Source organism: Sorex araneus, chromosome X (assembly GCF_027595985.1).
Source record: "Sorex araneus isolate mSorAra2 chromosome X, mSorAra2.pri, whole genome shotgun sequence".
Classification (NCBI taxonomy): Eukaryota; Metazoa; Chordata; class Mammalia; order Eulipotyphla; family Soricidae; genus Sorex; species Sorex araneus.
In genome coordinates this window covers 371,890,311-372,030,263 of record NC_073313.1, presented here as the reverse complement: position 1 = coordinate 372,030,263, position 139,953 = coordinate 371,890,311, and the positions used below count along the sequence as shown (strand labels likewise).

The 139,953-nt window shown below is 59.0% G+C and overlaps 2 protein-coding genes across 4 annotated transcripts; one reads left to right on the top strand and one right to left on the bottom strand.

The window, feature by feature from the left end:
- Positions 1-73,494: 73,494 nt before the first annotated feature.
- On the top strand, positions 73,495-95,245 carry THUMPD2 (THUMP domain containing 2). 2 transcript variants are annotated; one of them, XM_055122949.1, is made up of 10 exons: positions 73,495-73,695; positions 79,019-79,145; positions 79,987-80,294; positions 80,937-81,023; positions 82,421-82,473; positions 83,486-83,573; positions 89,505-89,576; positions 90,432-90,546; positions 92,935-93,043; positions 94,388-95,245. In XM_055122949.1, the coding sequence occupies exons 1-10, from the start codon at positions 73,576-73,578 to the stop codon at positions 94,899-94,901; spliced, it is 1,593 nt and encodes a 530-aa protein (XP_054978924.1). In that variant the 5' UTR covers positions 73,495-73,575; the 3' UTR covers positions 94,902-95,245. The 2 variants fall into 2 exon arrangements, with proteins under 2 accessions (XP_054978924.1, XP_004616144.2); XM_004616087.2 differs by having other exon boundaries at positions 73,496-73,695; positions 80,946-81,023.
- Positions 95,246-99,250: 4,005 nt separating this feature from the next.
- TMEM178A (transmembrane protein 178A) lies at positions 99,251-127,214 on the bottom strand. Of its 2 annotated transcripts, none has more exons than XM_055122455.1 (4): positions 126,735-127,214; positions 102,188-102,301; positions 101,327-101,464; positions 99,251-100,006 (listed from the first exon to the last, which is right to left on the bottom strand). In XM_055122455.1, the coding sequence occupies exons 1-4, from the start codon at positions 127,117-127,119 to the stop codon at positions 99,765-99,767; spliced, it is 879 nt and encodes a 292-aa protein (XP_054978430.1). In that variant the 5' UTR covers positions 127,120-127,214; the 3' UTR covers positions 99,251-99,764. The 2 variants fall into 2 exon arrangements, with proteins under 2 accessions (XP_054978430.1, XP_054978431.1); XM_055122456.1 differs by lacking the exon at positions 126,735-127,214 and adding an exon at positions 116,636-116,769.
- Between the last annotated feature and the right edge of the window lie 12,739 nt (positions 127,215-139,953).

The window sequence follows — 139,953 nt, the reverse complement described above, 5'->3', positions numbered from 1 at the left end:
TTACTGTGTCTTAATGATCACCCCCCCCTTTCTGGGGAAAGTGGCCCCCCCTCGAGAAGGAGACCCCCGCCCCAGAGTCCAGCTGGCGGCACCGGGGTGCCCGTTCGTGAGCCAGAGATGCGGCCGGGCAGAAGCCGAGGAGACAGCCTTGCCTCGGAGAAGAGCAGGAGGGGCCGAAGCAAAGCCAGCGTGTGAGCCCCACGCCCCCAAGAGCCGAGGGGTGCAGGAGAGCGTCCTCTGGAGGGACCCCCAGGGAGGACGTCGGGAGAGGGACACTCGGCAGGTCACACCAGTCCCCGCTGAGATGAGCCAGCCTGGGTGTCCACGGAGATGACCCATCCGGGGGTGTCCACGGAGATGAGCCAGCCTGGGTGTCCACAAGATGACATATCTGGGGTGTCCACGGAGATGACCCATCTGGGGGTGTCCACGGAGAAGACCCAGCCTGGGAGCACGGGGAAGCCCAGGGCGTCAGTCCAGGAGACAGTCCCTGGCAGTGGCTCTCAGCTGCCCACAGCCCCTGGACAGGACTGCGACTGCCAAGCATCGGGCCCCGAGGCCTTCCGGAACATTCCTGGGGCCCAGCGCCTGTTCCTTCCCTCCTGGGCCGCACTGAAGGCCGTGGCTGCAGCGGGCGCCCTGGGCTCTGTTTCCGAGCGCCCTGCAGTGGGGGCAGGAAACCCTCCATCTGAAGGGCAGGATCTGGGAGCTGCCCAGCCGGGACCCGAGAGCCAGCGCCCGGGTTTGCTGCGGTGGACGCTTGCCTCCCCGCGTCTCTGATGTGGGAGGGGACACGTTTCCTCCGGGCCACGCGGGTCCCAGCATGCGAGACCAGCAGGCGAGAAGCGAGGGGGCGTCTTCTGCGGCTGGACCCCTGTGAGGGCCGCAGTTGCTGTGGACACAGCCAGGACAGGTCGGCACACGCTGCTCCCCATGGAGAGTGCTCGCAGGTCCTCGAGCCGATCCTGGGCCCTGGACGTTCGGACAGGTGGACCCGCAGTGCTCTGAGCCGACTCCAAACATGACTGGCAGGGAGCGAACCCTTCGGCTGCATTCTCACGCCCAGGGCAGGCTGGCGGGCAGTGGCTGGTGTGTGTTCAGAGCCCCCGTGGCCCAGCCAGAGGCCGGGCACCCAGCAAGCCCCTTCTCTGAATCGCAGTGGACAGCCAGCAGAGCAGTGACTCCACGTGTCCCAGGACACGGAGCTGCAGGCCACATCTGGACCCGCACGTGTGAGCTGTTGTGTGTGCGTGTCCATGTGGTTCCCGCAGTCTCGAGTGGACAGGCCACTCCCTCTTCCTTCTGACCCCTCGGTTCCCTGGCCTTTCGGATGAGACCGCCCAGGGCACGGGGGAGTTTAACGACCGCCCCGAGTGTCTCCTGACAAGGATCTGGAGATTTGGGGGTCGCGGCCGCCCTCTGCTGGCCCGCTCCTCTGCGGCCTGTCTCTCTCGCGGCCGTTCCTTTCCCGTCTCTCGTTGTGGTGCTCGTTGTCTCTGCTGTGACTCGCTCTCTCCTGCCTGCAGCCAGGCCTCCTGCTGTCTCCCCAGCCCCCCCACGTGCCCCGTCCTTCCCCAAGCTTCACCGACAGACTGACAGCAGCAGCCTCCCAGACAACCTGTTCCGGGTGTGCGGGAGACGGACGGGCAGGGTTGCTGGGCACAGCCTCACTGCAGAGGGCTGTGTCTGCCCTAGTCAGAGTCTTCTCCTCAGAGACCCCCGTGGAGCCACACACACACACACACACACACACACGCGCGCGCGCACAATACACACACATACACACACGTGCACAGACATGCACACACACATACACACACATGCACAATACACACACACATACGCACACATGCACAATACACACACACGCACACACACATACGCTCATTCTCACACAAACATACTCATTCACATACCCACACACATTTTCACACACATATATGCACAAGCAGTCTCATTCCAGACATTGTTACACACACACACACACACACACACACACACACACACACAATCACACATCCTCACCCCCACCAACAGTCCACAGAGGGTACCACTGGCTTTAGATTGAGATCTTGGAGCCAGCCTGGCTTTGACTTTTCTCTCGGGAAGGTCGGAGGGACAGTCCTGTAGCCCGAACCCCTCCAGGCTGTCGGAAGCCCTCGGCGTCGGAGTGGGCGGGATCTGCTTAGCCGGGGCCACGCAAGGCCCCTCCGGCTGTGGTGCTCTCCCTCGCCCCGCCATGAGCCATACTCAGAGCCATACTCAGACCCCGGCGCTCCACTAGCCCTTTGTGTAGCGATCAGTAGCCCACATGGGCCCTGGCCGCTTCCTCCCAGGCCTGCACGTGTCCCCACGCGTGTGCACTCGGCACAGCTCTGAGGTGTGGGGTGTGCTCGAGGGGCAGCAGCAAGGGGGAGTGTAGGTGGGAAACCAAGGTAAACTTCCAGAACTTTCCAAGGATGTGGGCCGCACCAGGAAGGTGCTGGAGACTCCCAGCAGCCAAGGGAGCTCGTTCTGGGCCAGACAAACCTGAGGGGGAGGGGGAGCCAGGGGACGGTCTGCCCATGGCCCCCAACTGGGTGGCCCCGAGAGGCCAGAGAGGAGGAGCCTGGTCCGTCCCGTGCGCAGCCGAGTGGGCTTCAGAGGTAGAGGGGAGGTGGGAGCGGGCGGGGGCGGAGGCCGTGGGGGTGGTCCGGAGCGGGACACAGCGACGCTCAGCTTCCTCGGGGGGGGGGGGGCCCTCGGGGGCAGGGACACATCGAAGGCCATGTTTTAAGTGACACTTGCCAGCTCCTGCGGGCGGCCCTCAGTGGTGCGTTTGGCGTTTGTCGCCGAGTCACGCTCTCGGGGCGGGCTGCCGGGGGACACACACGCCGTACACAGGCATCTACACCCTAACCTCCCTGTGTGGTGGGAAACCAAGGCACAGACACCAGGCAAAGTCCCGAGACTCCCTGTGAGTCTCCGAGAGAAACCCCTATTGAGAGCGAAGACGCTCGCCCTCCCCGCGGCCCTCCCGGGAAGCTGCTGTGAGAAACGGCCGTGGTGTTTCCCTGTGAGTCTAGGGTAGTGGACAGAGGTCACCGGAGGGACAATGGCCTCGTCAGACGGTCGCCGCGGGGGCAGTTACTGAGGGCGTCTCCCCCAACGCCCTTGCTGCCCGCCTGTAAGCACAGCCCCTCCCTCGAGTGCGGTGGGAAACGCCCACCCGCCCACGCGCCCACTTTTGAGAATCAATATTTTGTACATCTTAGGACCAAGGAAACTCTTTTTAAGCCAAGGAGCGAGCACACAGACACCTCAGCAGCGGGAGGTGCCGTGAGCGGGACGCAGGCCCTGGGCTGGAGTAGGGTCCCCGCTGCCTTTCCCCGACCCCTCACACCGCACGAAACTGCATTTGGGAATCTCGGGCCATCCTTTCAAATTTAAGGCGCCCACTTGAATAATAGACCTTGTCCCGCCCGAAGGCCTTGCCCTGTCCCCTCCGACTCCCCGGGTGCATGGAAATCACCCTCTCATCTTCCCGCCGCCGTCACCTGCCAGAGGCCTCCGGGGTCTGTGCGCGTTGCCCAGACCCGCAGATCTGTACGCCGGGGAAGGTGGATTTGTGCAGTGAGCAAGAACTAGCCATTTAAACACTCGAGTCAAATGTTTTGTAAATAAAATTTTTGATTCTTATAGTTTTGTTCAAACTGCTCTCTTTTAAACAATAGTTAGATTTTATTTGGATTTTAAAACTAATCTGTTATAAATTAGACATTGCTTTTATTATGACGTTACTCCGTGATTCGAGGTATACGCAGCCATATTCCTGTGGGGAGTTTCAGCCCTGTGGACCCTGGGCAGGGGCCAGAGCGTCACAGTTTCGCTAAGAACTCGACGTAAGAGGCAAAAACCACCAAAATTAAATGCTCGTGAAGAACTTAGAAACCTATTGTATAAAATGTATTTTTAAAATCTTAAGATATATGTGATTTACACTGCCTGTTTATCTAGTCTCTTTGTGAAACAACCACAGCATAATATTTGTTAAGACTCTGAAACACCAAATATTTGTGATGTTTGTATAGCACCGTTATTACAACCTGTGATTTCAAATGGTAAGCATCTCTGTTGTAATCACGTGAGCCCCTACAATGATAAGTTCCTGCTGTCACTGACAACCAGCCCTCAGAACTCAGACTTCCTGCAGCTGCTGAATCACCAATAAATGAGAATTCATTGTGAAAACCAATTTTTAAAGAATTGAGTTTCTATCACTGTGCATTTCCTAATGAATGAATTCAGAGTTTTATTTTTGCCAGAAATGGCTCTCTCTGTGTCTCTCTCTCTCTTTTCTCTTCTCTCTCTCTCTCTCTCTCTCTCTCTCTCTCTCTCTCTCTCTCTCTCTCTCTCTCTCTGTCAGTAGATACAGCTACAGATTCCAACCCTGCTCTCATTTCTATATTCTTGGGTTATCTACCAAAAAACTGGAAGTTTGTTTCCAGGCGTGTCCTAACAAATGTACAATAAATGACTTTTCCTGCATGCTGCCTGCGATATGTTGTGATTTAAATTGTCTCCTCTGAGCAGTTATCTCTCTCATGCCCCAAGACAGAACTGGCACTGTTTCTCATGCGTGTAGCCCCCGGTCTGTGAAAACCCAAGCCTCAGCACTGTCTGTCACACGTGTGTGTTTTCCGTGACATTGAATCTTGTCCGACTATATGGAGAGACGTCCGTGTGTGAGCTTGTTGTACAAAGGATCGTCCTCTCTGTTTTTCCTAATCGTACCCTCTTTCCTAACACTTAAATATAAATGTTTGTAAATTAACCATCATTCTCGGTTGACTGTATGTTTCTCTCGTGTGACTGTGTTAACTCAGCAAGGAGCTGGGGCACTGGCGTGTGGGTAGCGGAGGGCCACTCGTCCGTCAGGTGACACGCTCCCGCTCCAAATCGGTTCTGACCGCAGTGTGGCTGGAACAGAGCGGGAGGGGAGGGGAGGGGATTATCCCCAGAGGAACCTTGGTTGGAAAACCAGCGCATTTGGGCTGGAAAACGCAACCACCACGCACAGAAGTGTTCAGTTTTAAAATAGAATAAAACCCAATTTTAGATACTTGCTGGAAGAATCCTTCCAAAGCCCCACCACCACCCACCCCTTGTCTACTGCATCTGTTTCAGGCCGACGGAACATCCGGTCACATTCCTCGGGCTCGGGAGGGCGGCTGGGGGCGGGGGCTCCGCGGGAGAGGAGAGCAGGGGCTGGGAGAGGATATTCCGAGCTGGGTCTGCACAGAGGGAACGGCTCCCTCGGTCTGCGCTTCTTCCCAGCGCCATATCTTACACACCCACACACACACCCACACACACGCATCCACACTCGCATCCACAACTGCACTCACATTCGCACCCACACACTCATACACGTCTCACACTCGCATCCACAATTACACTCACACGTGCATTCGCACTCACACGTGCATTCACGCTCACACTCACACACATGTACTCACAATTGCATTCACACTCACACTCACCTTCACACTCACACACATACACGCACTCAGACTCACCTTTACAATCACACTCACCTTTGCACTCGTACTCACACACACTCACTTGTACTCTCACACATCATACAGGCACTCACACCCGCATTCACACTCACACACGTGCACTCACAATTGCATTCACACTTACACTCACACTCACCTTCACACACGCACTCAGACTCACCTTCACAATCACACTCACCTTTGCACTCGTACTCACACACACTCACTTGTACTCTCACACATCATACAGGCACTCACACCTGCATTCACACTCACACACGTGCACTCACAATTGCATTCACACTCACACTCACACTCACCTTCACACACGCACTCAGACTCACCTTCACAATCCCACTCACCTTCGCACTCACGCACACACCCGTGCTCTCACCCATGCAGGTGCTCACACTCGCACACGCAATCACTGTCACGTCCACAGTCACACTCACACTCACACACACATACGCGCACTCACAATCACACTCACACTTGTTCTCACACTCACCTTCCCACGCACCTCGCGTAGTTGCGCTCACACTCACCCACGGCCGCTCCCCACCCCGCCCCCACAGAGCCCGGCCGCCTTTCCGCGACTGCAGCCCGCCCGTGTCTCTCCTTCCCGTGGGGCAGGTGCTCGGGCTCAGAGAACACGTGGCAGAAGCGGAAGCGTGCGGGCTCCCGTGCCCCGTGTGCGGTGTGGCGGACGCGTGGGCCCGTGTGGACCCCGGGGTCTCGTGCCGCCGTTCTCACGGAGATCTGTTGGTTCCCTGAACCGTGTGCTGGGCACCGAGAGGCGTTCCCTGCGTTCCCTGCGACCACGCCCGGCCTGCCACCGAGCGACAACGCGGCGGGCTCAGGGGTCAGGCGGCTCCATTTCAGCCTGTGAGAACGGCCCCCCCCCGTCCTGTGTCCGTGCGTACAGAGGGCACCGTGGGACCCACGTGAGACTGCTCCCCTGGGTTGGGAGAAGCAATGAAGGTCTCGGGTGCTGGGGAGCGGCTGGTCCCTGCGGGGTCCCGAGCAGTAGTAGTGGGTGTTCGAGTCCCTTGTCTTCGGTTTCTCTGACAGAACTTCTCTCCCGGGGCCGGGGCGACCGTCCAGCAGGTAAGGCAGCTGCGTGGCATGCAGGAGACCCCAGGTTCATCCCTGCAGCCCACATGGTCCCCGGGGCACCTCCAGGAGTGACTCCTGAGCACAGAGCCAGGAGGGAGCCCCGGGCGTCACCCAAACACAGAACAAACCACCCCCGGAGAACAAATCTCCGCTCTCCGGAGATTTCTTCCTGATGTGGCCCGGGCGGCTCTGTCCTTCACGGAAGCCCTGCTGGCCGGGGCTAGTGAGAGCACTCTGCCCTGAGCCCACTACATGTCCGGGATCCACTCAGTGCCACCACGTCCCTCCGCGGAGCCCCAGCCTTCCCGGAAGGCACCCCCCCGCCCCCGCCGGCTCTCCTGGATACGGCCCAGCCTTCCCCAAAGCCCCCTCACCCCACCCCCGTCCTGGATATGGGCCTAGTCGGTCTCCTTCCCTGCAGGAGGCGCCTAAACAAGCATCTGGATACATGTACCCCGGGCCAGCAACACCCCAGGCTGACGGATGAAAGGCTGAGTGAGCGCCATTCTGCCTCTCCTCCCGGGGCCCCTGCAGCCTCGGTGGGAGTTTTCTTCCCTCCCGTAGCTTCCTGGTCCTCACGGAAAGAGCTCAAAGCTTGCGGGAGCAGAGCACTTGCCCCTGAGCACCACAGGTGCCGGGAGGAGCCAAGATGAAATTTAACTGGGGTCTGTCTGGGGGTGCTCCCAAGGGGGCGCGGGTGGTGGATGCTTCGCACGAGCAGCCCAGGTCCGGGGCTTGGCACTCGCCGGAGTCACCCCCGGCACCACGCTGGGCACTGACCCCCCAACACCCCCAGGTTTCCCCCGAGCCTAACAGAGCTCCAGCCCTGGTCACCCTGTCGCTCCGCCTCTCTCATCTCCTGGGAAGGCTCGGGATGGCCTCCCCGGTGCCCTGCCCCGCCGTCTGTCCGTCTGTCCGTCAGCCCTGTGCCCGCAGCGTGACGCTCTCCGGGGCTGCCCTGGCAGGCAGTATTGCGGGCCTTGCAGTTTCTGAGCGCAGAGTCTCGCCAGCCAAGAGCCCGGACGGGAGCAAGCACGGCAGACAGCCGCGCGGCCCCAAGGTCACCTTGGACACGGCCTCCCCCTGGGCCTGCGCTCCCCGGGGGCTCAGCCTGCCTCTGCACGTGTGAGCAAGAATAAATCTGATTCCAAGTTACCAATTTCAAGGCGAAACCTTTTCCCAGGGCAGCTTAGGCGAGCACCCAGGACGGTGGCCAGAAGGACATACTCGGGCGGGACTCCTCAGCTGTGAGCAGCGGCCGGCCTGCACACGGGCTGGAGCCCACCGGGAACCGCCTCTGGCCGGGGCAGACGCTGGCACGCGCTGCTTCTCCCCCTCCCTCGGGAGCACGGTGCCCCCCGCCGCCCGCCTGTCTGTGAGCGCCTGGCCCCCAGGCAGACGGGGGAGGACAGTGTGACAGGCCCGAGGCTTGCAGTCGGCTCGTCCCTCCTTCAGGGAGACGAACGGCCGAGGACGTGCAGCCCAGCGCCCGCATGCAGCCTTCACCTGCTCTCGAGAGCCCGGGCCCTTCCCGGAGCAGAGGGGAGTAGGGCCGGGGCTCCCCGTGACGCCGCTCCCCTTCCCCCCTCGGCCCGGGCCTGAGCCTGTGCGAGATCTCACTTCCCGCCTGGAAACGTGTCGCGACATCCCTTGTGAAGTTCTGAGCTGACAGGCCTGTGGCCTGCGACCTGCTGTCCAGGGCGCACCCGGGCGTGGCGGGCGGCGGCTAGGAAACCCCCCACCCCGCCCACCCCAGAGCACCCACTGCCTCCGCTCCCAGGGCAGGGCGCGACAGAGCTTCAGTCGGAGGCGGCAAGAGACCACCGGACACCAGGGAAGGGCTCGCCCTGGGCTCTCCTCTCGCCCTGTCGCAGAGGCCAGCGCCCGGGTGTCCTGGGAATTCCCCAGCTCAGACCAGCAAACGGGGCCGGAGGCGGGTCACCGACAGCTCCCGGCACAGAGCCGCCACGGGACGGCTCTCCAGGGCTGCGCCCCAGCTAACAGTGGCCCCGGCCGGCTCTTTCAGAAGCCCGTGCAGAGCCGGGCGCACAAAACTATCAACATGCAAATATGCACACGGTCATCCTCACGAGTGCATGCATAATTGCACACAAGCACACACATGTTTACACATGTGCACACAAGCACACATGTTACACATGCACACGTGTTTACACGTGCACACAAGTGCACATGCTGGTGCAGCACACAGTCCACACTTACACACACAAATGCAGGCACGGGCATATGCTCATGCGCGCGCACACACACACACACACACACACACACACACACCATTAAAAAGAGAAGAGTTGGTCTCAGAACCTTCTAGAAGTGCCGAGGGGTGAAGCTGACCGGGCAGACCTGGGCTCTGTGTCTCCGCATGCCGAGAACCAGAGGCAGAGCACATTCTGGACTCGGGAGCACTAGTGCGTGGCCTGTGGCCCCTGTGAGCCCAGGGGACCAGGGCCTGTCACTGAGACAGCCGACCCTGGCGCCACGCCACGTGGTGTCCACCCTGCTCCTGTCCCCGTCAGGAGTCCCCGTCGGTGCCTCGGTGGGGAGACAGACGCCGCTCTGCACTGCTGCCAGCGGGCACCGGGCCCCACTCCCGAGGCCCTGCCCAGGCCCGCCCGGGGGACGTGAGGGGATGGACTGTGAGGGCCAGGAAAGGGCCACAGGACACGAGCACTTTGGGGCGAGGCAGAGACAACACGGCCCTTGCCCGTCACACGACGTGTCGGAGGGACCCTCACAGGTGGCATCAGGGTTCCTCAGCCTTCGTCCGACCTGGGCCCCTGCCAACTTGGCCCCCTGCCCTGGCCCCACCTTGGGATACCTCGGGCCCCCGAGGGGCCACCCGGGGCCCAGCCTCAAGTGCTCAGTGGTGCCTGCAAAGCACCCGAAGGGCAGCAGCCAACACCCCTGGGCCACGACACACGGGGGCAGACATGCAGCCAGTGCCAGCTCACGGCCCGCACCCCGTGCACCCCACCCCGCTCCGGAGCCTTCCAGGAGGGACCCCTGAGCAGGGCCAGGAGTAAAGCCTGAGCACCACCAGGTGTAGCCCCGAAACAACACCCCCCCCCCCACACACACACACACATCAGCTCGGAGCCTCCGCTTCAGAGCTCTGCAGCCCGGGGTCTCCCCCCCGGATCAAAGCCCCATGCCTGGGGTTTCGTCCCCTACTTGAGATGGAGCGGGGGGGGGGGCGGGTGGTGAAGCCGGGGGGAGTGTCTTCGGGAGCACCAGCCTGAGCCCCGGGACGACCAGGGCACGCTCCTGCCAGCTTCCCGGGGCAGCGGCCCACTCAGGAGAAGCCCCTTGCTGGGTCTTGCCTCGCGACGACTCAGTAGCGATGGCCTTGGACCCCGGCAGTCTCTCGGACCCTAGGCAGGCTTGCAGTCGTATGTGCCCATAGCCAGGGCAGTCCGGAAACCCCCACAGCAGCAGAGCCCGGGGCCTGCCACGGCAGAGTGGACGTGTCCCTTACTTACTGCTGGTCCACTTGGGAGAGGGGGAGGAGACGTCCGTGTGTGTGTGTGTGTGTGTGTGTGTGTGTGTGTGTGTGTGATGCTGGAGCTTGAACCCAGAGCTTCACACCTGTAAGTCACATCCAAGGCCCCCCTGGGTCAACTGTCTTAGCCCCATATCTGAAGATTATGTACCAAACTTACTTCCCAACACGGAGGAACCCACAAAGCTCAGGGAGGCCGCGTTCCTAACTAGAAGCATTTAAATGAACTAGTATGTTTCAGAGACTGCAGTGCAATGTCTTTGAAGATGCGGGGCTGGAGCAATAGCACAGCGGGTAGGGCGTTTGCCTTGCACGCGGCCAGCCCAGGTTCAATTCCCAGCATCCCATAGGGTCTCCTGAACACCGCCAGGAGTAATTCCTGAGTGCAGAGCCAGGAGTGACCCCTGTGCATCGCCGGTGTGACCCTAAGAGATGGGAGGCGCCTCTTCTGAAATGCACATGGTGCCGTTGCAGGAAAAGCCACGCGTTGGCTCCAAAAGCTCTGCTGAAGTTGACATGACACCAGAGCAACATGGGGAGAGTTCCGTGAATACTCGCATGGTCGGTTCATGACCTTTATGAAGTGGGTCAGGAGGGGGGAGGTCGTGGCTGCTGTGATCATGGGGCATGTCTGTGGGGGCTGCAGAATCTCACAGGAATTTGATGAGTCCTGGAGGATGAGGACGGTCTCTCGCCGCCCCAGCCCTGTTCGCAGCGGGACCCCCGCACACACCCACAGCAGGCAGGAGCAGACAGCGACAGTTCAAAGTTGGGATTAGCTTTCTCCAGCCGGCAAGATGACAAATGATCACCTTGGGAGGATCTCTCGGAAATGACATGCGTTTAATTGGCAACGTCCTTTAAGAGTAATTACTTTACATCAAAGCCTGCCTATAAGGATTTAGAGCCGAAGCTATGAGAACCAGAATGGGCCATTTTCTTTTGATCTGCTTATAATTAGAAACATGTAAGAAAGGCCCGTCTCGATGTCGCTGACGGGATGGAATTAAAGCCGTGCTGGAAGGTCTCCAGACAGTAGCACAGGCCACTCACCTTGCTTCCTCCCCTGTGCCGGAGTAGAGCAGCTTCCTCGACTCCTTCTGGGGGCTAATGTAACCAGAATCCAAGGCAATTAGTACAGAACTAGTGGGGGAAATGGACCCAAAGCTTCACAGCCTTCTTCTGGGCACAGGCTGGGCACGTGCATACTGAAGGGTGAGTGATGGATGGAGAGTGGACGGATGAAAGGCCAGGGCAAGTCAAGTAGCCACGGTCTGTAGACTGGGTGCGGCCAACATAGGCTGTGACCCCGACCCCTCCACAGCACACAACAGCTCACTGGGCTCACCGTGAAACCAAGTAAATTAAAAGGTTCTGTACGATGCATGCCACAGCCATGCTCAGGCCACTCTCCACACATGAAGGGACCGGCAGAGGAACCCAGGTGTGCGGGACCCAGGGCTGAGATCTCCAAGCCTGCTTGGATCGGGACTGGGCCTCCTCCACCCAGGTCCCCAGTTTTCCAGTAGCTTGGCAGCCACACCCACAAGTTGCCCCCAGTGCCTTGTAATCCCACCAACGGCCAACATCCAGAGACTATAAGACCAAGCTCCCGGAAAGCATCTAATAGCCTTGTTCTCCCTCTTGGAAAACCTGACAAGCTACCCAGAGTCTATTGCCCTCACGCGAGAGCCTGGCAAGCTCCCCATGGCATATTTATATCCCAAATACAGTAAAAGATATATATATATATATACCTCTCAGAGAGCCCGGCAAGCTACCAAGAGTATCCTGCCTGCACGGTAGAGCCTGGCAAGCTACCCATGGCCTATTTGATATGCCAAAAACAGTAACAATAGGTCTCATTCCCCTGACCCTGAAAGAGCCTCCAATCATTGGGGAAGACGAGTAAGGAGAGGCTGCTAAAGTCTCAGGGCTGAGTGTAACAGAGACGTTACTGGCGTCTGCTCGAGTAAATCGACGAACAACAGGATGACAGTGATACAGTGATGCAGTGTACGATGCAGAGGGAATAGTTAGTGGGGCTTACGTCTAGGTATTTTTCCCATTAGCCCTGCTAAATCCAGCAAATGAAAAGAGAGGACACACAGCAACTCTTGGAACTTTGGGTTAAAAGAAGAAATTTATTTAAAAGTCTAAGTAGGGCTCAACTAGTGGATGGCACACAGTCCTCCTAGAAGTTATTTATTGTTTTGGGGTATAACTGGTAGGCCTCTGGGGAAAGAACCCCCGGGACCTTCCCAGCCAGAGCAGGACCACTGACGTCCACTCACATGCCACACAGGCACGGCCTGGACAGGTGCAGCCCCGGCGGGCGGCCACTGCAAGGGCACAGCAGGACCCCACCCAGAGGGCTCCAAGGCTCGGGAGCACCACCCGCTCCCGAGAAGCCGCTGGTCACAGCGAATTCCGAGTTCCGGAGAAACCGGGCAAACGGGCTAAGAAGGTTGGGTGGAGACTCATATATAAGAGAGCAGGACGGCCCCCGCTGTGTCCGGGATCACTGCGGGGTGACGGCCCAGATGCAGCTGTGGAAAGCAGACTGGAGGTGAGGGCAGAGTTCAGAAGCATCCACACCAGCCCGAGTGGCAGGAAGGAAGATAGTTAGGTTTCGCTGCTAAGGAATGAATGCATTCCTTCCAGAGCTTGGGACGGGTCAACACAGCCCCGAGGTGACTAGCAGTGAGAGACCTTGGGACGAGGGTTAGAGGTTGCCTGAGAGCGAGATCAATAAACAAGCCAGCATCAATAACTCCAGAAAGGCGCGACTGACAAGGCTTCCCCGCTGGAACCCAGCCCAGCTGAGAATCAGGCTAAGAGGTTGGTCCTCGAGCAAGATCAATGCCAGCCACCACCAACGGCAGCCCTCGGCCAGCGGGGGTGGAGACATGGAAGCAGGTTCCATATTCATGGGACTCTCGGGGGGAATGAGACTGAGGAGTTTCGTTCCCTCTAGAACACTCCAAAGGCGATCTACAAAAACTTTAGAAAGTTTAATAGAAGCGTATCTCACTAAAATGCCAGGGATGGTCTCAAGCAGGAACACAGAAGCTATATCTGGAACTCCGAGCACTTCTATGTATAATTGTGAGAAAAGAGATGAAAAAAAAAGAAATCGGGTAGAATTGAGCAAGCACACAGTGAGCTGTTCAAGTTAGCTACGAAAGTGAAAAATAGATAAAGGACCAAAAGAGCCAGAAAAGCGTATACCAAAGCGATTATCACAATACTGCACGCCCACCAGAGTGACAGGAGAGCGTCTTAATCTTTGTTATTTACTGGGGTGCTGTGCTTTACAGCACTGCTATTAATGGTGGTTTCCATGTACACCCACCCCAGCCATCTCACGTACACCCACCCACGTACACCCACCCCAGCCATCTCACGTACACCCACCCACGTACACCCACCCCAGCCATCTCACGTACACCCACCCACGTACACCCACCCCACCCATCTCACGTACACCCACCCACGTACACCCACCCCAGCCATCTCACGTACACCCACCCACGTACACCCACCCCACCCATCTCACGTACACCCACCCATGTACACCCACCCCACCCATCTCACGTACACCCACCCATGTACACCCATCCCAGCACCCATCTCAGTGCAGCCACCTCCTGGCCCTAAGGGCCCCAGGGGCCCCCTCTGTACACCCTCTCCCCAGACCTCTATGTGAGTCGGTTCTCCTGTTGTGTGCCTGGCAAAACAAATGTACAGCGAGGCTCTGTCAGGTGGTGAGAGAGTCTGAGGGGTTGGTGTCACACACTGTTGGCAGGATTGCACAGGAGTTTGTCATTTTGGAAAAGCCCCCGGTATTTCCTATTAATCAAATTTATAAGTATGCATAGCCCTCGGTCCCGAAATCCCACTCTTTAGTGCCCAACAGAAATGTGTCCAGGGGCTGGAGCGATAGCACAGCGGGTAGGGCGTTTGCCTTGCACGCGGCCGACCCGGGTTCTAATCCCAGCATCCCATATGGTCCCCTGAGCACCGCCAGGGGTGGTTCCTGAGTGAAGAGCCAGGAGTAACCCCTGTGCATCGCCGGGTGTGACCCAAAAACCAAAAAAATAAAATAAAAAATAAAATAAAATAAAAATAGAAATGTGTCCAATATACCTGAATATAAATAACCCGAATTGCAAACAACTCTAATGTGCAGTGAGAGAATGGTTCCTCAGTTCGGGGATATTCATACAGCAGATGCGTGCAGAAGCGGAAGTGAGCAAACCAGAGCTATTCACATCCATTCAGGGATTCACACAAACAAAAGTCTGGATAGAAGAAGCCAGACGGAAAGGAATACATTCTGCATGATTTCATTTGCACAGAGTCTAAGCGCAAGCAAGCAAGAGAATTTGCATTCTGGAAGTGATAATGGAAGTGTTTCGGGAGGAAGATGGGAGGGTAATGCAGGGGGGAAGATGGGAGGGAGTCCCTGGAAAAACTAGGACAGCTGCTTTGGCAGAACTGGGGAGGGTCAGTTGATTGATTTGGTGATAGTCATGTGGGCATCTTCATTGTGTGACCAAATTATGTTTACTGTATGTTTCTCTAGGTGTGTGATATTTTACTAAGTTTTTTAAAAAACAGTTACCAGGGAGTTGGGAAGATTTGCATTGCATCCAGTGCCCTATTCCTGTAAGAAAAACTCCGTACAGATGCAGCGTGTGGGGGAGATGTGTCGCCCAGGGGCGGTGCAGAGCCCTGCCTGTGCTAAGCCTGAGGTCTGGTCCCGGCACGGCAACACAACAAAAAGATGCCGGATCGCAATGTGTGTACTACTGACCCCGCCCAACGCCCAGCCTTTCTGATGAATCGGGAGAACCAGCAGACAATAAACTCACATGAAAAACGCGAGCAGGGATGATTTGGGATGTTTAACTGGGTGTGAGTATCTGACTGGCAGGAAGCAGCAGCCCCCGTCCGAGACACCGAGGCTGGCCGGGGCAGTCGCCGGTCCTCAGGATGGCCATCTGCACCGCGCCCAGGCCAGGACTACCCCCGCCTGCCTGCGGAGAGGGTGGGTTTCCCCCCCTCTCCAGCACTCGCCGTGAGCACACAAAGACACCCTAACACCCAAGAAACAACTCCAGCTGCAAACATCACAATGGCAAAGCGACGCGGGAATCCACCAGGCGTGGCGAGTGAGATGGTGGCCCCAGACAGTAAGGATGAGCCACCTTCCCTCTCTGGCTAGGAATTTAGAGAGGAGCTACCGAGGGTGGATAGGAGCACAGAGAAGCAATGGGACGCCCGCCAGTTAGACACAAGCAGAAATGAGGAAACGACAAACGGAAGTGACAGGTCTGAGAAACTTGGTAGTATAAAATGAAAAGCCACCAGCTACCAGCTGCCGAGGACGGAATCAGTGAGCTCTAAAATGGAATGCAAAAATCTTCTAGGTAACAGCAGAAGGTGAGGGAAACCCTCAAAATAAACAAACAGCTGGCAAGAGAACTCTGGGACAGATTCAAGAGGGACAACATGAGAATCATCAGAGCCCACAGGCCAGGAAGGCTGCCCTGAGGAGGAGGCGGCAGCCCAAGTTGTCATTGCTGAGACGGTCCCAGAGCTGGAGAGGGCGGGCACCCAGGTGCAGGGAGAGGGCGGGCACCCAGATGCAGGGAGAGGGCGGGCACCCAGGTGCAGGGAGAGGGCGGGCACCCAGGTGCAGGGAGAGGGCGGGCACCCAGGTGCAGGGAGAGGGCGGGCACCCAGATGCAGGAGGCCCACAGGGCGCCAGCTGCAGAGACCCAAATACAAACCCCGAGACACATCCTAATCGGAAGGACAGAAGCCACCGAGATAGAATTCTGAAAGCAGCAAGATCAAAGAAGGAAATGACTTCCAAAGGTGCATCTTTAAGGTTTACTGCAGATTGACAAACAAAACCCTCCGGGGTCAAGGACAGTGGTCAGATGTGGTGAGACAATTCAATGAAGTGAGTGCCTCACCCCGAGTATTTCACCAGCCAGACTCTCATTCCGATTTGGAGGAACAACACTCAACTTCGCAAAGAAATAACTCAGCAACTTCATAGACTCCAAACCATCTCTACAAGAAAAACGAAAGGGGCTAGTTTAAGACGAGATGTGTCCCACAAACAGGTCAAATTCCTGCAGAAAGATGGCACAAAACTCCCTGGCAACGATCTCTCTCAGTGTCAATGGGATAAACGCACCAATTGAGAGACACAGAATGGCAGGATGGCTTGGAAAACGGAGCCCAGCAATCTGCTGCCTGCAAACACACACTCGAATAGTCAGAGCAAACACAGACTGGAAGTTGAAAGTCTGAAGACAAGCAAAGGACACCTTCAAAGAGGTGGGGATGGCCGTGCTGGTGTCAGGCGACATAGACTCGGGCTTGAAGAGGTCACAAAAAGACAGTGAAGCGCATTTCTTTTCTTTTTTTTTTTTATTTTATTTTATCACCATGTGGAAAGTTACAAAGTTCTCAGGTTTATGTCTCAGTTATACCGTATTCAAACACCATCCCTTCACCGGTGCCCATATTCCACCACCAAAATCCCCGGTATACCCCCAGCCCCCGCCCCCCACCCCAACTGTATAACTGATGAATTTCACTTCATTTTCTCTTTACCTTGATTACGTTCCATATTTCAATACAAAACTCACTATTGTTGTGGGAGTTATACCCCCAAACAAGATAACCCTATTACAAGGAAGCATTTGATAATTAGTTTTCCATTAAAAGATTGTATGTTTTCAGGTTTTAGAAAAGGTCGCGTGGCCGAGTTAGCGGCCCCGAGGCTTGGATGTGTCCCAGTCCCGAATCCCGGAGCCGTGTTAGTTGCTGCTCAGTGTCGCCAGGGCTCCATCTGGAGAAGGTGTGCTGGCTGCACCTCCTCCTTCCGGCTCCCGGGTGTTGTTGGCCCCAATTCGGGTCCGGAGCATTTTCCGGGCCGCGTTGCTTACCAGAATGCCTGCCGCTTCTCTGTGGATTGTGGCAAGATGAAGCGCATTTCTTAATGACCAAGAAAACAACTGTACCTCCACGGGGACCCTCGGAAGGAGAGGGGGAGCAGCCCGTCCCCTCAGAGCCAGCAGTGAGAGGGGACGCAGGCTGTGGCCATGCACACTCGCTGCTGACGACTTGCACGCTTTTGCTTTGTTCTGAGAGTCAGTTCCAGAAACACGGGTGTTTCTTCTTGAGTTTATGTTATGATTGCTTAGGCAAGCGTGGTTACAATAGTGCCAACGTTTATGGCTTTGATGTTCAAAATTTCTACCACCATCAAAGTGGCCAGTGGCCCTCACCAATGCTCTTCTATCCTTTTTTAAAATTCAAGTTCTTTTTATTTGAATAATTTTTCATAATTTTATTTTATTTTTATAAAGTTGTTCACAATAATTCACCACATTTAACACTCAAACGCCAATCCCACCACCACTGCACCTTCCCGGCACCGTATTTCAAATGCTTTGAAGACCTTTTGAAATGTTAGCCTCCGGTGGTCCGGGAAGCACAGCCACGCTAGTGGTCACGTTTTGAGCAGGTGTTTTTCTTTTTCTCTTTGGACAGGGTGATTTGCAAAGTCACTCCCAGTGGGGCTTCAGGGGTGGTCCCACCTCCAATTCTACCTCCTGCGACTCCATCCTGCCTCCAGAGAGGGAGAGGCCCCCCCAGCCCTACTCCTTGGCAGACACACTTTAATTTTTTTAAATTATTTTTTATTGAATCACTGTGAAATACAGTTACAAAGTTTTCATATTTGATCCACCACCAAACCCCCGCATACCCCCTCCCACTCCCCCTCTGCCTGTGTGGCAGACATTTTTCACTTTACTCTTTCCTTACTTTGATTACATTCAATTTTCGACAGGAATCTCACTATGATTATTTAGAGGTTTTCCTCCAACAGTCAGACATGCTGGATGGCATCAATAGATTGTATGTTTTCAATTTTCAGAAAAGGAGCTGTCCCAGTCCCGCATCCCAGAGCCGTGTTAGTTGGTGCTCAGTGTCGCCGGGGCTCCATCTGGCGAAGGCGTGCTGGCTGTACCTCCTCCGTCTGGCTCCCCGGTGTTGCTGGCCCGGTCTGGGGTCCGGAGCATTCTCTGGCCTGCGAGACACACTTTAATTTAATGACTGTAGTGTGGGGCACGTGTTTTCAGTGGTGTCGGGTCCAGTGGCCAAGAAATAAGGAGAAGGTTCCATCTGCGGCCGGCGGCTGGAGCTGGGCGTTGCAGCTGGGTGGCAGGCAGAAGGGGGAGGCAGGCAGGCGCGCCCACTGATCCCGCGTGCGGAATAGCCTGGCGAGGGCGTGCAGGTGTGAGACGGGCAGGAGACGGCGGCAGCACGGGAGCAGGACAAGTGCTAGGGGACCGAGGGGGGCGGGGGGACGAGTCACGGGGCACGGCCAGGACCGGGGCTGTCGTGGGTTAGCGGGGGGGGGCGGATTCTGTCCATCTCTACGGGCCTTTTCATCTCGGAGGCCAGCGTGTGAGGCCACAGCTGACACGAAACAGCTGCCGGGGTCTTGGTCAGGCTGGGCAGTGAGAGGGAGTCGGGGCAGGTGAAGTTTGGGTTCCAGGGGAGGGGGCTTGGCTTCTGGGTGAGCTCCGGGTGCTGCCACCATCCAGACGCCTCACAACACAGTAGTGAAGCCAAATCAAACATCCACGGGGGGCCGGGCGATGGCGCAGTGGGGAGGGCGTTTGCCTTGCACACGGCCAACCCGGGTTCGATTCCCAGCACCCCATATGGTCCCCTGGGCACTGCCAGGAGTGATTCCTGAGTGCAGAGCCAGGTATAGCCCCTATGCATCGCTGGGGGTGACCCAAAAAGGAAAAAGAATATCCAACAGGGCTGGAGAGATAAGGCAGGCTAAGGGTTCACCCAACAGGGCGGAGAGGGCAGCGGGCTGAGGGTTGCTCTGCGTGCAGAGACCCAGCTTCAGCCCTGCCACCGCCTGGCCCCCAGCCCCTCCCCAGTCCTACCAGCAGTGATGCACCAAGTCAGCAAGTAGCCCCAGAGTGCTGCCCTAGGTGCTTCCCCCACAAAAACAAAGCAAAAGCCAAGCCATCTCTCTACTCTGACACTTTGAGCTGACGTTTCTGTCTGGCTGGGACATGCTCCCGGTTTAACTGTTCGCATGTGTCCATCTCCCGTCCCAGCACCAGCTGTTGAAGAGGCGTTCCTTGTTCTGCTTTTGTACCCAGCTCTCTGCCATAGTCTAACTGCCCGTTATCTCAGTTATTTTTTAGTAGAAGCTTTTTGTTAATAGCGATAGCACAGTGGTTGGGCTTTCACCTTTCACGCGGCCGACCCGAGTTCGATTCCTCCGCCCCTCTCGGAGAGCCCGGCAAGCTACCGAGAGTATCGAGCCCACGCGGCAGAGCCTGGCAAGCTACCCGTGCGTATTGGATATGCCAAAAACAGTAACAATAAGTCTCTCAATCAGAGACGTTACTGGCGCCCGCTCGAACAAATTGATGAGCAACGGGATGACAGTGACAGTGACATTGAATCACCATGAGATACACAGTTACAAAACTGTTCACGATCAATCAGTTTTCTGTCCTCCAATGGTTCAACCCCCATCTCTCAAAAGCACACATTTCCCACCACCAGTGTCCCCAGCTTCCCGCCCCCCACCCCTACACCCCTGCCCCAACTCCCTGCCTCTATGGCAGGCACTTTTCTTCTTTCTCTCTCTCACCCGCTCGTTCCTTTCGGGCACTCTGGTTTGCAGTGCAGACACTGAGAGGCCATCATGTCTGTCCCTTTACCTACCTTCAGCTTGAGGTTTCCATCAGAGGGATCATTCCCAACTATCATGGCGGCCCCGTCTCTAGCCCAGCTGCCTTCTCCCTTTACACATGAGGGAGACTTCAAGTGTTTCTACTGTCCTAGCGTGTTAGTCTCATACTGTTTCTTTATACCCTACAAACGAGTGCAGTCATTCTCTGTCCCTCTCTGACTTATTTTAGTCAGCATGATACTCTCCGTGTAAACTCATTTATAAGTGAATTTCACGACTTAATTTTTCCTGGTGGCTGTGTAGCATTCCATTCTGTAGATGTCCCATAGTTTCTTTATCCAGTTGTCTGTTCCTGCTCACTCGAGATGTTTCCAGATTCTGGCTATTGTGAAGGAAGCTGCAATGGACAAGTGCAGATGGCGTTTCCGTGTGTCTTTTGAGTAACAGGGGTATATTCCCAGAAGTGGTATTACTGGCTCACATCGGAGCTCAGTTTCTAGGTTTTTGAGGAATATCCACATTGTTTTTCAAAAAAGGCTGGAGCAGTCAGCATTCCCAGCAGGAATGAGTGAGAGTCCCTTTCTCCTCTCATCCACGCCAGCACTGGTTGTTCTTGTTCTTTTGAATGTGTGCCAGTCTCTGTGGTGTGAGGTGATATCTTATTGTTATTTTGATTTGCATATCCCTGATAATTAGCGATGTAGAACATTTTTTTCATGTGCCATTTGTATTTCTTCTTTGAGGCAGTTTCTGTTCATTTCTGCTCCCCATTTTTTGATGGGGTTGGATGTTTTTTTTTCTTGTAAAGTTCTACCAGTACCTTGTATATCTTGGGTATTAGCACCTTATCTGATGGGTATTGGGGAAATAATTTTTTCCCATTCTATGGACTGTCTTTGTATCTTGGTCACCATTTCTTTTGAGGTGCAGACACTTCTAGTTAATTAAAGTGCAGACACTTCTAGTCCCATTTGTTTAATGTAGTTCCATTTGTTTATCTTTGTTTAACTTGCTTGGTTAGTGGTGTCTCCTCTTTGAGATGCCTTTAGCGTCAGTGTCATGGAGGGTCTTGCCTACATTTTCCTCCATGTGCTTATGGATTCGGGATTGATACTGAGGTTTCACATAGGTTTGATTACTCCAGGTGTGCAGTATGACTTAAAATCAGGACCATGATAGCTCCCACCATCTTTTTTTTATCAGAAGAAATTGCTTTGTCTGTCAAAAGAATTTTATGATTCTATATAAATTTTAGTAGTGTTTGTTCTGAGTCTTTGAATAATGCCAGCATAAATCTGATGAGGATTATTCCGAGTGCTTTGGGTAGGATGGTCACTTTGACAATGCTAATTCTTTCAGTCCAGAAATGTGAACTGTTTTTCTATTTCCCTGGTGTTTTCTTCTATTTATTCTAGTAGTTTAAGTTTTGACACAGAAGATTTTCATATCCTTTAGTAAGTTGATTCCTAGGTACATGATGTTTTTTGACACAATTTTATACTTAATCTTCACCAAGAGGCTGAGAAGTGATATTTTGACACAGTTTTAAATGAGTTCTCCTTTTTCTTTCTTTCTTTTATTGTTCATCATTTGCATATTATTTTGGCATGCTGATTTTGTAGCCTGCTCCCCTTCTATACTGGTTGCTTATTTCTAAGAGTACTTTTTAGTAAAAACTCTAGCATTTTCTATGTAGATTATCGTGTCCTTTATGAATAACGATAGCTTAACTTCTTTTACAGTTTGCCTCCCTTTGGTTCCTTTTCTCTTTATGTGAGTGAGGGTACTGACAATGGTGGAGAGACTGACCATTTTTCCTGTGTCTGACTGCAGAGAGGAAGAAGACTTTCAGGTTTTCACCATTGCACAGGGTGTTGTCCATGAATTTGTTTTTAAAAATTCCTGTTTTATTGAGTGTTTTTAGAACCACGAATAGATGTTGAATCTTTATCTCTAGCTATTGACATGATTAGGTGATTTCTATCTTTCCTTATTTAGATATTGTATGTTACATTAATTGTTTTGCATATATTGAACCATCCTGGTGTCCCATAATCCTACTTGGTCATGGGATATGGTCTTCTTGACACATTGTTGGATTCAATTTGCTCTTATTTTGTTGAGGATCTTTGCATTGATGCTCCTCATGGATATTGGCATACAATTTTCTTATTAGGACAATGTTGGCTTGATAGAAGCTGTTTGGGAGTATTCTTATTTCTTTGATATTTTGGTAAAGATTGAGAAGTACATGTAAAAAGTCTTTTTTTTTTTTTAAGATTGGATATAACTCCTTGGGAAGCCCATCTGGCCCTGGGCTTTTATCCTTGATTTGATATTAGTTTTGATTTCCTTACTTATGATTACTCTGTTCTGGTTTTCTGCTTCCGACTTCTTCAACCTTGGGAGCGTGTGTGATTCTACAAATGCGTCTATTCCTTCTAGCTTCTCCAGCTTAGTGGCCCCGGCCTGTACATCTAGTACAACCTCCTGGGAGGTTAGAATAGAGCGTAGGTTGAAGTAGGTTGGGATTAACACACTTCAGACAACAGGCAGAGCTCTCCAGGCCATTGGCCTAGCAGGTGTCTTCAATTATTTGGCTCCAGTGGCAAAGATAATAAACACAAAAATAAGAAGTAGTGCTACATCAAGCTGAGAAGGTTTTGCATGGCAAAAGGGACTTTGGGGGAAATAAAAAGCTCCCAATTTAAAGGGAGAAAGTGTTTGTGCACAATACAGAAGCTGGAAACTGTCACCACACCCCTGAGAACGATCCCCAGCAGAGGTGAGGGGTGAGGGGCACGAGAAAACGGAGACAGTCGTCAGAAGCTGACTCTCCAGACGTGAGGTGGACATTGAAACTGCAAGTGTCCTCCTGCAGAGCCCTGCAGGGTGACCAGAAGGACGTCAGCCAGGAGACAGGCTCTCTGCTGGGCACGGTGGCCAGTGTGTGAAGGCCCGGGCCTCTGGGGAGCGCACACCTCTGGGTTGGGCTGGTTCTCTGTCTGCACGGGTATTACTGTGCATGTGTATGTTTCCTTCGGGCTTGCTTCTGCACCCTGTGTCCGGACACGAATCAGGTCCTCTACTCAGTGGGGGCCCGAGGAGAGCGTGCAGGGCCGAGGTCAGCGAGTGGACGGCCGGAGCAGCCGGCAGGACGTGCTAACAGAGGAAGTCAACACGCTACCACTTGGCTAGAAAAACACCGGAAGGAGGGCAAGGCAGGGCGTGCGGGGATGACAGAAAGCTCCGGAAGCTTTCCCCAGGGAGGGCGGCAGGCCCCTCTCGGGGCGGCAGTGGAAAAGCGAAGCTCAGCCTCAGCCCGGAGACACAAGCCACCTTCCAGGGAGTATCTGTGCCCCCTGGGACACGCGGCGCCCCAGGCTTTGGGGCAAGAAAGCCCCGAGACAAGGGAGCCTTGGAGAAGCAGGAGTCGGCACGTGGCTGTCCAGTCCTGGGTTTGCGGCGCTCAGGAGGAGGAGGAGCAGCTGCCGTGTCCCGGGGCCAGACTCCCGCATAAGAGGCGCCTCATCGGAACCCCCGTCTCTGGGCCTGCCTCGAGGAGGCACCCGTGCTTCACACCTTGGTGTCCTGTCCTGCTGCAGACTAGGAACCAGCCCCGTGGCCTCCTGCTAGGACCGTAACTAACTCTGGGCTCCAGAACCGTGGCTGCCTGTTGGAACCGTAACTCTGGGTTGGGATCAGAACCATGGCCGCCTGTTGGAACCGTAACTTCGGAACCAGAACCGTGGCTGCCTGTTGGAACCATAACTCTGGGAATCAGAACCATGGCCACCTGTTAGAACCGTAACTTCGGAACCAGAACCGTGGCTGCCTGTTGGAACCGTAACTCCGGAACCAGAACCATGGCCGCCTGTTGGAACTGTAACTCTGGGATGGAATCAGAACCATGGCCGCCTGTTGGAACCGTAACTTCGGAACCAGAACCGTGGCCACCTGTTGGAACCATAACTCTGGGAATCAGAACCGTGGCCACCTGTTAGAACCGTAACTTCGGAACCAGAACCGTGGCTGCCTGTTGGAACCATAACTTCGGAACCAGAACCGTGGCTGCCTGTTGGAACCGTAACTCCGGACCCAGGATCGTGGCTGCCCTCTCGAATGGGGGAACTAGGAACTAGAATCATCGCCGTCCGCTTTACAGGTCTGTGTGATCCCATACATGCTCACGCGTGTCTCCGGACATGAGCAGATAGAATTTTCGTGCCTTTTGCCCCTGGGGGTCTCTGAGATACGGTTTCAAACTCAAGCTGCCTCGAGCCTGAAGCTGCCCACTAAGCTGACGGGATGTCTCCGTGGCTCCCGGGATTCCCCACGCGGCGAGAGCTCCCCACGGCCCCCCTTGCCGGCCCCTCCCCGGGGAGCCGTTTCACGCCACGCTCAGAGGAGACGCCGTCTGCCTCCTGCCCACAGGCACCGTGCCTCCGGGCAGGACGTGCCCGGCTGAGCCAGACTCAAGTGGGACCCTGTGTGTGGCAGAGGAAGGACCCGAACCCGGGACCCACTGAAGCGCAGAAGGCGCCTCTTCTCTCCCGCTGTTGGGGGGGTGCCCCTGACGCTGCCCCACCCCCCTCTCTCAGCTGGGCCGGGACGCTGCTCCCAGGGCCCTGGGGCCCAGCCTGGACGTCAGCACTTGCTGGGGCCCTGCCAGCCCCCGCCCCCAGCCGGCCACACCGCTAAAGGAGGTGAGATTGCGTCCCTCTTCCTGCCCTCGCCAGCTCGGGGACTTGAGGGTTCTCGCGGAAGCATCCGTGGGCACAGAGGGGCCCGGTTACCCACAGCTGCCGGGGCCACTCAGGGGCCGCCGGGGCGCAGTCTCTGTGACTGTCCGGAGTAATGACGTGTTGCTGGATGAGACAGAGACGGGTGCTGGGTGATGTTCCTCAGATACGAGGTGAGCGGCGGGCTGTGGGCGCCGGGCGAACACCTGGTCCCTGCAGGGCGGGACTGTGCGGAGGGCCGAAGGCGCCTCGCCAGAAACCCTCGCACGCGGCTCCCCGGGGCAGGTGGGGGCACGCTCAGAGGAGCGACCACCGGGTGCTGGGGGTGCAGGAAGCGTCGGAGACGGGGAATCCTGCGCTCCTGGACACGGAGTCGGCAGACGTGAGGAGGGGCCTCGTCCCCGCCCAGCCGGGCGGTTTGTGTCTCCGTCAGATTCTCTCTGGGACGCGAGAACCCAGAACTCTGCCTGATGGAGTGATGCTTTAGAAGAGGCTTTTCCCACAGGTCGCTGTTCCCGCAAGAACTGAAGTACAGAGCCAGGGGTGGGGCAACAGGGCGGCAGGGAAGGCGCCTGCCGTGCAGTGGCCGACCCAGGCTTAAGCCCCGACACCCATGTGGTCTCCCAGCACCGCTGGGAGTGAGCCCCGAGCACAGAGCCGGGAGTCAGCCCCGAGCACAGAGCCGGGAGTCAGCCCTGAGAACAGAGCCGGGAGTGAGCCCTGAGCACAGAGCCGGGAGTGAGCCCCGAGCACAGAGCCGGGAGTCAGCCCCGAGCACAGAGCCGGGAGTGAGCCCCGAGCACAGAGCCGGGAGTGAGCCCCGAGCACAGAGCCGGGAGTGAGCCCCGAGCACAGAGCCGGGAGTGAGCCCCGAGCACAGAGCCAGGAGTCAATCCTGAGCACAGGGCCGGGTGTGAGTCCCCTGAGCACTGCTGAGCATGGTCTAAAAATCAAAAAATAAAGAAAAACAAAACCGTCTCCCGGGTGCCTCAGACGCCTGTGGCTGTGTCTGCACTCGGCTCTGGTGCCACCTCGTCCCCAGGGACCGGCTGGCGTGTGTGTGTGTGTGTGTGTGTGTGTGTGTGTGTGTGTGTGTGTGTGTGTGTGTGTGTGTCTGTTTCTGTGTGTGTGTGTCTGTCTGTCTGTCTGTCTGTGTGTGTCTGTCTGTCTGTCTGTGTCTGTCTGTCTGTGTCTGTGTCTGTCTGTCTGTCTGTCCAGGTCCCTCCCGTTGGCTGAGAGCCTGAGCCTGAGGCTGCTCCATCAGGGGCTCAGGAGTGGCCCCGCATCTCCCTCCTGGGACTCTCAGTGCTCTCCTCTCCCTCCCACTCCCTCCCGCTCCCTCCCGCTCCCTCCCGCTCTCTCTCTCTCCCTCTCTCTCTCTCCCTCTGTCCCTCTCTCTCTCCCTCCTGCTCCCTCCCGCTCTGTCTCTCTGTCTCTCTCTGTCTCTCTCTGTCTCTGTCTCTCTCTGTCTCTCTCTGTCTCTCTCTCTCTCTCTCTCTCTCTCTCTCTCTCTCTCTCTCTCTCTCCTCCCAGCCCCAGCAGAGCAAGGGCCCTGCGGTCAGCGCCGGCGGCCGGGGGCTGTGGAGAAGGGCGTGCCAGGCAGGGCTCCCCGCAGACCCTCGGGCCTAGAGTCCCAGCTGCCCCCTGAGGTGCCAGGCGACTCGCTCCTCAAGGCTGCATCTCCCTCCGTCAGGGGAGTCACCCAGGGACCCCAGCGACAGCGGCCCCGGGGCGGGAGGCTCGGCAGGACGTCCTCACTGGGGGTCTGTTTGCTCTCCAGATACCCGTGTGCCGCCGAGGGCCGTCTCCCGCCCTGCAGCCGCTCAGCTGGGAGGGGGAGGGGCCGCCTCGCCTCGGGCAGAGACCAGGGCGGGGGGCCGGGGCTGGAGCCCAGACCAGCGGGACTCCCCTGATGCATGGAGCCGCAGCCCTGAGCCCTCGCAAGGCTCGGCCTGGGCACTGCCAGCGGGCCTGGAGCTGGGCTCAGGGAGCACTGGGAGCCCCTCACTGCTCCCCCTCAGTGCTCCCTTCAGTGCTCCCCTCACTGCTCCCCTCTCAGTGCTCATCCCACTGCTCCCCTCACTGCCCCCTCGCTGTTCCCCTCTCAGTGCTCCCCTCACTGCTCCCCTCACTCTCCTCACTGCCCCCTCAGTGCTCCCTCTCAGTGCTCCCCTCACTGCTCCCCTCACTGCTCCCCACCCCTTTCATAGGACACCCTGGAGGGAGAGCAGAACTCATCGCCGACACGACGCTCTCAGAGAGCGTGAAGGCCTGAGAGGGGTTTTCCGGAAAGACCCCGGAGCTCCTCCCCACGGGCCGGATCCAGGCACCTCTGTCACTTCCTTCCATTCGAGACAGCAGGACAGTGTCCGGAAGCCTGTCAGCCCGAGACGCGTCCAGGGCGCCTGTGGCGGGGGACACTGCAGGGGGCAACGGGGGGAGGGGGCGAGGGGGCGAGTCTCCCCCCAGGGCTCAGCCTCCCTTGCCCCTGGCTGTCCGCTCTGGGCCTGCGGCAGGCAGAGACGTGGGGGGCGCCAGACCCTGCCCAAGGCCCACCCAGCTCTGGGGCCACGCGGGGCCCCCAGCTGCGACCCCACCAAGCCCTGGGCGCCCGGGGAGAGGCCCCGCCCCGCCGCCAGGCCGCCCCTCGCTCTCAGTCAGGGAGACAACCAGGCGGGGCCAGCACGCGCCTGGGACGGCGTCACGGGGGTCGCCCCGCATACGCGCTGTGGGAAAGTTCCAGAATCCCGGCAGCCCTGAGGCACGGCCGACCACGCCAGGTGCCTGCAGCAGCTGGCGGCCAGGACGGGGGCTGCTCCCCCCTCTCCGAGACAGCGGCCGCCTGCTCGGGCTGTCGGGGAGTCGGAGCCTGCGCCAGCAGACGGCCCTCAGTCCAGAGCGCATGCACGAGCGGGTCAGGCCCCAGCTGCGGGAGTCCAGGGCAGGACGGCCCGGCCGGGCAGGGCCTCCGGCCACTCAGCCCTTCCAGGGCCTCGAGCTGTTCAAATGCACGGAGAGTTGCACGGCCGCCCCAGGCCAGAGACGCATCTGCAGTGTGCCCGCCTGTCCCCCGGGACGGCCCTCCAGGCCCTGCAGCTGGTCGCTGCCCCCGGGGCCACGGGGGGCTCGCGCCCGAGCAGAGCAGGCCTGGACTGCGGCCAGGAAGAGGCCAAGGGCAGCGCAGGGCGAGGCCGGCTGCCCTGCTGGGCGGAGGGCGGGTGCAGAGCAGACCGCGCCAGGCTCCAGCCCCACCAGAGCAGCCCGCGCCTCCCACTCTCGCACCCCTGCTCGCGGCCTCGCGCCTTCGCCTCTTCTTCCCTCGCACCCTTGGCAGAGCCCCTTGCTGGAGACAGAAGAGCTCGGGGGCGGGGGGACGGCCACCAGGCCTGGACCAGCTGCGGGGGCGGGGGGGGTAGGCGCCCAAGGCCCAGACACCTCGTTAGACAGAGGCCCTGGGGCTACACCCCGCCTGGAGACAAGGCGAGTCAGTCCGAGGAAGCGGGTGTCAGCCTCAGACGGCCCAAGGACAGTCAGACGGCCGCCCCTTCCCTCTCCCGTCAGACAGCAGCGCAGAGCGTTCCGGGCTCCTGGTCCTGAGCCGTGACAGGTTGCGTTGTCCCCGCACTCACCTGACGCGTCAGCCAGCATGGGTGGCCTGTCCCTCCCGCTGCCCCGCTCGCGGCCCCTCCCCTTCCTGGTCTGTCTGGAGGGCCCAGCCGTCGCCTTCGGGCCGAGAGAACGTGGGCTCCCCCTGGGCGGGCTCCGTCCGTGCACTGGCGGGACCCAGGCGAGCGCCAACGAACGCTCAGCCCGACGCTGTGCGCCCACGCCACGCCGACGGCCAGGTCAGATCAGGAGTCACGGGCCCGTGTTCCACCCGGGTTGCTGCCTCCTTCCCCGCCGGTGGACACAGCTGGCCCGAGCCGGGTCACTCCTAAGGCGGGTGATCCTCGCTGGCTGCTCCCCAAAGACGGGGCTCTGCCCCCCCTCCCCGCGGTGGGACCGTCCCTCCCCAGACTTGCCCTCCGGGGTCCCCCTTTGGACATTGGGTCGTTGTGTCTGAGAATTCACAGGGGGGAAAGGTGTTTGCAGAGAAGCCTTCTCCGCCGCCCTCCGAGACGCTGGAGGGAGGCGTGATCAGGCGCGGGTCTGGCTCCGGTGGGGCCGCTTGGGAGAGACCGGCCCAGAGATTATCCCCTGGAGTCAGTCTCATAATGAAGGTCGAGCCTTGACGGTGGTCCAGGAACTTATCTCTGCTTTGCTTGGAACCTCAAGGAATGATTCATCAATCCCTCCCAGCTCCCAGCCCCAGGCCCATTTTTTTTTCCCTGAAAATTCATTTCTAGTAAAGTCCCATGGTATTCTGAAAGATAACAACAAACAAAATTAATCTTTTCCCCACTTTCCTCACACTCTCTCCATCTCTCCTCCCTCTCTCTCCCCCTCTCTCTCCCTCTCTCCCTCTCCCTCTCCCTCCCTCCCTCTCTCTCTCTCTCTCTCCCTCTCTCTCTCTCACACACACACACACACACACACACACACACACACACAAGTTCCTTCTCTCCGTGTCTCTCTCTTTCGCTCACCCCCATGCTCTCTCTTTGTCTCTTACAGAGGCTGGAAGATGCTCTCTCTATAACGCTTGAGAGGTTGGTCTAACTGGAGACGCTCCGAAGGTGGTTTTGGGGCCACACATTAACTAAAATGTTGATTTTTCTTAAGGTGGCCAAAGATTTCCATCCATGAAATATGCAGATGAACGTTGGAGCCACGTCCCCTAGCGCTGTCCTTACTGCCCTGAGGAGAGTGGGGAAGAGCTCGCTGTACGCGTGAACGTGGAGACCGTGTGAGGGAGGTCGAGGCATCCGTCTGGAGTGGACAGTAGAGCTGGGGCAGGCGGCCAGTGACCCCGCCGGAGGGACACTGAGGCAGGGCAAGTGAAGCGGGCTGTTTCCTACATATCAGCGTCGGGGTGGTGATCCGGAGAGGTGGTTTTCAAGAGAGAACAGCAGTAATCTCTCATTTGGTCATGTAGGATCGTTAGGGTTTATAATCTGCCCTTTTGTTCATTTCTGCTCAACCACGTTATAGCGGACTGGAAGGGGCGTCACTCAAACCTCCCTGTGACTATGATCCTACGATCGCCAGCGAGGCCCCAGGGCCCCCCCCAGACAGATGACACTGCTCCCCCACACCCCATCCCGCCGATCCCCGCCCAGGGTCCCCCCAGCCAGGAGGGGCTCTGGAGCTCCGCCAGACCCTTCAGTTACTTATTTCCGCAGAGGAGTGAAACCATCTGGTGTTGTCTTGCATTTCCTTACAACTGAGTTTGGATCTCACCCCTGCCCCACCTCTGTGTGCACTCTAAGGGCCTTCTCTCGGCCTCGGTTTCCCCATTGTGACTGTGGGTTGGTCCCAGCACAGACCTGGCAGCGTCAGGACTCACCGCACTGCATGTGGGCGTGGTCCACACTGTAGAGAGGATGGCTCTGTTAGCTTCAGGGGCCTGATACTGTGCTGGGGGGGAGCCCTGGGACCCCCCAGCCTGCTGGGCCACCCAGGCTGCGAGCTGCTGGGCCCTGGGGGCCCGGATCAAACCGGCTCGGGCTCCTGCATCTATCGCCCCGAGCTGGGGCCTCAGTCTGAGGCCGGCTCTGTCCCCACCTCTGCTCCTCCCCGTTCTCTCTTCCGCCGAGGAAGGAGCCGTCACGGTTCCTGTCGCGGGTCGGGGGAGAAGCCGCGTGTGAGCGGGCAGAGGCCGGCAGCCCGCTTGGCCATGAGCTCCGTCCTCCTCCGCAGCTGCAGAACCTTCGAGCAGAAGAAATCTGCCCCAAGTGGAAACCCACGAGCAGCAGGAGAGGGAGGGGTGAGCTGGGCTCTCGGGGTGGTGGGGGGGGGCGGGCAGCTCAGCTGGGGCTGCCCGTGCAGGACACTGGGCCGGAAGTGAAGCCGAATCGAGTGTGAGGGGGACGGCGGGGAGGCAGCATCTGTGGGAAGAGACCCTGCAGCCTGGCCGGCCCCCAGGGCCCTGGAGCTGAGAGAGCCATGGGGCGGGGGAGTGAGAGTCTGCTCTGCGCTCCTGCGGGGCCCAGCCGGGTGACCGGGTGGCCGGGTGGCCGGGTGGCCGGATGGTGGCCGCTGGTGGTGGACGCAAGGAGATGTCCCGGGGAGGCGCGGGCCCGAGGCTGCAGCCCCTCACTGCTGGGCCCCCACAGGCCCTCTGAGATGGGGCTGCAGGGGTGGGTGGCTGTGACCCCCGGTCCCTCGGTGCCTGTTTCTGGGTCAGAGAAGCCCCCCCAGCAACCACAGCCCAAAGGGGGCCTATTCCTGAGCCCCCACTGCGCCACCTATGTTGCACGTTAGTAAAAATCTAAGAACAACTGGATACTTAGTAGCTGGGGAAATAGTTTTGTACAGCGCTGGGAAGGACTGAGGAGCTTGGAGACCCAGGGAAACTCACGTTACACCAACAAACTCCTTTTGGACAAAATCTGCGCCTGCTTGCTTGAAAAACACACAATCTGGGTCGGGAGAGTGTTCAGGCTTCACGGGTTGAAACCCCAGCACCGCAGCCGGCCACAGGCACCTCCAGAGGTGACCCGACCACGGCGCCAGGGGCAGCCCCCAGCAAGGGAAGACCCCACAGCTGTCTGTGAGTCACTCATGGAGTTTACTTCCTGCTACCTGTGTGTCCTTATTTATTTGTGTTTCCTAAATACCCCGGATGGGCGGGCGTTGCTCTCGTTACAGAAATGTGGATGGGGAGGGAGGGAGGGGGCGTCCCAGCCCGAGGGTTCCCAGGGCGCATCTGTCAGGGGGAGGGTGGGGGGGGGGCTGTCCTCACTGAGCGGGCGTCCCCCTCGCTGGACTCCTGCTACCACCTTCTGGGCTCCCGCGGCTCCCTCTGGCCTCTCCCCTTCCCAGGCCGGGGGTGGGCTGGCCGGGGGGTGGGCTGGCCGGGGCTGGGCTGGCCGGGGCTCCTGCCTGCTGCCCTCCCTCCCTCTGCCTCAGCCCTGGGCTTCCTCCCTGACACAGCCGGCGTGGTCCCCAGGAGAGGCGCCCTGACCGACGGTCACCGCGTCTGGTGCCCTCTGCTCTCACACCACGAAGCCCCCCTCCTAGCCCCGCCTTGTCCCCGCCACGCCCCTGCAGCCCTCACTGCACACGTCTGTGACCCACCTATCTGGGCATCACCGCCCACGCACACCGCAGCCCGGGACGGGGTCATCCCGTCCACGCTCATGGACCCCAACTGCCCCCAAGTAGCGTCCGACTCCTGGGATTCTTTCTCCCTGCATGTCCAGGCAGCCAGGGGCCGGGGCCCGTGTCTGTCCCGGGGCTTGTCTCGGGGGGAGCCTGTCCCCATCACTGGCCCCTGCCCCGCCATCCCTCCCCAGTGCTCACCGACCATGCAGCTGCGCCCCGGCCGCCCGAGGGGGCCGCGTTCCCGGGATCTCACCCCTGAGGCTATGGGGGGGGCATGGGGGCGGGCACGACGGGGGAAGCTTTTCCCACAAGCTCTTGGGCAATTTTGCGTGAAGCAGGAAGCTGAACACAAGGAGCTCACTCGAGCAGCTCCCCGGGCCCCGCCGAGGCCTCTGCTCCCCCGGCCTCGAAATCCAATTAAACCCAACCTCAGCCGACTTCCCAGTGCTTTTCCTTCTGAAGTCCTCCCTCTTCCGAACCCCTCTACACGCCCTTCTTGGCTTCCCGGTCATAATGAGGGACTACGTGGTGCCCCCCAGCATGGCAAATGTGACTCTTTCTGGATCACTCCTTATTGTTCTAATTTAAGTGTTATCACAAAATTTATTCATGTCTTATCCTCCTTTTTGTTTTGTTTTGTTTTGTTTTTGGGTCACACCTGGCAATGCACAGGGGTTACTCCTGGCTCTTCATTCAGGAATTATCCCTGGTGGTGCTCAGGGGACCATATGGGATGCTGGGATTAGAACCCGGGTCGGCCGCGTGCAAGGCAAACACCCTCCCCGCTGTGCTATTGCTCCAGCCCCTTATCCTCCTTTTTTATCACTGGCATACAGCTCAGCTGCTCCAGAGTTCTGGGTCTCACCCATCATCTAAAATCTCGGTGTCCAACACCGAACTCCCAGGCGGCCCTTCCTAGTGGGACTGAAGGGTCCACAGTTAGGAAACCAAAGCGGGAGTATCCCTCTTGGATATCAACACACCCAGGCCTTGTGCTGATATTGCTTCCGCCAAGGCAAGAAAATCATAGTTAAACCCATGGTGGTTTTGAGAGGTAAAAACGCTTTCTGCTCCGGAATCAGGGTGCGTGAGTTTCCCCTCACTCACAGGGTCTGCGGTGTGACACGGTGACAGCAGGGCCCGCTCGTGTCCTCTGGCGGTGGCGGATGCTTTTCTTTCTTCCCTTTAGCTTTTAGCTAGCATGTTAACTCCGTGGTTGGCCCGGGGGACCAAGCACCTCGCGTGTCTCTCCGTGGCCTCCCCGGTCTGCAGGCGTCCCTGGGGCAGAGTCTCCCTCTCTTCGTGAGGGCGTTTCCCGTCGCGCCTCCTGCCGACGGCCTCCCCTGCCCCTTCTCCCAGGCTGGCTTTGCTCTAGGCTGTGCGGCACGTTAGACTGTCTGAGAATGAGTCGTCGCCTGACATTTCTGGTGTTTTCCCGGAGAGCCTTCTACATCTGACTTCCCGTGAAAACTTCAGTGGACTGGAGCGATAGCACAGCGGGTAGGGCGTTTGCCTTGCACGTGGCCAACCCGGGTTCTATTTCTCCGTTCCTCTCGGAGAGCCTGGCAAGCTACCAAGAGTATCTCACCCGCACGGCAAAGCCTGGCAAGCTCCCCGTGGCGTATTTGATATGCCCAAAACAGTAACAAGTCTCCCAATGGAGACGTTACTGGTGCCCGCTGGAGCAAATCGATGAACAATGGGACGACAGTGCTACAGAAAACTTCAGTGCCAATGTTGTGGACGCCCATGAGAAGCTCATTTCTACTTTCTCCGTGTTGTGGTTTCGTGTGCTACTTATCAGCATGAACATGAGGAGCTGACACTTCTAGGATGGCGAGTTTGGCTTGTTGTGGGATTTGTCACCCGTGGTCTGACGTGCACGTCTAATCACACCCCGAGTCTCTCGCTTTGCTTCCTCGCCCCAAACCCGGGCATCCCCCTGAACTTCTCTTCGTGTGCCTCTGGGCTTCTCCCTTGTTCTTTGAGAGAGGCTGCCTTTGATCGGTTTTTAAACAAGGTTTCAGATTTGATTTGAACGAGCTACGCTTTTGCTACTTCCTTGAATTCTGCTTTTATCTTTATGATTTTCTTTGTTGTTCATGGATTTGCTTTTGTTGTTCCTTTACTCATTAAGGAGAAGAGGTTAAGAATTTGTTTTCCCAGCTTTATTTCCTGGGCTATATTGCTTACCGAGTGCTCTGAAGTTTTCTTCGACAAGTGCTTAAAAGGGTCCCCTAGACTCCGATCAAGTGCTCTCATTGGCACCATTTTCCATTCCATAATTTCATTTTCTATTGTCCCTTTTACTCCAGAGTGGTTTGATAAGAGATTTTTCATTTTAAGCGAGAAGACAGTCTCTGTTTTTGTTTGCAGGTTCTGGTTTATTGTCTGGGCCCCCAGAGTATTCTGGGAGCCTTTCTGCTTTATGAAGCAGCCGCAGGTAACTGCGGGGTGGGGCTGATCTTTGCGCCCGACTCTTCGCCCAGCCCAAGTGGCCTGACCAGCACGTATGTCAGAGGACGAGCAGGGCTCAGTGAGGGCTTCCCCAGAGGGCCCGGCCCGCATCGTCCTGACTTGACGGTTCGTATGCAGTGACTCGTCCTCAGACCGCAGGTGCTGCCTGGACGCTGGGAAGATAATCCGGCTCAAGTGCTCGCGTCCACACGTTCTTCCCAGCTCTGTTCTGGGCCGATCTCTCTCCTTAGGCCCCGTCTCCCTCCCTGGAGCCCGCAGCTGCGGGTGGGGTCTCCCTCCAGGCATTCCGGGCTCCCCTCCTGCTCGTGTGCTGTTTAATGCAAAGGCCCTGGCGGGGACGGGTCTGTGCCGGGGGCTGGGGCCTTCCTCGGCCATCCCAGGCGGCCTCGCGCCCACGGGGTCCCACATCAGCGGTGCCGGCTCCGAGGAGGAAGAAGCCACAGCCACCCGAGAGTGAAGGGGCGTGGAGCCGGGAGGAAACACACGTCATCCGCCTTGGGGGCTGTGCTGACCCCATGCAGCAGGCCCAGCGCCCACCCCGAGGGAGACGCCGGGCAGGGAAGGGCAGACCTCATGGTCCCTGCGAGGAGGAGTCCCCTGGGGGGGAGGGGCCCTGCGGGCTGGGAAGGGGCTGCCATGCTTCTGGGGTCAGAAGCTTCAGTGCCCGGGAGGGGCAGCTCTGCGGGCGGGGGGCTGCCCTGAGAGCCAGCCCGCCCACCTGCATCCCGGGTGGGCAGACAGTGACCGGAGGTGATGTGCGTTTTGGGTCCCGTCTCTGCTGTGTCTCTGCTCGATTTCTGCCTCGTCTGCGTCGGGATTCTGGCCCCCCTTGTCCTTCCCGCGTTCCCGCCACAGGCTGTCCACCCGAGTGGCCACCGGCTCGGCCGGCCACGTCTCTCTCCCTTTGGCTGATGAGATTAGTCTCCGGTTTATTGATATGACTGATAGACACTCACACACACACACACACGCACGCACACACGCACACACACACGCACACACACACTCACATACACACTCACACACACACTCACAACACACACTCACACACACACTCACACACACACTCACAACACACACTCACACACACACGCACACGCACGCACGCACACACGCACACACACACTCACACACACACTCACATACACACTCACACACACACTCACAACACACACGCACACACACACTCACATACACACTCACACACACACTCACAACACACACACACACACACGCACACGCACGCACGCACACACGCACACACACACTCACACACACACACACACACACGCACACACACACACGCACACGCACACGCACGCACACACTGTTCCTTACTCTTCGCTTAGCAGTGATCCCTAACATACATCAGGGACCCTACGTGACGCCAGAGATCAAGCCAAGATCTTGTGTTTACATGTTCATCCTGAAAATGTCAGCTACATTCCAGGATTTTAGCAGAATTTTGATATTTTTTTAATGTTCCTGATTGCCTTAGGGCAGGACGAAGCTTATCCTCCACAACCAACACCCCCCATCAAAACATAAACACATCTTGCTCTTACTTGCTCCGTGAACGTTCTTCTGAAGCCACACTGTTGCTCTTTTCTCCTTTTCTTTTTTTTTTTTTTTTGCTTTTTGGGTCACACCCAACAATGCTCAGGGGTTACTCCTGGCTTTGCACTCAGGAATTACTCCTGGCGGTGCTTGGGGGACCATATGGGATGCCGGGGATCGAACCCGGGTCGGCCGCGTGCAAGGCGAACACCCTACCCACTGTGCTATCGCTCCAGCCCCTCTTTTCTCCTTTTCAATGGAATTAATGGCAAAAGACCAACACGGTCTCTCCCACCTGCCTCTCCAGGAGGGGCCTGAGACCCCCACTGAGTAAACCATCTGGAACGTGGTCATTAAGGCCCGCAGACGCCTGCCACGTGCCAGAGGAAAAAATCATCTTCCCAAAGATCTTCAAGTAACATCACCGCTGGGATAGGCAGAAAGAATCAACTTTGGGTCAAATCTTGGCTAAGACCTGGCACCTTCCGACAAGGCTCAGCGCTAGGACTTCCCCGGCCGGAGCAGCCGGCTCACTCACTCCCTGCCCTGGCACCAGTGAGCAAGGGACCCACCAGGGGCCAGGGGAGGAAAGGGAGAGTGACCCCGCCCTAGGGGGGAGGGGGAGTGACCCCGCCCTGGGGGGAGGGAGAGTGACCCCCGCCCTGGGGGGAGGGAGAGTGACCCCGCCCTGGGGGGAGGGAGAGTGACCCTGCCCTGGGGGGAGGGGCAGTGCCCCGCCCTGGGGGGAGGGAGAGTGACCCCGCCCTGGGGGGAGGGGGAGTGACCCCCGCCCTGGGGGGAGGGAGAGTGACCCCGCCCTGGGGGGAGGGAGAGTGACCCTGCCCTGGGGGGAGGGGCAGTGCCCCGCCCTGGGGGGAGGGAGAGTGACCCCCCCCTGGGGGGAGGGGGAGTGACCCCTGCCCTGGGGGGAGGGGGAGTGACCCGCCCTGGGGGGAGGGGGAGTGACCCCCAGTGCCCCACCCTGGGGGGAGGGGGAGTGACCCCTGCCCTTGGGGGAGGGAGAGTGACCCCGCCCTGGGGGGAGGGAGAGTGACCCCGCCCTGGGGGAGGGGGAGTGACCCACGCCCTGGGGGGAGGGGCAGTGACCCTGCCCTGGGGGGAGGGAGAGTGACCCTGCCCTGGGGGGAGGGGGAGTGACCCTGCCCTGGGGGGAGGGGAGTGACCCTGCCCTGGGGGGAGGGAGAGTGACCCACGCCCTGGGGGGAGGGGCAGTGACCCTGCCCTGGGGGGAGGGAGAGTGACCCTGCCCTGGGGGGAGGGGTGTGACCCCCCCTGGAGCCAGCCTCAGAGAAGCCCCGGGGTGGGGTCAGGGGCCTTCCTGCAGTCCTGGCCCCGGGCCAGTTCTTCGCTTTCTGCCCCCTGGTTTCCGAGCTGCCTTCAGGCTGCGCAGGGCCCTTCTCGCCCAGGCAGGGACACACCGACCTCAGCCCGATGCGAGCTCTGGGACGCAGAGTCTGCTGCAGGGGACAGAGGCAGGCGAGGGCCGGGCTGTGGCTGAGGCTGCCCCGTCTCAGGCTCAGGTCCTTCTTCAGTCGCTTCACACGGGGCCAGGCAGTGCGGAGACGCAGTCTGGGGTCCGAGGCCCCTTGTCCTGGCTGCAGGACACTAGGGAGGGTTGAGGCAGCGCGGAGAGACGGCACAGCAGAGCGGGTCGGGCACTTGCCTGGCACGCAGCCGCCCCGAGTCTGATGCCCGACGCCCAAAGGGTCCCCCCGAAGCACCACCAGGCGTGACCCCCGAGTGCAGAGCCAGGGGCCCCTGGCCACCGCTGGGTGTGGTTAGAGAAAATAAGAACAAAAGACCGTGGGCAGCTGAAGAGCAGATTCAACACGAGCCGGAGGGCAGGTCTGAGGAAGCGGCACAGCAGAGATGGGGACACAGAGATGCAGCGAAACCAAAGGGCAGTCAAGGCACAGGAGCCTCGGGCTCGTCACCGCCAGCCCCAGGGGGGCGTCCCCGGGGCTCTCTGGAAGGTGGGTGCCCGCGTGGAGCCCTGACCGTGGGCCTCTCCCTGTAGCCACGGGAGCCGCGGGCAGTCCAGGGGCTAAGCTGTCACGGGGGTCACCGCCCGGCTTCAGGGCTGGGTCCTTCCCCTCAGGGCGGCCGTGTTCTGCCGGGACATGCTGGACCCCCTCCACCTGCAGAACCCAGAGAGTGGGGACCCCTGGGCGGGCCTTTGGGGGCCTGGCTCGAGAGCACTGAGACCGTCTCCCCAGCACCCAGGGGGGCCGCCAGCCCCGGGCCCACCGTCCTCGCCTCCCAGACCCGAGCTGAGCGGCCAGCAGAGACGGGCCCCACCTGGCCGGCCACGGGGAACTCGGCTGTCCTGACCGTGAATGCGTGACACGAGGGAGCCCGGGGGTCACTGGCCACGGCAGCGAAGCCCGTGTCGGACACGTGAAGCGCCCACAGCCGGCCCAGGAGGCCAGAGGCTGGGCAGGATGAAGAGGCCCCTCATGGCTGCAGTTCCCCAAATCCAAAGTTCGGGGTCACATGGAGCAGTGCTCCCGAGTCAGTCCCGTTCCTCTGTCCATCTGTGAACTCTCCCCTGAGCTCCCCTCCCCAACCACTCGTCACCTTTCCCCTAATCAGACTCTGTTAACTTGTAAGGTCAGATCCTTCTAGGACACTGAACTTGTAAATTAGAAATTGTTTTCTTTGTCTTTCGCATGGTTTACTTCAAAGCAATGTCCTTTTTGTATGGACACAAGAAGACAGTCAATGCTATGCTCTTGTAACCTGGGAGTTAATTGACTCTGACTATTCACTCCCGGGCACCTGCTTTCTGGTTGGGGAAGGAGAGCACAGAGAAGAGGTTACAGATAAACAGAGGAATGGGAGTGACTCGGGAGCACTGTGATAGGTGTAACCCAATAAACCTACGCTCCCTGTGGCAAGGGAGAAAGGGCAACCCAATGTTATCCAACCAGAACGCACTAAGGAAACGCGGAGACCCCCTACCCCAGGGCACCAGGGCCCACAGTCCTTGTCGTGTGTAGGACAGAATGAATATCAAGGTAGACCCAATCCTGGGCTGTAAGACAAACCCCAGAAACTTGGAGAGTTAAAATTATATAGAATAACCACACTAAGTCAAGCACAATTTAATAGGTCACAAGAAAATCTCCAAATATTTGACAACGAAACACACTTCTGAACAACCAGAGTCGGAGAAAACTCTCAGAGGAAACTTAAAGACACACTGAGCTGAGCTAAAATGAGAGCAGGAGAGATGGACACACAGGGGACGCAGCCAGGGCGGCACGGAGTGAGTGCCCGGCACCAAAGGCAGATTCCAGGGGAACATCGAAAATCCGGAGTCCAAGTTCTTGAGGACCAGAGATAGTGCAGTGGGGACAGTCACGCCTTTCCCGCCGCCGACCGGGGTGTGATCCCCTGATCCCCTGCATCCATACGGTACTCTGATAACTGCCTAGAGTGATTCCTGAGCGCAGAGACAGGCATAACCCCTAAGTACTGCTGGGTGTGCCCCCCCCCACAAAAAAAAAAAAAAAAAAAAAGGTAAATTCAGAGCTAGAGCGATGGTACAGTGGCGAGCAGGAGGGCATTTGCTTTGCACGAGGCTGACCTGGGTTTGATTCCCAGAATCCCATATGCTCCCCCGAGCACCGCCAGGAGTGATTCCTGAATGAAAGGCCAGGCGTGACCCCTGTGCATCGCCATTACCGGGTGTGACCCAAAAAGAAAAAAAAAAAGTAAATCCGCATTCTTGTCTCAAGAACATAAAGGAGAGGAACAAAGGGAACCCAAAATAGGCACCTAGAAAAAAATCATATGGGCAAGAAGACAATCAAAATAGAAAAATAGCAAAATCTCTGAGACGAAGATCTAGTTCTAGGAGAAAAAAATTATTGAGCCTTAAACAAAGCAAGAAACCCGAACGATGAGGACGAGAATGAGACAGGAGCTGGCACCGCAGACCCCGAGCCGAGGAAGGGTGGGTGAGGGGCCCAGGGCTCCCTGCACGACAGACCCAAAACATAGACGAAATGGATGATGCCTCAAACAGACTACCACAACCCACCCCCGGTACAAAAATAACACTTAGCCAGCCCTCCCCTATTAAAGACAGTGAGTTATAACTTGCAAACTTCAACAGCAAAAGAGTTTGTTCAGGTCCAGTGGTTTCACCAGACAGTGTCATTCAATATTTAAAATGGAATTAACATCGATTCTAATCATCTTCCAGGAAGCAAAACGAAATAGGAGGGAGTGTTCGGACTTCCAAGAGGCTGGTGCTGCCGTGATACTGAGATAGAGCTGGATACCAGCCTTAAGGAGAAAGAAACCAAAGGCCGATGGTTTCATGGGCCAACGCGCAGACAGGAGGCATCGAAGGGCTGGGGCGGGTGCAGGGACTACAGTGCTCGCCCGGCACGTGCCCAGCCCAGCTCTCCCCTGCAGCACAGACGGTGCCCTGAGCACTGCCCGGAGCCCTCCTGGGCACCGCCAGCTGGGGCCAAACATCTGAAGAGTAAGAGGCAGTAGCAAAATAACGGCAAATGAAGCTCAGAACACACGGAGAGAACCTACAGCGTGGCTGGCTGTCCCAGACGGGAGACGGCGCCGTGCTTGGGGAGTCTGCAGGGCAGAGAGCACGGCGGGAAGACGCTCCTCTCACGTGCAGCTGCCTTCAGCCGGATCCCCGGCAGCCCACGGGTGCCCTGAGCACCACCAGGAGTGATCCCTGAGCACAGCTGGGTGTGGCCCAAAGTCAAAAGAAAAGAAGGAAAGAGAAGAAGGAAGGAAGGAAGGAAGGAAGGAAGGAAGGAGAAGGAAGGAAGGAAGGAAGGAAGGAAGGAAGGAAGGAAGGAAGGGAGGGAGGGAGGGAGGGAGGGAGGGAGGGAGGAGGGAGGGAGGGAGGGGAGGGAGGGAGGGAGGGAGGGAGGGAGGAAGGAGAAAGAAAGAAAGAAAGAAAGAAAGAAAGAAAGAAAGAAAGAAAGAAAGAAAGAAAGAAAGAAAGAAAGAAAGAAAGAAAGAAAGAAAGAAAGAAAGAAAGAAAGAAAGAGAAGACGGAAGGAAGGAAGGAAGGAAGGAAGGAAGGAAGGAAGGAAGGAAGGAAGGAAGGAAGGAAGGAAGGAAGGAAGGAAGGAAGGAGGGAGGGAGGGAGGGAGGGAGGGAGGGAAGGAAGGAAGGAAGGAAGGAAGGAAGGAAGGAAGGAAGGAAGGAAGGGAGGGAGGAGGGAAGGAAGAACGGAGGGAGGGAGGGAAGGAGGGAAGGAAAGAAAGAGTGTTTGCAAAGTCAGAGCACTGTAACCCATGCGGTGGGCTAAAGGAAAAGCCCATGATCCTGCAGATTCGGGTGAAAAATCGACAAAACCCAACTCCCAGCCATGATTTTTAAGAGAATGAAAAGCTCCGTGAGTGGGGGCAGGGGTGGGACGTCCTCAACTGGACCCGGGACCTCTGGCATCCCTGACCGTGAGCATCAGGCTGGGGGTCCGACAGCCACTCACGCCCGTGACTGTCCTGGGACTTTGAGCCCGAGCAGCAAAGCAAGCGGAGACGCGGGCGAGAAACACGGGTCCGGGCGGCAGCTGGCCGAGGGTCCCCCCAGCACAGGGCCACGAGTAAGCGCGGGCCCCGAGCACCAGAGAGGGAGGAGAGAGCCCAGGGTGCTCTGTGGGGTGATTCTCGCGGCTGCTCGTGGGACGCGGGGACGGTCGAGGGAGTCGGGGTGCCCTGCCCCGAGCTGTGTGTGAGGTCAGGGCTGTGGGAGCTGGGTAAACTGAGGAAAGGGAGCCAGCCGTGGGGGCGGATAGCGGCTCCTGGGCGAGAGACCCCACACGGGGGGCGGGGGGCGAGGGCCCCCCTGGGCTCAGCCCCGGACACACCCCAGGGCTTGGACAGGAGACGCCGGAGAGCCGCGGGGGTCTCTCTGGGGAGGACGGCCACTGCCCCAGCCCCCAGCCCCAGGGACGCGCACGGGAGGGGCGGGAGGGAGTCCCACCCGAGCTGAGCATCACGGCCCTGCAGCGGCCGGCCGCGCTCATGCCCGCGCCAACAGCGCCCTCTCGTGGCCGCGGGGTCTACAGGCGGCCAGCGCCCCACTGCCCCAGTGTCACGGATGCTCCTCTCCTGCCCACAGGGACCACGGCCACATCCGCAGGGTCCGGCCATGGCGACCAGCCCAGAGCCCGGCAGGCGGGCGTGGGACCCCTCCTGTGTGAGTGAGAACGTTCCTGGCAAGCCCAGGCCTGCAGCTCCAGGACCACCTTGGATGGGGGGATCTGGGTGTGGGACGGACCCCTGGTCCCAGGCCCCGAGGGTGAGTGCCTGCAGGGGCGTGGGGTGGGGGGACACAGGCCTGGGGCTCTCGGGGCACGTTCAGAGCGTTGCTGTTTTGGCTCTTCCATGGATGAAGGACACCAGGACCTGCCACCTCCCGGGGCGGTGGGGAGACTGCCCGGCTGTCCCCCCTTGGGCTGCAGAGTGTCCCACTGTGGCCAATGCCGTGGCCGCTCTGTCCCGTCTCTGGGGCGGGGCCGCCGGGTTGTTTCCAGGCCCAGCGAAGTGCAGTGATGGATGTCGGTGCACAGACACTTTAAAATTAGTTTCGGGGGCTGGAGCCACAGCACAGCGGGGAGGGCATTTGCCTTGGACGTGGCCAACCCGGGTTCGATTCCCAGCATCCCATAGGGTCCCCTGAGCCCTGTGAAGAGTCATTCCTGAGCACAGAGCCAGGAGTAACCCCTATGCACCGCCGGGTGTGACCCAAAAAGGAAAAAAAATCAAGTTGATGTTCTTGCGTTTGGGGGACAGGTGCCAAGAAGTGGCACTGCCAGACTCTCTCAGAGTGTTATTGGTGTTATTCCTGTTTTCTGAAGGAATCTCCAGACCACCTTCCGCTTGGGTGAGCCACAGCGGACGGGGTTCCATTCTCACCACAACCGGCCAACACCGGCTGTTTCCAGACTGTTGTGCCGCCCTGACAGGCGTCTCCTATGAGGGGAGAGGTCCCTGGGATAAGCGGCGTGTGGCGTGCTCCGGGCCGTCTTGCTGGCTGTCTCCCACTGCAGGTCACACCGTTGTGCTCAGGACATGAGTCTCCAGGCTGCTGACCAGACAGTGAGTCCCTGTAGAAAGCAGTTTGAGGGCTGGAATGATAGCACAGCAGGGAGGGCGTTTCCCTTGCATGCGGCTGACCCGGGTTCGATCCCCGGCATCCCACATGGTCCCCGAGCACCGCCAGGAGTAATTCCTGAGTGCAAAGCCGGGAGTAACCCCTGGACATCGCCGGGTGTGGCCCCAAAAAAGCCAAAATGAAATTAAATTTTTTTTAAAAAGCAGTTTGAGTAGCCCACGCCTGAGCGGTATTCTCAGTGAGACTTAATTCACATCTAACACTGCATCGCCCATCTGGGGTGTCCCCAGGGTGGGTTTCTGACTGAGTGAGCAGGGCACCCACCTCTGCCGCCTTGCCTCCCAGTCCTGCAGACGCCCCCCCGCCCCCCTGCCCCTCCCGTGACCCAGAGGCAGCCTCAGCCTTGCCATCCTGGGGCACTGCCAGCTCACGCCCATCCGTGCCGCTGAGGGAGGAACTCGAGGCTCCTTGTCAGGCCCGGCTCAAGGCAGGACGAGCAAGCAGGGGCTCCAGGCACGACCCACGAGCCGAAGAATTCCTTACGGAGTGCGGGCTGGTGGCACTGGGCGACAAGATAGCCGGGAGGGCACTTGCCCGGCGTGCAGCTGACCCCAGTTGGGTCCCCAGCACCTACGCGGTCTCCCCTGCCCCCAGGAGTAAGCCCTGAGCACCACCAAGTGTGGACCAAACACCAAACAACAACAGGAAGGGCAGGGTCACTCTCCACGCGCCTGGGCCCAGCCTCACCACGAGTGAACCCCCAGAAAACCCAGGTGTGCGGGGCTTTGCGACTGAGAACTCTGGGTTCAACGGGACTGGAACAGAGACCCTCGGCCCGTATCCCAATGTCTCCGGGAACTCAGCAGCCACGCCCATGAGCGCCCCCAGCTGGTGCCAGATAATCCCGTCACCGGCCACCCTCCCGACTGCTTGTCCCTCTCTCCAGAAGGCGCATAACAGACACTCGCCGTAACCATGTCGCCAGACCCCACCCAGGCTGTCTCACTTGGGGCGCCCCAGAGGGGGACAGGTGAGACCCCTCCCAGGCCCAAGGAACCCAGCCCCAAAAACCCCCAGAACCCAACCACCGCCGTGCTCATGGCCACACTCTCCATGTGCTCGGGCCGAGCCTCGCCCACCGGTGAACCTTTTCCTGGAACACGCAGCCGCATTTGCGACACTTCATAGCACACACCCTACCCCGTAATCACCACACCACACCCACTACCACACCACAGCAGATGGGATTCAAAGCAGGAGGCAACCAACCTTAGAGGGAGATGTTATATTATTTCGGTTCTGCTTTAGGGCAGGGATTGGGGTTCAGGATGGAAACACCCGAAATATGGTGGTGGGAAGGCGGAATGGAGGTGGGACTGGTGTTTGAATATTAAATGTAATGAAATATTGTGAACTACTTTTAAAAATTAGTTACGTAGCACTGTCCCGTTGTTCATCGATTTGCTCGAGCGGGCACCAGTAACATCTCCATTGTGAGACTTGTTGTGATTGTTTTTGGCATATTGAATATGCCACGGGGAGCTTGCCGGGTTCTGCTGTGTGAGCGGGATACTCTCGGTAGCTTGCTGGGCTCTCCGAGAGGGGTGGAGGAATTGAACCCGGGTCGGCCACATGCAAGGCAAATGCCCTACCCACTGTGCTATGGCTCCAGCCCCAAAATTAATTAATTAATCAATTATTTTTTTAAAGTCTGGGCTCTGCTCAGCAAGGCGTGCGAGGGAGGAGCGGGCGGCAGAGGTGGCCCCGGTCCCCTGTCCTGCCGCCGGGCGCAGTGCTGCCCGAGAGGGAAGGACCCGCTCTCAGACACAGCAGCAGCGCCAGCCCTGCGGGCTGCCCGCGCCCCGTCGGGGCCAGCTCCGAGCCCAGACGCAGAACCACAGCCCGGGGACTCAATGCCGCCTGATTTCTTTTGTTCTGCCGGCTTCCTTGCAGCTTCCGTCTCTGGTGGAAGCGTTCATTATCCAGAATGTTCCAGCTCTGGGCCAGCTTCCCGGGCCACCCAGCGGCAGGTTTGGACAGCGGCTGTGTTTCAAATCCGGCCCCGCGCTGGCTGGGTGCAGGGGGCTGGCGTGGGGTCTGGGCTGCGCCCCCAGCCCTTAGGAGCCGTGGAGGCTCCGCCATCGAGGGAAGTTACCAGGCCTGGGGCCGCAGAGACAGCCAGGGAGAGGCCACTCCGGGGCTGACCGCTCGCCCCCGGCACCCACACGCCCAGCCTCACCAGAGCGACCTGAGCACAGAGCCAGGAGCAGGGTGCGGGCCAAAGGGATGTTCCATCAGGCGCCACACGGTCTCCGGCTCCCTCTGCTCCGGCCGCCTGCCATGGGGGTCGGGCGCCTCTCCTGGGGCACGCGGGCGTCGCCTTCTGCCCGGACACCTGCAAGAACAACCCCAGGACAGGGAGCTGGCCTGCGCCTGGGCACGGCGGGGCCTGTCGGGACGCCCCCCCCCCGGGCCTGGCAGACAATTCTCTGGGCCGGCCACGCGGGGAGGGTTTGTGGGGAGGGAAATGGGGGCTTCTCACCCTCCGTGTCTCTCAGGGTGGGCCACATGGACACCAACAGCCCCTCACCCGACACCGCAGGCCCCACCCCTCCCTCACCCTAACCCCTCAGCACTGCACCCCTCCCTCACCCTAACCCCTCAGCACCGCACCCCTCCCTCACTCTAACCCCTCAGCACCGCACCCCTCCCTCACCAGATACCACAGGCCCCACCCCTCCCTCACCCCAACCCCTCAGCACCGCACCCCTCCCTCACGAAGACACTGCAGCACTGCACCCCTCCCTCCGTCTCCCCAGACACTGCGGGTGCCGGGGGCTTCGCTCACTGCCCTCTCCCCTGCCTGAGGCAGCTGGATCTGAGCACTGTGGCCGGCAGAGGCTCGGCTCCACGGTCCTCCCAGTCGTGCACCATCCGGGGCCTCTGTGGAGACCCAAGGCCCCTGCCGCCTCCTGGCAGGGTCCTGGGGGGGCCTGAGCCTGTGCGGGGAGGAGTCTCGGGGGCAGTGGGCCCGGCTCAGGCCCGACCAGAGCGTCCTAGGGTGTGAGCCCAGCGGCCTCCTCACGCCCACAGAGCATCCCCGGCGCCTCTCCCAGGTGTGTCCCGGGGGGCGCGCAGGCGTCTGCTGGAGAAAGGGGGGCCGGCCCGCCCCGGGAGTCTCTCTCCCCTGCGCACTCTCTGGACAAGAGCCCCCCACTCCAGCACCTCCCGAGATGCCCCCAGACTCGCACCCCCCCCCCCTCGGGAAACCACCTCTTGGAGGAATTCAGCAGGAAGGAGCCCAGCTGCACCTCGGTCAGGCCCAGGTGTTCTGCCCCCGCCTGGCCACTGCAAGAGCTGACGCTGGCCCCCGGCCACTGCGAGAGCTGACCCTGGCCCCTGGCCACTTCGAGAGCTGACACTGGCCCCCGGCCCCGGGACGCTCACTCTCAGGCTGCCCTGCCGCTCGAACCAAAGCCCCCGCGTCTCAAAGCAAACCCCGCCCAGGGGCGCCCTGCTGACGGCCTCCTGGCCAGCAGGGGGCCTCGGGGGAGGGCTGGGCTGGGGGGAGAGTGTCCACGGCGAGCAGGGCCGGCGCGAGAGGCCGCGGGTGCTGGCGGCGCTGGTCCTCGGACCCTGACAGCCGAGCAGGAGCCCCACCCTCGGCCACCCATGGGACCCTGCTGACACCCACCAGGATGTGGGGGGCCCCAGGTCCAGCCGGCTCATGAGCAGGACACAGGTGGCCGGTACCCCAGCCCAGGGTCCGTCTCAGACCCGTGTGATGTCTGTCTGTCTGTCTAGCATACGAGCCACGCACCCTCACGCAGCCTGGAGCACCACGTGCTGGGGACGCGCCGGCCAGTCCCCTGCAGGCCGGGGACACCACACGGGGGGGGGCCACAGTGCACACCCCCACCCCGGCCCGCAGACCTCGGGACCCGGAGCACAGGCTGGGCCTGGGAGGAGCCCAGGGCTAGAGCGTTTCTCAGAGCCTGGCAACTTGCCCTTCATGGCGAGGGCAGCGTCCACCCCAGGAGTCCAAAATGGGGCCAGGCCGGACAGCTGTCCCAGTGCCCCAGGCCGTGGGGACGGGCATGGGAGCAAGGACAGAGGACAGGAGGAGGGAAGTCAGGGACAATTTGCCACAGTCCAAAGGGAGCGTCCGCTTAAACGAGATAGCACAGCGGGGAGGGCGTTTGCCTTGCACGCGGCCGACCCGGGTTCAAATCCCAGCATCCCATATGGTCCCCTGAGCATGGCCAGGAGTAATTCCTGAGTGCAGAGCCAGGAGTAACTCCTGTGCATCACCAGGTGTGATCCAAAAAGCAAAAAAATAAAAAATAAATAAAAATAAATAAAATAAAATCCCCGCGAGCCTCCCTGAGGCCGAAGGAAGGAGGCGGCAGCACGTTGAAACCATCTTCCCCCGAGAACGGTCACAGCGGGGGATGTTTCTGCGCCCGCAATGGGGAGCAGAGTCCAGCCTTGCAGAAGTGTCGGCCACTTCACGTCTGGAAGGCGAGTCTGGGGACCAACATGCTAACGCTGCAGGCCTCGGTCTGGGAAGTACGGGGGGCCCCGAGCACTGCAGAGCTGGCCTGAGCAGCCGACGCGGCCGGCCGGGGTCTCCGAGCCCTGCGCTGTGGCTTCTTGCGGAATCCCCACGTGCCTCCATGTGACCTGCGGGCCCCGTGTCTGGGCTTCCCTTCCTCCCACCACCTCCCCAAGCAGAGAGACCCCTGGACTGTCGCGGAAACCACCTTCCTTCCCTCCTCTACGGACGCGCGGGGCCTCCTGCGTCCCAGAGGCTCCAGCCAGTGTCCCCAGGGCCACTGAAGCCGTTGTGTGAGCACGTGGTGACAATGCAAAGATTTGGGAAGTACCGGCTGGCAGCAGGGAGCACGAGGAGGCAGCTTCCCGGTGGCTCACTTGGCATCTGAAGGGTTTGGAGGCGATGCTCGAACCCAGGCCCCCTGGGCCCAAGTCTTGGGTTGTGACAAGTTTGCCAGAGTGAGCGGAGACGGGAGAGGGGCTTGTCTGACGTTCCCAGGGGACACTTCTGTGTGGGCTGCTTCAGGCAAACACTCGTTCCCGCCAGAGATCAGTCAGTCCCAGAGGGGGACAGCAGAGGCACTGACCCAGTTTGGGGCGGGGGAGGTAAATTGCACAGAAGATGTTCTCAGCCAATCATACCAGGAGGATGAGACATGCATGATTTGAATCAACTAGGAACTGTTCTGAGACGAGCCTAGAAAGGTAACAAAAGTACTTTAGCCTCTCCCAGAAGGTCTGGTCAGCTCTAGTGGTTTAGGACATGAAGGCACAGAGAGGGCGTCTGCTGAACCAGACTGGTCAGTCACAGGCACCCGGGCCAGTGCGGGGAACTCGGGACAGGCCTGAGCGGGGCCTCCAGCCTCGGGTCATGGCCGGTTACCCCGCAAGGAGGGACACGCCTTTAGCCTCTCGGCCCGCCCAGCCTTTGGAAGGGGGCTTCAGCTCGGCATCCTCGTAGGGGGCTCTCGCTGGACAGGTCCTCAGCTCCCACCCCCAGCGGGGCTGTGGGGGGCGGGGGGAGCTGCCAGCCCAGGACTCACCCTGTTTGTCTTTTTCTCCTGGCTGCGCTAAGGACCTGCTTAACCAAGAAGAAAAGAGCAAATAACCCCCCCGTGTCCAGCACCCAGCGGCTGTGAGGCTTCACCCAAGAATCCCTCCACACGTAGTGCCCTGCAGCCAGGTGTCCAGTAAGGAAGTCCAGCCCCGGCCAACGTCCCCCGCCTGCTGGGAGTCCAGCGTTCATCCGTTTCACTGAAGAGGGTTTTGTGCACGTTCTCACTCCACGGCCCGGCTTTGCTGATAATGAGCGACTCCCGCGGACCCTCCCGCACACCTCGGCCCATCCCCTCCCGCCCTGCTCGGCCCCAGCCTCTCCCGCCTTCTGAGAGCTGACCCCCCGTCCTGCCGGCCTCACCCTTCTCCCGAGCCCCGGCCGCAGTCTGGCCCTGGTGTGCAGAGGAGTGAGACCCTCTGCTGGTCTTTCTCTGGCAACCCGTTTCCCCACCTCCAATTCAGAGCCAGGAGGTTTAACGGAAAGGACAAAGGAACATGGGACGAGGCCAGCCCCTGCCCTTCCCCTGCCCCCTACATGCACATACATGCATATATACACACATATACATACATACATGCGCATATACACACGCACGCAGTCACACACATGCACATATACAAACACAAACATGCATATATACACATGTACACATATATGCACTGCACACACGTGCACTCATACACATGTATACAAGTACACATATGCATGCACATGCACACATATACACATACACATGCACACAGACAAACATGCACACATATACACATACACACATGCACACAGACAAACATGCACACATATACACATGCACACACACACACACTTGCACACATATACACACGTGCATAGTGGGACAACCAGCCACGCACACCTGCAGAGCTTGGGCCCTCCGTCTGGTTCAGAGGCGGCGCCCACAGACGTGGGTGTTGAAGCCCATGCCTGGTGCTTCTCTCTCCCCTTTGGAACCTCCTGGTGCACGACCTGAGTGACCAGTGGCCTGTTGCCGTGACTCCCGCGTGTGGCCGGTCTCTCGGCTGACTGGTGATGCCAACAGCTCTCTCCGTGCAGAGGTTGTTTATAAGGCCCGACCAGCAGACCCTCCAGCGAGTCCCCTTCTAACACAAAGATTCAGGTTTTTCGCTCAGCTTGGTGCTTTCCTGATTCTTTTATTTATTTATTTATTTATTTTACTTATTTATTTTATTGAATCACCATGTGGAAAGTTACAAAGTTCTCGGCTTATGTCTCAGTTATACAATATTCAAACACCGGTCCCTTCACCAGTGCCCATATCCCACCACCAAAACCCCCAGTATACCTCCCGCCCCCGCCCCCCACCCCCAACTGCATAACTAATGAGTTTCACTTCATTTTCTCTTTACCTTGATTACGTTTCCTATTTCAACACAAAACTCACTATTGTTGTTGGAGTTTCCCCCCAAGAAAGACAGCCCTACTACCAAGGAAGCATTTGATAATTAGTTTTCCATTGCTGAGAATGAGGAGATATGTAGCCCCACTGCTCCAAGTACAAAACTCTTTTTTTTTTCCCTTTTTCCTTTTCCTTTTTTTTTTCCCTCATCCCCCTTCCCGCGCCTCATAGTATGGTGGACGCCATGCCGCGTTTCTCCCCGAAAATGGGAAACAACCGGGAAAGAGGAATATTTCCTCTTCTCGGCTGGCGTGGGGTTGTTGCTTAGTTCACAGTCCAGAAAAATGGCTGCTACTTTGATTACCTTCAATATTTCAACAAAAACTCACTGTTATTATTTGGAGTTTTCCCCCCCCAAGTCCAACCTGCTAAAAAGGAACCGTTTCATATTGATGACAATTAAGAGATGCTGCGTCCGCGTGGTTTTGGATTTCTATATAAAGTCCAGGGAAAATTCTGCCAGAAATTGCATAGCCCATCTCACAGTCCCAGTGCATTGCTGTAAGGAGCTGAGCTGGATGCCAAAATGGGTTAGGTCTCTGGAATCAAAGTCTTTAGGCGCAGAGGGTCCCTGCATTCCTGATTCTTTCCTCGGGAAATTACCAGAGTCAGGCGTCTGGGCCAGATGGCCGTGCAGTGCTCCGGAGTCCATCCGAGATGGGCCGTCCCGTCTTGTCACTAAGGAGCTTGCCTTCTGAGGGTGCAGACTCTCGGCCCAGTGCTGAGGGGCGCATTTGCTCCCAAGGCAGAAACGTTTCCTTGCAGACCCCTCTTCACTCGAGCTACCATAAGCCCGCGGCCTTTCTACTGAACTCTTCATCTTTTCCATATTATCCGGAGATATCTGTGCATGAATGAGAAAAATCAGCATTTTAGCATATAAATAGAAGAGCACCGCCAGTTTTTCATCCCCCGAATTCCTTCCGTGGGGCGTCTCAGGACGAGCTCAGTGTGTTGAATCCCCTCAATCAGAAGACTGGCCGTTTCCAGCACGTCCGGTCTAGCCCACCTAAGATTTGCAACCGTGATTCCCAGCAGAAATCAATCCTCCTCCCTCCTCAGTCTAGTACTTGAAACCGATTATATTTCATGTTTGGGAAGAATGGACTGATGGGTCAATAAATGAGCATCTGATACCTGGACATGCAAAGGGAATTAAACAGACCCTTCCTACACCTACACACACACACACACACACACACACACACACACACACATACACATACACACACACAGGCACGCACGCACACACAGAGATAACAAATTCCTAATGAGTTCAAAATCTAGCAATAATAATGAATAATAAATGAGAGCAAAACAAAGTGCAAATTAGAGAAAGAAATGAGAAGGAATAAAGGCTCCCAGAAAAGCAAAAACGGGTGCGCAGGGCCCGCCCAGCTGTGGGGTTGGGCAGGGGGCCACATGTCCCCTCCGGATGGCAGCGCCCACTGCCCACTGGACCCCCAACCCTGCACAGTGCGGGCTCAGGAGGAGAGCAGGGAGTCTGGGCTCGAAACGGCCCTCTCTGGGGTCTCCTCGGAGGGGGGCGGAGGCTCCAGCAGAGCCGGGCAGAGGGGGGCTGCTGAACACGGGATTTGAGGAAGGCGACCCGGTGTTTCGATCCCCCGAGAGAGCAGGTGGGGCAGCACTTCCCAGAGTGGGGGGGCGGCGGCAGACACCAAGGGACAGCTGGGAGCCAGAGCGGCCTCGGGGCCGCTGCCTCCTGCAGGCTGCAGCGTGTCTGAGCGCCGTCCCAGTCTTGGGCACAGACGGGGAGAGGGTCACAGCCAGCCGTGCTTGGGCGTTACTCCTGGATCAGTGCTCAGAGATCTCACCTGTGGGGCTCAGGGTCCATACGCCAGGGACCTAGCTGGGGTGTGCCTAAACCACTGCACTATTTCCCCGGCCTCAGAACGACGCACTGCTGGAAGGTTTCGGTAACTGACATTCAAGTGTCTTTGAAACGGAACGTCCCATGGAGCCAAAGCAATAGTACAGCGGGGAGGGCATCTGCCTTGCAGATGGCTGACCCGGGTTCCATCCCTGGCATCCCAGGGGGCCCCATGAGCACCGCCAGGAGTGATTCCTGACTGCAGAGCCAGGAGCAACCCCTCCCCCGAGCATCGCCAGGTGTGACCGCAAAAAAAGCCAAGAAAAGAGAAAAAAAGGTCCCGTACCATATGGCGATTCCAGCTACTGTTTCATCTGCTGGCGGCCTCGGCGGACCTTGGGTTCCAGGAGAAGAAGCACCATCTGTAGCCACAACCTATGCCCAGGCTGGCACCTGACGGGTGGCATTGGGCAGTGTAAGCGGGAAGAGAAGCCAGACCAGCGTCGGGGGACCACGCAGGCGCCCCCACTCCCACAGCACGTGAGCCCGCGTGGGGATCACACGAGAGGCACCGTCTGCTCCTCCCCCTCCCGCCCCTCTAGGACTGCTGGACGCTCTCGAGACGCTTCTCTGTGTGGCTGCGAGGAGTAAAAGCTTCCATTTGCCAGAGCGCGTGGCACATTTTGTCCCCAAATACGGCTAATGTGGGGTTGGCGCCCAGTGAACACTCACGGGGCTTAATCCCAGTCTACCGGGCTCTAAAGCAGATGCCAAGACATTCGCCACGGAAGGGGAAATGTAATGACCTTTGGTGGCTGCAGTTGTCCATAAAGCAGACAGACTCTGAGGAAATGGTGAAAAAGAATTAACCACGCTAAGCACGTGTACCTACTACTCCGGGGAGCCAGGTGCTGGGCCAGAGACACGGCCAGCAGGGAGGACACTGCACTGCGTGCGGTCAGCCCAGGCTTGATATGCCCTCTCTCTCAGCAGTGAGCCCCGAGAACAGAGCCAGGAGTGAGCCCTGAGCACAGAGCCAGGAGTGATCCCTGAGCACAGAGCCAGGAGTCAACCCTGAGCACAGAGCCAAGAGTGATCCCTGAGCACAGAGCCAAGAGTGAGCTCTGAGCACAGAGCCGGGAGTCAGCCCTGAGCACAGAGCCAAGAGTGAGCTCTGAGCACAGAGCTGGGAGTCAGCCCTGAGCACAGCCAGGGGTGAGCCCCGAGCCCAGCTACCCCTGAAAAAAAGAGTTCATTGTTGCCACCGGGCCAGAAGGGGGCTTATCTCACAGGTAAATTAAAATGCTAGTTTATTTCACAGCTCACAGGCCCGTTAGGAGCCACGGGACACACGTAGGCCCTGGTCTCAGCAGAGATCAGCCAAAACAGTTGCTTTTTTAAGCCAACAGCCATCAACACCAGACTATCAGACACAGACATGTCTGTAGTACGTTTGTATGTATATAATTGGCTGCCTTACAATGAACCATCACTAGAGGGAGAAAATAGATTGTTTTCCTCTGTGTGACCACCTGATTATTTTAACTCCAAATTGTTGTGCCAAAATTAAACAGACTTTCTGGAACAAATTCCTGAAACATCGCTGGCCTGCAGAGAGAAAACTTCCAGTTCAGCTGAGATGACCTAAACGGTGTTTCCAGGTCAGAGATGGAGAAAAAACAGGATATTTATATTTTCTGAAATTTTCTTGCCACCGTCTTGCTAACAGAAGGTGAATCGTAACTTCCCCAGGTCACTGACCTGTGCTGAACTGCTCCCTCACTGGAACTCGAAGCTGACCTCTCCAGCATCGGGTCAAGAAGACCCCAAGTGCCCCTCTGGGGCGCTCGGGCACGTGGGCACAGGCAGCACATGGGCTTGGACAGTACACGTGGCCCTTCCTTTGTCCAAGGCGGCTTCTATAGGGTTTTTCCCCAGGCGCCCACGTGGGGCTTTCTAGCTAGCTAAGAGTCCGTGGTATCCAAGGGGGTAGCATCGGGGGTGGTCGACGGCCTTTGAAATTCCTTCCCTGGCCTTTGGGTCCTGCTGGAGCTCCTCCCGGAACAGGGGTCCCGCCTTGTCGGGGTCTGCTGCCGGCCAGGTGAGGGTCTTCTCAGGCCTCGGTCCCTGTCTGCAGCCTTGGCCCTATGGTTTTATTCCATCCTTGGAATTAATCCCATTGCTGTGTCGGCCTACGTCAATGCCCGCGCTCCGAGTCCCGCCCTTCTGCTGCAGCCGCACCCCTGCCCGAGGAGAGCGGGAAGCAACCCCTCCACCCCGTGCCCACACCCCCAGTGGGCGCCTGCGCCCTGCACACAGCCCTGAGCGTGGAGCAGGGTGGGAACTGAGTCCCACCTGGCTCCAGCCTCCCCCGGAGAGGGGCACCGGGCAGCTTCAGACGGGGAGGTCCTGGGCTGACGTCGGGGGTCCGGGTGGGTAAGAGACGGCCAGTACTGCCCCTGAATGAGAGTCAAAGCACTCCGTGACGTGACAGACTCGGAGGACAACCTTCCGAGGAGCAGAACCGAGACCATCCGTGCGGTTCAGAAGCAGGCGGGCACAGAACCAGCCCCCGCTGGCTGGACACGGGCTGAGTCGGTGGTGTGGGAAAACGTGCAAGGGAAGTGTGAAAAACCTGGAGCCTGTGTAAAGCCCGAGCGACAGGGAAGTGTGTGACCTCTCCGGAAACACGTGACTGGACATGACTGTTTGCTGCACCCTCGTGCTCCCGTCCGCCTGCCCCGGCCAGCGTCCTGCCTTCCTTCGTCCACTCCCCACAGCCCGGCAGGGGCCAGCTCCCCTCGTTGCCGACGTTACCTGCGGCAACCCTGCCCCCCCAGAGCTGTCAGGATCCCAGCTGCGTTTCCGCCCTCCCCGGCTCTGCTCTGGGGGAGGAGCAGGCACGCGCTCGGGCCTCAGGAGATGTTCGTCCCTGGGCCGGCAGAAATGAAAGAGTCTTTCCTGACCGGCCGGCGCTCGCCAAGGAGGTTCCTACTTCAAAAGCAGATCTGAGAACGGAGGCCCAGGGCAGGAGGAGGCGGCCCTCGCGGGAGATCAGGGGGAAGCAGGAGAGTGTCTGCAAGAACAAGGCGCTGGGACCGCCTGCACGCGCCTCCGTCCCCTCCCCATCTCCCTCTGCGCCTGCCTCTGCCCCCCCCCACCAGGAAGGCCTCACCATGCCCGAGCGCCTGGCCTCTGCTGGCCTCTACTGACCGTCTGCAGAGCCAGGCACGGCCCAGCCTCCACACAGACGCGCCTCGCTCTGACACACGTTCTCACGAGGACGGCCAGGCAGGAGCCGGGCGGGAAGGAGCTGCCACGGGCGCCAAGCTACGGAGGAGGAAATAATGGATTCCGACTCCGGGCACCAGCACCCACCCTGCGCTATTAACCACGGCACGGCACGCCTGCGATGGCTTTTCTCTTAAATGTGCGTGCGTGTGTGTGTGTGTGTGCGCGAGCGTGCGTGTGCGTGTGTGCGTGTGTGTGCGTGTGTGTGCGTGTGTGTGCGTGTGTGTGTGTGTGTGTGTGTGTGTGTGTGTGTACCCATGCAGAATGATGCGAATTTCTACAAAAGACGTGGGGGAATGGTATCTAGGAAAGGTCGATACTCGTTTCAGCTGTGAACCTGCGCTTTCCGTTCTGGTCTCTAACTGCGTGTGTGTTGTTCTGTCTCTAAACAACGCGTTGCATCGGGATGGTGGCGAGGCCACAGGATGCTCTGGCTTCGACTTTACAGTTCTGGTACGAAACAGGATGACTCAGCGTGGAAGAGACCAGCATGTGGGTTGCTTGCAGGAGACCCGGCTAGGTGCTGGCAGTGCTCCCCGAGCACCACCAGGAGTGACGGCAGCAGCTCCTGTCACTGCTGGCTGTGCCCCAGCCCCTCCCCACCGCCAGCAGTGGACAAACCTTCTGGATCGAAGAACCGCATTGTTCTGTTGGCGACGCACGGGCAGGGCTTCCCTCGGGCTGCACTGTTCCCCGCGACCTTGTCCCGAGGCTGGGGCAGGTCCCTCTAGACCCGAGCGCAAAGCCTCGCCCCGTGCAGCCGACGGCTCGAGGTGGGCTGTCCCCGCTCCCCCCGGTTTCACTCGACTTCCCGGCAGGGAGAGCGAAGGGGGGCGGACACCAGCCCCTGGCTTGAGGGTTCTTGCTTTTTCCAAACCATTTCCCAGAAGAAAGAAGCTGCGGACGGGCAGGCTGGGGGTCTAACGCTCCCACCGGGACTCTCTGAGAGGCGGACTAAAGGGAGTGACCATGGGACGGCGGCTGGGAAGGTGGAGGGCAGGGTGGGAGTGGCCAGCCTCCCCGCCCCGAGATGTGGGGCGGCCACAGGATTTCCAGAACGGGAAAGAAGCATGAGGCTTCCCTGCATCTCGGAGCCCCTGAGGCCACAGAGACAGAAATGAGGAGCTGGACACTGCCCAGGTGTGGCACGTCCACCAGTCAGTGTCCACCAACAACTGGAATCATGAACAGTAGGCCCTGCCGGGGGCTGGGAGACCCCTCAGCCGGAGTTAGGGTGTGGGACTTGACCTTCACCCCCTGGACAGTGTCCAGGACTCTCAGCTCGGGGCCAAGGCTAAGGAGGCCCCCGAAGGACAGGACTCGCACCCACCTCCCGTAACTGAATCAGGCGCTGTCTGAAAGGAGACACCGCCCTCGCAGGCCGCAGGGCGTCTTCCCAAGAGGATTCTGTGTTTGGTTTTGTTTCAGGGGCCACACCCAGTGGTGCTCGGGGCTTGCCCTGGCCCTGTGACCGGGGATCACTCACTCCTGGAGTGCTCGCTCAGGGGACCGTCTGGGACGCTGGGGCTGGAACCCTGGTTGGCGGCACAAAGCAAGCGCCTCCTGCTGTGCTGCCGCTCCCTGCCACGCCCAGGGGTGAAGGCACCGAACACACAGGCCGACCAACAGCAGAGGAAGGGAAGACACACACACACACACACACACACACAAGGTTCAGAGTCATCCTCCACGCACCACCGAGAATCACAACCACACAAAAGACATGCGTTGTGTTTAAAGACATTAATGTCAAGTTTAAAATTTAAGGCAGGAAAGAAAATTATATTTTAAAAGACGATAACTAAAAGAGTCTGGGGCAGTAGCCCAGGAGGCACCTACCTGCCTTGCACATGCCAAGCCAGACTTGATCCCCAGAGCCTCATGCACTACCCAAGCTCTGCCAGAAGTGAGCCCTGAGTGCAGAGCCAGGACTCAACCCCGAGCACAACTGCTGTGCCCCCCAAAACAAACAAACAAACAAACAAGCGAAAAGCAGTTGATTTTGTTCAAGGGTCTTTTGAGGACAGAGCGATCGTACAGCGGGCAGGGCACTTGCCTTGCACGTGGCTTTGCTGGGTTTGGTCCCCGCACCCCATGTGGTCCCATCAGGAGTGATCCCTGGGCGACAAGTGTGGCCCCAAAGCAAAAATAAATAAATAGAAATGAAGACAAAAAATTACATTTGAGTTTGAGAACAAAATGTGGTTATCATCAGAGAACCCATATTCAGGAAAATCCTGAATAACAAACATCAATGCAAAAGAAAAATTATAAGATAGGATCTCTGAAATGCCATAAAGGATAAATTATTAACCAGGGGAAATTACATGGGTAAATAAGAAAGAGCAAAATTGCATCAGAGTGCATAAAATTCAAATAACGTTTGTGACACTTAAAATATTTACAACAAAATTACCTATAAATAATAGAACAATAGTATTCATAACCACAATACGTGGAGTAAAACTATTCAAGAATAGCATATTACCTGAGAGAATGGTAAAATCTTGATTAACAGACTTGCATACATTATAAACAAATATTTGTCAATTTGCTTTATTTGATCTTTTGTTTATAATTTTATAAAATGATGTCTTTATTTTTGTCAATCATATCCTTAATCTTTGAAAATAAAACCTAGAAGAATAAACTAAATTATGTAGCTTCCAAGATAATGGGTTTTGGGGGCTGGCCGAGATAGTGCGGTGGGTAAGACTGCCAGCATTCCCCAGGGACCCCCGAGCACTGCTAGGAGTGAGTGCAGAGCCGGGCGGAACCCCTGAGCATCACAAGCAAGTAATAGGCTTTGGGGCTTGATTTCGCTTATCTGTTTGGGAGTCACCCTTGTCGTTGCTCAGGGGCTACTCCTGGCACAGTGCTCGAGGGTGTCCCCGGCAGTGCTGGGATTGACCCTGAGCCTCCTGCCTGCTAAGCCTTCGAGCTACCTCCCTGCCCAGAGCACTGGCGTCTGAAGAGGGCCACAGCCCAGGGACGAGGGTCACTGCCGAGGACGACAGTCGGGGGAGAGACAGACTCAGAGCGGGCAGCTTGACTCCAGGGCCCCAGGGACAGAGAGTTCGAGCCAGACCTGGCCCGGTCGGCAGGCAGGGGGGACAGCGGCAAGGTCCTCCCCGCCCGCTGCAGCGGGGCCAGGCCAGAGAGAGGCGAGTGCTCAGCCAAGTCCTGTGTGGGACACGGGCCAAAGCCCCTCCCCTGGCCTTGGGCAGAGGGGCCGGGGTGACCGGCAGTACCTGCACCCTGACCAGCAGCTCACCCCAGGAGCCGGGGCGGGAGAGCCTGCCTGTCCCACAGACCCGCAGCAGGGCAGCTGTGCAGGGCGCAGGGCTCTTGCCTTGCTCGGCTGCGTCCCGGGTTCGAGCCCCGGCACTGCGTCTGTGCCCTGAGCGCCACCAGCAGGGGGCCCTGGGCAGAGCCAGGAGAGAGCCTGACGCGGCCGGGTGTGGCCCCAAGACAAACAAGAAACACAAAGCAGGGCTTACTGGGGCTTACTCGGGGCTTACTCCAGGGTTACTCAGAGGTTACTATGGGGCTTACTCGGGGCTAACTTGGGCTTACTCTGGGGTTACTCGGGGGTTACTCAGAGGTTACTTGGGGCTTACTTGGGCTTACTCTGGGGTTACTCAGGGGTTACTCAGAGGTTAGTTGGGGGTTACTTGGGACTTACTCTGGGGTTACTCAGGGGTTACTCGGGGGTTACTCGGGGTTCCCCCCAGAATATCCAGCACAGGCCTGGGTGGGCGTGTGGGAGGCAGAGTGGCGGTGACCCTTCCACGCAGACCCCCCCCAAGGGCTGAAGACCCAGCGGGACCCGGTCACCCGCCTGAAGAGATGAGCCGGGCGAGGCCGGGGGTCCGCAGGCTCTCAGCGGGAGCCCGTCCCTGCAGGCAGTCTGTCCGTCCGTGACGGCCTGAGAGGCATTCTTCAAGGGTACATTTTCCAGCTGAAATTGGAGAGCACTTTCAATCAGACGCTCAGCCAGGGGCAGAAGAGCTATAGCCCAGTTCTTTCATCTTAAAAAATACCCCTGAGCAAGCCACCTCGGAAAGATAAAAATAGTTGCTGTGTGAGGCCCTCCGAGGAGCGTCTCACACGGCAGCTCTGGGTCCGTCTCCACCCTCAGCACAGGCTCTTTCATCAGCAGGATTAGCTGTCACTCAAGACGAGCGGAATTTCTTTGAAAATAATTTTGAAAGAAGTTCATTGACTTTAATTTACATTATTATTATGTCCTTGGGCCGGAGAGCTAGGACAATAGGTCAGGAGCTTGCCTGTCCCCGCTGGCCCTGGCCCGGTCCCCGGCATCCCACATGGTCTCCGAGCCCGCAGGCCGTGATGTCCCAGTGCTGAGCCAGGAGTCAGCCCTGGGTGCCACCAAATGACCCAAAAACAAAGCAAAAAGAAGTCTCCTTGGGCTGGAGCGATAGCACAGCGGGGAGGGCGTTTGCCTTGCAAGCGGGCAACCCGGGTTCGATTCCCAGCATCCCATAGGGTCCCCCAAGCCCTGCCGGGGTAATTCCTGAGTGCAAAGTCAAGAGTAACCCCCGTGCATCGCCGGGTGTGACCCAAAAAGGAAACAAAAAAAGAGGAAGTGAGTCTTCTTGTCCTCTTGGAAAAGAAATATCATACGTGTTCCCCGGCCAGTGCCAGGCTCTGTGGAACTAAGTCTCAAGCAAACCAGCACCGGGGACAGAGGAGAGCAGGAAGCTCCCTGGACGAGCGCGGAGTCGCCCCTCCCCTGCCCGCGCCCGGGGTCTGCGTGGGGCAGGATTTAGAAGGCCGGCAGGGATTGCTTGCCTTGTGCAGATCGATGAGAGCAAAATTCAATTTAAACTTCTGACTAATCTCCCATAAATTTAAGGTGTGACTCTCCTGCCGCTGTGAGTCGGGGCGGATGACGAGCAGAGGGCCCCAGCGGTGTCCCTCACACGCCCTGCTGACCCCTGACCCCCGCCCACCAGGTCCACAGAGATGGGAAGTGCCAGCGGTGTCCCTCACACACGCCCTGATGACCCCCGACCCCCCCAACCGGGTCCACAGAGATGGGAAGTGCCAGCGGCGTCACTCACATGCCCTGCTGACCCCCGACCCCCGCCCCCTCCCCCGCCGGGTCCACAGAGACGGGAAGTGCCGCCGAGTCCCCGAACGGTGCGATGCTGAGACAGTCACTGCCGGAGGTGGGGGACCGGTGGCCACCGCCCCGCCCAGTCCCAGTGTCCCGGCAGGAGACGGCAGGACGGCAGGACGCCCGGCCCAGGTCCAGCCACAGACACACACACACAACCAGAAACAGCCACGAGGGGCCACACGCGTTTAACAAGCCAACACGGGAGCCGGGGCCAGCGGGGGGCCTAGAGCAGGGAGAGTCAGCTCAGAGGAACCCCCCCACCCCCCAGGACATCAGCTTCTAGAACCTTCTCCGTGGCTGCTTACTTAAAGCCAAGGGAGCAAACGCCTCCGGCAGGACGTAAACTCAGGAGGCGAAGGGGCTGAAGGAGCCCGAGAGCTGCGGAGAGGAGACGTGAGCAAGAAGGGAAGGCGGGGCCAGGCGGGGGCTGTCCTCGGAGACGGCGGGGACGGGGCGAGCGCAGAGCCCGGCAGGCACGGGAGTACAAGCAGCAGCATCCACTGAGTCCACAGAAAAGGGCACAGCAGCAAAGGAGCACCCAGGAGCACTGTGGGGAGGACACTGGCCTCACACACAGCCCACCCAGGTTCCATCCCCAGCACACCACCTGGTGCCCTGAGCCCCACCAGGGGTGACTCCTGAGCACAGAGCCAGGAGTAATCCCTGAGCATCGCCCGATGTGCCACTACCCCCACCCCCAGCCACAAAAAGACCCCACTGAACCCCAGAGGGGCGACGCTCCGTGACCTTCCCCCGTGACCTTCCCCCCGTGACCTTGCCCCCGTGACCTTCCCCCCGAGAAGATGGGAGGGGAGATGGTGGGCGGGAGACTCCAGGTCACGGATGACACAGGGGCACAGAGAGGCTAAGAGGGTTATGCAAGGTGACACAGCCACTGAGAGGCAGTGCCAAGACTCGCTGCCAGACCCGGGCCCCAGTGCTCAAGGAAAAGACCCAGATAATGGCGGGATAGAGAGACGTGAGGGGGAGGCCCCGTCCGGTGTGCCTGAGCGAGCTTCAGTCTCTGCCTGGCTGAGGTGCCCCACCCCTGCTGTTGAGCCGGCACCCGAGAGGGGGGCTGCTCCTTAGGAGGGGGGAGGGGCACGAGGAACCAAAGGAACGTGATCAAGGGAAAACATGATGGTCTCGGTAACGCTACACGCGACAACTGAAACAGCCGTGGCTAACCCCAGAGACTCCAGGCGTGGCTTAGGAACCGCAGAGGGGGTGGAGCGGTGGGGGCTCAGGTCCGTCCCCGCCAGGAGCGAGCCCCAACACAGGGCCAGGAGGAAGCTCTGGGCACAGACAGCTGCGGCCCAAACTATCCCCCAGAAAAAGAAAGAAACAGAAAGTATGAAGCAAAAGAGACAGAGAAATAATGCAGTGGGGGGATGGGGGGGGTGCCTTGCACACAGACGACCCAGGTTCAATCCCCAGGCCCCCATGGGGTCCCCTGAGCCCTACCAGGAATGATCCCTGAGCACACAGATGGGAGTCAGCCCTGAGCACCACTGCATGTGGCTCAAAAAGCAAAAAGCAAAAATAAGTTTTCTATAGTAGCAGAACGCTGGAAAGGGGAGGGGGAGGGAAAAGATCTAGTAGGCAACAGTGAACCAAAAACTACAAAAATAAAAAGCCAGAGAACCAGACAGTAAGTTTAAGGCCCAGACTAGGAGAGCAAATATAAATACCATACACACAATAAAGCATGTAAACGGGAAAGGCCTAACCCTTATGCCCCAAAGGTTCCCAGTAACAACATCTCCACGGGCAACCTCTCGCCTTCATTAGGAGTCTCCCTGCCCCAACCGCTACTCCAAGATCTTGACATGTAGCGACTCATTTAGTACCCAACAGCCCAGGGGGTAAACGTCAACCCCTCAGAGAGGAAGAGGTGGAGCCCCGGGGGGTGAGACCCGCCCACAGGGACAGACGTTCAGCCTCACAGTCTGAGTCCTCCACCTCCCAATGCTCCTCTGAGTCATAAAGAGAACCAAGGAGGTGTAAGAAGAGGCATAAAAAATAGATCACGAGAGCCGGAGAGACACGACATGACGGCACTTGCCTGGCATGCAGCCCGTCATGGTTTGATCCCAGATAGTCCCAGGAGTGATCCCTGAGCACAGAGCCAGGAGTCAGCCCTGTGGACCCCACACCCCCCAATAAATTCAGTCATCAGTTCATTTGGGAATTGTAGCACACAACTGAGCGATCAGCCGGTGATAAATAAAAGCCTCAGTATATTACGGGCCAGCGGCTACTCGTACATAGGCCGGCGCCTGCTTCTGCAGCTAGACGCCTTGTGGAGAGTGACGAGTCAGTCTCGGGCTTGCAGGGGGATGGAGCCGAAGTGTCGCCTCTCTGTCCTTCCAGGAAAGGTTGGCAGCTTTAGACAGGAAAAACGGCCAGTCCCCTGATGCCTGGGCTAAGCGGCACCAGGAGGACCCACACTGCCCGGAGCGGGTGTCCAAGTGTGGGCACCCGGGCACAGCCCCAGAGAATCCGGCAACAGGAGCACCAGGTAAGTGCGGTGAAGATCAGGGCCTGGGCGGGTCATGTAGCGTGTCTGTCCAGTGCACTGGCCTCGGGGCTCACGGGAGCAGCAGAGGGGATTGTGGGGGGGCCCAGGGGGTGTTAGTCTGTCCTGTGCGTGTTGAGGGGGTCTGCTCCCCAGGTGGTGCTCTCCAGCCCCTGGACGCTAGTGCCCTGGGGTGTCAGCCCTCACCGCCACAACCCACGCTGTTTGATGGTCACTGTCACAGAAGCAGCAGCAGGCAGCCTGGACCCACAAATCTCCTCCTGACATTTAATCACTGACATATCTGCCGACCAGGAGGAGAGGAACAGCCCACCGCAAAACCTTGGGCCCGCGTGAACGCAACCAACTGGGAGGTGCCGGGGAAAGTTCCAGACCCCCGGTGGCTGGCGGGGACGGCGTTTGGAACACGCTCCCGGGCTGCAGTCCGTCAGGCGCCTGTCTGCTCTCTGGATGCACGATTGGGTGCCCTGCCTGGGGGGGCTGCAGCCAGGTCTGATAAACAGTTCTCGGTTGGCGCCACGGAACTCGGGCCCAGAGGCTGGCCCATAACTCAGCGCAGAGCAGAGATAGAGGGTCAGCACCAGAGTGTCTTCTCACCTCCTCTAACCCCGCTGGCCTGCAGTCTCCAGCCTGGCCCCGGGAGACCTCCGAGACCACCCTCTGCAGGCTCCGATGGTCGCCGGGGCCCTGTCAGGAGCAGAAGCCGCCACTCGCCGACACTGCTGGGTGCTGGCCGCGGATGGGGTCCCGTCCCTTTTCTAAGCCCAGAAGAACCGGCTTCGCTCTGGCGTGCAGCATCGACTAGTTCCTGCCCCTGAAATACACTTTAAAAGACTCAAGAAAGTTAATCCCTGTGGTATTAGAGTTTCTCCTACTCACACCCCTGTCCGCCATCATGAGGCGTCGGGGATAGTCCTGTTTCAGACAAAGGGGAATTGGTATTTGGTTGAAATCCCTACTTTTACAATGAAATTGTTTAAAAATATTTCTTAATTATTTTATAAAAAATTGCACCCGGGGGCCGCACGCGTGTGCGGCCTCTCCGCAGCTGCACGAGCGTGAATCCAGACCCAGCAAAACCTCTTTCGGCGTGGGCAACTCCTCGAAGAATGTCTCCAGCCTGAGAACTAAGCCTCGGCCCCGTGCCCGCCCAGGAAGGGAAAGGTATCTCTCTCTCTCTCTCTCTCTCTCTCCTCTTTCTCTCTGGGGATGAAGGGCGCGGTGTCCGCCATATTAAGACGACCACAGATTGGGTTTTCAAGCCTGCAATGATCCAATATCTGGAAGAAATCTCCCTGGGCTTAGTTGTTAAAGTACAGAAATTCAAAACCGCGCGGCCGCAAAATAAAAAGACTCCTTTGTCTTCACAGTAGGTCTGAATCTAGTGGGGTACTCCTAACAACAATAGTGAGGTTTGTGTTGAAATATTGAATGTAACCAAAGTAAACAGAAAGTAAAATTAAACTTATCAGTTACAAGGCGGGGGGCGGGGGGGCGGGATGGGAGGTGTACTGTGTGGGTTTTTCTTTTTTTTTTTTTTTTGGTGGTGGTATATGGGCACTGGTGAAGGGATGGTTGTTTCAGCATTGTATAACTGAGACCTAGGCCCGAAAGCATTGTAATCTTCCACACGGTGATTTAATAAAATAAAATTTTTATTTAAAAAAAATAATTATGTGGGGCTGGAGTGATAGTACAGCAGGTAGGGTGTTTGAGGGCACACTTCCCAGCACCAGTGTCCCAAGGTTCCCTCCCATCACCCCCAGCCCTGACCGCCCCCTCAGCCTGCCTCTATGGCTGGTGCTTCTCTTCTCTCCTCTCTCTCTGTCTCTCTGCGTCTCTGTCTCTTTATCTCTGCCTCTGTCTGTCTCTCCCCCTTCTCCCTCTCCCTCTCCCTCTCTCCCTCCCTCCCTCCCTCTCCCTCTCTCCCTCTCTCCCTCCCTCCCTCCCTCCCTCCCTCCTAGGCCAAGCTTCCCCAGCATTGACTGGGTCCAGCCGAACAGGGGCCGTGCCTGCTTATTAGCATAGAAAGGAGCTTTCTTTTCTGGAACGTTCTCCCGTTCACAGTCACATCACAAGCACCCAGAGGGGTCTCAGTTCTGATGCTCCTAAACCGTTGGTTTCCATTCGGTCCCTGCACACTGCAAAAAGCAAGGCCCCTTTGGGGGTCTGGAGATCCCAACCCCGAACCGTGCAGTGAGACCACGAGTGCCGCGGAGGACACGGGCTCTGCAGAACGTGGACGGCCTGGGGGGTTGGGGGGAGCCTTGTGTGCTCGGAGCCCGGGATGCTCCCCATTGCGGCTGCAGGGCGGAGCCCCCTAATGAATCTAGGACCAGGCCCTTTCCTCTCCCCGGTGCTCTTGTATCCACTGAGCACGGAAAGAGGATCCATCCAGGGTCTAAAGCGACCTGTGTCCGTCTGCCTCGGCTTGGGAGGTCAGTCTCGGGGTCCCCAGTGCGTGCTGGTCCGCAGAAGCTCGGCCGTCCATCCCTGGCTCCGCGGGGCCCTTAAGCATCACCCAGAAGGACTTCTGAGCCTCAGAGTGTGACCCGGACAGAGGGACAAGCCACACAGTGAAGCTGGGGAAGCGGCTCCCACCTGCTCTGCGTAAACCTGGGGGCCGCCTCAGCGTCCCTTCCTCGGTCTCACCGTGTCTGCTTCCTGGCCCGGGTGCTTCCTCGCCTGCCCCTTGGCCCCAGTCAGGGCTCGGGGGTGCTGGAAAGCTCACGGGTATCTGTCTGTGCTGGCGGAGCCCGCGTGCTCGTGCCCCCTGCCGAGGGGAGCGCCAGCAGTGAACGCGACTCTGCTGTTCTGGGTCTGTTTGGGGGTCACGCCGGGCCCTGCGCTCAGAGGTCATTCCCGGCAGGCTCAGGGCCCTGTGGGATGCCGGGGACAGAGCCCAGCTGGCCATGGGCAAAGCACGCGCAGAGAGGTCCCTTGAACTCTCTCTGGCCTCTGAATGACACTTGAAAAAAAAAAAGCTGGTATTTTTTTAACTGAACCATGGTGAGATACACAGTTGCAAAGTTGTTCATAATTCCTCTCAGTCATACAATGCTCCACTGTTTAACTCCACGTGTTGACACCCAGAACTATAAATATAAAAAGTAAACTCAGAGCTGAGTAAGGATTAAACATACCTGGGACCTGGCTCTGATCACAGCAACGGGGGGTGTTTCATCTGGGGAATATCTGGCTCTGGGACCCATGTGGGCACGCGGGGACAGCGCCTTAGAGTTCAGCGGAGTTTTTCTGAAGACCACGGCATGCTGGGTATGTATCTGCACTCAGTTTGTTTAGTTTACTTAAAAAACACTGTGAGATAGACCCTTACAAAGCTGTTCATGGTTAGGTTCCAGTCACACAGGGTTCTGACACCCGTCCCTCCACCAGGGCACATTTCCCAGCACCCGTGTCCCCAGGTTCCCTCCCATCACCCCCAGCCCTGACCGCCCCCTCAGCCTGCCTCTGTGGCAGGTGGTTTTCTTCTCTCCTCTCTCTCTGTCTCTCTGTGTCTCTGTCTCTTTATCTCTGCCTCTGTCTGCCTCTCTCCCTTCTCCCTCTCCCTCTGTCCCTCTTTCCCTCCCTCCCTCCCTCGATCTCTTTCTCTCCTCATTGAACAGCCTGGCCTGGGTCAATGGCATTATCTGGCTCCCAACCTCCTTCCAACGTTCTGCCTCCACGCCTGGATTTTTTCTCAGGTTGGTCTTTTCTTGGGGCTGGTCTCGTTACAGGCTGGGCTTGACACAGGGATGCTGGCACTACCGTTTGCATCCATTAGGCCACACCCAAGTGTGAGCCAGCACTAGCACACGCTTGCTCCTCATGTGACGGGGTGACAGCCATTCCCTGAGACGTCACATCTGCATCTGGTGGCCGGGGGGGAGGAAGGTGCCGTATCATTGGTTTCTCTGTTGCCTGAAACTTTCATCGGGAGAAAAGTGTTTGAGACCCAGCGGAGCTTTGCTGGCTGAGACACAGGCCATCCCAAGGGATGTAAGGATCTTAAGAGGCAAAACTCTGACAAACAACAGTCTGATCAGAGCTCTCTGACTAGCGTGAGCTTTTGAGACACTGACGCTCCGGTCCCTCTAGAGAGGAATTGAATCCGCATCCCGAGGGGGGTCGGGAGTCAGCCTCAAGGCCACCCAGGAGACTGTCACATGCAGGCAGAATAAGAAACTCGGACAGAGAGACAGGACAGGGCCAAGGGCACTTGCCTTTCACGCAGCTGACTACGGGTCCATCCCTGGCCCCAGGTGCGACCCCCAGAGTACAGCTAGGGTCCCCATCCCTAGCCCAGGACCCCCACACCAAAACACCTGGCCAGAAGCTGTTTCCTCTCTGTTCTACCAAACAGGGGGGCTAGCGGGGCAGCTCCAGAGACAGGTGGAAGGTCGGTCCCCACCCTTCTCTGGGCGCTTCCTCTGGGACCTGAACTGATCCTGTCGGGTGTTTACTTTTGTTTTGTGTCTGTATTTTTTTTTCTGTCCTTTTCCCAAGTAATCCATATCTCTATAAAAAGTTATAGCATTAACTGAGCATAAATAGCAGTCTTCACTATTGGGTGAAGACTTTTTCCAAGGAAACAATCAGAAGACAAGTCAGCTTATGTGTGATTCTCTGTCAGGAACTTATTAAGGATGCTGAAATCTGGGGCTGGAGCGATAGCACAGCAGGGAGGGCGTTTTCCTTGCACGCGGCTGACCCGGGTTTGATTCCCAGCATCCCATATGGTCCCCTGAGCACCGCCGGGAGTAATTCCTGAGTGCAGAGCCAGGAGCAACCCCTGTGCATTGCCGGGTGTGACCCAAAAAGCAAAAAAAAAAAAAAGGATGCTGAAATCTGTTTTTCAAAATAGCACCCTTCAGAGGCAAGAGAAATGGAAAGGGAGGAAGACATTCTAAAGGCACCTCACAGGGTTGGAGAGATGGGGGTTAGAGCACTTGCCTTGCACGCAGCCAACCCCGGTTCAATCCCCAGCATGGCATATAGTCCTCAGAGCACTGCCAGAAGTGAGTCCTGAGCACAGAGCCAGGCGGGAGCCCTGCGCAGAGTTGGGTACAGCCCTCAAACTGAAAAATACTTAAATTAAAGAATAGATTTGTTTCTTCTATGATCCACTCTAAACTTTGCATCAAGCGGTGTAAGAAACACTGGCTTAATATTAATGTTCCAATAAACTCGCCTCGTGCGATTCTGTCCAATATTCTTCACCTACAGCAGGTCGCTGTGATGCCAGAGAAATAATGCAGCAGGCAGGTGCTCGGCTCCGCACGACTGGCCCAGGCTTGTGCTGGCCCCATGCCGCCTCCCAGCCTCACCGAGTGACAGTCCCTCGGCCAGGAGTAAAGAGCAAGCCCTGAGCACAGCCAGGTGTGGTGCAAAACCCAAAGCAGACAAACAAAAACAACAGGAGCTACAGCACAGAGGGAGGGTGTTTGCCTGGCACGTGCGTGGCTGGGTTCGGTCCCCAGCACCCCATGTGGTCTCCCGAGCCTGCCAGGAGTGATCCCTGAGCCAGCACAGGGGGGCGTGCCCTCCCACTCCCCAAAAAGAGACAAAACACCACCACCACCCCACCAACAACAGAGGGCTCTCGACCAGGGAACAGGCCCAAAGGAGCACAGAACCTGAGTGTTGAGTCCCTGAGTTCAGTCCCTGGCATCCGCCACGTGTGCGGCCTTGGTGCTCCTGGCACCACTGACCCCGAGCGGCACTTCGCCAGGCCTGCACGGCTGGGGTGAGAACGTCAGGGGGAGGCCCGGGGTCCCCAGGCACTGCTGGGAGCCTCCTGCAAATCAAGAACAAAGCGGGCATGTTGTCGTCATTCCTAAGTACAGCTGTCTCTTGGTTGATGTTATTTGTAAATCACATCTGCTTGAGTGTTTAAGACTTTTCCCCAATGGCCACTGATAGAATAGGCCAAACCCAGCTGGGAAAAAAAGACAAAGGAAAGTGAAAAAGGTTAATATCAAAATATGGGTATCCTAACTAGTTTGGGACATTTATGTGTGTTTCTCTAGACTACAAAACAGAAAAATAGTCAGTAGGAAACCTCTAAGGGAAAAGAATTCCTGGTAAACATACACACGAACAGGCAGCAAGGGAGAAAGGAAACTAAAGGTCTGAATGAGAAGAATATAACTTCAAACAGGAAGCAGTTTTGTTTTATTTGGGCAGTAGAGTTCATCTAGTAAATGGAAAGAAATTATAGATATAGTCATTTTCTTATCCAGCAAATTTATCAAAGAAATAATTCCTATACTCTGTTCCAGCAAAATCACAACAGATACCCTGGTGGTTTGAAGAGTGCATCAATTATATGACACTTCCCCACACACACCCGCCCCCCAGGGCCCTGGATATGCTAGGCTGGATTTGTAGAGCCGAAGAATCATTTCATCACCGCTCAGTAAAGTAGGCATCACAAATCAAAGAGCTCCCACTCAAGTATCAAGGCATGGAGGTTCCATCTCAAGAGCTCTGATGCGGGACAACATGCCACAGAGATGCCTCAGCCCCGCCAGGCTGTCTCACCCGGGGCAACCTGAGGGGTGCGGCTGAGTTCCCCTCCCTACCCCAACAGAGTCCCAGCAGCCGAAGAACCCTAGAACTCAGTCGCTGCCATGCTCACGGCCTCTCTCCACAGGCTCAGACGAGCCTCACCCCTGAGTGAGCCACACTCCAGAATCTGCTCTCTGGAGTGTGTGGCCGCATTCATGGCTGCGTGAGATCTCACACTCTACACCGCTGATATCCTGAGAGTAGCACACCACATCCGATGGGTTTAAAGTAGAAGGCGACCAGTCTCATGGGGAATTTATATGTAAACATGTATATATATATATACATGTATATATATATACACACGCATATATATATATATAAACACAAGGCTCAATCTTTTTTTGTTTGTTTATTTTTTTGGGTCACACCTGGCAATGCTCAGGGGTTACTCCTGGCTCTGCACTCAGAAATTACTCCTGGCGGTGCTCAGGGGACCATATGGGATGCTGGGAATTGAACCCGGGTCAGCTGCGTGCTAGGCAATTGTGCTTTTGCTGTGCTATCGCTCCAGCCCCTACAAGCTCAACCTTTAACATGTTAGTAATCTCTCATACTAAGGTTTTATGACTCCAGGTTAAATATAGCAATCTTCACACACTTTTATCTAAGGAAACTTTATTGGATCATTTTTAGCAGATTATTCGTGATAAGCAACAAAAAATTACTTGAGGCCGAGATGTGATCCAGGTGGCCACATGTGTGTGGCCTCTCCGTTGCTGGATGATCATGATCCTGGAGACCAGCTAAACTACTTGTGGTACCAGCAGCTTCTTGCAGAAATGTCTCTAGACTGTGAACTAAGCCACCACGCCATGCCACCCCAGGAGGGGAAAGGTCTTTCTCTCTCCACTTTTCCTTTCTGGGGGGGGGGGCGGGGGGAAGGTGTGGCGACCGCCATCTTATAAGGACCACTAAAGAAAGGTACGAGCTTGCAATGATGCAATTTCAGGCAGAAATTTCCCTGGACTTAGTTACTAAAATACTAAAATACAGAAATCCAAAACCTCATAGCTCTTCATTCTCAGCAATGGAAAACAAATTATCAAATGCTTCCTTTTCAGCAGGTCTGATTTGTGTATGTGTGTGTGGGGGGGGAAACTCCAAACAATATTGTGAGGTTTTTTGTGGAAATACAGAATGTAATCAAAGTAAAGAGAAAAGTAAAGTGAAAATTATCAGCTACACAGGCGGGGGTGGGGGGTGGGGGTGGGAGGGGAGATATACTGGGATTCTTTTTTTTAATTTTTTTTTAATTTTATCATCATGTGGAAAGTTACAAAGTTCTCAGGTTTATGTCTCAGGTCTCAGTTAGACCTTATTCAAACACCATCCCTTCACCAGTGCCCACATTCCACCACCAAAATCCCCAGTATACCTCCCGCCCCCGCCTCCCACCCCAACTGTATAACTGATGAATTTCACTTCATTTTCTCTTCACCTTGATTACGTTCCATATTTCAACACAAAACTCACGATTTTTGTGGGAGTTATACCCCCAAACAAGATAGCCCTACTAAGGAAGCATTTGATAATTACTTTTCCATTAAAAGATCGTATGTTTTCAGGTTTTAGAAAAGGTCGCGTGGCCGCGTTAGCTAACACCAGGGCTCCATCTAGAGAAGGTGTGCTGGCTGTACCTCTTCCGTCTGGATATACTGGGATTCTTGGTGGTGGAATATATGCACCGGTGAAGGGATGGGTGTTCGACCATTGTATTACTGAGACTTAAGCCTGAATGCTTTGTAACTTTCCACATGGTGACTCAATAAAAAAAAATTTTTAATTATTTGGGTTCTTTTTTGGAGGGCTGTCACTGTCACTATCACTGTCATCCCGTTGTTCATCAATTTGTTTGAGTAGGAACCAGTAACATCTCTCATTGTGAGATTTATTGTTACTGTGGTGTTTTTTTTTTTTTTTGGCATATCCAATACGCTACGGGTAGCTTGCCAGGCTCTGCCGTGTGGGCGCAATACTCTCGATAGCTTGCCGGGCTCTCCGAGAGGGGCGGAGGAATCAAACACGGGTCGGCCTCGTGAAAGGCAAACGCCCTACCACAGTGCTACTGCTCCAGCCCTTTGGAGGGCTATAGATTGGAATTTGGGGTGGAAACATTCAAAATATGATGGTGGGAAGTACAATGGTGGCGAGATTGATGTTCAAATATTAAATGTTATGAATTAATATGAACAATAATTTTACAATTTTTTAATTTTATAAAAATAAAATTTAAAAAAAAATTAAAAAGAGCTTTGGTGTGGGATTGGAGTGATACCACAGTGGGTAGGCCTTTGCCTTGCACACAGCTGAGCTGGGTTTGATCCTCGGCAACCATCGTGGTTCCCTGAGCACCACCAGGAATGATCTCTGAGTGCAGAACCAGCAGTAACCTCAAACATTGCTGGGTGTGGCATATGTATGTGTGTATATTTATGTGTGTGTATATATGTATATATACATATATATATACATATATTCTTGAAGCTACGTTACAGCCGTGGTTACTGATACACAGATGAGAAAATCCTGTGAAGGGCAGTGCTCTTGCAGCAGGCACCCTCTTCCTGAGGGCTCTCTCCTTCCTGACTGCAGGCTCTCGGTGCTTATCCTGTGACCAGCCACATTTTCCCAAGTGGCTTTTGTAGTTGCTGCCATAAACACGTGTTCACTCTCCTTCCACCCTCGCTCCAACTTGTCTGAATGTGGAAGTGTCCTTAGCTGGACAGAAGTCATCACCCGCCCTGGCCGCGGTGTTCCTATGGCCAGTCACCTGACAGGCAAACTCAGCTGAACACCAGGAGGAGCGAGCAGCCATACATGGGACACCACGAGGACATTCGCTCCCCACGTGCTGGTCCCACCACCTTTCTTGCCCAGGTGCCACACCATTGGCCACTTCACTGTGTCTCAGCAATGCAGTGCCAGAGCGAAAGTACAGGGGGTAGGGCACTTGCCTTGCATGCAGCCGACCCAGGGTTTTATCCCCAACATCCCTGGTGCCCCCAACCCCCAGCACCCCACACAGTCCACCTGATGCCTGGCATCCCTCACGGTCCCCCTGTTTCTCGGCGTCCCCTACAGTCTCCCCGATCTCCGGCATCCCACATGGTGCCCCAGATCCCCAGCATCCCACACAGTGCCCCTAATCCCCGACACCCACAAGATGCCCCAATCCTCGGCATCCCACACGGTCCCCTGACCAGCCCTGGGAGTGATTTGCTCACGAAGCAGATGAAGCTGCCCTAGCTCCTAGGAGCCCACCTGTGTGTTCTAAGGCCGCTCCCCCCGCCCCGAGACCCCCTTCCTGCGGGCTGTGTGCAGAGGCAAAGGGCTGGAGGCAGCAAGCAGGCGGCAGTGGACAGTCTGAGCCCTTTGTGCAGTGATAGCCAGAGTGCAGAGGAGTGGGCTGCACGGGTCCAGGCGAGCAAGGCCAGGACCGCGCTCCCACGGCCTCACAGGGCCACTGCGAAGGGACCTGATGTCCCTCAGGATGGCCCAGGACAGACCCCAGACCAGCCCGAGAACACCGGACCGCACCCCCACCACCAGGCACTCGGCCCCGCCCCTAGGTCCCGCCCCAGCCTTCAGCCACGCCCCTTGAGCGCTGTCCCTTGCTCTAGGCCCCGCCCCCAGATATAGGCCCCGCCCCAGGACTTCAGCCCAACCCCCAGACTTCAGCCACGCCCTATAAGCTCAGGCTTAGCTCTAGGCCCCGCCCTCAGATCTAGGCCCCGCCCCAGGATTTCCGCCCCACCCCCAGACTTCAGCCACGCCCTATAAGTTCAGGCTTAGCTCTAGGCCCCGCCCCCAGATATAGGCCCCGCCCCAGGACTTCAGCCCAACCCCCAGACTTCAGCCACGCCCTATAAGCACAGGCTTAGCTCTAGGCCCCGCCCCTGGCTCTAGGCCCCGCCCCGGGAGCTCCGGCCCTAGCTTTTGGCTCCGCCCCTGGCTCTAGGCCCCGCCCCCGCTCTGGGCCCCGCCCCGATATCTCCGCCCCGCCCCCGGCTCCCCGCCGCGGCGCGGGAGCGCGCCACCAGCAAGCGCTGGCCCCTCGAGAGGTCATGTGACCGAGCGGCGGGCGCTGGCGCCCACGTGACCCGAGCGCATGGCGGCGCCCGGAGAGGCCGGGCCGGGCGGGGCTGGCGCGCGCTTCTTCTGCACGGCGGGCCGCGGCCTGGAGCCCTTCGTGCTGCGCGAGGTGCGCGCGCGGCTGGCGGCCACGCAGGTGAGCGGGCCGGGGGTGGGCGCCGCCGAGGGGTCCCGGGCGCTCCCCGGGGCGCGTCTCGGGTCGGCCCCGCGGGAGCCGGGCCCGGGGTACCGAGTGGTGGAACTGCCGGGCCCCGGGACTGCAGGGCGGGGAGAAGCCCCCGAGCACGGGCGGAGTTGGACGGGCCCGGCCCTGCCCGCCTTCCCTGTGCCAGGCCCGGTGCCCTGGGTCCCAGCCTGGCAGCGGAGCGGCCCCTGTCCCGGCCAGGCGTTGGGTCTTGAGTCTGTCCAGCCCAGACGCGCGTGTCGCCCAGGCTCCTGGAAGCCTGTCCTGCCCGGGCAGAACTGATGCATCGGGACACTCCCGGCTGCAGAGGGGTCCCGTCCTGCAAAGCGCCGGGCAGCCCTGTGCCCAGAGGGCGGCGCCTCGGGACACACACGATCCTTGCCGTGACAGGAGAGGCAATTAATACGGTCTCTGAATGTACCCCACAAATTCGTTCAGAAGTGGTGGTTTGTTTCTACAAGTAATCACTGTTCTGATCAGCGTTTTCCCCACTGTAGTGAACAGAGTGCCCCTGGAGCTGCTTAAGCCCACCGCGCCCGCGCCCCTGCTGCTGCCCCCAGCCCCCGAGCTTCCTCTGGGGGCAGCAGGTGAGTGTGTGGGGAGCGTTACACTCCCGCACACTCTTGCACACCTGTAAGAGTGTGCTCTATGTCAGCAGCTATGGCCACCTAATGTACATATATACACACATACACACACGCACACACACTACACACACATATACCCCTTACTCTGCAAGACTTAACTACTCTTTAGTTGTTTTACACTCCACATAATCACACGCACAGTCACACACACACTGTCACGCAGTCACACAGCTACAAGAGTGTGATCTCAGTCTCAGCATTTGCTGCCATCTGCCCTGTGGCCACCCACCCCTCAGCCCCCGGGCACCACAACCCTCATCTCTTTCGGGTAGAAGGACAGTAGCATCCTACGGGCAGTGTGACCCCAGAGTCTGTGCAGTGAGCCCTTGGGACTGTGAGCCACGTGGCATCACCACAGCTAAAGCTGAATGACTCCTGGGCATCACATCCCCTCAGATTTCCTGTGCCGTGAACTTCACTTTTGCTTTTCAGTTTTTGCATTTGTCTGTCTCCAGACTCGACTAAGGCCCAGGCACATGGCTGCTAATTCCCCGTGAGTCTCTTCCATCTCCTTCCACCCTGCTGTGCCACAGGAAGCCTCGCCGGCAGAGTGGGGCCCACATGCCCGCTGGGCAGTGCTCGGTAGGACATGGGCTGGCCTGTGGACCCTGTGGCTTTCTCACGCCACCCTGTACAGGATCCACCTCTTAGAGAACCGAACCAGCCTCTGCTCGCTCCCTTCCTCGGGGCCCCTGCAGCCCCAGCTGCCCTCGGGGCAGGAGACCACCGGGTAGTTGTTTGACTTAAAGTCAGGGAAGGTGAAGCAAAGAGGCTGGTTCCACTGCAGATGCCTGAGACCAGGGGACACGGGTGCAGGTGGGGACTGTGGACAGCAGGGGCGGGAGGGGGCATGTCCGCCTTCACAGGAAGGTGTGGGCCGAGCTGCAGGGGATCCCCGTGGAGGCACAGAACTTTCTCTGCCAGGAACAGATGGCGGAGGCAGAAGTGGGTCCACAGACACTCAGCTGGGAGGAAAGACAGAAGCCGCTGCCCGTGCATGGACGAGAGGGGCTGTGCTGAGAGATGCTGTTGGGGGAGGGACAGAGTGGGCCCTCGGGGCTGAGGTAAAACGGGAGGAGAGCATGGCCCGTGGCGGCAGCCCCCGAGGCAGCCTGCAGACGGGGTTTGTATGAGGATGTAGTGAGGGCGCCGTGGACCTGAAACCTCGGACCAGGATCAGAGATCCCAGTGCCCAAATACAATTGGAGGACAAAACTTTGATAAGTAAAATGACACGTCTCACCCAAGTCACATGAGGCCTTTCCTCTTCATTTAGCATTTTTAAAATTATTTTTGAAAATAAATGGCATTGTTCGAATTCAGAGAACTTTGGTATGGTCCATCCCTTTTTTTTTTTTTTTTTTTTTTGCTGAGAATGAAGACTATGGTTTTGGATTTCTGTTCTTTTAGCTCAGTTCACAGTCTAAAAGCATTTCTGTAAGAAGCCACTTTGGGTGCCAAAACGGGTTAGAAGACCTCTTTAGGGATCATAGTCTTTAGGAGCAGAGGGTCCGTTTCGAGTTCGGCAGCTCTGGATCTTATCTGGGCCGAGGGCGTGCCAGTAACGCCCACTTCCCATGATCGCCTATGAGCCACAAAACTGCAAAATTCATACCTCTGGGTTGGGAGTCTTAAAGGGTAGCTCTCGCCACATGGGTGTTGCTGAAGGCGCCATTTTCCACGCAGAAAAACAGGGTGGGGAGGAAAAATCCATCCCCCGGTGGCACAGAGTTGTAGCACAGCTCACAGTCTAGATGCATTTCTGTAAGAAGCCGCTCTGGGTGCCAAAATGGGTTAGAAGACCTCTGGGATCGTAGTCTTTAGGAGCAGAGGGTCCCCGTCCGTCCCTTATTATTTGGCATCTTGATTGGGTACTTGGTGTCGCATCTCGTATCCCCCCATATTGCTGCACTTTTTGCCCAGCCTTAAACTATTTGCAGGGTGAGGGTGAGCGTAGCGGGATTCGGGCTACACCCAGCTCGGGGCTGACCCCTGGCTCTGCACAGGGCCACTCCTGATAGGGCTCTGGGGGTGCATGGGGTGCCAGGGAATGAGCCCAGATCTGCTGCACGCGCACCAAGTGCCTCACCTCTGCTACCACCCTGGCCCCTAGCCTTAATCTTTGTGCGACTTGAACTCAGGAATTTTAAAGGAAAAGCCAAAATCCTGCTGTCTCAGTGGCTCTCCAGAATCAGCTGCTTTCACTTTAATACAAGCTTTTTTCCATCTAAGAAGTAGGAAGCATAAAACCAGCTGGACACCCGGGATTTAATTCTGAATGCAGGGAGAGGGGGAACTGTCTGAGAAGTTCTCAAGTCGCTGGACTGGGCACGAAGTCGATCACGGTGCTGCGACTCCCCCGGGGCTCCGGGATAGAATGTGGTGGCTGGTTGGCGGGACTGCAGGGACACAGCTGGGTCTCAGCTGTCCCCACAGCATCCCACTGTCTAGAACAGTCTTCAACCACTGGCCAGTGTGCAGAGGCTGAAGGAGGCGAGTGTGGGGACTGTCTAGGGGAAGACCCGCGTGGGTGTCGGAGTGGAGAGATGTTGGATATCATTGGTTTGTCCTTTCCCCCTTGCCACTAGGAGCTTAGGTTTATCAGTCACACCCATCAAAGTGCTCCTGAGTCACTCCCATTCTTTTGTTTATCTGTAACCAATTCTACCAGTTTATCTGCTCTTCCCTTAATCAAACTCTGTTAATTGGTAAGGTCAGAACTTCCTAGGACACTGAATATTATAACATTGCCTTTCTCTCCTCTTTATGCCTTTTGAATAATTTACTTTAAAGCTATGTCTTTTTTGTATAGACACAAGAAGACAATATTATGTTTTTATAACTTAAGACTTAATTGGCCTCGATATTCCCTCCTGGGCATCTGCTTTCTCCACTTAAGCCTCAGTTGCCCTCAGTTCCTAGCACCCCAAAGTAGGGTCCCCGACGTGGGACGGGAAGGATCCAGGGCAAGCGGTGAGTTATGTGCTACCCTGGCATCGAGATGGGCCTGGCCAAAGTGCCTAATTCTTAACTATAAGTTAAGAGCTTGATCATAGACAAATGCTGTCATGATCCAATAGTAATTATGAGACTGGGACCCTGCTAGGGATAGGAAAGACTGATCTGGCCTGAGCACTGTAGTCTGAGATTGAGATGGCCGCAGGAGAGCAATTCTATAAGCTTTAATGCATCTCTTATTGTGTCCATACAAAATGATTAATATTATGAATTCTTATATGTTTGCTGGCTGAGGAGAAGAGAAACACATTCATGGGACTCTGCCCTTGGGTGGGTCTTCCTGCTGAAAGAGAGATTCTGTCCTAGTGAAGGCATTCCCCTAAGAGATAGAAGTATACCCCCTATGGATTGTAACCACACCTTTAGATAAGCCCCAGGCTGCTGGTGGACGGGGAGATTTAAGGTAGCTGTATGAGGGGGCAAGAGAGAGTTCCAGAGGAGAGTGTATAGAGGGAAGATTGGAATAAACTGCAAGTGAGACCAACCATCTTGGCTCCCTTCCTTCCTTCGCCTGCCACATCTTCGCCATCAACCTCCCCGGGGTGGGGGAAGCGGCCGGAGGCTACCGAACTCGGGTGGCGGGAGAGACAGCTGCTGCCCTAGGCCCTGTGCCTGGCTCGGTGCGGTGAGGCTTCCCTTTCCTCGCCGCCTGTGCACCCCTTTTCTTTTTATTTTTACACAGAGAGAGGCCTGTGGCACTGGGCTCCAAGACCACCGTTGGCCCTTGGTGCACCACCACGTTGCTCTGACACTCACACATCCTAACCCAGCCTGCCATGTCCCCTCTCAGCCTTGGCACTGCTCTGGGCTGTGACCCCCCACCCCCACCCCCACACGGTCACATTTCTAGAGGCGCTCACTGCCCGAAATGCTTCCCTTGGCCTTGTAGCAGTGAGAGGTGAGACCTGTGCAGGATCTGGGCGCCTGCCCCCCCACCCCTGTTGGGCCCATGCCCAACCACCTCAGGGACATCTCGGGTTCAGGTATGCACATGTGTGTGCACGTGTGCATGTATGTGCACACGCGTTGTAGGAACTGGAGTCTTGTGCCCACCCTGGGCACCTGTGTCCTCAGCAAGGATGTGACTTCCCATCTCTGCTTTTGTGTTGTGAAGATTTCAAAACCAGTTCTGGTATACAATAAACTTTTTTTATTTATTGCCAGTTTCTGACAATAAACTCTGGAAAAAAAATTGGTTGTGTGTGTGTTTGTGTGGTGGGGAGAGTGGGCCACACCCAGCCATGCTCGGGGGGTACTCCTGGCTCTGCATTCAGGAATTGCCCTGCTGGGGACCAAATGAGATGCTGGGGATCAAACCAGGGTCGACCGTGTGCAAGGCAAGGGCCCTCCCTGCCGTACTCTCTCTCTGGCCCTAACTGAAATAGCTTTTAAATGCTTCTTGACCGCTGTTGGTTCCTGCTCCTCAGTACTGAGAGGTGGGGCTCCGGGTTCCCGTGTCCATGGGGAGCGGCCGCCTCCTGCCACCCTGACTCCTGGCCGTGTTCTTGGACCCGGGGAATCTGGGTTGGGTCACCACTGTCTGTTTTCTCCGGGAAAGGGCACTGGCTGTCTGCGCCGAGTGATATCGGTCCCTTTGTTCCTGTCCCCAGGTTGAATACATCTCAGGAAAAGTGTTCTTCTCCACCTGCTGTGGCTTGAACATGCTGAAAAAGTTAAAATCTGCAGAAAGGATATTTCTGCTGGTCAGAAAGCGGCTCCCACTTGCTAGACATCGAGGTATATCTCTGCCCCCTCGGCCCTCCCCCACAGACTGCTCAGGTTCTGGCCTCTCAGGGCCCTTCAGTGCTTCTTGTTAACTCCCAAGCACCCTTCCCACGGTAGCCTGCCCCCAGCTTTCGTCCAACAGTGCTCGAGAGCCTGGGCATATACTTCCCAGTGTGAATCAGAACTCTGAGCTGCAGTATAGTGGGAGGGGGTTGGCCTGGCACTCAGCTGACCCAGATTTGATCCCCAGCACCCCACAGTCCCTGAGCCCACCAGGAGTGATCCCTGAGAGCCAGGAGCCAGGACTAAGCCCAGAGCACTGATGGGTGTGGCCCCAAAACAAACAGGCGAAAACCCCAAACATCTTGCAGCTGTACCAGTCTAGATCTGGAGACTGGAGTAGCACAAAATAGCTTTCCATCCACTGGTCAGTTCTGTCCCCTTGTACAGCTGGGTGGACGGGAGGCACTCCTGGGTTGCTTAGGGGCCACTCTCAGCTCAGTGCTGGGGGAGGCGGTCACTCCTGTAGTGCTTGGGGACCATGTGGTGAACAGGATGCAGGAGGGGCCCCGCCAAGGGCTGGACTCTGGCCCCAGCGTCTCCCCGGATCTCTTGCACATATTCATGAGGGACATGACCCCCGAAGCCTGCATCCTGCACAGGATTCACAGGTCAGGTTCTATCAATGAAGGCAGAAGTGTAGACACTACATCTAGCTGGTAAAATACAAAGACGACCTGTTACTGAAGTTTGTGATTTAATAGGACACGAGTAAAGGTAAATGGGGCCTGGGGGTGATAGTATAATAAACTAATGCTTCAATATAGGAAAACCTGGAGTTTTCTATTTGTAGGAAAGATACTCCGGGAACTGCAAAGCCTTATAAGCGACGACCCCGGAAGCTGGCTGGGTGCCGTTTCCATCTGGAAGAACCTCCTCGAAGCTGATGCAGAGGGAGAGAAAGTTCCTCTCCGCCACGTTAAGGCCCTGAAGAGGAAAGCGGGGAGCGGCGCTGCCACGGGCGCCGAGAAGCAGAGAGCAGAGGCGTGGGCAGCGGCCGGGCCGCAGGGGCAGCGGGACCCCGCGGGCGCCCAGGGCGGCGTCACCTTCCGCGTGTCCTGCCGCTGCAGCGGGGCCGTGGGCCGGGCGTGCACCGCGCAGGTGAGCCGCGGCCTCCGCAGAGCAGGCCCTCCCCCTGCCCAGCCGTCCCCTCCGTCCCGACCCCCGCCCCCTCCGCCCAGCCCGGCAGGGGCGCGGCTCTGCAGGCAGCTTCTCAGCGGGGACCGTCCCCGGGGACTCCCGCGGGACCCTGAAACCCGCTCGCCCGGCCGTGAGCCCGAACCACCGCCTCCTAGATGGCCCCTCCTTGGGCCCGCAGCTGGGACCCGAGGGACGGCTTCGTGCCCCGCCTGCTTTGCGCGGGGTGGGCGGGGCTCCGAGCAGTGGGCGGGGATTGGGGCGGGGCTTAGCGCGGAGTGGGCAGGGCTTGATGCAGAGTGGGCGGGGACCAGTCTGTGGTGGGCGGGGCCCGGCACGGAGTGGACAGGGTTTGGTTCACAGAGTGGAGGGGGTTCTGGCCTGAGGGGGGCTCAGCAGGAGTGGGCGGGGTTAGACAGGGGTTGGGTGGGTTGGTGCAAAGTGGGCAGGGCTTGAGGCACAGAGTGGGCGGGGATCAGTGCGGGTGGGCGGGGATCAGTGCGGGTGGGCGGGGCTTGGTGCCCACCACCCCACCGTTCTGGCGGTTGACCCCAGCCCCTGCCCCTCTGTTGCTTCTGAGCCATGCTTGCCCCCACTAACATGCAGCTTCTCCAGGAGGCGGGGCGCGTGCTGGGAGTGGCCCTGAAGAAGCAGTTCGGCTGGCAGGCGGACCTGAGGCGCCCAGGCGTGGAGGTAGGACATCTCCAGGCCCAGAGGGTTCTGCAGAGTTCTCCCTGAGAAGATACCCTACCCAGGGAGGTGGCTTTAGCGGGGCTGTTCCGGCAGAGCTGAGCCGGACCTCCCGGTGGCAGCCGTGCCCCAGACAGTGAACTGCAGAGAGGGCGCCGCTCCTGCTCAGGACCCGGCCGCTGGTTCCGGCCGTGCTGCTAGATTCTGGACGGCGCTGGTTCTGAAAGGTGCTGGCAGATTCTGGACGGTGCTGGCAGATTCTGGACGGTGCTGGCAGATTCTGGACGGTGCTGGCAGATTCTGGACGGTGCTGGCAGATTCTGGACGGTGCTGGTAGATTCTGGACGGTGCTGGCAGATTCTGGACGGTGCTGGTAGATTCTGGATGGTGCTGGTTCTGGACGGTGCTGGTAGATTCTGGACTGTGCTACAGATTCAGGACTATGCTGGTAGATTCCGACTGTGCTGGCAGTGACTTTGTTGGGGCTGTGGGACTATGGCTTTTCTCCGTTTCAAAGTGAGTTGGACGAGATGACACTGGTTTTCATTAGAGCACAGTCCACACAGGCCTGGAGCTAACTGCTGGCTTTGAAGGAGGTTCCTCATGTGCCGTCTCCTACATGTGACAAGTAGTTTGGTCATTTGCATGATTCGTTAGTTTGTTCCTGACTGGATGTGACGGTGTTGTAACTGTCAGCTCGGAGGGGACCCAGAAAGCTTGTCTGGTCGTGCAGTGGAGTCACTCCAGAGCAGCAGCGTTTCTCCTGGAAACCGGGTGGCCCCTGGCCTGAGTCCGAGCGAGCTGCTCATGCGAGGGTTGCCGTGGGCTGAGTAACTGCATCCAGGAAACAGCAGGACCCTGAAGCTCCTCGAGACTCACAAGCCTGTGAAAATGACCTTCAGCCCCTGTGTCTTGCTGGAGGATTTGGCTCTTCCTCCTGGGCGCCCAGCGGGAGCACCCACAGGACACAGGGGCTGGTGGGAGCCGCCTGAGGGAAGGGCTCTGTCCCCCCGGAGGTCAGGCCCAGGGGGGTGGGGGTCTGATCCACCACCACGTTCCGACAGGGGCCCCAGATCCACCCCAGAGTTTTCTGTGAAGTGAACCCGACCCTCTCTCTGCTCAGAGAAGTGTGGCGGGCACATACAAGGCCCGGGTTGGAGTCGACGCCGTGAGTGTGGCCTGGGGCCCCAGCGCCCCCACGCCCTCACGGGCATCAAGCTGCCAGGCTGAGTACTTGCAGTTAGGAAAATTAGCACATCACGTTTCTTTCAAAGCTCTCAGGCAAGGCTTTGCGTTTCTCTGTAAAGGTCCTGCGGGTTCAAGATGCGAGTTTGCATCTTGTTGAAAACGGGTTGACGCATTTCCTGACCCACCTCTAACTTCTGTATTTGTTCTTTCAGATCTTCGTACATCTGAATGACATTTACTCCGTGGTGGGAATTCCTATTTTCCGGTAAGCACTATATTCCGAGCACTAGGAGTTTGTAGAATGATGAATGTTTCACTCTTTGTAGGAGAAAATGAGAGGACAGGGAGAGCTGCAGGCAAACAGCGTCTGAGCAAGCAAAGTGACTTGCTCAGCCGCGAGCCCCGTGCAGTACTGTGCCACAGCCAGGCCTGATCACGGATTCAGGCTGGAAAGTGAATTAGATTATTCTCGTTTCAAATGATTTTCAACAGGTCCAAATGTAAGCTAAAATCCTTAATCTGTTGAATGTAAAATTTTACTTAAATTTAGAAACAACATCACAGTTCTAAATTTCTTCTTCAGGTTTTATAGCCCTTATTCTTTGACTGGAAGAGTATTGCTCCTTTTATTATTTGCTTGTCTATTTTGGGTGAGGACCACACCGGCAGTGCTCAGGTCTTACTCCTGGCTCTGTGCTTAGGGATTGCTCCTGGCGGGCTCAGGAGACCCGGTGGGTGCTGGACATGGAACTAGGTTGGCCACGTGTGAAGCAAGCGACTCACCCCCTAAACCATCTCTGCCGTCCAGGAGAGGTGGGGCCTGTGGGGCTGAGTCGGGAGAGGGGTAAGGACAGAGCGTGGGTTGGAGTCCAGGGAGGGGGAGGGACGGAGCGTGGCCTGAGTCCAGAGAGGTGGGGATGACAAAGCAGGCTCCGGCCACCTGGGGGGCTGAGAGGCACACGAGGATGTGCATCCCCCAAAAACGCCCGAGTACCTGGTTTGCCACGGAGCTCTCTGCCTTGAGGCTGGGAACCGGAGGGTCCTGGACACTTCTGGGGTCCCTGCTTCACACGCTGGGCCTGGCCAGGCCGCAGCCTCACGGCTGCACGCTGAGCGCACGAGACCACGTGCTTGGGTCACTCTGCTCCGTGACCTTTTGCTGGGGACTGGGCGTGCCTCCTCCCCACCCTCCTGGGGACCCCCATGGGCAGACCAGTCCTGGGGAGTCCGGCTCCCGCCTTGCTGACAGCGGACGCTCTGGCCTTCTCCTCCCGCAGGGCGCCGCTGGCCAGCAGGGCCTACATCCAGACGGCCGGACTGCGCTCCACCGTCGCCTGGGCGCTGGCCTCGCTCGCGGACATCCAGGCAAGGAGACCCCACCCCCACCCCGAGGGCACCCACGCCCCTCGCCGCCGTGGGGCCTTCCCTTGCTTCTCTGCTCCCCTTAGTCCCCTCCCGCTGCCTCTGCTCCCCGCCTTGGGCTGGGTCTCAGGTGCTGATGCCTCTGAGCGTCCTGGCAGAGAAACTCCCGAGCCGGAAGCTGCCGCCGTGTGTGACCTTTCTGGCGCATGGGGTCGCGCAGCCTCTGCTTCTGCACTTGTCCCGTCTGGGCTCCGTCCTCATGGGAAGCTGCGTCCTCGTCAGGAGGCGCCCGCAGCAGCCTGGCTCACTCCCGCCACCTGCCACTGCTGAAAGGGGCGTGGAACCGAGCTGTGCCGTGACCTTTGCACTGCTCGTGGCGGGCCTCCATGCTCCGACCAGGGCGATCGTGGTCCACACCCCTCCACCACTTCCGCGGGGTCCCCTCCCCAAGCCCCCCTTCCTGCAGTGCTAGTCAGTTCTTTACACAAGGTCACGACGCTGCCGCCCCCGGAGCCTTTTGACTCCCTGCCTGCCTGCTTCCTGTCAGCCCTGCCCGTCCTCCTCCTGGCCGGGTCACTCAGCACGACACTCCCCAGTTCCGTCCACGGGGCAGGACATTGCGTGGCGGGACACATTTCTCACAGCCTAGTGATACTCCTCGTGTAGCTGCAGCGTAGTTTGCTTTCCACCACCTGCTCCTGGCACGCGGCTGTGTCCAGACTGCGGTGACTGTGCCCGGTGCTGCCACGGCTGGGCACACATATCTCCCTAAACAGAAGTTTGGTCCCTTGGGGGAGATGCTAAGTAGAACTGCTGGGCCATATGGAAGCTCAAGTCTTAGTGTTTTGAGAAGGGTCCGTGCAGCTGAGGATGCTCCGTGTTGTTCAGTGTCCGTGTTGCTGAGTGTCTGTGTTGCTGAGTGTCCGTGTTGTTCAGTGTTCATGTTGCTGAGTGTCCATGTTGCTGAGTGTCCGTGCAGCTGAGGAGTCTCCGTGTTGCTGAGTGTCCATGTTGCTGAGTGTCCGTGTTGCTGAATGTCCGTGTTGCTGAGTGTCCGTGTTGCTGAGTGTCCGTGTTGCTGAATGTCCGTGTTGTTCAGTGTCCGTGTTGCTGAATGTCCGTGTTGCTGAATGTCCGTGTTGCTGAGTGTCCGTGTTGTTGAGTGTCCGCGTTGCTGAGTGTCTGTGTTGCTGAGTGTCTGTGTTGCTGAGTGTCCGTGTTGCTGAGTGTCCGTGTTGCTGAGTGTCCATGTAGCTGGGGTCTCCATGTAGCTGAGTGTCCGTGTTGCTGAGTGTCCGTGTTGCTGAATGTCCATGTTGCTGAGTGTCCGTGTTGCTGAGTGTCCATGTTGCTGAGTGTCGTGTTGTTCAGTGTCCATGTTGCTGAGTGTCCGTGTTGTTCAGTGTCCATGTTGCTGAGTGTCGTGTTGTTCAGTGTCCGTGTGGAGGCCAGTCGGCCTTCCCACCAACAGTGAATGAGGCTTCCTTTACCCCCACTCCCATGCCGGCACTGGTTGTTTTTCTTCTCCGCGCTGGTGTGTGACTGTACTCATTGGTTTTTTGGTTTTGTTTTTATTAGTGAGTCACCGTGAGGGTACAGTTACGGCTTTACACATTTTCGTGCTTGTGTTTCCATCGTACAAAGTTCGAGAACCCATCCCTCCACCAGTGCCCATTCTCCACCTCCAATGAACCCAGTAACCCTCCCACCCCCCAATCACATCCCCCCACCCCACCCCGCCTCTGTGGCAGGGCATTCCCTCCTGTTCTCTCTCTCCTTTTGGGTGTTGTGGTCTGCAATAGGGGTATTGGGTGGCCATCGTGTTCAATCTCTAGTCTACTTTCAGCACGCATCTCCCCTCCTGAGCGGGTCCTCCAGCCACATTTTACTTGGTGTTCCCTTCTCTGTCCAAGCTGCCTTTTGCCCCCAGCATGTGAGCCCGGCTTCCAAGCCATGGGGCAACCTCCTGGTACTTATTTCTACTATTCTTGGGTGTTAATCTCCTACTCTGTTATTTCATATTCCACAGATGAGCGCAATCTTTCTATACAATGAAACGCTATGTAGCTGTCATAAACTTCCGTATAAGTGGATCAACATAGAAAGTATCATGCTAAGTGAAATGAGTCAGAGAGGGACAGACATAGAAAGATTGTATCTCATTGTTTTGATTCCAGTTTCCCTGCTGGTTAGTTGCAAAAAATCTGCCCAGGGCGCCTCTCCCCATCAGCGGAGCCCGGGCCATGGGGCAGACAGAAGAGGAAACGAGAGCCAAGCCAGTTGATTGACCAGTTGCCGTTTATTCCATTCTAGCGTCACACGGCCCCTCCTTCCCGTCTCCTCCTGTCTCTCCGCGCTCCATCTCGCAGCCTGGGCTCTCTCTCCTCTCTGGATTCTGACTCTGACTGCTTCTCCCTTGACAACCCCTCACTCTCTCTTTCTGCCTCTCCCCCACTGTCTCTCCACTCCTTGCCCTCTGGGCCCATATCTGGTAACAAAATCAACATAAGAAAACTCTTCCTGACTGCCCATCAGGCTCAGGGGCAGAAACACCACCTGGGGGCATTCCTCTCCTCCTGGCATCTTAATTTACATCTTAATATTAGTTAGTTTTGTATGGACACAGTAAGAGTTACATTGAGGCTTGGAGGGCAGCTCTCCTGGCAACATCTTGCCACAGACTCAGATTACAGTGCTCAGGCCAGATTAATCATTCCTAACCCTACCAGGGTCCAAAACTAATTATTACTTTTTGGATCATGACAGCATTTGTCCATGACCAAGCTCTTAACTTATAGTTAAGCATTAGGCACTTTGGCCAGGCCCATCTCGATGCCAGGGTAGCACACAACTCACCGCTTGCCCTGGGTCCATCCCGTCTCTCATTGGGACCCTACTTTTGGGGGTGCTAGGAAGTAAGGGCAGCTGAGGCTTAGGTCGAGAGAACAATGCCCAGCAGGAAAATATCATGTAGAGCCAAATGACTCCCAGGTTATAAAAGCATAGCATTTGCTAAGTCTTCCTGTGCCCATACATGAGACATGGCTCTGAATAAACTATGCAAAGAAATCAAGGAGAAGAGAAAGACAATATTTACAAGTCAACAGAGCACAAAGAAGAAGTAACAAACACAGGAATGGAGCACTGTGATGGGAGTAACGCAAATAAACCTAAGCTCCCCGTGACAATGTTATCCTACAGTTAGTGATGCGGAGCATTTTCCCTGACACTTTCTGACCATCTGTCTGTCTTCTCTGAGGAAGTTTCTGTTCGTCTCTCTGCCCTTGTTTTCAGTGGGGTTCTTCCGTTCTTCTTAGGCCTTTATATAACTTGGCCATCAGCCCTCAGCAGATACCCCCTCCCAATCTGCGGGGGTCTGTGCTCCGGTCCCCAGTTCCTGTGGTGTGGCAGCCTGGGCTTGGGACGGCCCCGTGCATCCCCCTTTGCTTCCTCCTGGCTCCTTGCACATGTCTCTGGACCGGGTGTCATGAAGGGACCCCCTGTGCCTTCGCAGCCTGGGCTCTCTCTCCTCTCTGGATTCTGACTCTGACTGCTTCTCCCTTGACAACCCCTCACTCTCTCTTTCTGCCTCTCCCCCACTGTCTCTCCACCCCTTGCCCTCTGGGCCCATATCTGGTAACAAAATCAACATAAGAAAGCCCTTCCTGACTGCCCATCAGGCTCAGGGGCAGAAACACCACCTGGGGGCATTCCTCTCCTCCTGGCATCTTAATTTACATCTTAATATTAGTTAGTTTTGTATGGACACAGTAAGAGATACTTTAGGGACTCAGGTCTGATATCCAGGTCAGTTCCTTTTCTTTCCGCATGTGACGGGCCGGTTTTCCCAGCACCATTTTCTGAAAAGTCTTTCTGCACCCTACTACATGCTCTACCCCTGCTGCAGACCGGATGGCCGTCCCCCCATCCGTGTCCCGGACCCTTCCTGTGGCCTCCGGTGCCGTGGAGGCGTCTTGTGCATCCCTTGTTCTGGGCTTTTCTTCACCTTGGCGAGGGAGTGGGAACTTGGGTGTGCCCGTGTCTATCAGTAGTTGACATCATTAGCCACCGCTCACTGGTGAATGTTAATTACACTGATTAAGGTTAAAGAGCCATTAATAGTAAATACGGCTTCCTGTTCCTCGCATTTCCCCGACGGCTCTGGGCTGGCCGTGCTCTGGGGACAGACGGCAGCCGACCCTGGTCCCATCTCTCGGGGTGAGAGCGGGGGTCACTGCCGCTGGCTGCACAGCCCCCCCGCACTGTCGATGGCTCCCAACCTCTTTTCTCCTCCGGTTTCTGCTAATTGGGTTGACTTGTGACTGTCAGTTTCTGGTTCTCCCTGCGGAGGGGGCGTCTGTGACGGGGCTGCCCCACCGATGTTCCCTCGGGGTCCCTGAGCTTCCCCTCCCCCCTCTTCCTGGTGGGTTGTGTCTTCACGGGGCTTTCGACCCACCTGGGCTTCTGGGTTCTGGGGTGGCAGCAGGTGGCCCTGAGGTGGCTCCGTCCTTTCTGCCCTCGAGCCAGGAGACTCTCCTGGAATCCTGGACAGGTCAGCCCCCCGCCAGAGGCGCCCGGCTGGCGTGGGACCCCCCGGACACGTCGGGGGCACGCCTGACCTCAGGCCGTGCCGGCTCTCTGGGGGCCTGGTGTCTTTGGGTGGTTGCAGGGTTGGGGGGCCCTGGTCTCCTTGGCAGGCCAGCCTGAGAGTGGACACGCCGTGCCCAGGCCCCTGTGCCCTCCCAGGGGTGGCTCCACTGTGTTTCCTCTCTTGCTGTCGGTCTCAGCATCTGCGGATAGAGGAGCCCGTCCCGCCCGGCCCTGCACAGGAGCGGGGAGTGGGCTCTCCCCGCAGAGCTTCCCCTTGTTATCCAGAACACACCCTAGTCGAGACACAATGGGCCTCTCACTCGGGCACCCCGCATCACTCTCTCGGCTACTGACCCCCAGACGGTTTGCTGGAACTGCTCTGGCCTTTCGTTGTTGCCGTTGTTGTTGGATTTCCGTGAGAGACAGTTACAAAGCTTTCCTGTTTGAGTGATGGTCATACAGTGACCAAACACCCGTCCCTCCACCAGTGCACATCTTCCACCACCAAAATCCCCAGTATCCCCTCTACCCCCGCCCAACCCCAACCCCTCCCCTGCCTGTGTGGCGGGCAATTTCCACAGTATTCTCTCTCTGCTCTGATTATTTCAGTATTTCGACACCAGCCCCACCCTTATTACTTGGGATGTCCCCACCACCACTCAAGCCTGCTGAAAAGGCGATGCTGGAGAATTTGTTTTGTATTGCTTGTTATGGATCAAATATAGTGTCGTGCGGCCGCTCTTGCAGGGTCTGGAGAGATCTCTGCAGCAAGCTGCCCGGTTCTGAGATTCGTGTGTCTCTGGATCATGGCCATGTAGGAGCTTACATAGCCGGGGGGCATTTCGTGGGTGTCATCTCAGAGTCCCTTGGGGGCGGGGAGGAGAGGGACCGGCTCCTCCCGTGTCCCCTGATGCCAGTAGCCTGGCATCTGCCGCTACTGCCCCCCCCCCACCTTGGCATTTCGTTGAGTTCTGGAAGGTGGCAGCCGCTGGGGTCCCTAGGGGGCAGGCGGGGGGATGGCGCGCCTACTCCCGTCTGGAGTCGCCGGCGAGAGTGGCCTATTGCAAGGTCCGGGGGCATCTCTGCAGCGGAATTGCTCTGACCTTTAGGGCCTTCCTCTGTCTCTGCTTAGAGACGGGCCCATTAGAGATGCACACAACTCCCTCCCAGCCCCCGAGTCCCCGCCCCCACTGTGGGCACGCGACCTCTCCTCGGTGCCTCCTTTCTCAGCCCAGCCAGCAGCGCACCTGCCTCCGAACATGAGTGGTGGTGGGGGGGGCAGGTGGGCCATGACTTGGTTTCCACACTGGCCCCTGGATACCAAACCAGCGTCTCTGCTTCCAGGCCGGGGCCTTCGTCCTGGACCCCATGTGTGGCCTTGGGACAATCCTCCTGGAAGCTGCCAAGGAGTGGCCGGTAAGCTGTCCAGTGGGGCGTGCCTCGAGGTCTGGTGCTCCCGTATGTGTGTGTTCATTGTCCATCACGCGTCTGTTGGGGTGGTCACTCACGCCAAGCCTGGCTCGATGCTACTGTCATCCAAAGGGGCCTGAAGGGCTGACACACGGTCTTGTTTCTTAAACTACTATAATAGGTTTAGAAAAAATGTGAAAAATTTCGTGATAATCATAATCCTAAAGGCTGTCTAATCCCCAAATTCCTTAGGCAGCTGTCACTGTCACTGTCACTGTCATCCCATTGCTCATCAATTTGTTCGAGTGGGCACCAGTAACGTCTCTCATTGTGAGACTTATTGTTACTGTTTTTGGCATATCCAATACGCACGGGGAGCTTGCCAGGCTCTGCCGCGCGGGCTCGATACTGTCAGTAGTTTGCCGGGCTCTCCGAGAGGGGCGGAGGAATCGAACTGGGGTCGGCCGCGTGAAAGGCGAATGCCCAACCACTGTGCTAGCAGCTGTAGCTGTGAAATATTAACAGCTTCAGGTTTTTAAGAAAAGCTTTTTGCTTTTTGCCATTGGATATCATTTTTGACAAGTGCTGTAATTTGGGGGTTTTCATTTTTATTTAACTTTTTTCTTTTTGGTTTGGACGGTCACACCCAGTGGTGCTCAGAGCATCCACCTGGCGGGGTCTGGGGGACCATATGGGGTGCCAGAGGTTGAACACCCTCCCCGCTGTGCTGTCCCTCCAGCCTCTGAATTTGTCTTAACCCAAATCAGAGACGCTCATTTTGTTCTGTCGCTCGGGAAGATGCTGGTGGGTTTCCTCTCCTCGGCGGCTCCTCAGCCCAGAGTCAGGGCTCCCTCTTCACAGGACGTGTACTACGTGGGCACCGACGTCAGCGAAAAGCAGCTGCTCGGAGCCTCCGATAACCTGAGGGCTGCTGGCCTGCAGGACAAGGTGGAGCTCCTCCGAGCCTCCGTCACAGGTAAGGCGTCAAGACGGAAGCGTCTGGGGAGACGGACAGACGGACGGTGTAAATATAGCTGGGGTCCTGCAGGCCCAGCATCTCCGAGTTGGGATTCCATGGCAGGGTCGGGTCAAGGCCCCTGGGTTACATATCCAGGCCCTAGGTTCTGTGGCACGGCATGTATCTAGCTTCTAGGTTCCCTGGCAGGGTCAAGGCCCCTGGGTTATATATCCAGGCCCTAGGTTCTGTGGCACGGCATGTATCTAGCTTCTAGGTTCCCTGGCAGGGTCAAGGCCTCCGGGTTATATATCCAGGTTCCATAGCAGGGTCCCATGTCGAGGACCACTTGTTGAAGTTCCCTTGTTAAGGTCCCGTGTCGAGGTCCGTGTCAAGGCTTGGTGTTGAGGTGGGGGCCGCGGCCTGCCCTGTGCCCGTGGCCATGAATGAACTTGTCTGAGCCCAGATAGCGACGCCTTCAGCCCGGGTACTTCCAGCACCCTCGGGGCCCGGCTTATTCCCAGAGCCACACGCTCGGGACCCGGGTCACCTCTGTCCCCAGCTGGGGCGGGACCTGCCTCTCAGCTGTCCACACTCCTGGGGCCCTTCCTGGCCTGCAGCGTGACCCGCAGTGGGCTGGCGGCTTCCCCCGAGACACCTGTGCCGTGTGGCGGGGCAGGAGGGGCCCTCGGCCGCACTGTGCTGAGCTGGGGCTCCAGGGCAGCCCAGGGGCAGCCCGGGCGAGGCTGGGCCCTGCGTGGCCGTGTGGAGCGGGGCCCGCTCCTGGACAGGGTGGCCAGCGGCTGAGGGGCCAGGGGCCAGGCCTCCCCCAGTCGAAACTCCCTCCCGCAGGGGGACAGCATGCGGGGCTGGAGCACACGCGTGGCCGCAGCTGCAGAGTCACAGGCGTGGCAGAGGGACGGTGCCCCCACGGGGTGCCCGGGGCCTCACCACAGCAGGAGGCTGCCCTCGCTGGCCCTGGCACAGCGTCCAAGCCGCCAGCACAGTGGCCAGGGCACTCGCCTCGCACGTGGCTAGCCTGGGTTTAGTTCCTGGCAGCACGTCGGGTGCCCTGAGTACCTCCAGGGGTGACTCCTGAGGACTCCCAGGTGTGGCCCAGCCGCCAACTCCCTCCCGTCTCCTCTCCAGGTGAGAGAGAGGGGCTGGTTAGACTTTCCTGAACCGCAGGACATTTGCTTCTGGTCTTCCGTCTCTAGCCATCAGACTTGTGCTGTCTGAAGTAATAAAGATGGTTTTGGTCAGCCCAACCCTGCCAAGTCCAGGGCCCGGCCCCTGCCTACGTGTCCACCTGCAGGAAGGAAGCCCCCAGCAGGGTCCCGGGGCTCCCTGACGGCTGAGAAGAGCCTGGAGAGGAATAAAGAAGCCAGCGCCTGACGGGTCGCCACTCTCGAGACTGTGGGCCTGTGGGCTGGTCCCCGCTCAGCCCCTCAGAGCTGACGAGCACGCACAGGCCCGCGTGTGTGTGTGAGTGTGTGTGTGTGTGTGTGTGAGGCACAGTCCCGAGTGTGTGTGTGTGTGAGGCACAGTCCCGCGCGCGTGTGTGTGTGTGTGTGTGAGGCACAGTCCCGTGTGTGTGTGAGTGTGTGTGTACGTGTGAGTGTGTGTGTGTGCGTGTGTGAGGCACAGTCCCGTGTGTGTGAGTGTGTGTGTGCGTGTGAGTGTGTGTGTGAGTGTGTGAGGCACAGTCCCGTGTGTGTGTGAGTGTGTGTGTGCGTGTGAGTGTGTGTGTGAGTGTGTGTGAGTGTGTGAGGCACAGTCCCACGTGTGTGAGTGTGTGTGTGTGAGTGTGTGTGTGCGTGTGAGTGTGTGTGTGAGTGTGTGTGAGTGTGTGTATGTGAGTGTGTGTGTGAGTGTGTGAGGCACAGTCCCGTGTGTGTGTGAGTGTGTGTGTGCGTGTGAGTGTGTGTGTGAGTGTGTGTGAGTGTGTGAGGCACAGTCCCACGTGTGTGAGTGTGTGTGTGAGTGTGTGTGAGTGTGTGTGAGTGTGTGTGTGAGTGTGTGTGAGTGTGTGTATGTGAGTGTGTGTGTGTGTGAGTGTGTATGTGAGTGTGTGTATGTGAGTGTGTGTGTGTGTGAGTGTGTATGTGAGTGTGTGTATGTGAGTGTGTGTGTGTGTGAGTGTGAGCACGGCAGGGCCGTGCGCGTGAAGGGCAGTCCTGGGGACACTGTCCACGTGCAGGGCCTCCCTCCTGTCTGGCCACTTGCCCGTCGCGCCCTGTTCTAGGCCTGACATTTCCCGTGAGGGTCAGAGCTTCTCTGTGTCCCAGAGTGACCCGCGAGTCCTCTCGGACCCCGTCCTTCCCAGGAGCAGCACCCCCACCCCTGTAGGGGGTTTGGGGTGGGCCCGGACAGCACGCGGGTCAGTGCGGCGTCTCCGGCCTGTTTCAGGGCTGCCGTGGCCGTCAGGAAGCGTCGACGCCGTGATTTCCGACGTTCCCTTCGGGAAGAAGTTCCGGCTGGGCGCGGGGCTCGGCCGCGTGCTGCGGGAAATGCAGAGGTGAGGCGGCTCCGCGCCGAGGGCTTTGGCCTCTTCTCGGAGTGTGGCGTGTGGGGGGCCCCCACCCCGGAGGGTCAGGCCTCGTGGGCCCAGCACTGGCCACAGAGCCCGCCGGGGGTGCTGGGCGTGCGCGCCCGCGTGGGGTACGAGAGCTCTCGGGGATGCGGGGGGGGGGGTGAGCCACAGTGACCCCAGGGCCGCTGCCCGCTGAGCGCCGCCCTGAGCAGGTGCGGCTGCTGCTGCCCGAGCTGCCTGTTGCGTTCTGGGACGCGGGCTCGCCTGGGGCGGCAGCCGTAGGGGCGAGGCCCGGGGTCTTTGGGAGCCGTGGGGCATCGCGTCTCGGCAGGGCTGTAGCGGGGAACAGGGCGCGTGGGGTCGCAGTGTGCCCTCATGAACACGGGACTCAAGGACAACCACTAGGAACCCCCGTGTGTCACTTCTGCAAGGAGCAGATCTGCGCGTCCCTGACAGCCCCCGCGTGTCCTGACACACACAGTCCCCGCGTGTCCCTTCCTAGGCCCCGAGTGTCCCTTCCTAGGCCCCGAGTGTCCCTTCCTAGGCCCCGAGTGTCCTGACACACACAGTCCCTGCGTGTCCCTTCCTAGACCCCGCGTGTCCCTTCCTAGACCCCGAATATGCCTGACCTAGACCCCGAGTGTCCCTTCCTAGACCCCAAGTGTCCCTTCCTAGACCCCGCATGTCCCTTCCTAGACCCCACGTGTCCCTTACCAGACCCTGAGTGTCCCTTCCTAGACCCTGACACACAGCCCCCCATGCAGGCCTGACCCTGTCTCCGAGCGGGAGCCCCTGGTTTTCTGCCCTGTGGGCGGCCCTCTCTCAGGAGCCCTTTCTGGGTGTTTCCGGGAACTGAGCTCAGGCCAGCCACAGATGTCGGTGGGCGCCCTGTGAGCTGACGGGGCAGTGCTTGCTCTCTGACCTCCTGTGGCATGTGGGTGCGCAGTGCCTTCCCTGGGACAAGGCCAGCCCTCGTCACCAGGCACCGCCTCCCCTGCCCCTCCTGTCGGCACCAGCCCTGGGTCCCAGTGCAGCATCTCCGCACCACCCCAGGGCCCCCAGGGCCCCCCCTTGGCCCCCTGCACTGTTGCTGCATCTTCACCTGCTCCCAGCCTGGGCTCGGGGCTCACAGTCTCTCCCTGGGTCTCCCCTGGTGCCTGCCTTCCCCAGGTGCTTGCGGAGGCAGAACCTGAGTTGGGGAGGCCTCGTGATGGGGACACGGCATCTGTGTGCAGACAGGTGCCAGGACACGTCAGGTGAACCTGCCGTCTCCCACGCGGGGCTCTGCTCTCTGGGAAGCAGGAGACTCGACTGTCACCGTCCCCACAGGGTCCTTCGAGTCGGCGGGACCCTCGTACTGCTACTCAGTGAAGACCCCCAGGGATGCCTCAGCGGCTGGAACAAGAGCAGCACCACACTGTCCCCTGGAGCAGGACCCGCGGACGAGCATGGACCAGCAATGCACTCAGTGGCCAGGGCAGAGACAGAGCCCGACACAGAGAGGACAGAGGTGGGCGTGGCCAGGAAAGAGCCACCTCCTGGGGGCATGGTCTGTGGAGAGGGTGTGGCCAGGGCAGAGCCACTTCCTGGGGGCATGGTCTCTGTGGAGGGCGTGGCCAGAGCAGAGCCACCTCCTGGGGGCGTGGTCTGCGGGGAGGAGGGGTCCTTGATTCTGGTGGAGCAGTTTCCCGTGAGCCTGGGCAAGACCGAGGCCTTCCTGTGCAAGTACAAGAAGGGCCCCCAGCTGGGACCCCCGCTGGCGAGCGGTCAGTGCTTGGCCGTGGGAGAGGATGTCCTGGATCGTGTCCGGGACCCAGGCCCACAGGTGCCCCTGCAGGCCTGAGACCAGGCGAGGGTCCAGGTTCCGTCCCTGGACGCTGGTCTGTGCTTCGTGCCCGGGAGGCTTGACGGGTGGGTGCGTCCACGCAGGCAGGACTCGGCCGGCGGGCACAGGGGCTGCTCTGCCTCCCTTTTGGCTGGGATTCCGGCCGCCCGGTGGTGTTCAGTGGTGCTAGGTCCAACCCGGGTCTCCCACGGGCGGCCTCCCCCAGGGCCCCCGACTATGGTGCTTGGGCGGAGCCTCCTGTGTCCAGCTGCCCGCTTGGAAGCAGGGCCGGAGCTCAGGGACTGTAATGCAGGAACCACTGTTCCCTCTGCCGATAGTAAACTTGGTGTTTGGAACCTGCAGTTTTCTTCGCCGTTGGAATGGAAACAGCTCTTATTCGTGCGCTTGTTTTACACGATCCACATTACACGTATGTAAAGCCTCGGAGGCGAGGCAGCGTGTGGGGCCTGGGAAGCCAGACAGCCCTGAAGGGCAGCTCTGGACGGCCCCAACTCAGGGCCCCCGAGGCGGGGACAGCGGAAAGAACATGAAGGAAGTGCCCCGGAGTTTCGCCCTTCCTGACCCCCTGCCGAGGGCACCGCCCTGCCCAGATGATTCCTGGTGAGAGATTGAGAAACCCCCATCACACACACACACACACACACACACAGACACACACACAGACACACACACACACACACACACACAGGCACTGCGGGTCTCCTCTTTTGGATGAGTTTTTGTTTTTGTTTCCTTTGGGCCACACCTGGTGATGCAGGGCTCACTCCAGGCTCTGCGCTCAGGAATTGCTCCTGTTGGTGCTCGGGATCACCTGGCTCTCTGGCCTGGACCAGCCGCATGCGAGACGAGCCGCCTCCCGCTCTCGTCACTCCTGCCCTCTCTTGGATGAATTTCTTTTTCTCCTACATTTGAAAAAAAAAAAAGCCGTTTTCCAGAGAGGGGAGCGTGGAGCCACACTCGGCAGTGCTCAGGCTACTCCTGGCTCTGTGCTCAGGGCCACATGCGATGTCGGAGACAAACTGGGCCCGCCGGAAGCAGCCACGTGCAGGGAAGAGCTTTCTCCTGCACTGCCGTCCCCCCCGCCAGCCCCTTTAATAAGAGATCTCCGCCTCGGCCCCCCGAAACCTGCTTGTGAGGCTGCAATGACCCGGGGAACCAGGACTCTGGTTTGTTTGGGGGCCACACCCAGCTGTGCTCAGCTCTGCAGCAGGGGTCACTCCCGGAGGGGCTGGGGGCCGTGCGGGAGGCCGCACCAAGGCCAGCATCCTGCCCGCTGGAGCATCGCTCTGGCCTCGACTTCCCTTCCCTGGAGAGCGAGTCCCCTCCCACGCGGGAACCTCGAGAACAGGGTGTGGGACCCGCCCCGCCCACTGAGGCTCCTGCAGGGGCTACCGGGCCTTGGTGGGGCAGGAGCTGGAGACACCTGCCCCGCACCCACACTGCCCTGCTGCCCCCGCCATCCCCCCACCACCCCCCCTGCCCAGGCTCGCAGCAGCAGGACCTCGGGAAGCAAATCAGCCCCCATGTGTAGAGGAAATCCTTAGACTTTCCCCCAGAGCACGAAAGGTTCCCGAGTGAGTTCAAAGCACCCTCCATGCCTGCTCAGGAGCAAGAGGCAGGAACTTGATGAGGTTTGAGCCCTTCAGCGCCAACGGGGGTTCTGCCTGCCGGTCTGTGCCAACCGGCTTCTCAGGCTGCAGCAGGCTCAGCTGCCAGGTGGGGGTGGGTGCAGGCTGGGAGTGGGGGACACGGGGATGGGCTCTGCACCCGAGAGCATGCCCCGTGGGCCCTGGGCCGGGCCCCGCCCGGCTCCTCTGAGCAGCGGGCGTGGTGCGAGCCGGCTCCGTGCTGAGAGGCGGGTGCAAGCGGAAGGGGGCGCAGGCCAGGGACAGTCCCCGCCTGTCAGCAGCGGGCAAGGGGGGTGGGACCAGGGCTCCCTCCTGGCTTTGTGCTCGGACTCATTCCCGGTGGTGCTCCGGAGCCGTGTGGGGTGCCCAAGCGGCTGCGTCTACACCACACTCAGAGAAGGCGAGGCCGGGGGGTCCCAGGCGAGGCCGGGGAGGTCCCCGCCCCCCTTTTGTCCCTCCCACAGAGACCCGTGGCGTGTAGGAGAGCGGCCTCTGCCTGAGTCAAGCCCCTCTTCCCCCACCAGGTAATGGGGTGCAGCCCCAAGTCCTGCTCCGCTGGTGTGGACAAGTCCGGGTGGGCCCAGGACAGGGCTGTCCCCACGCCCGCCAGCAAGGAAGGCGTTGCCCGCTCCAGAAAGGGCATGGCTCCCGGCACGCCCACGGCCAGCCCGACCTCGATGCCCTCTGCCTGCCCAGGCCCCCCGTCCTGCCGTCCATGCACGTCACCACTGTCCCCTCTGTGTGTCCACCCCCTCCGGCCACCTTGGCCTCTGGGTCCCCTGCCCGTGAGACGCTGGTCACAGCCCCTGGTGGCGAGCGAGGGGCGAGGGGACGGTGCCACACCCGGTTCTGGTTTGCCCCCATGGCCTCGCCTGCTCTGAGTGTGGTGTAGACGCAGCCGCTGGCTGTAGAGAACTGGCTCCCCGGCGCCTGTTGGGGTGCAGACCAGGGGGGGGGGAGGCGGCTCTGAGCGCCCCGCCGTGGGGGACCCTGGGAGGCGCCTCTCACACGGCCGAGGAGGGGGCTGCCTTCCCCGCCTTCCCCGCCTGGACAGAGGCGGTGTCAGCTGCAGGGGGGCTGCGAGGGTGCTGGGCACATGGGCCGGGGGCCAGTGAGCCCCCTCCGCACTCCCGCCTGCAGAGGCCACCTCCCTGCTCTGGGGGCCGCACCTCTGGCCCGTGCACGGCCCCTCGCCAGAGTCCATCAGGTCCAGGGCAGCTGGGGCCCCCACAAGGCGGGTCCAGAGTGCCTGGTCCTCCCACCCTCGGCCTCGTGACCACAGAACTGTGGGGATGGACACAGCGGAGGTAGCCGAGACTGCGGAGGGGGGAGGGGCATCCCACGGCCTCCCTGGAGCCCTGCCGTCCACCAGCTGCCCCCAGGGCCCTGTGCTCGCGGGGTCAAAGCACAGAGGATGCTTGGGGGTCCGCAGCCCGCAGAGCCGCGGGTGGTGCCCACCGGCGCCCCTAGATGGCGCTGTCTCCCAATCCAGGCGCGGAGGGCGGGGCTCTGGTTGCCATAGCAATGCCGGCTGGACCCGCTGGGAGGAGGCTTCCCCAGCTCCTGCTTCTGTCACCTGTTGCCTTCGCGTTCCGACACCCCCCCTGGCCCGTCCTCACCGCCAGGCTGGCAGACGCTGCCCAGCCACGAGGGAAGCCCACGTGGGGAGCTGACAGTGGGAACGCACCGTCCTGCCTGGCCAGGCGCCCTGTGGAGTGGACATGGGTCGGACACAGTGAGCCACAGAGCACGGCGATGGTCACTAGGCTCAGCCCTGAGCCCCCCGCGCCCTCCAGGCCCCTGTTCCTCCTCCGGCTCAGGGCCGTGCACGCAGCACCCTTGGCCCAGGTCACGGAGACTCGCCCTGCAGGAGCCCGGCTGCCCTCGGGTCTGTGTTCCGGGCACCGTCCTCGCCCGCTGCCCACATGCGGGTCTTCTGGAGAATGCTCTGCGGGCACGGGCAGCGGGGGGCGGGGCGGGCCAGAGGGCGCGGAGTTCAGGAAGCATCTCGAGCTTCTGCCATGAGCTCAGGAAACCATTCGGGCTCCAGAGACTGAGTCGAAATCTTCGCTTCTCTGGTACAGTGACCCAGGGGCAAGCCCAGGTTTGGTTTCCCTGCGGCCCTGGGGCAGCCTGAAACTACCTAGAGTGACCTAGAACAGTCTAGAACTATCTAATAATCTAGAATCGTCTGGAGCCACCTAGAATAATCTAGAACCATCTAGAAGCACCTGGAACAGTGCAGTGCCCAGACCTTCAGGAGGGTGGAGACAATTTGGATGCCAAGATTCTTCCCTGCAGAAATTCCCATTTGCCTGACTCTGACAGGGGCACGTCCTACAGGTGTGTGTGTGTGTGTGTGTGTGTGTGTCTGTGTCCCTGTGTGTATCTGTGTGTGTCTGTGTGTGTCCCTGTGTGTGTCTGAGTGTGTCTGTATGTGTGTGTCTGAGTGTGTCTGTGTGTGTGTCTGTATATGTGTGTGGTGTGTCTGTGTCTTATGTGTATGTATGTGTATCTGTGTGTATGTGTATCTGTGTGTGTCTGTATGTGTGTGTCTCTATGTGTCTCTGTGTGTGTGTGTGTGTGTGTGTGTGTGTCTGCCCCCAGGGACCAATGAGAAGCTGCCAACCCTCGAGGAGGCCCAGGAAACAGTCAGTGGTGTCGTCAGGTGCCAGCCCGGGGGACGTGTCCCTGGTGAGAGACAGAGAGGCAGCCGGCTACCAAGGGACAGTCATTTAATGCAGAGACACACGGAGGAGGTACCGGGTGGGGGGCAGCCCCATGCCCACCCCGTGGGCCCACAGTTCTCAGCATGACGGCGAGGAAACGTCCATTACAAAAATAAATACGGGCCTGGAAGGAGCCTCCTCCTGGGCCAAGGAAACGCCACGAGAAACACAGACATCTGCCGCAGCAGAACGGACGCAGACTGGACGGTCCTGCGGGCAGGCCACGGCGAGCACAGGACACGGGCTGCAGGGGCACCGGTGCCCCCGGGAAGGGGTATGTACAGACCTCGAGACCAACGCCCGCCAAGACGCTGCCGTGCCAGCCGCCCCGCCTGAGGCCAACATCCAGTCTTTAAAGCACTTGAACCCACAGCCGCCGAGTCCACGGGGCGCGGGCAGGGCCACATCTGGCTCTCGGTCATCCGGGAGGGCAGCGGGCAGCAGGGTCGGGGCCGTTGTGCGTGGGGTCCCGCCCGGAGCCGGGCTGCCCCGTGGGGAGCCGGTCAGACGGAGGAGTCCCGGCCCACCTTGAGGTGTGCGAGCTTGGCGCGGCTGAAGAAGGGGTAGGCGATGCACAGCCCGCCGGCCGCCACGATGAAGGCCAGGCTGCACCAGGCGCAGAACACCGACCAGCTGTAGCCGTGCTCCACGTCGGCCGGGAGGCTGTACAGCAGCTGCGGGGGCCGCTGCAGCTCGTAGGAGACGCTGGCCGCGTAGGTGCAGAGCGAGATGGTGCAGAAGATCCCTGGGGCGGGAGCGAGGCACGAGCCGTCACGTGGTGCCCACCCGCCCGGGCTCCCGGCGCTGACCCCCCGAGAGCCGTCACAGGCTGCTCCCCGCCCAGGCACACGGGCCCTGCACCCCGACCTCCACTCTCAGTACCGGGTGGATGGATCTTTTCTGGACATATGCACATGCATATGCACACACACACACACACGCACATGCACACACGCATATACACATGCACACACATGTGCAGACACATGCACATGCACACATGTGAACAGAGATGCACACACAGTGCACATGCACATGCACACACATGCACACACGCATACACACATGCACACACGCACACACAGATGCACACATGTGCACACATGCATGCACAGTGCACATGCACGTGCACACACAAGCACACACACACACACACACACGCAGGCGTGGGCAGACCCAGGCTAGAGCTAGTTCAGGGCGACTCCCCGAGGACGCATCTGTCCTTAACTCTGAGAGGGCACTGGAGAGGGCTCTGCTTCCGTAAAGGTCATGACCCTGCAAAGGTCACGCCCCGTAAAGATCATCCCACAGAGGACGCCTCCCGTGGCCCTGCAGTCTCATCGGTGAGGGAGCCCCGGGGGGAGGCCCTGGAGCAGCCCCTGGGCGCCCCCAGGCCCCACATACTGAGGGGAGCCACTTCAGCGCCCCACGGCGGGCTGGCTCGGCAGGGGCTGGGGGGGCGCAGCCCTCAGCTCTGCCCGCACACGTGTGAGGTGCCAGCACGCAAACCCAGGAGCGGGGAGCCTCAGGGTCCACTGGGGTCCACGTGCCTGCTGACAGCCCCAAGAGCAAGAGCCGGGAAGGGCTCGGCCTCTGGGACTCGGGGCTCGGCCAGGACTGTGCGGTGACGATGTCCTTGTGCTGGGTGCGAGCCCCAGTCCCCTCCCCCCAGGAAGGGTCGAGTTCACGGTGAGCCCCGGCTGCTGTACAATGGGCACATGGGTGTCTGCTCGGCCTGTGACTCGGGCCCCTCCTGCGTGTCCCGGGGGCCCACCCCTGCCAGTGGCCTCTGGCAGCTGCCCCGTGCGGGCCCTGAGCATGGCTGGGAGCCTCTTTGCATGCATACCGGCGTGTGTGTTCACGTGTGTGCTCACACGGATGCCTGAGTGTGCGCACGTGTGTGCATGTCCTTACATATACGTACCTGTGTGCTCGTGTGTGCCTGTGTGTGCTTGTGTGTGCATGCATACCTACGTATGCATGTCTGCTCACATGCCTACGTGTGTACACGTGTGCACACGTGTGTCTGCATGCACAAGTGAGTGCAGGCCCGGGTGCCCCTCACCTGTCATGAGGAAGAGCAGCCCGGCCACGTGCTGCGTGAGGCTCTCCTCCCAGAAGAAGCTGACGGCGGCCACGGTGCAGCCGCAGAGCAGGACGGCCACAGCCATGCCCAGGAAGCCAGCGGTGATCCTGCGCAGGTCTGGGGGCGGGCGGGCGGGTCAGCGGCCAGGGGCAGGCGGCCAGTGTCCCCGCAGCCCGCGGCAGCAGATGGGGCCCCGGCAGGAGGGCAGGCAGCTGGCCACTGGCGCCTGCAAGCCGGGGCCTCTGCGCCTCGAGGGTCCCAGGGCCTCCCTCCTTCCAGGCCCGTGCGCCCCCGCAGGCCCATGTGGGGGGCCAAGCGTAAGACCCCAAATCTGGGTCCAGGAATGACCTATCCCCGAGGGAGGGCCTGTCCTGGCCCCACTCGGCCCAGGTCCACCGCAGAGCTGGAGCCCCTCCCCGCGCATGGCGAGGGCTGCACCCAGACCCCGCCCGCAAACACCGCCTCCAGGGCGACCTCTCCCTGTGATACCCCCTCCCCATTTCCTTCCTTCCTTCACTCTCACTGTGTTTCCCTTTGGTGTGGGGCCCCTCGAGTGTGGGGCGGAGATGGGGCCGGCCTCTCCCCGTCTGAGCTCTCCCCACCCCCACCCCCCGTTTCCTTCCTCTCTGGGGACAGAGCAGAGCCCGGGTCCGTGACGACGAGGCCGGTGGGTGCTGAGGGGTGCCTGAGTGCCTGGAGCCGGGACCGTCCAGGAGCTGGACACGCACTCGGGGATCCTGCCCCAGGCCTGCGGGTCCAACCGCCACCTCTCCCGTCAGAGACCCACGGCCCTCAGAGCCCTCGGCAGGCCCCGCCCGCCCGGCCCGCCTGGATACTCACGGAGCAGGTGCCACTCGTCCTGCTGGATGGTCTTGGTCAGGTTGAAGGGGGCGTTGCGCAGGCGGACGGGCTGCGAGAAGTGGTACTTGATGGCCGTGCACCTCTGTGCGATGCCTGCGGGACAGGGCCGCGGTCAGTCCGGCAGGAGGAGGCCGCGCCCCGAGTAGGAGCAAGTCAGGGAAATCAGGGCAGGTCTGGGGACAGCGGCCAAGGGGCCGGCTGGCCCCGCAGGACTGCGGCTACGCCCGTCTGCTGCGCCCCTGCAGGAAGGCGGCGAGTGGCTTCCCGGGTGCGGGCAGGGACAAGGGTCTCTGGAGAAGGCCAGGGAGGAGCAGGGAACCGGCTCGGGAAAGGCGCTTTCCTGGTGGCCTAGCCTGGAGACGGGTCCGCACTGCCTCCTGCAGGCCTTGGCGGGGGTCACACCTGGTGGCATTGGGGGCTGGTCCTGCTCCTTGTCAACAAGTGACCCCCTGCTGGTGCTCAGCGGCCAGACAGCCGGGCTTGACTGTGCAAGTCAAAGGCCCTGACCCCTGGGCGACCTCTCACCCCCTCCTGTGTTTGGGGGAGCTTTGGGCCACGCTGCTGTGCTCGGGGCTCACTCCCGGATCTGTGCTCGGGGCTGACTCCCGGCTCTGTGCTCAGGGATGACTCCCAGCTCTGTGCTCAGGGCTCACTCCCGGCTCTGTGCTCGGGGCTCACTCCCGGCTCTGTGCTCAGGGCTCACTCCTGGCGGTGCTCAGGGCTCACTCCCGGCTCTGTGCTCAGAGCTCACTCCTGGGTCTGTGCTCAGGACTCACTCCTGGCGGGCTCCGGGGACCAGATGTGGGGCTGCGGGCCCACCCAGGCTGGGGCCTGCAAGGCAAGTGCCTCCCCCTGGGCTGTCCCTCCCCCATCCTTGCGTGTGTCTTTTTAGACACTGAACTTAGAGTTAAGAAATATAAATTTCCTCAAGGAGAAACGGCCCAGACGAATTCTGGGAGAAACCGACCTGGAATTTTAATTTGACACAGACAAATCACACAAATTTGAACCGGATCCCTGCGGACGCACATCCCAGGTCACCGCAAAAACGCTGAGTAGGACGCGTGCGCCTGGCTCAGAGGCGGCTTCCATGCAGCTCTGCCGTGGCTGGTGGCACCCAGGGCCGGGGACACCCGGGGTCGGGGACACCCGGGGCTGGAGGCGACAGGGTCTGTGGACACGGCTCATCGGTCCACCAGGCGGCCACTCGGGCCTTCGAGTGAGCCTTAGCGTCCTGGTGAGCAGCTGGCTGGTGCTGCGGGCCAGGCGGGCCCGAGGGAGGAGAAGGCCCCCATCTGCTTTCTGCACCGGGCGGGGAGCCGCACACTCGGCGGTCAAGGACGCACTACCGCCCGGTCCTAACTGCTGCCATGGATGGTGCCTGATTTACCCCCGAGTCGATGAAGCCAGCAAGAGCCTCACTTCAACCCGTCCCCCAGGAAACACAGAGAAAGCGCCTTCCTTCATCGTAAACCGTTTCAGTCGGACGTTTAAATAAAGGCAGTGTTTAAATAGAGTCTACACACACACACACACACACACACACACACACACACACACACACACACACACCACCAAAAATAAGTGATGTGAATGGAAGTTAATATTGTAGCCCGGGCAACTGCTCGTGTCTCGCAGCTGGAGCTGGAGGAGTGTAAAAGTGAGTGCAGCTGCTTTAGAGCCAAGGCGGGGAAGGGGCCATCAGTCTGGACGGTGGTGTTCCACGGGCTCAGGGAAGGGGCCATCGGTTGGACAGTGGTGTTCCACGGGCTCAGGCTCATGAGTTACAAAGCTGGTCCGAGCAGTTCCCGCATTCCGTGGGGCAGGGCACTCACCCTCCCGCCCACTCTCCCCTTGAATGCACCCAGGACTCGGCCGGGGAGTCTCACGCGGACGCACCCCACCCCAGAGATTCCGAACCAAGACATTCGGGGTGCAGCCAGGAACCTCATTCTTTTTAACTTTTGTATTTTTGTGGTGCTGCAAGACAGTTTTCGCTGAACAAAACATGCTTGGAGAGATCTGAAGATAAGACACACGGGAGAGGAAATGTGTCCCAGAGGGAACACGGCTGCCCCAGAGTGGGAGAAGCAGAGACAAGCAAGCCGGGCCCATGTTCAAGGGGGCACACGGGCGGCAGTGGACAGGCGGCCTCTCTCCCTGGAAGCCCACTTTTACCACCAATGTCCACGCCCTTCTCTGCCCTTTGAACAAGGTCTTGTCTTTGCAGGTTTTTCTACAAGCTTGAAGCCCATTTTTCTCTCTTTGGCATCTCAGCTTGGCCTGGGGCCGCACGTGTGAGATTTGAGGTACCAGAGTTAGGCTGTGTCAGGCTCTCAGAGGACGAGCAGTCGGGTTGGCACTTTCCAGGGCAAAGGACAGCCCTGAGCTGACCTACACATTCTTCAGGGCCAGTGTGCCAGGCGACAGTCCTTGTCTGGGAGGCCTTGGGCTGCGTGTGTGCAGTGAAGGGGGAACAGGACCCAGCATGCACACACACGCACATACATGCATGCACACACATGTGCACACATGCACACACATATACGCACACACACTGTGCACACATGTGCACAGGCACACACATGTACACACAGACAGCACACACATACACACGTGCACAAACACACATAAACACATGTGCACACACGCACACACATACATATATATTCACACACATATACACATACATGCACACCCGCACACATATACACACGAGCATGCACACATACATACATATATGCACACACACATAAACACACACTCGCACACACATACATGCACACATGCATACAGACGCACACACAGGCAGCACACATGCTCGCATGCACACGCACACACATACACATATGCACACACGACAGCACACACATATACACATGCACACACACAAGAACACACACACACGCATGCATGCACACACACAGCACACACGCATGCACGCGTACACGCAGCCTCCGGGTGGCTATGGCCTTCCTGTCATCCCCGACCTCCTGGGAAGCCGCAGCTGGATACGAATGTCCAATTCACGGGAGTCGGTGAAGCAGCAGCAACACGGGAGCAAACCCCTCAGCACACCCCTCCCCCGGCGGCCGCGTGGGTCACTGTAAGTGCCTGGTTTTCTACCAGAGGGAGAAAGGTACAAGACCCACTTAAGGCAGGAGCAGGCGGGAGGCCTGGATGGAGAACGGGCCAGGAGGAGGCCCAGACCGCCCTGAGGAGCCACGCCTGGGGCCGCCGTCTCCCTCACAGAAGAACCAGAGAAAACTGCCCAGTGAGCCGTGGTCAGTCTGGAGGGTGCCTCACAGAGGGTCCGCGGGGCCACAGAAAGCACGAGAGTAAGAACAGGAAAGGCAAGAGAAATCAGAACTAACAATCTTTCGTAAATCCCCTCACCACAAAAACAAAGACAGACACAATTCCCAAATTCATGATGTGAGACGTGTATTACCCGACACAAAAGCCACACAGGAAAGAATAAAGGAGTCCTAGTGAGTGCGGATGAAAAACTGCCGAGTCGTGACAAAAAGAATTCTGTGGGGCTGGAGCGATAGCACAGCGGGCCGGGCGTTTGCCTTGCACGCAGCCAACCCGGGTTCAATTCCCAATATCTCGTATGGGCCCCTGAGCACTGCCAAGGGTAATTCCTGAGTGCATGAGCCAGGAGCAACCCCTGAGCATCGCCGGGTGTGACCCAAAAAGCAAAAACACACAAAAAATTCTCTGCCATGTGAAAAGGCCCGAGACTCCACTGGTGGGGCTGGCACCGGGCACCGGGACTGGTTCCGCGCAGACGAGTCGATTGATGCCCAATACCGATCAATAGGATAAGGCACAGAACCGCATGACTGTCTCAGAGAGGCAGCATCTCCCCCTCTGGCTGCCCGCCAGCAGCCCCCTGGCAGCCTGCGTGGAAGAGAGGGAGGCTCGGGCCTCCGCGAGGTTGGGAGTACCTGGGCTCACGGTAAAAGACAGCTCGGACCCTGACTTCGTGAAATGAAAAATCCCAGGGAAGGACTCGCAAGTATCATGAGCCGGCAGGAGGAATAATCGGCAAACTTGAGTGTAGGGCGAGTGGCTGTGCCGTCGGAGGGGTAAAGAAAGGAAGAGGCAAGGAGCAGGCCGCCCACGGCGACACCAGCACCCGTGCCGGCAGAACGGGGGCAGAGAAGGGGGCAAAGAACATGGGAAGGAATTATTGCCCAGAGGGCCCCCGCCTGGTGAAGAAGACAGGGCGACACATCTAAGGAGCCTGGTGACCCCTAATGAGGACAAACTCAGGCTGAAATAAAGCGACAGCAGCTAAATACGCAGGGAAAAGTAAAGCACGTGGTAAAGACACAAGTAAACATTAAAAATGTAAGTGTACTTTTGTGGCAACCTTTTCTCCTGCCTGATTTAAATGATTGTGTAAATTTATGGGCATACAACGTGACTCGTGGCTAATGAAAAGACAAAGAAAAGGAAATGGAGTTACACAGGAGCAAGCTTTGGATCAAATTCAGTTGGCATGGATCTCAACTAAAGCGCTAGAAGTTAAGATGTTCATTAAATTAATTACATTTAGATATGTAATTTCTAGGTTGGAGCAATAGCACAGAGGGTAGGGCGTTTGCCTTACACACAGCCGACCCGGGTTCGATTCCTCTGTCCCTCTCGGAAAGCCCGGCAAGCTACTGAGAGTATCGCGCCTGCACAGCAGAGCTTGGCAAGCTACCCGTGGTGTATTCAATATGCCAAAAACAGTAACAACAAGTCTCATAATGGAGACGTTACTGGTGCCCACTCAAGCAAATTGATGAGCAACAGGATGACAGTGATAGTGATAGTGACAGTGAAGATAGGTAATTTATACCTATCTATCTACATACATACATAATAAATAAAGGAAAAATAAAATTCAAAAGGTAGGCTAAAAACACTTATTTAATATGAAAGAAGGCAGTAGAAGAGGAATAAAAGCACAAAACTTATGGAAAACAAGTAAAAAAAATGGCTGGTGCCCATCTATTTTATAAAGAATTGGTTTAAATGCAAATATCAATGCTCCAATCGAAAGGTTGAGAGTCACATCACAGACATAAAACATGATGCGACTACAGGGTTTCACAAGGGACACCGTAACTTCCAACAGCAGGTCGGAAGTTAGATGACAGACCAACGGAGCAAGAGAGAGAGGGGGAGGGGGAGGGTGGGGGTGGAATAACTATACTAACAGACTTGAGAAATAAAAGTCTCAAGTTTGTTCTGAGAAAGAGACATTTTATGATGATAAAAGAGCAAATCCACTAAGATACAACCATTATAAACATACAAGCTATGCAGTAATCAGTAAGAACCCCAAAATACACAAAGCAAAAACTGCCAGTAGTGAAAAGAGAGATGAAGTGTTCAAGGATGACAGCTGGCACGGGAAATAAGTCAGAGAAGGACAGACACAGAATGACTGCATCACGTGTGGCATGTAAGGGAAGAAACAGTATGAGCCTAACACCCAAAGACAGGAGAAACGGGCCAGGGCGAAGGGTTCACGGCTGGAAGCCTGCCTCGAGGGCCGGGGGGGGGGAGGGCTGCTGGGTTAGAGGGGGCCCTTCCAACAGAAGGGATTGCTCTGAACGGGGGGTGTGTGCTGAAAGTGGGCGAAGGCATGATGGCCTCTCAGTATCTGTAAGAGAGAGAGAGAGAGAGAGAGAGAGAGAGAGAGAGAGAGAGAGAGAGAGAGAGAGAGAGAGAGGAGAGAGGTGCGTGCCATAGAAGCAGGCTGCAGGCTGCAGGGCTGGGCTGGGGGCAGTGGCAGGGGGGATATGTGGATACATGGGGGATATTGGTGGTGGGAAATGTACACTGATGGAGGGTGAGTATTGGAACATTGTATGACTGGAACCCAATCACGAAAGCTTTTTTATTTTCACGGTTATTTAATTTTTTAAACTTAATAATTTTTTTTAAAAGTATAACAGTTAGAAACTGAATATTTCACTCTGAAAAAAATCACAAAATCTTAAGGATGATAGCCAAAAGGCCCACAGACACGCATGCATGTGGCTTTAGAACCACTGGAACACGTGTGACTAAAACCCAGTCATGAACAACTTTGTAGCTGCGTATGTGTCTCACAGTGATTCAGTTGAAGAAAATACTATCAGGAAAATAAACAAATACATAGAGCCATCCCAAACCAACCAGATGAAGCAGAAAACTGCAGAAAATTCCAGCCACAAACAAAGGAACATACATTTTTTTTTTTTTTTTTGCTTTTTGGGTCACACCCAGCGATGCTCAGGGGTTACTCCTGGCTTTGCACTCAGGAATTACTCCTGGCAGTGCTTGGGGGGACCATATGGGATGCCGGGGATTGAACCCGGGTTGGCCGCGTGCAAGGCAAACGCCCTACCCGCTGTGCTATCGCTCCGGCCCCGGGAACATACATTTTTTAAGTGCACATAAAATACCTCCAGGAAATACCATCATAAGTCAAAAAAAAAACACTTGAAGTTTAACTTTTTAAAAATCACAACAGGGGCTGGAGCAATAGCACAGCAGGTAGGGCATTTGCCTTGCATGCGGCCGACCCAGGTTCGATTCCCAGCAACACATATGGTCCCCTGAGCACTGCCAGGATTGATTCCTGAGTGCAAAGCCAGGAGAAACCCCTATGCATTGCCAGGTGTGACCCAAAAAGAAAAAAAAAATCACAACATACCAAAAATGTAAAACACGTAACTAGCAAGCTAATGGCACTCATAGAGAAGTTTATAGCTGCCAGTGTCTACATTTTTAAAGGTCTTTGTGCCTTAAGAAGCTAGAAAAAGAACAAACCAAACCCACAGAAGGAAGAAAGCAATCATGGAATTAGAGTGAAATTAAAGGAAAGACAGAATAGAAAAGTAATTAAAAACCAAAATCTATTTCTTTGAAAGACTTAATAGAATGGGAATATCTTTAGCCGCACTGAAAAGATGAAAAGAGAAAAGACTCAAGCTTGAAAACACGGAATGGAGCAGAGCCCGTGGCTAACGGTCTTACAGGGGAAAGGAGGAGTACGGGCGAATATTGTGAAAAAGATACGCCAGAAGACTGAAAAATCAAAGATAAGCAAATTTCTAGAACGACCCAAAGTACCAAGACTTACTCAGGAAATAAGATAAATCGCTTCTCGGCCTTTTGGCTAAGATCAAGTGCAGGAAAAAATATAAAATATGAAAAGCAGAGAACAAAGAGAGCAACTGAGTATGAAATTAATCCAAACGCTTTCTACAAAGCAAAGTCCAGGAGCAGATGAGCTCGCTGGAGTTTTTCCAAATGTCAAAAGCAGAACGAACCATCTTTCACAAACTCTCCCCACCAAAAATAAATAAATTAAAGACAGACACAATTCCCAAATTCAGAATGTGAGACGTGTATTACCCCGACACAAAGGCCACACGAGGAAGGAATAAAGGAGTCCGAGCGAGTGCGGATGAAAAACTGCCGGAGTCGTGACAGAGAATCCTGCGGGCGTGAAAAGGCCCGAGACTCCGCTGGTGGGGCTGGCACCGGGCACCGGGCACCGGTTCCGCGCAGACGAGCCGACTGATGTCCAATACCGATCAATAGGATAAGGCACAGAACCGCACGACTGTCTCAGAGAGGCAGCATCTCCCCCTCTGGCTGCCCACCAGCAGCCCCCTCGAGAGGGGAGGCTCGGGCCTCCGCGAGGCTCAGGCCGGGCCCAGACTTTGCACAGAGCCCAGAGAAGTTGGGCGTCTTCCCTATCTGAGGAGAGGCTCCCACACAGTGCTCAGGGGCCCAGGGCCACTCCTTGAGCCAAGGGGGCTGGATGCAATTCTGGGACCACCAAAGCTTACTCTGCTGGGGGAAACTGGATCCCTACACCCTCCCCCGCCCCCTGCCCTTTCCCCGCCCACACGCCCTAACCCCCTGCCCTCCACCCCCGACACGCCCTAACCCCTGCCCTCCCCCCCCCACACGCCCTAACCCCTGCCCTTCCCCCACACCCTAACCCCCTGCCCTCCCCCCCGCCCACACGCCCTAACAATGCAATTCTGGGACCACCAAAGCTTACTCTGCTGGGGGAAACTGGATCCCTACACCCTCCCCCGCCCCCTGCCCTTTCCCCGCCCACACGCCCTAACCCCCTGCCCTCCCCACCACCCCCCCCCCCCCCCCCCCCGCCCACAGGCCCTAACCCCTGCCTCCCCCCCACGCCTTAACCCCCTGCCCTCCCCCACACACGCCCTAACCCCTGCCCTCCCCCAGCCCAGATGTCCTGAGTCTTTCAGAAGCCTGTGCAGTGCCGGCCAGACAGAGTGACCACATCACCGGGTGGCCGTCTCTGCGGCCACGCGCACTGCCAAGGTGCTCCAGGGGGAGGAGGGGCTGCGGGGGAGCAGGGCCCGCCCTGACGGTACAGGCAGCACCCAGAGACCCCTGAGCCCGGGGCCACTCGGTTGAGCTGAGCTACCCCTCGGTGGCCACCACGGGCAGTCCTGGCCCACCGTGACAGCCTGACCCTGGCTCGGTCCCCAGCACCCTGAGCCCGCCGGGAGTGACCCGAGTGAGGAGCAAGCCCTGAGCCTGCCGGGTGTGATAATAGCCAGTGGGTGGAGACCGGGTCACACAGCAGGCAGAGGTGCGCCCAGAGCAGACCTGGGCGCCAGCGGGGAGCAGGCGGCTGTGCCCCGCAGGCCAGGCCGGGAGGCGTGAGCTCACGGCGCAGATGGCGCTCAAGTGGGGGCGGAAGCCGGGCCTGCAGGAACAGCTTCTGCTCTATATTTAGGGAGCAGTGCTCCTTAAAGGGCCGGGACAGCTTCAGCGCCGACCCGACCACGGGGGCCAGGAAGGCGTGCGGGAGGGGATGGTGAATTCCTCTTGTCCCGGACACTGTGAGAAATGAAAGTCCAGAGACCATCAAGGCTCAGCAAAGGAGAAGGGGGTCGGGGCGGGGGCACGGCGGCCCCCCACCCGGGGACGGCATGTGGTGGGGCTCTGGGCCGCCCCCCTCTGCAGGTGCCCGGCGGGTTGCAGTGAGGAAGGACCCCGCGCCCTCCCCCTCCCCAGAGCCGGGTTCATCAGTGGGGGGGTGTTTCCAAGCGGGGATTCTCTCCCGCAGCATACAGCACCGCCCCTAACCCACTGTCCAGCCCAAAGTAGCCCCAACTGCCCCCAGCCCAAGCCTCCCTGTAACCCCAGCCCCGACCTGCCCCAGCCCTGGGCCTCCCCAGCCCTGAGCCTCCCCAGCCCTGAGCCTCCCCAGCCCTGGGCCTCCCCAGCCCCCAGCCCCAGCCCTGAGCCTCCCCGGCCCCCAGCCCCAGCTCGTGGGCTGCACTGGCCTCGGGAGAGCCGCTCGGACGACACCTCTGGCCCGCCCGGAGCCTGAGCGGCCGGCCTCCCCGGCTGCGCCTGCTGCAGGTGCCCAGAGCGTCGGCAGGAGAGCCGGCGGCCAGGGCCTGAGCGCCGGGCTGAGTCGGGTCGGCCCTGCCCAGCCTTGCCCTCCCAGGGCCCTGCCGTCACCTGCCCCGCGCTCTGGGCGTCTGTCGGGGGCTGCGTCCCTCTCCTGCCCGTCCCCGACGGCATGCCCACGACGGCAGCGCCCTCCGACCCTGCCGTCCTCCAACACGTGCCCGCGCCGGCACCTTAGGGGGCGGTGAGTTCCGGGAGCCCGCGCGGCTCTCCGTCCCCGAGGCGCAACCTGGTGCCACACCTGGGGTCCCGCGAGCTGCTGCGGCAGGCGGGAGTGGGGGGCGGGGGGGCTAGCCAGCACGGGCCCCTTCATTCCAGACTGGCTGGAGAGCTCAGACGCGCGTCTGTCCCCCCCACGAGACTAGCCAGTCTCGGGCCAGCAGGGCACGTCCTGTCCTGGGCGCTTGGCTCTGCGCCCCTTGCCCCTTGGGCCCGGGTGCGGGATGCGACGCCCAGCCGGAGGGCGAGGCCCGGGCACACCCAGGCTGTCGGGAGGAGCGGGGGCAGCTTCTCCCCGCCTACATCACAGGCCCAGCAGCCGGGGCCACACGCCGGCCCCCGAGGCCACGGCTCACGAGGTCCTGTCTGGAGGCGTGGGAGGGCCAGAGCAAGCCACGGTCACTCCCACAGAGAGGCCACACAGAGGCCTCCTGCTCCCGGGGGACGGGGCCAGGGACCGGCCCGCCCCACCCCTCCCCAGCCAGGGCCTCCTCAGATACCGCCCTAGAGGGACAGGGGGACCGTGGACATGCAGAGTGATCTCTGACCCCGTGGACATGCTGAGTGATGCCCTCTGACCCCGTGGACATGCTGAGTGATACCCTCTGACCCCGTGGACATGCTGAGTGACACCCTCTGACCCCGTGGACATGCTGAGTGATCTCTGACCCCGTGGACATGCTGAGTGATACCCTCTGACCCCGTGGACAAGCTGAGTGATCTCTGACCCCATGGACATGCTGAGTGATGCCCTCTGACCCGTGGACATGCTGAGTGATCCCTCTGACCCGTGGACATGCTGAGTGATCCCCTCTGACCCCGTGGACAAGCTGAGTGATCCCTCTGACCCCGTGGACATGCTGAGTGATACCCTCTGACCCGTGGACATGCTGAGTGATACCCTCTGACCCGTGGACATGCTGAGTGATCCCTCTGACCCCGTGGACATGCTGAGTGATACCCTCTGACCCGTGGACATGCTGAGTGATACCCTCTGACCCTGTGGACATGCTGAGTGATCCCTCTGACCCATGGACATGCTGAGTGATACCCTCTGACCCCGTGGACATGCTGAGTGATACCCTCTGACCCCGTGGACATGCTGAGTGATACCCTCTGACCCGTGGACATGCTGAGTGATACCCTCTGACCCGTGGACATGCTGAGTGATCCCCTCTGACCCCGTGGACAAGCTGAGTGATCCCCTCTGACCCCGTGGACAAGCTGAGTGATCCCTCTGACCCCGTGGACATGCTGAGTGATACCCTCTGACCCGTGGACATGCTGAGTGATACCCTCTGACCCGTGGACATGCTGAGTGATCCCTCTGACCCCGTGGACATGCTGAGTGATACCCTCTGACCCGTGGACATGCTGAGTGATACCCTCTGACCCTGTGGACATGCTGAGTGATCCCTCTGACCCATGGACATGCTGAGTGATACCCTCTGACCCCGTGGACATGCTGAGTGATACCCTCTGACCCCGTGGACATGCTGAGTGATCCCTCTGACCCGTGGACATGCTGAGTGATCCCCTCTGACCCCGTGGACAAGCTGAGTGATCCCTCTGACCCGTGGACATGCTGAGTGATACCCTCTGACCCGTGGACATGCTGAGTGATCCCTCTGACCCCGTGGACAAGCTGAGTGATCCCTCTGACCTGTGGACATGCTGAGTGATCCCTCTGACCCCGTGGACATGCTGAGTGATACCCTCTGACCCCGTGGACATGCTGAGTGATCCCTCTGACCCATGGACATGCTGAGTGATACCCTCTGACCCGTGGACATGCTGAGTGATACCCTCTGACCCATGGACATGCTGCGTGATCTCTGACCCCGTGGACATGCTGAGTGATACCCTCTGACCCGTGTACATGCTGAGTGATACCCTCTGACCCATGTACATGCTGAGTGATACCCTCTGACCCCGTGGACATGCTGAGTGATACCCTCTGACCCGTGGACAAGCTGAGTGATACCCTCTGACCCCGTGGACATGCTGAGTGATCTCTGACCCCGTGGACATAGTGATACCCTCTGACCCCATGTGCATGCTGAGAGATACTCTAACCTCAGCACCTGCTGAGTAATTAACCCTCTCCCCTCTCCGATGCATGCCCGTGGCTCACTCTGACCCCGGGTGCAGGACGGTGAGAACTCCTCCCTGGCATCAGGTGAGCATTCTCCGACCGCCAGCATGTGGCACGGGCTGCCTCCTCTCTCCTTCACGTGCATGGTGAGGAATAAGTACTCTCTGGCCTCAGGAGCACACGGAGTAATAAATCCTGCCCGACCTCACTGACGAGTAATTAATACTCTGCTCTCGGGTGCTCGGCGAGTCACGTGTGCTCTCTGCGCTGACGTGCCTGCTGAGTGGTGGCTATTCCCTGACCTCACCGGGGCGTGAGCGATCGTCCCGGCATCATGCAGATGATGAGGAATAAATACTCTGACTCCACGAGGATGATGATTAAATATTCTCACGGAGCAAAGAAGGAAGAGGCTGAGAATTATTTCCTGTAGTAGCAGGAAAGAGCGTGACATTTTTAGCTCATCAGAATCATCCCGAAAGTTCCTCAAAGCAATTTAAAGGGAGCAAGTGAGGTAAGATTTAAATTGCACCATGCAATTTTCGGGGGTGGGGGGTCCATTCTTGCCCACGGTTATAAACTTGGGGCCCATTTTCAAGGGCAGGTCTGCCTTCAGGCTCCCAGTTCCCTCTGAAATCCTCCAGAACCGGGACCTGCCCCGAGGCCCCCGGCCCCCGGCACGTGCTGCGCCCCCAGAGGAGAAGCCAGGGGCTGAGGTGGCAGGTCCAGCTTTCCGTTCCGGACCCCTCAGGAAATAGAAAGAAACGGAGCCAGGAAAGAGCAGGTCGCGCTCCAGGGAGCCAAGGGGAGGCCAGGGCAGCCGGGAGAAGCAAACGCGCCACGGCCCAGGCTTCCTGCCCTGCGCCCACCCGCTAACCACAGCGGACACGCCACAGGCTGCAGAGACCCCCGGCTCCAGCCAGCCCAGCAGAGAGCAGGGAGTTCTGGAGAGGAGGCTCGGCCAAGGTCAGGAGCTCATGGAGCAAAGACCCCCGAGTCTCTGGGCCTCCGAGACGGCAACCGAGACTTGCCGGGAGGAGGAACACGGCTGGGCCCAGCCACGCCTCCCGGGAGGGCCGGGACACGTCCTGCCCACACACTTCTCTGACTTTCCAGTGAAAAGAGCACTGGGGGCGGAGGGGTGTCAGACCCACAAAGGGCTGAGTCCCCGGTCCCGTCCCCAGCACCACACCGTCCCCAAGCACTGCCAGGAACGACCTCTGGGCACGAAACGAGGAGCAGCCCCTGAGCACTGTCCGGGAGCTCCCGCAGCTCCTCCCTACAGCTCCACTCACAGCCGTCTCTGCCGAGAAGGTCCATTTGCTGAGCGCAGCCCCCGGCCCCGTCGCGGGCGCGGAGACACGCGTGTGCGCGCATGAGCTCCACAGTCCCGCAGAGAACAGGCGCGGGGACGGGCCCTGCAGAGGGGCAGAGCGGCGGGATGAAGACGGAGCCCAGGGAGGCCCGGGGTGCACTGCTCACGCCCACCTCTCCGCTCCTTCAAATACAGGCGCATTTCCCCCTTGCTGCTCTCATCGCTCTTCCCGTACTTCTGTGGCATCCTTCCTCTGTCACCTTGGAGTCAGCGACGGCTCCTGGCCTTTGACAGCCCAGGGGGCCGCCCCGCCCCCGGGAGCTGAGTGGAACGACGGGGAGGATGGCGACAGCCTCTGGCCACGACGGGCCTGTGTCCTGCTGCGCCCCAGGAGAGGAGCCACGCAGACGCACGGCTTCCTAGGCCGTGGAAGGCTCCAGAAGAGCAGACTGGGTAAGCTCCCGGCCTGCGCTCACCGCGCTGCTCAGTCTGAGGGAGGAGGGGCGGGAGGAGAGGGCGGGGGGCAGGGGAGGAAGTGGCAGGAGGGCCACCGGCCTTGGTGGAGCTGGCCCGTCCCTGGGGAGCAGCACTCAGGGCACACCAGGAAGGCGGCGCCTTCGGGGGACCTGCAGAGCAGGGGCCTGGGGGGGGGCTGGGGCAGGTTCCGCCAGCCCCCAGCACAGCCGGGCCAGTGGCGGCGCTGCCCCCTGCTTCCGGCTCATGCGCTGACGTGGCCGGGGCTGGCTGGGGTCTTCCCGGGAACCACACACGACTCAGGCCTTGGAGCTGGCTCCGTCCGCTTGGCACTGGCCACGGGGCAGTGCGGGTCAGCACCACTCCCGCCAGTGGCCGCTCCCGCTCACGACCCAGACACGGCCGGCCGGCAGACACACAGGCTGCTCCCGCCGGCTCGTGGGGACAGACCTGCTGACACAGTGCCGGGAGGGCTGCCTGAGCCCCATCCCCGCTGCTGGCTGGACGCCTCTCGGCAGCACTGACAACACTGAGTAATTCCATGTCTGGCTGCATGGAAAATCCATCAGACAGACTTTAGGGGGCTGTTGTTGTTGTTGGAGGAGGGTTTTTTTTTTTGTCCCACTCGCTTGCTTTGTTTTGGAGCCACCCCCGCCCACCCCCCAGCAGTGCTCAGGGCTTACACCTACCTCTGCACTCAGGGACCACTCCTGGCAGGGCTCCGGGGGACCATGCGTGGTGCCAGAGACCAAATCTAGGCCGGCTGTGTGCAACGCAAGAGCCCAACGGGCTGCACTCTCTTTCCAGCCTCCCAGACAGAGTTTTAATCAAAGGAGAGAGATTTGCAAAAGAATCGATATACCTGATCCATATTTACAGATCCCAGATCCTGCAGAACGGCTCCCCCAGGACCCAGCCACGAATTACCCGTTTGTTCCTTCCAGCTTCCCTCGCTTCCCAAGCTTCTCACTTGCTTTTTTTTTTTCTTTCTTTCCCTGCCTGAACCTCCGTGCCGGCTTGCAATCTGGTGGTCCAAATATATGTCCACCCACACAGCCTGTGGCTCCACACCGCCCGCTGGGGCTCGGCGAGCTCAGCCATCTGCAGCTGGTCTGCGGCTCTCTGGCTCGCTCTGCTCCAGTCAGGTCCGGCTCCAGGAAACACGGCCCGAGGGGGACAGAGCGGTGTGTGAGGGGACTCAGGCCTGTCCGGGGGCCGGGAGACCCTCCCTCGGCAAGGCCGTCGCGTAACCAGACACAGGAGCAGAGTGTGGGGAGTCACCGCCTGCTCGGGGCCGTCTGGGGGTGCCCCTCAAGTCCACTGGCAGCAGAAACCTCGGGGCGTGCTCGAGCCCACAGCGACGTGGGGGAGGCAGCCCTGGGGGTGGGGTGGGAATTGGTCTGTCTTTCCCATCTGGAACGTGTGGCTCGAGCCACGCCTCCGGACTCCAGCCGTGCCCACCGGGACGGGCTTAGTCTTCCTCAGAGCCGCCAGGGATGGAGACAGCGGTGACAGCCAGGAGCATCAGAGAGCCCGGGGCGCGTGCCTCTGTCTTCCTCCAAGAAATGAGAGCAGGCCCATGGGAGAATGGGCTGACCGGGCCCGTGGCACACTCCAGAGCCATGATCACCAGGAAGCTTTTCCCTGGATGACCCCGAACTTCCTCATTTGGGGCCGAGGCCCAAGGCCGTCCCGCGGAGCAGGGAAGCCGGGCCTGACCCAATGCACAGGAAACCGACTGCAGGGGAGCAGACAGACCGCTGAGCCCACGGCTGTGAGCACCCCCCATTCCGCTTGCAAACGGCGACTGCATATAGACCCTCTAAGTCAGACCATGACTCTTGGGCTCTCGATAAAGTCACAAGTGTCTCTCCAAAGAAGAGAGGGCAGAGTTTCCAGGGCACACCCAGGGACTGTGCCAGCCCCAACCTCACACCGTCAGGAGCCAAAGAAACAACGCAGAACTATAACTCTCTCCGATCCCAGAGCCGCACGCTCTGCCCGTCCAAGGGCAAAGGTGCCCCCTCCCCGACGGACGGACGGGACCACCAGGCATCACTCACAGAGGCGACTGAGTCTCCTCCGCCCCAAGAAGAGCCAGAGGCCCCGGGCGAAAGGCCGCTGGCCACGCTTTCCTCCCAGGGGTCCTCCAAGGCATGGCTCCCCCCCACCTGCCACCCGGAAACTCCAAGCCCTCGACCTGGTGGTGTGGCTTCTCTGCAAATGCACGTTCTTCTGCTCAGATGCGACTCCGAGGCTGCACGCTCGGCGGCCCACTAATAAACATCTCTTGGTCCATCACTCCATGACCTGCCCTGGTCCCCAGAGGGTCTCACTGGGGGGGAGGGACGCTAGGAGAGTCCACAGGGCTGGATCACAGCGGGGTGCAGGGAGAGAACCCCGAAGTCTGCATTTTCAGCAGCACCCTCGGGAGCAGGCAGGGCCCGGGTGGCCGAGACCACGACCCCCTCACTGGGGCAGCCGCCACGTGGCCGAGCATCCCGGCGCTGCTAGGAAGCAGGACTGGTCCAAGGAAGCGCCAGAATCCCGCCCACCTGCCGGGGATTGGCGGAGGCGGGGTCATGTGACCGAATTCTGACCAATGGGACTCGCGGAAGTCTAGCAAGCTGTCATTTGTTGCAAAAAAGGTTCCCAAAGGAAGGGGCCTAGCGGGTCCTCCTAGCACGTGGAGGCCCTGACCCATCCACCAAGTGCCTCCCTCCTGGCACATTTCCCTGCGGGGCAGTTCCGTTACCGGGCACCAGAGGGCCTTCACTCCACCTGAGTCCGCGGTTCCGCGTGGGTCAACACCTCCTCGTGGCATTTGTGGAAATCGCCCACGCAGAACTGGGACAGCGCCTCTAAAGCGGCAAAGACGGGACAGGACTTGGTCAGGCTCAAAATTAAAAAGGAAAGGAAGAGTAAGTCTCCTGTTTTATTTTATTTATTTATTTATTTATTTTGCTTTTTGGGTCACACCCGGCGATGCACAGGGGTTACTCCTGGCTGTGCACTCAGGAATCACTCCTGGCAGTGCTCAGGGGACTATATGGGATGCTGGGAATTGAACCCGGGTTAGCCGTGTGCAAGGCAAATGCCCTCCCCGCTGTGCTATGGCTCCAGCCCCAAGTCTCTGGTTTTTAACCTAAAAATAGCTCAGGCCCTGCGCTGAGACGAGGCTGCCGGGTGCTTTAGAGGAGAGAGCAGCTCCAGAGACCCAGACCGCACATTTCCAGGGTTCTGAAATCTGGGCCCATTAGGCAGAGACACTCGCTTTCCCGACACAGGCTCAGACGTCCCTGTGTGGTTTCCCGAGGGGCGCGGCTGGCTTCAAGCCTCCCCGGCTGCCCAGCCCACTGACTTCAGTAAGTCCGCTCCATCTGGGGGCCGGCCAGCGGCGCCCTCTGACCGCCCACTGCGGTCTGGAGTGTGGCCGGACCGACAACCAGAAAATGACCCGTGTTATGTTGTCTCTCCAGCAGTCGGGGGGCCTGGGCTGACGCCCCCAGGCTGGCAGTGCCCACCAGCGTCCACTCCACGCCCCCAAACATACTCCATCTGCCCAGCCCTGCCGCCCTCTGCCCACTGAATGTCCCTGGCCTCCTCCCTGCAGGTCCATGGGGCTCCCCTTGGGGTCTGCCTTCCAAGGGGGCCCTGCCCTCAGCACCCCACTCCGGCAGCACACAGAGAAACAGACACCGCGGGGCAGGTGGGAGGGCGGGAGCCCCAGTGCCTGCACCTCACGCCAAGGGCACCCCGGGCCTGTCGCCTGGCTGCGAGCACCCAGGGGGCTCCTTTTCAAGAAGGGGGCACGGCCTGGCTGTCGTGTGAAGTGCCACCTTCCCATCAACACTGCCGCTCCTGCGAGTCCCACAGCCCCCGGGACGTGCTATCCGGCAGCTCCTGTCGTGAACCACGTGACCGATGCAGTCGGGCTCTGGTGTTTTGGCATCAGTGACGCCTCCGAGCCGCGTGTAACAGGTGCGCACACTGAAAGGCCAACAACGACATCACCCTCGCCGTGCAGGGGGTCCCAACACCGTGGGGCCTTAAGCCTGCCAGTCCAGAGCCCGAGAGACGGCCACAGCGAGTGTGTGTTGGACGGGCAGGAGGCCCCGCTCCGGTCCCCAGCACCCCCAAGAGTGACCCCAGAAGTAACCACGGAACAGCAAGCAAGGGAAGACCCCGGAGGCCCCCAGCTGCTGAGGGGGCCGAGGCACCGTGTCTGCACTGCTCCCAGCCCCCGCCTGGGCGAAGCGTCTCCCGTTCCGAGGTCTCCCCCTCCCAGCACTTGAAACGTCTGTAGACTGTCCCAGGACGAGGCCCACAGCCCCCAGAGAAAGGAAAAGTCCTTCAAGTGTGACAGCACAGAGGGACGGGAGGGAGGGAGGAAACTCCTTCAAGAGTAGACAAGGGAGGGTCAAGTCCAATACAGCCCCCGGCCCTCCGCACCGCAGCCCACTCCCCGCTCCCCTCACTGCCTGTCTCCTTGGCATGGGAGTGGCTGTGTGACGGGACAATCAGGCCTTCTGGAATGCTCTGTACATGCAGAATTCCCGCTTCCAGTTCAAGAGTTTCTCCTGTCTAACGTGGCATAACTCAGGGCCACATATTGTGCCTCAGGGCCTTGGAGGGGGAATGAGGGGATTGATTTTTCCCTGTCACCAACATCTTGGGAGCTGAGCATTGTGGGAAGCCAGCACTTTCAGTGTCTTGGTCACCCCAGGCCAGGGGCTGCAGGCACAGCCTGTGCGGCCCCCGTCTCGTCCCTGTCCCTGTGACCCTGTGCGTTACCAGGAAGGTGGAGCCAGCGGCCTGGAGCTTCCCGTGACTCCCACGGCAAACACAGGCTGCGGCGGCCTCTCTGCTCGCACCCTCGGGGTTTAAGCTCACAGTCCAACGGTCCTTCCCGCCGCTACTTGAACCACGGGAAACGCTTTCCGAAAGCAAAGACTCAAACACTCATTTGAGCAGGGCTGGCAGCTCGGCCAGCTGTTCTGCGTGTGTGGACGCTTCTGTGTTGGTGGGAATCCTTCACAACTGGCTGTGCAAGGCCTCGGACCCCCTCCGTGCCGCGGGGCGTCCACTCACAGGAGAACCAGGAGGCACATTTACGACGGGTCCAAATGGCCCGAGCCGCCCTGGCCCAGCACTGAGCCGGGTTGGGTCCAGAGGAGGCCCATCTGCTCTGCGGACGCCGTGCCAAGGCTCTGGCTTGGTTGCTTTCCACCCCCCCCCCCCCCGTGCCTGCAACTGGCTCTGCAGATGGGCCCGAGCGGGGCTGAGGACCGGGCCAGATCTGATATTTTTATTCTTCCCCCAATACGGGGAAACGGGCCCGTGTTTCCACACAGTCGGGTCGCAGAGAGGAACAGAGGGTGAATGCCCCTGGAAGAGCGGAGCCCCAGGCCGGCCGCCGGGAGAGAGAGCACTGCAGATGTGCGGGGGAAGGGAGCTCTGCTCTCGGCGTCTCTGGACGCTCCCCGTGGCCCTGCCCCGCCCTCCACGTCTCCCCCTTGCACATTCCCCCTTCCGTGTTCCCAGCCCTAAAGGGCCCCCCATTTAGCTGCGCCCCTCTGAGCCCCCGGAGGCTCCCCAGCGAATGCTCCTCTCCCTGGGTAATCAAGAGCACTTGCATTTCAGCACAGACGGCCTGAGGGGGTGAGGCTCTCTCGGAGCTTTGAAGAAGAAAAATCAGTAGCGAAGGAAAGAAATCAGAGCGACGAGGGTCTAATTGGACGTGAACCTCCTAGGACTTAGCCGGATCTGGGCTTTTATTCCTCTCAAGGCCATTGAGACCGACATGGCCGAGACAAATGTCACTGATTCTAGCAATTGTGATCACAGGCCACTTAGAGCACCATCCACTTTCGTGTTTATAAATTCCTTTTCAAAGACAATTCTTGTGTGCCTATGGGGAGAATAGAAGAAAGGTTCTTTATTTCTTGCTCTATAGCAAGCAAGAATTTGATTTTTTTTTCTTTTTTGGGTTTTGGGGCCACACCCAGCGGTGCTCAGAGGTTACTCCTGGCTCTGCACTCAGGAATTACTCCTGGTGGGGCTCAGGGGACCTACCAGGTTGAACCCTGGCAGGCCACATGCAAGGCAAACGCGCTGCCTGCCGGGAAAGCCAGATCCAAGAGAGAGCGCCCCCCTGGGGGCACAGAGCTGCCTTAGAGGTGGGGTGACATGCTAGGACCTCCACTACGACCCATCACCCGGTCTCTGGATTCCGCTTTGTCTGAGTTTGAGATGTCCCCAAACAGCCTAGGCAGGTACTCGGACGATGAATAAATGAAGTTATGCAGAGAGATGCTCAAATCAGTTTCAGAAGGAAAGGAAGGGAAAGGAAGTGAAGGATAAGGCCACCCTAATGCCACCCCCTGCCAAAGCAAACAAAATAAACAAGATTTCCTTATACAGCGGCATATTGTTCTTTTTTGTGGGGAGTGCATTGTCTTGGGGTCCCACCCAGCTGTGCTGGGGCATCCTCCCGGCATGCACTCAGGGAGCCCTCCGGGTGGGTCTCAGGGACCATAGGAGGTGCTGGGAATCAAACCCGGGTCTGATGCATGTAAGGCCAAACCTTCCCCGAGGTACAACTGCTCCCACCCTGAGAGGCACCTTCCGGTGTGGGTGAGGGTCTAGGAAGGGCAGCGGGGAGGCAGAGCCGGCCTGTGGGCCGCCCGCGTGCCACAGAGGTCTGCTCCAGGGAGAGAATTCTCCCAGCACAAATGATACTTTGGTCTACAAATGAGCTGAAAAAAATCATCCATCTATTTCTGCGTCAGGTAGAACTCGGTAGGTCCTGTGCAGACTATTAATTTCATAGAAAATAAGCAACAAGGGAGACAGATAAATCATCGACAGAGTGACAAGCCGGCCGGTGAATTTCTACCAGTTCTTCGTTTTTTTCTTGCAGAGAGCGACACACCAACATCTTTATGTCCCACTGCCTTTGATATCTGTTTATTTCATTAAAGGCAAAATGCTTCTGAAACCACAGGACATGTTTTATTTCAAATTTCAAGAATTCAAATCCCAGATGAGGTATACAAGTTCACACAACGCGCACGGAATTGTAATCTTCACATTGCTCAAAGTCTATCTTTTTAATTTTATGAAAGCGAAAGGAGACCAGCATTAATTTTCCTTTTGTCTGTGGCAGGCAGGAGAGATCAGAATTTGAGTTCTAGAAATAACATACATATATTTGAAAAAATAATGCTCACGGCTTTTCCTGAAAAATTTTAATTAAGCCATTTTAGAAATGAGAGTTAAGGCTGGTAGAACAGTTGAAACTTCCGATAAGATTTCAATGACTAATCCTCTCTAAAATTAATTTCTCCAAAGCTCTACCTAATGTATTCGCAAGTCTCCTCAATGTTTATTTATTGAAGTTGGTGTTTGCAGCCCCGTGAGGAGCGTTATGTAACGGCTCCCTCCTCTCCGTCTGCTGGCCACTCTCACTGTCTACCTCGTAGTTTGGGGACAAAGGTCAGCCTCGCTGCTTCTCCGTCACCTTTGCCAGTCGATGCTGCTTTCAGCCCAGGCCCATTCCCGGGTGCCAAGGGGCCTCCCTTAAAGTCTCTCTCACCCCCACTGCCCTGCTCCCGCAGTCTCGGCCTAGCTGTGGCCAGGCGGGGGTGGGGGGCACCCGCATCTGGGGGAAGCATCCTGACTCGGGCCAGCAGTACTCCCTCCACACAAGCAGCTGGCCACAAGAACATCCAGGAAGAGAAACGGACACTGGCCAAGCCCGAAGCCGAGAGCCACAGGGCTGGAGTCTCCCTCGGACCCTGGGCCTGGTGGGTAAGCCACAGACAGGGACACTGAGAACCTGCTCCCGCCAGCACCTCGAGGCTGCCCGCAGGACCCCAGGGCTGCAGCAGGATGGGTCCGTGTGGACTCGTGGGGCTGGAGCGACAGCACGGGGGGGAGGGCACTGGCCTTGCACTTAGCCAAGCTGGGCTCGGTCCCCGGCCTCCCATATGGTGCCCTGAGCCCCTCCAGGAGTGATTCCTGAGTGCAGAGCCAGGAGGAGCCTCTGAGCACCACCAGATGTAGCCCCCCCTCCAAAAAAAACAAAAACAACAGCCAAATATGGCGAGGGTGACAGATTGAGCTGCGGGGAAAGGTTGTGCTGGCGCTGGGCTGAGGGAAGGGCTCTGGCAGTCAGATGAGAGACGCCCCGCACTCTAGCCGGGGCTTTTGATGGTTTCCAAGGGCCCTGCCACTTTTCTCGTCGGAGACCCTCGGAGGTATGGCCTAGCCTCGCAGCGTCCTCCTGGGCAAGCCCCCAAGGGGGAACTAGAACCCGAATCTAAGGGAGAGTCAAAATCGGAGTCTTTTCCCTGTACCCCCCCCCCAGACACCCACGCTTCTCTGGACCACGGGATCTCTCTAAAGCAGATGAACTCGCAGGTTTAATTTCTCAGTGTGTCTCCCACTGGGCACACGAGTGCTCTGATTGCCCCCATGAGCTCAGGGACCCTTGCGTGGCCCCCTCCCAGGGACGGTGAGCAGCTCCACAGTGAGAGCGTCTTCCTCCTGACCCCGCTGCCCTCTGCCCCTGGCTGTGCCCACAGGATCCACAGGCTGCCGGGCTGACCTCCTTTCTCCTCAAGCTCACTGAATCTGCCAGACAGCTCTTGCTCCCTTCCTGCCCCTCCCCTCCCCATCTGAGCTGGCTTTTCCTCATTTCTAGCATTACACAGTGTCAGGATTCATACAGCAACTCAGAGAAAAGATGGAAAAGAGGAACACGGCACCCCGATGGTCTATGCTTTTTAATTAGAGGTGTTGACTCCTACTTGTAGATGGACCGTTTATGAAGTTGAGACCACAACCACCAATCTCAGAGGCAAAAAAAAAAATTAATGTTTACCCCAGACAACACTGGAATCAGCTCAAACAGTCCACAGAACCCTGGACAGTTTAAAGCTGTTCATTGGGCCCGTTCACTACACAGGGACAGAAATTCCCGGAAAATCAATGCCACTGGCGGAGGGAAGTCAGCAGCCTGGTGAAGGAACTTGAGGCGTTTCTGCCCGTCTCCCAAACAACAACTAATTATCCTACAATGTAGCAATATCTGTCATTTTCTCCAAACCTTCATCTTAATGTCAGCTCATTAACTCCCTGGGAAGTTAGATGCACAGTGTTATTATGGCAACTTTTGTGGATGCTGAGGCCAGAATATTCGCTGAGAGGGCTAGCCTCCCTGGTAGCTCAGAGCCGGCCCGCACCAGCTCATGGGGGTCTCTCAGGATAATGGGGCAGGCTGGGTCTTCTGGTTACAGCCAGAACACACACACACTCTTTCTGTGTCTCTGTGTCTCTCTCTGTCTCTCTCTGTCTCTCTCCCTCTCCCTCTCTCTCTCTCTGTCTCTCTGTCTCTCTGTCTCTGTCTCTGTCTCTCTGTCTCTCTCTCTGTCTCTCTCTCTGTCTCTGTCTCTCTCTCTGTCTCTCTCTCTGTCTCTCTCTCTCTCTCTCTCTCTCTCTCTCTCTCTCTCTCTCTCTCTCTCTCTCTCCCTCCCCCTCTCCCTCTCCCTCTCTCTCGAACTCCGTACGTTGGGCAGGAGGAGAACACGCCTTGGATCTCACACCTCTGAGGCGGTTTGCACCGAAAGCTCTGGGCTGGGACAGTGCCATGCTTCTTTCTAAATAGTTTGCAAATTCTGTCTCAAGGAGCCACTGGGCCGTGAGCCATCGTCCACAAGACTCCAAGGCTCCTGGCTCCAGCATCTTCCCGGGTCTGCTCGAGCCCGCAGCGGCCAGCAGCCGGGCACTGGGCTGGCCAGGGCGCTTCCGCCTCGGGGGCAGCTGTGGCACTCTTCCACTTGGGGGTGACGCCCGCCGGGCGGATTCGGGCAGCTTAGACGCCAGCAGCGAGTGAACGGCAGAGAAAGTGCAGGGAAGGCAGTCTCTCACTCCGAAGGCACACCACACTGCTTAGCTTTCAAAACCGCCTCGGCTAGACGAGCTCCAGAACTGAGCTTCCAGATTCAGCTTTCACCAAGAGTCCCTGCACGAGGCACCATCCCGGCTAATTACGCAGCAGCCTCGGGAGGAGGAAGCCAGCCTGGGAAGAGTTTGCCAGACGAGAAAGGAGCACTTCGCCGAGCAGACTGGATCTGCCCCTCCCCGCCCCCACAGCCTCTGGCCTTCCACCCAGCTCCAGATTTCAGAGGGCAGTGCCCAGCCCGGCGAGCCCCGGGAGGAGCAAGTTGACATGTCTGAGCGGTGAAACCTGCCACCAGCCAGCCCGCAGGCCCAGCGTTCCTAACCCGCTGCCGCCCTCGTTCCGGCACAGCCTGGCCCAGACGTGCAGCTGCGCCCTCCGCTCCCCACAGCTCCTCCAAGGAGCGTGTAGGACTCCCCCGCCCCACTCCCTCTCTGTGTGCAAGAATGAATCCAAGGGAATGAAGCGTTTTTACTCATCTCGGAGAAAAGACTTCACGTTCAGGGCAGAGTTCTGAAAGTTGGCAAGAAGCGTCGCCAGTGGGAATGTCACCAAGGATGCTTTCACAGGAACGGAGGGACCAGCTCTGTGCCGGGGCGCCCGGGCAGCGGCCCACGACCCCGCCGCTCCGGGGAGGGCGCGCGGGGCTTGGGGCGCCCGGGACGCTCGGGGTGGGCTGGGAGGCCCCCTCTGCCCGCCCCTCGGCCCCCCTGCACCCCGCACCCCTGCGCCTGGGGTCACCTCTGCGCCCCCTTTCCGGGAGTGTGCCACTTTCCGGCGTTTCTAGAAAGCAGGGGCTGGTGTGACCCGCGGGATCCTGGCATCAGGGGACATGCACGCGCGCGCACACACACACACACACACGCGCGCACATACACACGCGCACACACGCGCACACACACGCACGCCCCTGGCCGACGGGGGCAGAGGCGAGGAGAGGCCGGCGCAGGGGGAGGCGCCGCGGGCCGAGCGCGCGGGGAGCCGGGGCCGGGCTCACCTTGCAGGACCAGCGCGTCCAGGTCGCGGTCGATGCCCAGGAAGTAGCACTTCCTCCAGAGGCCGGCGTAGGTGGCGAAGAGCGGCCGCCCGCACGCCGCGTCCAGCCCGCCGAGCCCCAGCAGCGCGCGCCACGCCTCGGGGTCCCCCGGCGGGCGGCGGCGGCCCGGGGGCGGCGCGTCCCGCAGCGGCAGGTGCGACAGCGGCATCAGGCGGCTCCGCTGGTCCGGGGGCTCGCGGCCCGCGCGGCTGCGCTCGCAGCGCTCCTTGTGGCGCCGCGGGTCCGTCTCGTACCAGTGGTCGGTGCAGATGGCCGTGAGCAGCAGCGCCAGCGAGCAGAGGCCGAGGCCCAGGCTGAGCGCCGTGACCAGCGCCCGCGGCGCCATCCGCGCGCCCCGCGCCGCCAGACACAATGCGCTGGCCCCGCGCCCCCCAACGGCTGCGCGCGCCCGGACCCCGCGCCCGCGCCCGCGCCCCCCGCGCCCGCGCGCCCGGGCCCCGCGCGCCCGCGGACCCCCGCGCCCCCCGCGCTCCCCGCGCCCGCGCCCCCCGCCGGCTGGCGCGCGCCTGCGGACCCCCGCGCCCCCGCGCCCGCGCCCCGCGGACCCCGCGCCCCGCGCGCCTGCGGACCCCCGCGTCCACCCCGACTTGCCCCGACTTTTCTCCAACTGTCCCTCCCCCGCGCCCCCCTACCTCTCGCAGCAGCCCGGCCCGGCCCTTTATATCCCCGCCTGGCGGCTCCACCTCCCCCCCTCCCGCCACCTCCCGCGCGCCTCCCTCCTCTCCACTCCCTCCTGCACCGATCCCCCCCCCCAGGCGCCAGCACCCCCCACCCCAGTCTCCGCGCTGTCACTTGGCCAAGCGGATCCCTCGGATGGGTCAGCGACCTCGGGGGTGTGGAGCGCCCTTGGGGCCGGGCCTGGCACAGCCCTCGTGCCCTCCTCCTGGCTCTTCCCGCGCCTTGCCAAGACCGCCTCGGCCCCAGACCGGACACACTTCTCTCCACGCCTCCCGGGACCCGCTCCTGGAATTTCTACTCCGCAGAGCTCTGCTCGGCACCTGTGCCCAGATTCCCCAGAGTCTGTCCAGGGAAAGGCTTCCTGCCCAGACTTGAACCCGGCCACACTACCAGGCGCCTGTTCCAAGGACAAGCCCCACCGGCCTTTTCTCTCAGGAGGAAGTGCAGAAGCGGGGAGTGAAAGGGTCCTGAGTCCCCTCCAGCCACCTCCTGTGCCCCAGTGCCCTTGGGGCCAGGGCAGAGAGAATTCCTGGCGGGCCCCAGTCCTCGCCTCCTGCTATGAAACATTAATGACCAGGAGATTCGGAGGCATTCATTAATGCTAAATGTCATCACTCCGCATATAATAGCACTTATTAATTAGAGCCCGCATCAGCAGGCGGGTGTGTGATTGATAGATTTCCCCTGGACCAGGACATCCGTAAAGTCAGCCCCGCGATCGAGACTGCGCTGGCTTGATTTCCTCACACTGGGGCCGTGTCTCCTGCGGATGTTTCCCGCTGAAGCTGTTGTCTCCCCTGCTGGTCACTGGGGCTGGCCCTTGGGTCATCTCGGACCCTGCACCCTTTTCTGCTGACCTGACAGGTGTGAATTATGGTTTGGATTTTCTCCCGGCTTCAGCAAGATCTGCCGGTGAGCTCTGTTCTAATTAAGGGAGACAAAGAAGGATCATTTCCGTGTGCCTCTCACCTCTAAGCTTCCCCCTTAAAGAGGCAACACTAGGCTCATCAAAGGGATCTTATCTGGATTTAGACAAAAACGATGAGACTTACAAGCTCTCCTTTCTTCATACTCTGTAGTACGTGTCAAATCCCAGCTCTGGTGATTCACAGAGAACCGAGTCAGCCATTGGCGTCTGAAACTCACTGCAGTGGTCCCGTGTGCTTTCATTTCCCAAAATGCCTCCAGAGAAAACGTTATTACAAAGCTTGCAGGTCCCCGGGGCAGTTGGACCTTTAGCAGCCCTTGGCCGACACCCCCCTTTTTATTTTTGAAAAGCATCGAGAAATACAGAGTCCCCTGACTGTCTCACACACTTGTGCTGTGCGCAGCTGCAGCGGGCAGAAAACAGCCTCTTCTTGTTCAGGCACTTGTGCCGGACCCCAAGGCACCCACCTGCCCGGCCTCATTTTCCTCGCCAGAACCTTTGATCACCCCCTGCTCGGAAGGCAGCGTCATCCCCGAGGTTCGTTTCTGGCGATGTTTAAGAACAGTCTCCACACATAATGCAAAGGTTACGCGGTGATGGATTACCCTTGACAGTGTTTCATAAAAAGCTGTCACACGTTACAAATACGGGCCGGCAGCCTGTAATGAGCACGCTGCCTCTGCTGGGCCAGCGTGCAGGACATCAGCAGGGTGGTGACAGCTGGCGCGCGCCCGGCGTGGCTGCCCACCACCCCGGCCCTGTTCCTGGAACTCCCCGGCGGGAGATTTCCAATGGTGAAATATCACCCGCTCTCGGGGGAGCGGGGGACGCAGGGAGGAAGAAATGGTTCCCTTGTCTGGGGCAGAATCACAGGCAGGCAGCTCACGCCCTGGGCAGGGCCGGGCACGGGCTGCGGGTGGGTGAGTGGGAACCACAGGACTTGCTCAGGCCGAGGGCCACAGGGGGGCTGCGGGAGTCACGCACCATCTCAAGGGACGCTTCGCCCTCCACCAGGGTGCTCTTGGGCCGAGGAACATCGTGGCGGTGTCCGGCCTGCCTGCGTCTGCCTAGCCCCCGCCTTTAGTGCCTCTCTAAGAGAATTTCCGGCTGCGTTTCGAAATCCTAGAGCTGGCATGTTTTTATGGCGGCAAGCAGGGCCTGGTGGAGGACGAGGCAGAAGCGAAGGCAGGGGTCCGGGCCCTGGTGCGGCACTGCCCAGCGAGACGCAGTGAGCCAGGGCTTCCCAACCCCACTTGTGCTGCCCGGGCCTCCTCTCCTCCCGCGTCTCCTCCCTCCTTCCCCGCACTGAACTCAGAGAGCCAGCCCCTAAGATCACGGGGACGGAGCCAGAGGGGTCCCCCGGTGTGTCTCTGTGTTCTGGGCATTGGCCTGTCCAAAACGTCACCGGGGTCCAGCTGCCTGGCCCAGCCACCCCGTCAGTGTCTCCTCTCCGACGCTGATCTCCCGCAGTCACAAAGTGGCAGGGGGTGTCCCTGAAATGTCTCTGACAGTCCGTGCTTCCTCTGAGTTCCTCCCGCTGGTCTCCCCCAAAGCTGGAATGTTATTGCGGCTTCTCTGTGGTGCCCCATGCCAGCATCTCAAGGGATGCTTGGGGGTTAACCCTGAAACAGTTGCCAAGTGCATCTCCCTCAAACAGACGTGATCTGTCACCCTGCAGTGACCCGTCCCTTCCTAAGTTGGCATTAGCACAGTACGCTGCTCAAGTCTTCTTTGTTCTGGCCAGTCCCCGGTAGCCTTTAGGATTTGCGGCTGATGGGCTGGCCATGTTTAAATATTCAGCATGCGAGAGACTTCGGCCTTCTCCAAACACTTATCCTAATATCTCGGTGCTTTACGGCATTCATCATATTGCTCTCTACAGTCAGGAGGTTCTTTAAAAAAAATATATTTCCTTACCAAAAGGTGCACACACAAAGCAATCTCCAATTATCACGGAGCTTTGGCAATGATTTATTGACATCTCTGCTGAGCTAACCATGAATATTGTAAAACGCTTTCACCCCTTCACCTCGTTGCTGAGACTAAAAGCAATATCTTTCTTCATTTCGAACATTGGGATTCCATAGAATTTGGACAATGCTGCTGAGCCAAATTGTGCACTGGCAGTTTTAGAGGTGTCTGCCTTCCCGGGTGTGATCAGAGCACGTCTCCAGCATTTAAGGGGAGCGTGCAGCCAGCTTGGACTGCTGGTCTGGGGCATGTCGTTTCTGCAAACAGCTGAGTTCCCAGTGTTGAGTTCAGTAAGAAAGGGGCAGGCTTATGTTAACTCTAAACTGTCCTTCTAGAACAATTTTACTTAACACCTCTTGAGCACCCCAAAGTACAGATTGTGTTGGATGCCACAGGACGGGGTTGAGGGTGCAACAATAAATGAACAGGCCTGACTCACCGACTGTGCTCCCCAGCAGCCCTGGGCAGGAGGGAGGCCAGAGGTGCCACAGAGGAAGTGGGGGCGAGACCCCTGGGGGTGCAAAGCTTAGGGAGGGCAGATCAGCTGGGGGACGATCAGCCATGCCTGTGTGTGTGTGCATGTGTGTGTGCGCATGTGCGTGTACGTGTGTGCGTGATTGTGTGCATGTCCGTGTGTGTGTGCATGTGTGTCTGTGTGCCTCTGTGTGTGCATGTGCATGTGTGTGCATATGTATGCATGTGTGTGCATGTGCATATACGTCTGTGTGTTCGTGTGCATGTGTGCGTGTTTCCGTGTGCTTGTGTGCATGTGTGCATGTGTGTGTGATGTGTGTGTGGGTGGCATGGGGGGGTGGGGGATCTTTCCTGGAGGTCTGTAGGCCCGGCCGAGCCCACGCAGGAGCCGTGCGAGGCAGCCCTGCCTCAGGCGTTACCACATGCGAGGCGGCTCCGGGCTGGTGTTGTCAGGAACTAGAAGTCTGGAACCAAGAACTACCGCACACACCCGGAAATAGCTGGTGCTGCGCGGCTTCGCGATTCGCGGTGCAGAATGTCACCCTTCTTTTCACGTTCCTGGATTAAGCTGTTTCCTTTTTGGAGCGTCTCAGCGCATATGGCAAAGAAGAAGAAGAAGAAACCCCCACTCCCAGCCGACTGCGCCCTCGGCCCCTCTTGGAGGGCCATTCGCAGATGGGCCTCTCCCCGTGGGGCGGGGACAGACCACCTCCCCACCGGGGCACGTTCAGCTCGTGCTGGCCAGCGGGGCAGAACCAAGGGCACAAAGATCCGTTTGCAAAGTCTGCTTCACAGCAGCCCGGACACGGCCCTGTGGGATTCCAGCCGCCCCTGACCTCCCCCTCGCGCCACCCCACGCAGCTGCTCCTAGCTCGGGGGCCGGGGCCACACCCAGGCGCCAAGACTGCCCCCTCTCCACCAGCCCCCTCTGCTGTGCCCAAGCGCTCTCAGCCACCTCCCTTCCGAAAAGCATCACCTGCCCTCAGGACGGGTGACTCTGCACCCCACACGCTAACTGGGAGCCCCAGGCACAGAGGTGCAGACACCCTCGGCTGATTCTGCTGGCCCCTAGGCCGGGCACTGCTCGGCCAGGCAGGCCCAGCACACTGCCCCTTGGCTGCTGGCCGCCTGACCACGGCCTGCCTGTCCTGCGGCCCCTCCCTCGGTGCCGGCCTGCTCACGGCCCTGGCCTCGGGCTCTGGGTCTGCACGGAGCACGTGGGAGGTCAGCGGAGACTTGCCGCCCGCTGACCCCAGGCCTGGCCACGGTTCCGCACCTGCCCGCCCACCCAGCTCTTCTGCAGCCGTTCCTGGGCCATTTCCAGGCCTCTCGGCAAGGTCCAGCCCGCGACCCTCGGTCCTAGTCTCGCAGGACACTGTCCATCCGCTCCTTGGGCCTCCAGCCAGGCCTGGGAAAGGTGTCACCCACTGCCCTCGGTCATCCTCTTCCCACTCTCCCGACCCCTTTCCAGTCCAGTAACACCCAGCACCCGACAGAGAATGACTTGTCGGGGCCCCCAGACACCCCCCCCCCAGCCAACTCCAGTGTTCGTGCTCCGTTCTCCCGTGGGGCAGCGCTGAGCAACCAGGGACGCCGAGATGCTGGCCGCTCTGTGCTGATTGGAGCATCCTGCTCGCAGCCCCGCCCACTCCCGGCTGAAGCCCCGCCTTACAGTCTCGCTGCTCTTTGCTGATTGGAGCATCCTGCTCCCAGGTCCCGCCTCACAGTCTCACTGCTCTCTGCTGATTGGCGCATCCTGCTCCCACAGCTCGCAGCCCCGCCCACGATCTGCTCTGGTCCTGCCTTGCGGATTCCTGCCCCTCGGCTGGACCCTGGTCTCGGTCTCGGTCTTGGTCTCTTTCCCATCCACACAGTCCCAGGGCCATTGTCCAGCCCGAGGGGCGGCCTCCGTGCCCTCTCCCCATGGCAAGGCAGGGTCCTCTCTGTGCCCGCGTAGTGGTCCACCAGGGGAGCGTCACTTTGCTCCTGCCTGTCGTTAGAGACCCTCGGTGGGAAGCAGAGACGGTGCTGACCACGGTGCCCGCAAGTGCGTGTGCTCAGCGAGTGAGAGGCACTCTGGTACTCTGCCCACCCCAGGACACGACCTTGCCTGTGACCTTGACGCTGCAGGACCAGGGCTGGGAGTGAGTGTGGACTGGCCTTGCTCAACGCCCCCAGGCCTGAGCCGGGCATCCTGGTTCCCGCCACTTGGACCTGTGCAGGCTTGTGGGTTGGCACATTGTTCTGGGCTCTGCGTCCTGCAACTGGACGGTGAGAAACGGGTCCCTTCCTCACTGGACGGTGAGAGCCGGGCCCCTTCCTCACTGGACGGTGAGAGCCGGGCCCCTTCCTCACTGGACGGTGGGAGCCGTGTCCCTTCCTTACTGGACGGTGAGAGTCAGGTCTCTTCCTTACTCTTGGCCCCACAGTCCCTTGCATTCCCGGGAACTGGCCACCTGCGCCTGACCTCACCGTGCCAGGGCCTGGCCCCTCTCTGTGGTCAGTGTGGCCTGCGGCAGGCAGACCCCTACAGCCCCTCCTGCATTGACGCGGGGCCCTGGGACTTGGCCAATGAGCTGGAAACGGGGAAGTGTGGAGTGAGCAAGGGAAAGGCCAGGTGATACAACGAGGCCTGAGAACCAGGTGCCCACTCGAGAAGAGGAAGTGGAGGGATTAAAGACCTTACATAAACAGTGAACACACACACGCACATGCACACACACGCTCGTGCATACATACGCATGCACACGCATGTGCACACACATGCTCACACATACACACATGCACACATGCAAACACATGCGTGCAGGCGCATACACACGTGGGCACACACATGCACACACATGCACACAGACACGTGCACACAGACATGCATACACCCCTCCGAGCCCATTGTTCCTTTTGGCTCCAGCTGACGGAGGAGCCGGGCCCCTCTGCGGGGCTCTGGCTCCGGGGTGTGGCGGGCATGCGGAGCCTGGCAGGGAAACACCACAGGCCTCGCCAGGCCGCCCCCACCTGCCGCCCGAGCAGGCTCCTGATGGCGCACAGATGGTCTCGGAGAGAGGAGGCAGACGGGCGCGGGCATGAGCGCCACCTGCTCGGCTCCTGCTGGCGACGGGGCCTCCCTCCCTCGCCCTCAGCCAGCCCCGCAGGCCGCCCTGAGAGGTCCTACCCCTGAGGTGCCCATCACTGGCCTCCGGCTCAGCGGAGCCCGCGCGGGGGGAGGGGGTGCCGAGAGCGGCTGGGATGGTCCAGGCCGTGCAGGGGACACGGTCCCACTCCCAGTGCCCGAGAAGCGCAGTCCGGGGAGGGAGGGGCGGGGCCTCAGCTGTCCCCGCTGCCTCGGCCACACGGCGGCGGCCGGTGACGGGCTAGTGCGGGCTGGCTCGGTTCCTGCGAAGGCTCATCTGACCCGGGACTGGCAGGAGCAATCTGGGCGGGGCTCTGGCATGAGGACTGACCCTGCCCCCGGAGAGGGGACCTGCAGGAGAGACCCTTGTGCAGAGACTGGACAGTGCCACGGGGCGGGCAGGGCTGCCCCTGGCCACTGTGGTCTCTCTCGGCTAGAGGGGCAGAGGCCGACCGCAAGCCTGGGGGTGCAGACTCTTCCGGAAGCCAGGCTGGCACGGGTGCAGACAGCAGCAGGGGGCGCCCTGGGCTGGGGGGTCCCTCTGCTGCCCCTTCTCCGTGCTGGAGTCTCAGCACTCGGGGCAGGGTGACAGGCGCCCGGTGCCTGCTCCCTCTCTGGGCGTGTCCTGAGCCGGAGAGCCCAGAGCCCGCAGGAGGAGGGAGGGGCGAGCCCCCTTTCTGCCCTGGGCCCCGGCGTGGTGGGCCGGGGGTGCCCGGAGCCCAGGAAGCACAGGCCTGCGGGGTGCTGCCGTGAGAGGCACCAGCTGCTCTCTCGAGACCACGTCCCTGCACCCAGCACGGCGCCACCGGGCGGGACCCAGTGGAGCTGTCGCCAGCCCACATCCCCGCGCTGCGGGCTCAGAAATGAGTTCTGCCTGGCCCGGGGCGTGAGAGCTGCTCCCGTGGGGTGGACAGGGGAGTGACTGACCCTGAGAGGAAGCCTGGGAGCGGGCGGGGGGCGGCGGGGAAGCGGGGCTGTGTGGTCTGGGTCAGGGCAGGCGCCCGGGCACAGCCCCAAGCCCTGGCGAAGGGGAGAGGAGGAGGCGTCAGGTGCCTCCGCTCAGAGCGGGGGTCCCTGCAGGGAGGGTCTCCTCCCGCCTGCGCCTCCCCGGCCCTGTCAGCGGGCGGGCGGGAAGGGCCGTGCGTGGGCCGGTCCTGGGGAGGGCGGGGAGACGGGCGCGAGCCTGTGGCGAGGGGGGCCGCGAGGCCCTGCCCGGGCCATTGTCCCCACCTGCAGGTTTCTCCTCGGGCAGAGCCGGCGGGAGGGTCTCGCACAGGCGCCCGTCCAGCCCGACATCACGGCTGTGCCCGCGCTGGCGCCGTCTGTTCCTACGGAAGCACCTGAGCGTCCCCGCGGCCCAAAGAAGCTGCGGCAGCCCCAGCCGCCCCTGCGCCCCAGGCCCAGGGGCCCAGCCTCTGCCAGTCCCCGGGGCCTGCGACCCCATCTCCGCCGGGCCCGAGTGCCCACGGCCTCTGGGCTCCCTGCAGTGCTCACTCCCGGGCCCTCGAGTCTCCACCAAGGTCTGGGTGACAACAGCGTATCCTTCTGGCCCTGTCACCCAGGGTGACTCTGGAATTCCCAGGGAAGGCCTTCAGGTGACTCCATCTCCCTCCTGAATGCGTGTCAGACAGAAGTCAGGTTCCCGCAAACTGTTCAGGGACCCGGAAGGGTAGAAAGACAGGAACAACCTTCCACAGAAGGCGGTGTGATAGCACACGTCACACACGTGGGACCCGCCCCCACGGGGATACCCATCACATGTCACACACGTGGGACCCGCCCCCACAGGGATACACATCACATGTCACACACGTGGGACCCGCCCCCACAGGGATACACATCACGTGTCACACACGTGGGACCCGCCCTCACGGGGATACACATCACATGTCACACCATGTTCGAACCATGCCCACGGGGATACATATCACACACCACGTCGCGTAGGACCCGCCCCCACGGGGATATCTCTGCATCTGTGTGTGTGTGTATTGAGTCACACCTAGGACACCCTCCCCAGGGACTGTGCTCTAATAGCGTGTGTCCTATCATGCAGTGACCTCCCTGCCACAGGAGCCGCCCATGTCCTGTCATGTAATCTGTATTGCGGGGCCTTCTGCCCCGTCTATGCCGCTGTAACTGCCCCTTCCCCCGGGCACTGCCTGTCCCGACACCCCTGGCCTCCCCCGGGCATCTCCATCACGTCCATTCTGTCCGCACACGTGGTTCCGTGTCTTGTCTCTGCCGTGGCCCCCTGCCGTCCCCACAGCCCCCTGGCCTCGCCCCCTCCCCAGGGGCCATGTGAGACCCACCGCCACACGTCCCACCAGCCCCCGCCGAGGTGGCTCCCGGGACGCTGCCCACCCTGTGCTGCTGGGGTTGGCGTCAGCGCAGGCCCGTGTGTGGCCCTGGGTCAGGGGGTGCCAGCAGACCCCGCGGATGCTGTGGAGGCGGAGAGGCGGCTTCCCTGCCGTCACTTCCAGTCACGGCCTGCCTCATCGTCCTTGGGCAGGGCCGGGCATGGCCAGGGCATTGGAGGATGCCTGAGTGCTCCTCAGTGTGCCCCGTGTGCGCCCCCCAACGGCTCCGTGCCCGCTGCCTGGCGGTCAGTGCCCAGGGCGCTCTGAGAGCCCCAAGCCTGGGCACTGGCGGCCGGACTCCCGCGCCGGGCCCTCGCCAGCCCGGAGTCCTGGCCCCTGGGGAGCTCTGCGGCCCCTCCAGCCCGGGAGCTGGTGGGCTCCTTGTGGGGCTCACGGGGGTCCGGCTGTACCCGCTGCGTCACCCCGTGCCAACGCCAGAAGCGCCCGAGTTGCTCAGCCAACGCTCACCTGCTCGGATTTGACGTGGGGCTTTGTGGGACAGTTTCCCTAAATTGAAATGTTTCTCCTGCGCACACATCTCCTTGGTGGCCCCGGCAAAATTGGTTTCCTATAAACACTTGGCAACACTATCATTAATTAACAGAAAGTGGCGCGCGCGGATTTCCTCCCCGCGTCCCGCCTGGCGCACGCGGTCCCTGGGGCACCATCCACTGCTATCGAACAGAAATTAAGAAGGTTTTTTAAAAAATGAATGTGTGTCTCTCTGCACCAGGAAGGCCCTGGCCCGGCCCAGTGGCTCCTGTGAGGGGCCCGGGCGCAGGGCCGAGGCTGAATGGCCTCTTGCTCCTAGAAAGTCGGTTCAGGGAGGCGCTTGCTGCAGCCCTGGCTGCTTCCGGGGCCTGAACATGGTGGGTGCGGCTCCCGGGGGTCCCGGTGCAAGCCTGGATGAGTCACGGTTAAGGAAGCGCGGGCAGAGGCTGCATGTCCCCGTCTGCCGCCTCTTCGCTCACGGGTGCTGGTGAGTCAGATCCAAATGCCACGACCCCTTCTGTACGGCCCGAGTGACCGAAATCTCAGGGACGCCAGCCTGGCCGTGGGCACCAATCAACACTCACGGGGCCTCTGCCAGGTGTGCAGGTGGGCTGGCCAGGGGCTCCCCTGACTCCACCTCTCTTCCCTCCACTGTAATGGGGGGCCGTGATGGGGCCCGGAACCAGAACGTTCCTTCCAGCCCCCAGGTGAGGCCGGGAGCAGGACGCTGCGGCCCACTCAGGAGGGCAGAGCCCTGCTCGGCGTCCAGGGCGCAGGGGACGGCCCGAGCACTGCCCTGCAGGGGGCTGGAGCCAGGCTGCCAGCAGGGGCCGGGAAGCGGGGATGCCAGTGGCCTTGGCAGGACAGGGCAGTGGGGAGGGGGCCGGGCAGCGGCCGTGTACGGCCCAGGGAGGACCCGGCTCATTCGTTGCCCGCCTCTGCCCTGCTCCGCCAGGCTCCGCAGTCCTCGGGCCCTGCCCCCTCACCAGAGATGCTTCCAGAAGCCTGCGATCAGCAGCGCCTCCTCCAGTCCTGGGCTCTCTCAACCCCGCCAGGTAGGTCCCCGCCCAGGCTGCTCTGAGGACTCGGGCGCACGCTGGCCCGGCTCAGGGCCCAGAGGGGTGCCTGGGGTGGGACCCAGCCCTACTGTGTGCAGGCGAGGGACGTCCCTGTCCTGCCCGCCTGCGTTGCAGTTACTCTTTTGCTAGCTGGACTCAGGCTGTGGCTTGTCTCAGGCGACGGCACAAACAGGGCGTGTCCCCCAGCCCGTCCCGTGGGGTCTCCAATGCAGCCGCCACAAGGCCGGCTCCCGGGAGTGCAGGCTCGGCCCGGGCAGGCCGGCCCGGGGGCCGGGGCCAGAGAAGCCTCCCGTCAGGGCCCCCTGGACGGCAGCATGGGCGCGAGGCGCAGCCTGGAGCACAGAGCCTGGAGTAGCCCCACCAGGCGTGGCCCGAGCCCCAGCCTCCAGATAAACCCACCCCGGGCCTGAGTCTGGGTCTGAAAGGATTCCACAGAGCAGGAGGAAAAGGGTCCGAGTAGCAAGGAAGATGTCTCGGCCTCCTCTGTCCGGGACACAGAGAGGCGGAGGGTGTGCTGGCCGTCGGGAGGCGGGGGGAGGGTGTGCTGGCTGTAGGGAGGCGGGGGGAGGGCGTGCTGGCTGTCGGGAGGCAAGGGGGAGGGTGTGCTGGCCGTCGGGAGGCGGGGGGAGGGCGTGCTGGCCGTCGGGAGGCGAGGGGGAGGGTGTGCTGGCCGTCAAGAGGCGGGGGGGAGGGTGTGCTGGCCGTCAAGAGGCGGGGGGGAGGGTGTGCTGGCCGTCAAGAGGCGGGGGGGAGGGTGTGCTGGCCGTCGGGAGGCGGGGGCAGAGCGGACAGCTGTCCAGCTGTCCACAGAACCAGGAATGCGCCCAGTCATGCCAGCGAGCTGCTTGGGCCGCTCCCTCCTGCCCGGTGTCCCTGGAGTATCTGCTTCACCCTTCTGTGTACTGGGGGGGGGGGCTGCTCCTCTGCCTGGCCGTGGGTTCCCCAGGGAGCCAGGAGGAGGCCAGGCTACACACTGGCAGTACTCCCAGCATGCAGTTTCAGTGGTGCCGGCCCAAGGCTGAACCCCGTGTCCTGTACTTTTTACAGACGGTGAAAACAGAGACCACAAAGGTTCTGCAAGGGTTTCAGACCCCACGGCTCACTAGCAAACCCCTCCGGTACCCAGAGCCCCGTGATGGGGCCCCAACCGCCCGGCTCTGGCCCGATGCTGCACCCGTCTCCTGGGGAGGGACAGACCGAGGCTCCTGCCCCCCGTGCTGTCCGGGAGAGGACAGAGGCTCCGAAGGGCCGGGTGCCCCTGGGCCATCGAGCGCAGCCACCAGCTGTCCCTCCGGCTTCCCGCGCAGGACGGGGCCTGGACAGGGCACGGGAGCTGCAGTCCGCGTCTCCCGTGGGGGCCGAGGAGTTTCCTCCAGGGGAGATCGGCTCGAGCTCCGGGGTGCAGCCTCGTCACCCAGAGGGAGGCACCGCGAGTTAAGCTCGGGCCTTGTTGGAGGGGGGTCTACTGGGGCTGTGAGTGTTGGTCTTGAATTTTCCTGCCTTCCAAACCTCCCCCGGGCCTCTCGGCCCGGCCCAGACCCCTGGTCTCAGGAAAAGCCCGAGTCCCGTCTCCCTCCCCGTGGGCGCGAGCGGGTCCCGCCCGGCCCGTGCGGGAGCCCCGGGGTCTGTGAAGGGCTGCGTGCACCTGTGCTGATCAGAGCATCACAGCCGCCCGATGGGGGGTGCCAGGACAGGCCCCGCGCGCGAGGGACCCACCCCCGATGGCCACACTGTGGCTCTGACGGAGGAGCCCGCGGCCCTCACGCGCGCCCCCGCTGGAATCCAGGAGGTCTCCGGGAGAGGGAGAGGCACGGGAGAGGGGTGGCGGGACGGCCTGACTCTCCGCGGCCACACCAGCCCTTCCACGTGGCCGTGCCACCCTGCCCTGGGGCCTGGGGACTCGCGGCCCAGTCTCTGGATTCTGTGGTTTGATGACCCACCCGAGGGGTGGTCTGGGCTTGATTTGTTTCCCCTCAAGTGAATCCTTTGCTGGAAGAAGCTTCCGGGGCTTCATGCTGGTCCGTCCGTGGAGTTCTCAGCCTGGACA

What these genes read in the sequence shown, in the direction of transcription:
- THUMPD2 (XM_055122949.1), top strand. Translation starts at nt 73,576, where the DNA reads ATGGCGGCGCCCGGAGAGGCCGGGCCGGGCGGGGCTGGCGCGCGCTTC. An exon ending in GTGGGAATTCCTATTTTCCG is followed by an intron (nt 82,474 to 83,485) that starts GTAAGCACTATA and finishes CTCCTCCCGCAG; the next exon opens with GGCGCCGCTGGCCAGCAGGG. An exon ending in AAGCTGCCAAGGAGTGGCCG is followed by an intron (nt 89,577 to 90,431) that starts GTAAGCTGTCCA and finishes CCCTCTTCACAG; the next exon opens with GACGTGTACTACGTGGGCAC.
- TMEM178A (XM_055122455.1), bottom strand. Translation starts at nt 127,119, where the DNA reads ATGGCGCCGCGGGCGCTGGTCACGGCGCTCAGCCTGGGCCTCGGCCTC. An exon ending in GGACGCGCTGGTCCTGCAAG is followed by an intron (nt 102,302 to 126,734) that starts GTGAGCCCGGCC and finishes CCTGTCCCGCAG; the next exon opens with GCATCGCACAGAGGTGCACG. An exon ending in GCTGCTCTTCCTCATGACAG is followed by an intron (nt 100,007 to 101,326) that starts GTGAGGGGCACC and finishes CTCCCGCCCCAG; the next exon opens with GGATCTTCTGCACCATCTCG.